Source organism: Aedes albopictus, chromosome 3 (genome assembly GCF_035046485.1).
Source record: "Aedes albopictus strain Foshan chromosome 3, AalbF5, whole genome shotgun sequence".
Taxonomy (NCBI): domain Eukaryota; kingdom Metazoa; phylum Arthropoda; class Insecta; order Diptera; family Culicidae; genus Aedes; species Aedes albopictus.
The window spans coordinates 8,098,823-8,241,322 of record NC_085138.1 but is presented as its reverse complement, the minus strand read 5'-3'; the positions used below and the strand labels follow the sequence as shown (position 1 = coordinate 8,241,322).

The 142,500-nt window shown below is 39.7% G+C and overlaps 9 protein-coding genes and 1 long non-coding RNA gene across 12 annotated transcripts in view; 3 read left to right on the top strand and 7 right to left on the bottom strand.

Moving 5' to 3' along the window:
* Window positions 1–3,657: 3,657 nt before the first annotated feature.
* On the bottom strand, window positions 3,658–5,013 carry LOC134290485 (uncharacterized protein K02A2.6-like). Its single transcript, XM_062857636.1, has 2 exons — window positions 4,542–5,013; window positions 3,658–4,481 (listed from the first exon to the last, which is right to left on the bottom strand). The coding sequence occupies exons 1-2, from the start codon at window positions 4,930–4,932 to the stop codon at window positions 4,012–4,014; spliced, it is 861 nt and encodes a 286-aa protein (XP_062713620.1). The 5' UTR covers window positions 4,933–5,013; the 3' UTR covers window positions 3,658–4,011.
* Window positions 5,014–29,728: 24,715 nt separating this feature from the next.
* On the bottom strand, window positions 29,729–31,286 carry LOC109406988 (uncharacterized). Its single transcript, XM_019680039.3, has 3 exons — window positions 30,913–31,286; window positions 30,628–30,843; window positions 29,729–30,563 (listed from the first exon to the last, which is right to left on the bottom strand). The coding sequence occupies exons 1-3, from the start codon at window positions 30,981–30,983 to the stop codon at window positions 29,945–29,947; spliced, it is 906 nt and encodes a 301-aa protein (XP_019535584.3). The 5' UTR covers window positions 30,984–31,286; the 3' UTR covers window positions 29,729–29,944.
* Window positions 31,287–40,544: 9,258 nt separating this feature from the next.
* Window positions 40,545–62,346, top strand: LOC109426327 (centromere protein J). Of its 3 annotated transcripts, XM_062842875.1 has the most exons (4): window positions 40,545–41,043; window positions 41,119–41,465; window positions 60,090–61,869; window positions 61,929–62,346. In XM_062842875.1, the coding sequence occupies exons 1-4, from the start codon at window positions 40,643–40,645 to the stop codon at window positions 62,266–62,268; spliced, it is 2,868 nt and encodes a 955-aa protein (XP_062698859.1). In that variant the 5' UTR covers window positions 40,545–40,642; the 3' UTR covers window positions 62,269–62,346. The 3 variants fall into 3 exon arrangements, with proteins under 3 accessions (XP_062698859.1, XP_062698858.1, XP_062698857.1); XM_062842874.1 differs by having other exon boundaries at window positions 40,545–41,465; window positions 60,093–61,869; XM_062842873.1 differs by having other exon boundaries at window positions 40,545–41,465.
* Window positions 52,407–58,241, top strand: LOC115268956 (uncharacterized). The gene is made up of 4 exons (XM_062842876.1): window positions 52,407–52,867; window positions 53,153–53,306; window positions 53,735–54,739; window positions 57,673–58,241. The coding sequence occupies exons 3-4, from the start codon at window positions 53,743–53,745 to the stop codon at window positions 57,726–57,728; spliced, it is 1,053 nt and encodes a 350-aa protein (XP_062698860.1). The 5' UTR covers window positions 52,407–52,867; window positions 53,153–53,306; window positions 53,735–53,742; the 3' UTR covers window positions 57,729–58,241.
* Window positions 62,347–73,974: 11,628 nt separating the features above from the next.
* Window positions 73,975–75,218, bottom strand: LOC109406728 (large ribosomal subunit protein mL44). Its single transcript, XM_029851964.2, has 2 exons — window positions 75,028–75,218; window positions 73,975–74,963 (listed from the first exon to the last, which is right to left on the bottom strand). Exons 1-2 carry the CDS (start codon window positions 75,086–75,088, stop codon window positions 74,041–74,043), a joined length of 984 nt encoding a protein of 327 aa, XP_029707824.2. The 5' UTR covers window positions 75,089–75,218; the 3' UTR covers window positions 73,975–74,040.
* A 9,340-nt stretch (window positions 75,219–84,558) lies between these two features.
* LOC109426285 (arrestin domain-containing protein 3-like) lies at window positions 84,559–90,703 on the bottom strand. Its single transcript, XM_019701753.3, has 3 exons — window positions 89,030–90,703; window positions 87,951–88,865; window positions 84,559–87,880 (listed from the first exon to the last, which is right to left on the bottom strand). Exons 1-3 carry the CDS (start codon window positions 89,142–89,144, stop codon window positions 87,669–87,671), a joined length of 1,242 nt encoding a protein of 413 aa, XP_019557298.3. The 5' UTR covers window positions 89,145–90,703; the 3' UTR covers window positions 84,559–87,668.
* A 19,746-nt stretch (window positions 90,704–110,449) lies between these two features.
* On the bottom strand, window positions 110,450–112,026 carry LOC109426330 (arrestin domain-containing protein 3). Its single transcript, XM_019701787.3, has 3 exons — window positions 111,804–112,026; window positions 110,811–111,722; window positions 110,450–110,745 (listed from the first exon to the last, which is right to left on the bottom strand). The coding sequence occupies exons 1-3, from the start codon at window positions 111,916–111,918 to the stop codon at window positions 110,546–110,548; spliced, it is 1,227 nt and encodes a 408-aa protein (XP_019557332.3). The 5' UTR covers window positions 111,919–112,026; the 3' UTR covers window positions 110,450–110,545.
* Window positions 112,027–112,169: 143 nt separating this feature from the next.
* On the bottom strand, window positions 112,170–124,852 carry LOC109407242 (arrestin domain-containing protein 17-like). The gene is made up of 3 exons (XM_029858121.2): window positions 124,509–124,852; window positions 119,715–120,719; window positions 112,170–112,437 (listed from the first exon to the last, which is right to left on the bottom strand). Exons 1-3 carry the CDS (start codon window positions 124,621–124,623, stop codon window positions 112,292–112,294), a joined length of 1,266 nt encoding a protein of 421 aa, XP_029713981.1. The 5' UTR covers window positions 124,624–124,852; the 3' UTR covers window positions 112,170–112,291.
* A 13,802-nt stretch (window positions 124,853–138,654) lies between these two features.
* On the top strand, window positions 138,655–139,926 carry LOC134290001 (uncharacterized). The gene is made up of 2 exons (XR_009998789.1): window positions 138,655–138,949; window positions 139,011–139,926. It is a non-coding gene; the product is annotated as an uncharacterized LOC134290001 (long non-coding RNA).
* Window positions 139,927–142,380: 2,454 nt separating this feature from the next.
* The window catches only part of LOC115253504 (arrestin domain-containing protein 2), a 2,621-nt gene continuing 2,501 nt past the window's right edge, over window positions 142,381–142,500 (bottom strand). The window contains exon 4 of the mRNA XM_029858128.2: window positions 142,381–142,500. This exon is cut by the window's right edge and continues 922 nt beyond it. The gene's annotated coding sequence lies outside the window, so the exon portion shown is untranslated.

Genomic DNA, 142,500 nt, shown 5'->3' with positions numbered 1-142,500 from the left:
TCTCACACCTTCCTGCGGCTGGCATCAGCTCAGCAGCAGCAGCGAGCTCAACCTCAAAATTTACGTAGAAAAGACCGAACGCGCGCGCGGTATTATTTTTCGCCGTTTCTTTTCCTCTTTTCGCAGCACAGGCAGACCGGGCTTTCCGCCGATTTCCGACGCGGCGATCGGGGATGACGCGAACACACTGGTCAGCTAGGAGACGCGCAAACTTTTGTCGACCACACGGTACGAGCGCTCGTCGCGGAATGAATGAGCAAAGGAGAGAGAATGCCGCACCAGCGGCGCGCCGAACGGACGAACCGGTGCTTGCTTGGCTGTTTTCGGTTGTGAGAGCGAGACGAAGCGACAGAACCGCAACCGCGAGCAGACGAGCGAGCCAGACAAAAGTGCTGCCAACCAATAACGTTCTTTGTGTTGTGTTTATGAATGAAATTAAAACCCCTCGGCTGGCTTGAGGTAACGGTGCGACACGGTGGGGCTTGATTAGTAATTTTGAGGACAAAATTTTAAATTCGACGAATTTAGGAACATACAGCCACTATCAGGATCTCTGATGACAAACAGTAGCGGTACAGTCGGGACCCGCTGGTTGGGGGTTTAATAGTTAGGTGGCTTTTTAGTTGAGCCCCCGTTACTTGAGCTGTCAGCCAACTAAAAAGCACCTGGGAAATCATAATAATTATGAATTATTCAATGTAAAATTGAAAAGACAACCAATAGTGGTAATCACGTTCAGATGTATGCGTGCCTTTTTTGTAAATGTAGTTGTGAAACTGTGAGGAAAACATTTGCACTCTTACCCCGGAGGTTAGTTTTATCGCTATTTACCCGTTTTACGCAAATCTATTGGGTAATATTTGCATATGCAATCTGAATAGCCTTTGTATTAGCGTGCAATTTTGTGTGAGGAAAAACTCGCGCTAGTGTTCGTGTGTTGAAATGTCACTTATCTCTATGTGTAATTCCGAGGGGCGAGCAAATTAGTTTTTGGTTTCTTAAACTTTATAAGGAATTTAACGACAATTTGATATTGGCAACACAAGTCAAAGTGGCAATAGCGTGGCGCTACAATCGGTTAATTTCCCATATTAATTTAATTCATCACTTGAAATGTTTCAATTCACCACTGACTGCGGCAATATGGTGTTTGATGGCGTTAGGGGTTTCATCGTGTTTTGGTTTGCAACCTTACTCAAGTAAAGATTCAAATCCTTACACAACTTTCCGAATGAAATTTGTTCATGCCTAGATGTCTGTTCTCTGTGATCTAGCATTAAGCAAATCGCTTATAATAATCTAATGCAAAAGCTTGTATAACAATTGTAGAGGTAACGTTTTGTGAATCGTGTTGGTCACATAATCATGATAACCACCCAAGTAACCATGACGCTGGATATAGAGCATTAATTTCACTTTATAGTGTATTGTACGACATGCGATATAAAGTTGTTTTATCATATAGGTACCATTAAAGTAGGTTTAATGTTGAAAGTGGCGCTACTATTGTTGGTTTAAAGCAAGCTTTACTGTGGTGATTGCTAAAGCATATAAAATGCTTGTTCCATATAGCTAATGCAATCAAATCGTAAGGAATGCATACTTACGGCAACATGTCAAAAAAGAAAAAAGTATGTTTTTCATTTTTCTATCTATTTTTATCTTCTCATGCCTGCTCCAATACTCTCACTCTAATATTTTTTTATTGTGTTTCGGGAATTGAACCTAGACTACTGAAACTGGACCACGATGAAACTCAGACGCGCTAACGCTGTGTGCTACGATTACCATGTATTTTGCACCTGGAAAAATGTGCAACATAAGGTGACGTATACATAGCTCGTGCCTTATTGAGTTGTGTTTTCAGCAGCTCTAAAAAGTTGTGCTGGGGTCTGAATCGAAAACAAGCGATTACAGAACCGATTGATTCCACAAACGAGGATAATACTAAGATATAAATTTGTCTGTGTTGATTCTGTTCTTTTCGTTTTCATACGTGCTCACTTCTACCAAAAAATACAATAAATAAGAAATAATACAAACAGCGCTTTAATCCTTTCTTTGATAAAATCGGGGCGTTATGTTAAATAACGAAACCAATACCCCACATAAGTGTTGTTCCCTCGGCATGTGATTGTTTTCGTGTCCCAGAAAACCATACAAAATATAAATTTTCAAACAGCACCGTCTGAGCTACGCAGCAATCCATGAACATTTTGGTTTGTTTTTCTTTTTTGTAATGGTTTTGTTCCTACACACTAAGATTCAGATGTTCCAGCTCAGTAATTTATATGCTGAGTTCAGTATTTTTTCCATCTTTTTACTGAGTTTTCAACAGCAGATTTATCTCGGTACGCTCGGTAATCGTATTTACCGTTCACCAGTAATGATATTTACCGTGCTTCAGTAACTTTTGACAGTTCATTAGCTGAGCTCCGTAACTTATTTACAGAATATCCGTAAAAGAAACAACCGAGCGTACCGAGTTAAATCTGCTGTTGAGAACTCAGTAAAAAGATGGGAAAAATACCGAGCTGATCTTAGTGTGTATAAAGGGTTTTTTTTTTTCGAACTGAGGGGTATTCTTCTGTTTACAACGAAAGAAACTTTAGTAAAGGCATATATAAAGTAATAAATGCTTGCATTATTGTTTGCCATGAAGCTTTTAACATGGTAATGCAATGACGCATTAATCAACGGCCCTATAGAACTATACCGAACTGTCAAAATCCCATAATGCCTCAATGCTTTCATAATGTAGATTAAACGCTTCATTACTTGACAGATGTAGAATAAAGAATCTTGCATTAGCTAAACTATAATATGATTGAATTAATGCTATGATATAATGCTTGTGGTTACTTGGGATGTCTGGACGAGAGTATAAAAGGCGATCGAACAATAAAGACGGTAGCAGACAAGCACCAGAACGCTCATTTATTTGCTACTCGAAATCCTTCGTTACCAAGCACTTTGAGAAGCTTAATCTTTTTCTAATCCCTCCTATTACCCAAGCCTTCGAACGCGAAAGGAGTTGGCTGGAGCTTGATTGGAAAAACTTAAGTCTTTGAAAAGAGTTACTTAGACCAAGCCCACTCATGGGCTCAATCAAGCGTTTTAACGTTAAGTAGAGCCCCGAACAAAGAAGCGAACCGCACCGGTCGCTGCTAAGTAGGGCTCGAAAGCGAAAAGTTTACGTACGGTTCGTAGCAGGGCTTAGAATATAGAGACACGCAAAGTACGGTCTCTATCCGTAGGCTCGTGCGCTCTCTCGCGTTTAGCTCTCTGTGTAACGTAAAGAGGAGACGAAAGAACATGAGTATGGATTTGTTGCCAGGTATATAGTTTCTAGAGAATGATTTTCTTGTTTTGTATAGGTAGGAATTTATTTTAGTTTGTATCAAATATTTAAATTTTTTATTTTTACTTGCTTTGAAATTTTCAACCAAACAATATCATAGATCGTTACACGAAAAACACAACAAATTGTCTGACATACAATTGTGATAGAGTGACAATACAAACGCAGAAAAATAATAGGTTTAAATTGACAAGCTTTGCTTAAGTATGTTATGAATAAAGTTTTCCCTTCTTCGCCAATTTTAGGATCATGCATAACGAAAATGTATTGATTTTCTTATAAAAATAGTTACGATTGTGATAAATCTGCATATACTGCTCAAAGTGGACTTCAACCTACAAGGCGGACACTACACTTCTGCGGAGGAAACTTCCTTACTTCAAACACTTCTTTCACGTTATATTAAAACCACTTGGAATTAGCTTGACTGTCTCGACTCACTGATGGACTTCGACTGACTTACTTTTATTTCATACTCGATGAGCGAACCGCTCTCTTCATTATTTTATCGAACGCACATATTCATTTGAGTGCCTAAATCTAAATCGTTTAACGCATACATAACAGTTCTTCCCTTTTTCAGAAATTGGATTAATCTAATTAATGCAATTGTAAATTTCAGATAACAATTATTGAAATAATTGAATGACCTATTCGCTTTCAGTGCGACATGCACCTAGCCTCTTCTTTGATCTAGTTTCGATAGGGCTTCTGATCATCACTTTCCTGTGTTTCGCCTGTCGTTCTTCCGATTGAAGTTGTGCTTCAGGAAACCCTGGGAAGTCTTGTTCTTCCTCGATAGATACACGTCGACGTTTCTGTTTATTTCTCACCGGCATAATCACCTTAGAGCGTCGATTCGGATGATACATCTTTTTTAGCTGACTTCTGTGTGCCGTCAAAACGTGGGTTCCTAACGCAATCATTCTGATCTCGTTGTCCTTTTTCAAAACAGCAATTACGGGCGAAGCCCATTCGCTCGCTTTTACCGGGGTTATAACGCCTTGTTCTTCCAACATATCCAGGTGTTCAAGAAATTTGTCCTTAATTTTGTAGGGCACTTGATACGCACGTTTGAATATTGGTTGATCGGGTTTAACTGTCAGTTCAGCCTCATACCCTACAATGGGATCTGAAAAATCCTTATCAAATATTTTTGAATATTTTGTTTTTATCATACCTAAGGCTTGTTGCTCTTTGGTCGTCTGTTCAATGTTGTTAATGAATAGTTTTTTCCAATTTGGATAGAAAGCCTCCATCCAGTCCCTTCCAAGCAGCGGAATAAAATCCCTCTCACTTTTCAACACTATCATTGTGCTTTTGATTTCAAGGTCGTTAATGCACACTCTTACAGAAATCTGTCCCACTACTGAAAGCTTAGCACCATCTACCACAACTAACTTCTTTGTACAAGTCAAAATAGGAATGTGTTTAAAATATTTTCTGTAGAGGTTCTCACTCAACACTGCTACAGCTGAGCCAGTGTCGATTTCCATAGTGAGTTTAATGTTTTCAATTACTACCTCCACTAAGCATGGTTCAGTAATGCTGTTCACGCACGAAATTTGCATGCAACTGATATCTGACTCCGCACTAGAATCACGTAGCTTCAAACGATCGAATTTGCTGACTTGCTGTGATTCTACAACCTGTACCTCATCAACAACTTTACAGCACTTCTATTTTGCAATATGTAACAATTCCGCCTTATATGTCCCCTACGCTTGCAATAGTTACAAACTGCGTTACTGTGCGTATTGCGATCATATCTGTCGCGGCTATTATCACGCTCCCGACTGCTATTCTGCCTGGTAAATCCATTATTCCTACCCTGTCCGCGATCAAAACTCCTGCTTCTTGAACGATATCGGCCTGAATATCCAGCTTGCTGTTGGTTGTAATCATCGTCTTTCTTTCTGCCTAACCGATATTTAGCAGACATAACACCTGCACCAGGGTTAGTACTTTCAACTTCTTTGAAACGCTGGCCCGCTAGTTCACTGCTTATTATTAACTTTTCAACCTCCTTCAGTTCGATATCATCCTCCGAAAGCAATTTTTTTTGTAAGTCCTTATCCTTCAACCCAAAAATCAATCTGTCTCTTATCGCCTCATTTTTGAACTCTTTAAAATTGCAATTTTCTGCCAATAAATTGATTGCCAACACAAAATTTTCTGTAGACTCATTTAGTCCCTGGAACCTATTTGCAAATTTATAACGGTACATTAATGCAGGTTCCGTTTTGTCAAAGCGAGCTTTAAGTTTTTTAACAATATCCTCATAAGATAGGGTGCTCACGTCTTGCTTAGGAAAGAGTAACTTGATTTCATCGAATAACTCGTCACCACCTAAGGACATGAACCAGGATGATTTTTCTTCATCTTTCACCTTGTTAATACGACAGAGAATCTCAAATCGCTCAACGTAGTTGGTAAAGGATCTGCCAGGTTGGTAGTGATCGATGGAACCATTGAGCCCAGAATTCGACATTTTAATATTTTATTCCTATAACGGAAAAGAAAAGGTCTTTCTTACTTACAGGAATTCAGCTACAATCCTTCGCTCACCGTACTATCTCACTAGGTATGCTGCTGCGCGAGTTGAAAATCCTCACTGCTCACTGCTCATGCAACGTTGAACTTCTCGCTCTCTCGCTGTCGTCATGCACTCTCAACCACCTGCTCACTCTCCGCTTCCAGCAACTAGCCTGATCAGCTCATGCAATGCTTGATCCCAGTACGCTACTGCCACGGGCTGCCGATCGTCTGTCTGCGCTTGACTCGATGAACTCACTCTCTGGAGATCTTGCTCGATCCCGATGTCCTCTTCCACGTAACGCACTCTTTACGTTCTTCCTAGTTATCACAGAGATTCTCGAACCGAGGCTGGCTAACCACTCGTTTGGTATCTTCGGAACTCACGATCCTAATTATCACACACGCTGACCTCACTTGCTACTGAAGGTAATTGAATATTCTATTGAGTATTGATGTCGCCGTAGACCAATGGCGTACCGATGAAAAAAAGAGGCTGTGAAGAAAATTTAACAAAATGGTGTAACTATCACGCCACTTAGTGATTTGAATGAGGTTCACAATACCAAATAGGCAAATATTAGCAATTTGTTAATTTGTTAGGTACTATTAATTCGCCCAACAGCACTCTAGTCTTTTCTGCGAAATGACTACGAGTTTCTGTCTGCGTTACCGAGTTTCTTCTAGCAAACAACTTCCAAAGACAACTCTTATGAATACTTACGTTTACTCACTCTAGAAATTAATTCCTGTCTGAGCTCGTTTACCTCGTCGCCAGTTGATAAATCTGTATATACTGCTCAAAGTGGACTTCAACCTACAAGGCGGACACTACACTTCTGCGGAGGAAACTTCCTTACTTCAAACACTTCTTTCACGTTATATTAAAACCACTTGGAATTAGCTTGACTGTCTCGACTCACTGATGGACTTCGACTGACTTACTTTTATTTCATACTCGTTGAGCGAACCGCTCTCTTCATCATTTTATCGAACGCACATATTCATTTGAGTGCCTAAATCTAAACCGTTTAACGCATACATAACAGATTGTTCATAATCACACCTTTAGTTTTTGATTCGGCCGATCGTTTCGAAACTAATATTTGAAGAAATGTATAGTGATTCAGTGAGTTTTGCTATTTTAACACGTACATGTTTGAGCCGGGGTTGCTACGCAGCAAGTAAAGTTTGGTTTCGCACATTTAGAAAAATGTCCAAATAAATAACTCGCGAAGTTCGTTCCGAGAAGTTCCAAAATTATCGTCATCCGTCGCAGATTCCGGTGAGAAGATGTGCGTATTTTCTAATCCGGAAAGATACCATTTGACGGTAATAAGTGACCACAAGGTTTTCTTTCTTCACTTTCCGGGCTGAGATCCCCCGCTTTGAAAGAGCTGTGCCTCGCCTTTCGTTTTGTCGTGAATATTTCGAAAAAGGCAAAGGAGTTTTGGTTTGATTGCTGTTTTTGAAAATGGTGGTCGTCAGTGGGTGGTTTATTAAATATAAATTTAAACATATAAATTAAATAAACGAGACATTAGGAAGAAAGTGTGCGAAATGGGAAACTTCACCCTTGTAGAAACAATAAGGCAAAGCAGAAAAAAAATCTGCGAAGACCCCATGCGAATAACACCGATCATACAGAATAGGAGGTTCGACATTAGATCTATAAAAACAACCCAAAAATTGGGGAGATCTTTCCAATATTACACATTTATTCACAGCTCTTTTATCCACATTTTCATATATTTAAAACATATTCATCAACATGTTATCTGGATCGTTTGGTACAATATGTCCACGCATCCTTCCTCCCCTGTAAATTCGAGAAGTACCTTGCCGAAAGAAAATATTCTGTACTCCAAGTATTTCGAAGAATCATCTTTGCGCATAAATACAACGCAGTAGACCTGGCCGCTTTGATGCATGTGTCATATCTATGATATGCTGCAAGCCTCAATATTGACAAGAAAAGTAACACGATTGCTTTCCAGGGTGATTCCGTACTGGCTGCGTATGTATAAGATAGATAAGAGTAGTTACGATTTTTCAAAGATGCTTTGACTGTACCTAACTCAATTCAGATATCATAGAAACACTTCAGTAATTTTTTTTTGTGTAAAAACAAACTTTAGTCATACCGATAATAATCTAAAAAAATGTAGTCGAGCTGCCAAGTTTCATCAATTAAAATAGGCGGTGTGCAGGACTGCCATATTGTAGGTTACTCGTTATAGAAAAAGCAAGGTGTTGGATGTTAAAATCAGGGTTGGTAACCATCTGTTTCGTCACCGACCAACGACGAAAAATTAAAAAAGTTCGTCAGCTAATAAAACTCCGTCACTTGCATCATCATCAGCGACCGACAAAGAAACCACGACGAGAATGAACCGAAAATAAAACAGGGAGCTATAGTTTTCGTCATTCTCTTTTGTCTCCTTTTGCAACGACGAAAATGGAACACGTTTTCGTCACATCGCATCCGATTGCAGACGAAAGGCGAACCAGTCAAGCTTTTATTGACGATTTAGCCTCGATCTTTCAGAGCTGACGATTTAGCTCTGATGGTATGCTTGTTGCGCTGCCAATCCGAAGGTTTTTGGTTCGATTCCGAAAGAAGGCGGGTTTCATTTTTGCATTTTTTTTCTGGTCAGCCAATCACGTGAGGCTGATTATTCGTTCGCCTCCCCTGTTCGGTGCAAGCCACTCAACGAAAATGCCAATAAAGAGAAACGACAAAACTTTTTCGTCGCGACCAGCAAACTGACTGACGGTGTTTGAAGAAAAATATTCAAGAGCTGCTGACTCAGTGACGCAGACTTTTTATTTCCCGTTGTCGTCAGTGATTATGCTTCAGCTCCGATGACTATTAACAACCCTGGTTGAAATACATCAACTCAGTAACAAATTTTGAAAACGACGTATAATCAATGCTACACCATTGATTATACGTCGTTTTCAAAATTTGTTACTGAATTGTTGTATGAAGTGCCAAAACGGAGAGTGGGCTCATTATGTACTTTGACAAATACGCAGTCTACTTCAAGCGCATAGAATCTGCTTCCAACAAAATATTCATATACCAGCATCCAAAGGATCGCAATATACATATATTAAGATTTCCGATTGATGCTTTGTAACTAAAAGGTTGTGACTGAGTACCCAAGTAACCACAAGCATTATATCATAGCATTAATTCAATCATATTATAGTTTAGCTAATGCAAGATTCTTTATTCTACATCTGTCAAGTAATGAAGCGTTTAATCTACATTATGAAAGCATTGAGGCATTATGGGATTTTGACAGTTCGGTATAGTTCTATAGGGCCGTTGATTAATGCGTCATTGCATTACCATGTTAAAAGCTTCATGGCAAACAATAATGCAAGCATTTATTACTTTATATATGCCTTTACTAAAGTTTCTTTCGTTGTAAACAGAAGAATATCCCTCAGTTCGAAAAAAAAAACCCTTTATAGGAACAAAACCATTACAAAAAAGAAAAACAAACCAAAATGTTCATGGATTGCTGCGTAGCTCAGACGGTGCTGTTTGAAAATTTATATTTTGTATGGTTTTCTGGGACACGAAAACAATCACATGCCGAGGGAACAACACTTATGTGGGGTATTGGTTTCGTTATTTAACATAACGCCCCGATTTTATCAAAGAAAGGATTAAAGCGCTGTTTGTATTATTTCTTATTTATTGTATTTATTGGTAGAAGTGAGCACGTATGAAAACAAAAAGAACAGAATCAACACAGACAAATTTATATCTTAGTATTATCCTCGTTTGTGGAATCAATCGGTTCTGTAATCGCTTGTTTTCGATTAGGATGAATTCAGACCCCAGCACAACTTTTTAGAGCTGCTGAAAACACAACTCATTAAGGCACGAGCTATGTATACGTCACCTTATGTTGCACATTTTTCCAGGTGCAAAATACATGGTAATCGTAGCACACAGCGTTAGCGCGTCTGAGTTTCATCGTGGTCCAGTTTCAGTAGTCTAGGTTCAATTCCCGAAACACAATAAAAAAAATATTAGAGTGAGAGTATTGGAGCAGGCATGAGAAGATAAAAATAGATAGAAAAATGAAAAACATACTTTTTTTCTTTTTTGACATGTTGCCGTAAGTATGCATTCCTTACGATTTGATTGCATTAGCTATATGGAACAAGCATTTTATATGCTTTAGCAATCACCACAGTAAAGCTTGCTTTAAACCAACAATAGTAGCGCCACTATCAACATTAAACCTACTTTAATGGTACCTATATGATAAAACAACTTTATATCGCACGTCATACAATACACTATAAAGTGAAATTAATGCTCTATATCCAGCGTCATGGTTACTTGGGTGCTTCTTCCGTCACAAGTTGGAACTCTTGAATCCAAAATCCTTGAATGGTCTTGGACCAAAACTTCAAAGAACGCCGCTGACTGAATCTTCTCCGAACAAATCCGCCTTCCAAAAATCCGCTCAAACAATAGCTCCAGAAAATTCGATCTCCCAATATTGAACAGCTGCTCCTCTACAATATTCCAGCGAAAATCCTTGCTTGATCCTAAATCGATTTCCTTTAATTTCGCAATCTTCAAAAACCTGGAAATGGAAAATATTTGAAAACGCAGAAAAATCTGACAAGCAGAAAAAAGACCGTCTAGCCTGGTCAAGGCCTACTTACCGAGTATGAAAAAAACATTTACAATATTATGACATATTTTTATGAGATGCATGTAAAATTTATATGGCAACACGTCCAAAAACGATCTAATTCATGATTTACAAGTCGATCTATAATGCAGATCATCATACAAAACGATTTTGTTGGATATTTTTCGAAATTTGTTAGTTTTTTATTATGGAATTCCAAAAAATGTACAATTTGGCTAAACGAATGTCTAGGCAAAAAATGACATTTGAAGGGTTTTTATCCTCGTTTTTGTTTCAGTGTATATGTAAGTGTGATGTATCACATTTTTATAAAACAGTACTAGATATGCTATCACTACGATAAAAAAGTTTTATCATAAAATCTTTTATATGAGTTTCCTGACACTTTTTTGAAAAAATTTTGGCCTCGGCTAAACGAATGTCTATCACTGCACAGTGGGAAAAATCGACCCAAAAATCGGATCTTTTAACGCCGCTGGTTTCAATACGTGAAGTTGACCATTTCTGACGTAAAAAATTACGAGAAATCGATTGGTGCTAAATTCATTCACCGCACGGCACGGGAAGTGGTCCATTTTGCCCCATTTTGCCCTTTTTTCATACAAAAAGAGAATCAAAATGTACTTTCAAACAACTAACACGACTGTAGATCGTTGAACATAGCTGCAGGTGTAATTGGAAGTTAGTAGCAATCATAAGAATACATAATAGATCCTTTTTAATGCTTATTTTGCCCCATGCGCCCCAACAACTGCTGGATATTCACAATTAAACTTTTTTTTCCTAATTATGAGTGGATATTAAATGTTACTGATTTGAAGTTTATTTGTTAGGCATACACAAAAAGCGCTAGATCTATTATCACCAGGATCATCTTCGGAAGTTGTCCGATTTGCACCATTTCGCCCTATTTTTATGAAAAAATGAGATTTAAAATGTATTTATGAAAAAAAATAAATACTGCTATGGAACGTTGAAATTAGTTTTAGGTGCAATTGGAAGCTAACAGTTATCATACGCATATATGAAAGATATTGTCCCTATTTTTCCCAACATGCCCCTAAAACTGCCAGATAATAACATATTTTATATGGGTTTGATATGTTACTGGATGCAAAACATCAAGTCATGGATCATTTTTGATATATACAAATACGGTTTATCGATTTATACTAGAACCGTTCTCGGGAATGGTATGAACAGCTGTCCATTTCACCCCAATTGGCCCTGATTTTTTGTCATGTGATGAATAAACTAATTTGCCCTGATTTTTTACCGTCCTTTCAGTACCAAAAGTCCATCAATTTGCACATAAGCAAATGCGGGAAATCAATTCATACACGAGGCGACAACAAATCGGGGCAAATTGGGGTAAAATGAACAGCTATTTATACCCTCCCAAGAATGATTCTAAAGCCAATCGATAAACCGTAAAAAAAAGAAATTTAAATCAGTAACCTTAAAAATCCATTCATTATTATGTAAAATTCACAATTTCCAGCAGTTGTTGAGGCATATGGGGCAAAATAAGCATTTAAAAGGATCTTTCATATGTGTTTATGATTTATATTAACCTCTAATTACACCTGCAGCTAATTTCAACGATCTACAGTCGTGTTAGTTGATGGAAAGTACATTTTGATTCACTTTTTGTATGAAAAAAGGGCAAAATGGGCCACTTCCCGTGCCGTGCCGGTGAATGAATTTAGCACCAATCGATTTCTCGTATTTTTTTACGTCAGAAATGGTCAACTTCACGTACCGTAATCAGCGGCGTTAAAAGATCCGTTTTTTGGGTCGATTTTTCCCACTGTGCAGTGTCTTGCCCCTAGGGTCAGATACTAGGGTGACAATGGGTATTATCGGCAGGTTTGTTCTCTTCGTCATGGGGGGTTTTTGTCAGCCAAATTGCCTGAAACTTGGCCATATAATTCAGCTTAGTTGGGAAGGATTTGAGACCAACTCTGAGTTCAATAGGTTTCGAAAAACCCCTTAAGACGAAGAGAACAAAACGGCCGAAAATAGGTAATTTCCCCTATATGCTGAAGCAATTTTAGGATGATTGATACCGATATTGCTACTAACCTACCGAAAATCCCGAGGATTGTTTTGAGTGAATACATAGGCCCGGAAATCCGGATTTTCCGGTACCCACGGCAATCGGACCGGTCTAACCAAATATTATATCGATAGACAATGAGTTTGTGAGTTGAGCCAGAAAAAAAATAAAATCGGTGGAAAATTGACGGAGATATGATCATTTCAGTTTCGTGGGTACCCGGGTACCCTGCCGGCATTGTACGGGTGTTTTTTTGCTGGCCACACTACGGTTAAAGAAGGAATTGAAGTTGTACCAAAAAAAAATGACGATTTGAATAAAAATCCTACTCAGATTTCATTTGGAAGCTGACCCCGAACTATTGCATGGTAACTAGTTAACCTAACTTGATAATTTAAATTGTGTTATGAATTTTTTCACAACAATCTAATGTATGGCTCTTAAAGAGGATAGAAATAAGGTTCTAATGCAACTTTGATTTCAAAATTGGTCGATCCAGTTTTGAATCACACGGAAAACAATTTTTCGTACAGATTTAGGAAAAACATAAAGGCTTAGGTGAACTTATATTAAAAATTTCATATGAAATTTGCGATAAGTACCTACGAATCAAATCTAATTCTTTATTTTTCAAAAGAGTCTATAAGAACGAGTGGATTGAATGAAAGATGACTGAGATATGATCGAAAAACATTTCAATGTTTTTGAGGAGATGATCCCAAACTTTTGCACCGGACTGTAGTAAGTAACACTGTATATTCAGAATTAGGACCACGTCGTCTACAAACAAAAATATGTCTAAATCAGGGACTGGAAGTTATTATGAGATTTAATTTATTTTGTACATTTAGCTAGACAACAAGCACACTTGATGGTAATGTGAAGCATTATCCCTAGCAACAAGAACTTCCATTTATTTTAGTGTTTGTTGTGAGATTCCCTTAACCGACCGTTCAGAATATGGGTACCGCACGGTAATTCAAAAACATAAGGCAATCAGGTTAAAGGTTATCCACTTATAAATGACAAGATTGACAAACCTTTTTGAATTGAATGAAGGAAGAAACGGGGACAACCGTACCAACCGTTTCGTTTTAGGCTAATGGTGTTTGAACATAACATTGTTGGGAGTGGTGCTGCCAAGAAGGTTGCACACTCTGTTTTAGTTGGCATCTCTTCTCCTGGGATGGGGCACAGGCATTAATTTCTTTAGGAAATGGGGTCCATAATAGGCAAACAAAAACTGTGTTATTTTTTCGATCGTCGGAGGTACATTCTGAGCTAATAACATGAACATCTAGAAAAACTATCATTTCCATGTAATTGTCGATAACTTTGCTTTAAAACGAGTTAAATTCATTGAAAAAGCTCTGGGCAGTTACTAAGGGGTTCACTAGTCACTACCAGTATTCCAACCCTAAGTTGAATGAACACTATGTTTGGTTTATGTGCTCGTCCAACCTTCATGGTATCTGCTATGAGAAAATGTTAGCCATCGCTTTATCGCTCTTCTAGAATAATTCTAATTATTAGTCACGAGCTGACCAAATGACATGTGTCAGATGAACAATATTTATCTGACCATCGCTACATCTTTTTTGAACACGTGAATGCTACTTCGTAAACTTTGCGTTTCAGGAATCCCCGGTCAATCAACTGGGATCTCTTTACCGATTTGATTGCAGTCAAATTTCAGGCATACTCAATACTCATCCTATCCACAAGAGGAACCCCTTGGTTGAACTCTGATCTGGTGAAACTCAGGAAGCAATGTAGAATGAGTTGGAACAGACGACGTTTGGCTGGTTCGGAGACTTCCAGGTTGGCTCGCAAGGCCTACAAGAAAGCTCTCCGGTCTGATCAACGATCCGGCTGGAAAAAACCGTTGTACCTACAAATGAAACGAAGTCAGTCACTTAAACAAAATTCTTGCGAAATCTAAGGATTTCCGAGTGAACGAACTTCGTTCGTCAAATGGCGATTTCACTTCCTCTGATGAGGAAGTTCTGGAATGCTTACTCAGCACACATTTCCCCGGTTGTGTGGATATTACATCTTCGGATGAACCTGATGTCTTTTCTTGTACCTAGTTATGATTCTCTGGCTTCGGTGCAGAGTATTGTAACTATATAATCGATTGAGAGGGCACTATAAAGCTTTGTTCCTTTCAAATCTCCTGGGACAGATGAGATATATGTATCCTTTTTTGCTTCAGCAATAAATTGATTATTTCAAACATGTTAAAAAAAAACTTGTTTGCAGTTTTGCTACAGGGTATTGCGCATTGCGCAGTTAAAAATGCGACGAGTAAGTGCGGAATCTCAAATAAAAGTGCGATTTGATGTCAGATCGTTTCGGTGTCTTCACCGAACTTATTCATTAGCTCATGATGTGAATAAGTGCGGTGAAGACACCGGAACGATTTGATTCAATATCGCACTTTTATTGAAGATTCCGCACTCTGTCGCAGTCCAGTTAGCAATGCAATAAACTATATATTCCCATTTTTTTGCTAGATGTCTAGTAATGTTCCTACATCTTGGTAAGAATATTACTGTTACGAACACGAAGCGTGAAGTACATTTGAATCCACACAATTCGGAACGAATTCCTTCCAACCAATTCCTACAACTAACCAAGCGAGCCGCATCATAAAACCCCAATCAAATTCGAACAATCATGACCTACCACAATATAATAGGGCCCACGATTATAAACGTAGAGCAGAGCGGCAATGTTTATCAGCACAACGAAGCAAAAACTATACGGCTGAGGGACTCGACTGGCTTTGAGCAGCATGTTAAAACAAACAATCTGAAGCGACACCCGATGGAAACCATGCCGATAGACTAGCAGATCGATAGCATTCTAAATGTAATCAAAATCCATCATTGAACTTGATCTTAAAAATTAGGCCAGCTGAGCATCGGGGTCGTGCAAAACATGAATGGTAGACGTAATTCTGTACAAATACAATCAAATCATGTAGCTAGAGAGATAGCTCAAATTCAGGAAAATTCTCTCTTCGGAGAAGAAAATATTCCTCCTGTGAAAACACGAAAAACCATGTGCCCGCGAAAGATCATTCTAGAAATGTGTGTTCTGAAAGTGTAAATGTGTAGATCGTAACGAGAGCCGCTATTTCATCATCCTTTCAGGAAAGATCATGTGTAATTTTTGGTAGGCCCTGCGGCTATAAAAGAGGAAGATCAATAAAGACGACAGTCAGTTTTTGTTTTTGGACTCCACACTGGATACCTCCCCAGGGTGGCCACTCAATTTTAGTTTTGGAATTCCCGTCTTTTTCCCGGTTTCCCGGTACGATTTATCAACTTTTCCCGGTTTTTTTTAAATGGACATTTTTGCAGTATGTAACAACCCAACTCTCGATTTACGTAAAAATTGGAACAATATAAAAAAATCCACTAAAATTATGCATTGAACTAGTACCGTCAAATGGGGTAACTTGCAACACTTTTCGACTTTGAAGCAATATCATTGAAAATCTAAATATTTAAAACATCCTGTGAAGCATCGTGTACGCTAATTACCCCGAGTAGAATACTAAGCAGCACTTGGTTTACCAAAATACGTTGCCACCTAATCAGGAGGTGCGAAATACATGCTTGTTGCAAGTTTCCCCATTTGTGGGGTAACTTGCAACATAGGGCATGAAGCTAAGTTAGCCATCATTAAACAGCACTAACTTTCTAGTATTTAGTCGTATTCTAAATTTTTGATGTTATGCATGAAACATACCTACCATGAAAAGATGCACACTAACCAATTGACATATAATTTTTCATGAAAGGATTGATAGTTATTGCAAGCGAGAGTATATCGTTCAGCAACAGGTCTCACTTTCCTCAAACACAAAATATATATATAATTCTCGTGACTTAGCACTCACTACAAAATGTCAACAATGATTGTTGTCATTTCTTGAAAAGGTAGAGTGAGTCATCTTCAAGTAGTTTTCAGTTTGAAGTGGTGTTTGGCAATTTCAGCTAAATTAACATGATTAAAACACACCTATTCTACTTTGTAAATATCAAACTTGCTAATTTGGGTATTAAATTGAAATAATTTACTCCATCTAGATTCAGAATGGATGTTGGTGATTGCTTTACAGCGTTCATGAACAAAAATTGAACTTTTGACATGATGAAACATGAATAAAACTTCAAAATGTGGTATTTCCTAACAATGTTTGAAAGTCACGTGCAAAAAAAAATGTAAAAAATGAATTGTCATTTGAAAATGAACGCGTTACGTAATCAATAAATGATCCATTTCGGTTATTTCTGTCAAATATATCGTGAAATGAAGATAAATAATAGAAGGTTTCGTCAAATTCAACTGTTGCAAGTTACCCCATAGTGGTTGTCGAATATAATAATGATTTTTTGCATTACTTAGTCGATAAGTTTATCAAACTTCTATCGTTTAGCTAAGCTTACTATTAGGTACCCTAACTGCAAGCAAGGTCATCAGACTTATCGCACATATCATAAGGGAGAGGTCAAGAACGATTTTCATACTTGTTTTATGGCATAAATTGAGCAATCCGTTTTAACAGTGTAGCTAAACCATAAACAAAGAAACAAAGCTAATTTTTATACTAAATCGATCTTTGATACACATAATCTCTAAAACCGAAATAGTAGAGCATACTAGTTTTCATTATTATTAGAAAATGCTTCACATTTAGTGTATGTCATCGTGTTGCAAGTTACACCGCTGTTGCAAGTAACCCCGTTTGACGGTAAATACTAATACTTTTTCTCAATAAACCATATTTAAATATGAACGATTACAGTTGACAATAATTAACTGTTTTAGCACTGTCTTGCAACATCGTTCTAAATGATGATAAGATTTTTTAAGCTTTTCTTCTAAGTACGTGAATTCCAACTTGTTTTTCACACTGCAATGAAGTATTCTACCCTCTCCGTTTTTTAAGAATAATCACCAACCTTGTCACCAACCAATGATTATAAATATTCTCTGGCAATGTTAGGTCACGCCCAGGGTCATGCCACAGAAGCTCAGCTTATTGGACGCAGCTTAATTTCCTCTAATTTACCCTAATTCGAGGATAAAAAAAAAACAAAAGTTTAGCTGAAACCAAGTGTACTGCTGAACAAATATGTTTTATTAAGCTGCAGAAATTTATGCTTATAACAAATTTTACATCAATCATCTTACATCAGATGTGGAGTAATAAGAGTAATATGAAATCAAGCCAATCGATTTTAGGATCTTACAGTGTGAAAGTGTGAGTAAAGTACTGTCCACGTACATTACTGTAGCTTCTAATACTCATATTTTATTCTGTTGGAAGTGTATCAAAGAAAAGTTTTTGAGAATACGGTCCTGTTGAAGATAAGGTGAATATTTTCGTGGCATCGTAGAGTGAAAGTTGAACAGAAAAACCTGGCTGGTACTTACGCTGCTTCTGAATACTTAAATTATACTTGAACACCTTCTGGATATTTAAGTCTTTAAACGAGCCGAAATAAATTTATCTAATTTTAATTATCGATTCTAATCTGAAAATAATTTTGGACTAAAGACGTAGTCACGTGCTTGCTTTCTGAAATATATGAAGTACACATTTAATATTTCTTGCGACTTTGAGTAGTCAAAAAGCGTACCCGAAAAAACCTGAATAACATTTTCTGCAAATTGGTTTACTTTGAAATAGTTGTAAATTAATTGTGTTTTGGATGTTTTGATAATGGTTCCACTAAATATTTAAACAAGTAGTTAGTTAATCTCAAACAAATGGGATTATAATATTGCGACATTTGCACCCATTTAGACTCGGCCCGAATTCTTTATGATCACAGTTGAATTTCGCACACGACTACGCAGCGGCTAGTGTACACAAGTTCGGTTGAGTGGGGCGTCAGTTGACAGGGGCGTCGGATACACAACAGGTAAACATAATAAGTTTGGTTAGTGTGAAATGTCGCTGGGAAATTATTCGGTAGATTCTCTAATTATCACAGTAGTCTAAACATTCACGAGAAACCTAATAATATTCTGAAAACTATTACATCTAATTCCGTTTGTCTCAAGTAAAACTTTTTCGTTGTTTCGAAATTTTTTGCCAATTTAGAATGAATTTTGTTCGAGCACTTTTTTCGGAATCGCTTTTTTGACATAGAAATAGTCGTTCAAAATCGTGGGAAGGAAAGGGTTAATCCTTTATGAAATTGTTCATGTCTGAAATGATGCTGAAGATCTAAATTTATTCACAAATTCGGTAAAAAATTAGCAAAATTTCGGGAAAAGCAAGATTGTGCAGAATCTAAATCAATAATTTGAATTAAGCTTGCTTATACAGATTATCGATAAGTTGTATAAAATTCAAATATGTTCACCAAATTTCTCTCAGCAATAATTTTCCCGGTAATCTTCTCAAATTCCCGGATAAGTAATTTGCTACTCAAATTCCTTTGATCCTGAACTTTCACTTGCGAAGCTTAAATTATTCTGATCATTTGATTGGATAATTCAATCCTTCAAAAGTGATGATACTTAGAATCGTCGAAGTCAAAATCATTGGATTGATCAAACTTTTTCTCGCTTTGGTAATTCTCTTCGGGTAGCCAGTCCCTTTTGGACGGAATTTTGAGTCTAGAAAGGCCTAAATGCTATGATTCTATAACATTCCCCAGAAAACCATTCCCCAGAATACCAATCCCCAGAATTCCATTCCCCAGAATTCCATTCCCCAGAAAACCATTCCCCAGAAAAGCTTAATATACTCGGCTAAAAAGTTTAATTCGATACACAAACAGTACAATGTTGATCATAATGATATGTTATAGGCAAGGATTTTAACATTATAGTGTTATTACGCGCAAACATCTATTTCTTATACGGTATATCCATAAAAATATTCTACAATGGTTCAAACGTTTAATTACCATTGTACACAGTTGCATGTTGATCTTTAAACCTATCTTGAAAGTTCACAAACTGTCATCATTCCAGTTGCGTGGCTATACAATGTTTTGTTTTTGACAGATTTGTGAAAATTGTGCAGCACTTGTTTCACGATGAATAAAGTTTTAGAAGTGATGTCCAAAATTTACAGAGAAAACCTAGGGGCAAGACACTGTGCAAACAAGAGTAACTCTGAGAAATTCTGAGTAACTCTTTTCACCAATGATCGACGAAATTTGTTGAAAAACACCCCTAAAACTGCAAGAAAGGCGAGACATCGGGCAATATTGTTTTGATTTTGCGATGAATCAGGCAACACCCAAGCAAAAACGGGAGCAATCCGGAGGAATTCTGAGCAACTCTGTGAAGGAAAATGTACTCTCCAGCACAGTGTCCTGCCCCAAGGAGAAAACGCATTTTCTTCTGATGTTGTTCAGTGTACAAGATGCTAATGGACCAGTTTATGGTCGGTTTATATTAAAAAGATTTTATATATTGCAGACTACATCTCAAATTGGACTATCACACTTTTTTTGGTACGCCTAAAAAGTGTGATAAAAGTGCACATTTGCCTCGGATCGTCTCGACGTCTTCGGTGCACTTATTCCTTCATTTACAAGGAATAAGTGCACCGAATACCTCAATTTGATCCGACGTATCCCTGCGCTGTAATCACACTTTGAAGGTGTGTGCACACTATTGTGTCAGTCCAATTTGGGGTGCAGTCAGCAATACTTAGTTTTTTTATGGTGTGTCGCGTCTTTTGTAGCAACACTGAACGATCACCTGCCGTGGGTGATCAGTTGTTTGCTTCTCATATGAAGTGAACAATAGTGCGTCAGCTTGCATGTTCGGTCGGGTCATTTGCAGTTAAATATTTGGCGAGTAGCTTCCGCAGTTCGATTTGAAATATTAAGTGACCACCTGACGTGGGTGATCGATTGTTTGCTTTCCGAGTGAAGCGAATAATAGCGTGTTAGATTGCATATTTTGTCGCGTCGTTTGCAGTAAATATTAAGCGACCACCCGATGTGGGTAGTCGATTGTTTGCTTTCCGCGTGAAGCAAACAATAGCGCGGCAACCAGCATAACACGAAGGTCATTTTACTTATCAAAGTGAATCCAGACCCAACGATACCTTTCCTACTAACAAACACTCCTTCCTGCAACCTTTGGTGGAGTCGCAGCGGTAAACGCGGTCCTTCACTTAACAAAGGTTGTTACTAATATTCCTTTCCTCTTCCAACTTGACTGCAAGGACGTGGCCGGCGCCGTTATTGTACCGTTAAAGAGAGTCTCTGAAGCGTGCACAGTGAGAATGTTGACCACTCCCAGTCAATTATTCAGTTGATTCATTGTGCAACTGTCATTGGTTCGGGTCAATCACGGAATAGCAACCATAGATGTGTGCAGTCAGTCTAAGCTAAGCTAAGCTAAGCTATATTAAAAAGATTTCACTGTCGAAAACTTTGAGATACTCAGAAAGACTCAACTGACCACGTTTTTCTACGCAATGGTTGGAGGAATCCATCCCAACGGCTGTTCCTAATTATTCGCTTCAAAGGCCCTTCATTCAGGCGGTATGAGAAGGGCTTTTATCATTATTTCAATACTATGGAATAGAAAAAGTGAACATGTAAGCAGTTTTAATTCCAACAATTCTAAATATTTTTATTTAATGAAGAAGGAAAAAATCATTGTTTTTCTTTTGGCATTCAAAATCCCAACAATGTTCCTTTTTTTGAACAAGCTTTTTTTTAAGAATTTAGGCAATTGGTACAATTATTGGAATTATAACTGCTTTCATTTTCAACATAGATTCTCCTTTCTTTTCGATATAGGCTGTTCTTTCGAATTGCATTTTTCAGGAAATTATGGGCATTATTACAACCACCGGTGTTAAATTGGTGTTATATTTATTATATATTTTTTCAAATTTCTAAACACCTGTGCTTGTGGTGCCGATAATTACCTAAACATTGTAACTCGAAAGAACAGCCTATGTAGAAAAGAAGGGAAAATCTATGTTGAAAAAATAAGCAGATGTGATGCCGATAATTTCCTGAAAAGTGCAATTCGAAAGAACAGCCTATATCGAAAAGAAAGGAGAATCTATGTTGAAAATGAAAGCAGTTATAATTCCAATAATTGTACCAATTGCCTAAATTCTTAAAAAAAAGCTTGTTCAAAAAAAGGAACAGTGTTGGGTTTTTGAATGCCGAAAGGAAAACAATGTCACCACAGACAAACAGACGTAACACTTCGAACATTTTTCGATTCAAATTTTAGTCTCGGAAAGAGGTTTGCTTAATTCTAAAAGGACTGAATTTGGCCAACCATCAAATAGGTGGCAGTAGTGTAAAACTCGAACAAAAACGATGCGAGCGCCGCGGATTGGCAGTTGGTAACCCTCAAACAAACCGTTAAATCGATGTACGATGGCAATTATAAGAGTGTTACGTTTCCTTCTTCGTTAAAAAAATGTTTGAGTCGTTATAAGAATTGTTGGCATTACAACTGCTTATATGTTCATCAACAATTTTCCCTTCTTTTGCATAGGCTGCTCTTTCAAGTTGCACTTTTCAGGAAATTATCGGCATTGCAACTGCTTACTTTTTTAACATAGATTCTCCCTTCTTTTTTGCATAGGCTGTTCTTTCGAATTGCATTTTTCGGGAAATTATGGACATTACAGCCTCCACCGGTGTTAAAATTGCTAAAATATTTATTTATTTTTTTTTTCAAATTTCTAAACACCTGTGCTTGTGGTGCCGATAATTACCTGAATAGTGTAACTCGAAAGAACAGCCTATGCAGAAAAGAAGAAAAAATGTATGTTGAAAAAGTAAGCAGTTGCGATGCCAATAATTATACCAATAGCCTAAATTGTAAAGGCAAATCATGCTTATTTCCAAAGTTTTTCTTGCCAAATAAGAATTTTTTGCCAGGATGTTTCTTCCGGTGATTTGTTACGATACAATATTTGATTTTTAGCGATTAATATAAACCATTCAGAAATAAAACAATAGTTTTATTTTCTTTCTGGGGAATGGTACATTCTGGGGAATGGGTTTCTGGGAAATGGTTTTCTGGGGAATGGTACATTCTGGGGAATGGAATTCTGGGGATTGGTTTTCTGGGGAATGTTATAGAATCAATGCTATTACACACGATTTTAGACGAGTTCCCAATCATTGAATCTATCGAACTTTCTCACTCTGGTAAGCTAAGGCTCCGAATGCGAAAACATTGGCATGAGTCTAAAAAAGGCCCAAATCTTATCACACACGATTTGGACGCTCGATTTTAACTATTCTCCTTCTTGAACCTCCTACCCTGAGTGAGTAGTATCGGGGTTCGAAAGTAACGCGTTCCGTCTAGTCTGTTGGTTGGCATGCACGGAATGTAATACCGTATCCCTTCGCAACGGTACCGTGAAACGATTGTGCGTTTTGTCATCCTAATCATCGTCGATTCATGATCGCGTTAGCTGTGGACAAGAGTGCTGCTGGATTCAGTAAGTATTTGGTCTAGTCCCACCGCGAGAGGAACAACACACTCCGATCGTGTTGCCAATTGGAAAATTGTGCCCCATACGCCAACAACATTTGGTGGCTCCAGAGAGGAGGAGCTACTGCCACCAACAATTACTGTAAAGTTTATTCCGAAAGTGAATCGTGCATCGTATGAAGAAGCAAAAAGTTTCAGACCTATCAGTTTGGCCTCTTTTCTTCTGAAATGCTTAGAACGCGTTGTGGGGCATCACATCCGTGATGTTCATCTGACCAACGTGCCTCTTCATGTGAACCAATACGCTAACCAATCTGATAAGTGGACTGTGACTGTTTTACACAAGGTTGTTAACAATATCGAGAAGGCATTCGCTTAAAAGCAATCTTGTTTGGGTGTTTCTTAGATATCGTGGGTGCCTTTGACAACGTGCGGTGAATGGGAATACAAACGGCTTCCCCTAAATGCTTCGGTGCCAAGATTAAAAGCACTTAAAAGCCTTTCTATTTTGCTATACGAAAACTTCTAAATCTTGCTATTTGCTTGCTAAACGCACAGACACCTGTAGTATCGTTAATTCAATTGTTAGGCTAACATGCGATGCATTTGAATAACTTGAATATATGTACAATGGAGTAGGCTTTGGAAAATATAGCATGTCACTTTTAGGATTCCAGTACTAAGAAACAGACTTGTTTTTATTTGATTGTCCGACATTACATTGGCGACGAGAGTAAAAAACCACGTAAAATCGAAAGTGTAGTAGATAGTGGCTATGCTGATGATTGTGGAAAGTGAAAATTCTGAGTGAAAGCAACAAAGTATAGTGCTGCAAACTTAATTGTGATTGAATGGGGAGAGTGAAAATGATCTGGTTTGATGTGGGTTACGCAAGACAACCGTTGTTATTATGATCTGAATGATGGTATCCATGGTAACGCGGAGCAAAGTGATTGTGTGGAAAAGATTAAAATACAATTATCAGTGAATGCACACTATTTTGATTCATGGAATTTGAAGGAATTTTGGGATGAATGGTGCGTCGTGCGAACCTGCACTATCGATCGTGCATTAGTTTACAAACTAGCTGAAGGTAAGGATTGCATATATGTATACAATTAACCCTCGAGTGATCGCACAGTTGAATTGTGTACACCACGTTCGGAAATCTCGCTTTTTGTGTTCAGCATTGATGGTGGTCAACCGCGCGAGTTACGGAAATTTTTGATTGAACGTACATACTCAACCTGTGGCATCATCATTAAAGTGAAATGTGGTATTCATATACATTGCAAATACATTGGTTGTTTTTTTTATAACATGTGAAGTTTGATTTTGATAGGGTTATTACCTAGTGAGTTTTGGACTAGGTTCTGGGTTATGGAAATGGATTGAGCGTGATTTTCGTTCAGATTTTGGCGACATAATAAGACATGATGGAAAAACTGAATAAAATGTATCCTCAAATGTACGGAACTTGTTTTGTGTTGCTATCGTTAGTTAACTGAAGGTCGTGTGTAAGGACATTGCCGAGAGATGGCAGAACTTTGCAGCGAGAATCATTACTAATATGAGAAAGCATATCACGTATTTGTTTGGTATTGAAAAATGGATGAAGAAGCTGTTTGATACTAGTCGTCTATGTCAGATAGTTGACTTTGATGAGCGTTTAGCGGCATGAGTGTATTTGCGTGTAGCTGGATATTTGCTGCAAATATGTCTAATAATTGGGCAGAGTTGCACAATTTCAATGCCTTGTTTTAGAATGTATAGCAACTGTTTTCTGATTAAAATATTCAAATACATTAGTTTGAATTTTGATGGCATATTGGCTAGTGTTATGACCTTTTTTTTTTTTTTTATTATTAGTTCATTTATTTGATAGGCCCATGCGCGCTTAGGCTTTACGGGGCCAATTACTGTCTTTCATATTTGAAATATTAAACGAAACGGTATCACAGACACTCTGTGATGCCAGGGTACAACAAATCTTCTTTTTATCTTTGCCGCGGTTCGTTGACAGCCGTCGTTTGTAGGTACCATCGCTGACCTCGCATGGAGATGATGAACCATCATTCTCCTCATCGTCGTCGTCATTGTCGTCGTCGTTGTTGTCGTCCTCTCCAGTCGTATTGTGCCGCTCTGCTTCATCCACAGCGACCGTAGGTACAGCTTTCGGTGCTTCTTGTTCGGGCAGTGTGCGCTTGCTATTTGCCGATGTTTCGATGAGCTCGTCCGATTGAGTTAAATCGATGCTTATCGGGGGGAAATCAGCATCACTGAACATTTGTTCGCTTGGTAGTATTGCTGTTACTGATGGTGTTGTGGTGATAGTTTCGGGATTGTTTGCCTCCACACAATTCTGCTTTGGATGTGTCGCTCGGCCGCACCGCCTGCAGGTGCGGATTTGATTGGGATGCTCCACGAAGCAGACCTCGTTGGCGATCGAGATAAATGACGGGATGGGGTGTTTGACCTTCATCTGCAACACTCGAACTCCGTTCGGTAACCCAGGGAAGTAATGCCTCCAACGTTCGCTTTGCACTGAAAGCACATCTCCGAACTGCATCATAAAATTGGCTACAGTTGTGTGTGGCACGGACGGCGGAAGATCGTGTACTCGGACACTTACCGCCTCGCTATCCACGAACACAGGGATTTTGAATAGCTTGCCTTTGCATGAAAAAAATCTCTTGATGTTATGCGCTTTTGCATAGCGCTGCGCTGTGACACAGTCCACCATTTCGACAAACACACATTTTCGGGTGTTGTGGAACTGGACACTCTTTACATCAGATAGAGATAGTTTAATCTCGTGTTCCAGAAACTGGTGGACCTTCCCAACTTCTGGACGCGAAGGCAGAACACTGAAATCTACCACCAGAGTGTTTTTACGAAAACCACTCATATTCACCGATACGTAGCACTAGAGGAAATCAAAGCACGTCCGAACGCTGTGAGAAGCGGCTATCAACTGCTAGTGTTATGACCTTGGTTATGACTTGTTATAGCCATATTAATAAGGTAGAACCACGATGACAATTGAGTACTTCATCGGCAGTATAATCAATTGGGGCCAATTGCAACTGTTGGCGAGGATATTTCAAGATTGCAACTATGCCAAACTAGAATGGTGATTTTGTGCCGTATTAATTACTGTATACTGAGTTTCTTCATTCTTGCTGTAGTGTTTCTCATTGATTGCATCTTTGTGCAATAAGAATGGCAACTGTGTGCCGTAACATCAATTGTAGCTAAAGTTTTTATTTTTTATTGAGCTCAATGGTGTGCAACTAGAATGGCAACTGTGTGCCGTATCGATAATTGTATACTGATAATCTTGATGAAAGCAACTGTGAGCAAATGGAAGGGCAACTGTGTACCACATCAGCAACTGCATGATGGAATTATTGAGGAGTGCAACTGTGTGCAATTAGAATGACAACTGTGTGCCGTAATATCAATTGGAGCTGAAGTTTTTATTTTCATTGAGTGCAACTGTGTGCAACTAGAATGATAACTGTGTGCCGTATCAGTAATTTTATACTGAGTTTCTTGATGAGTGCAACTGTGTGCAAATGGAAGGGCAACTGTGTGCCACATCAACAACTGCATGCTGGTATTGTTGAGGAGTGCAACTGTGTGCAATTAGAATGGCAACTGTGTGCCACATCAGCAATTGGGGCTAAAGTTTTTATTTTTATTGAGTGCAACTTTGTGCAATTAGAATGGCAACTGTGTGCCGTAGCAGCAATTAGGATTGAAGTTTTATTTTCATTGAATGCAACTAGAATGGCAACTGTGTGCCCTATCAGTAGTTCTTGAGGAGTGCCGTATCAATGCATAATGAGTTTCTTGATGAGTGGAACTGTGTGCAAATGAAAGAGCAATTGTGTGCCACAACAGCACTTATGCTGAAAATTTATATTGGGTGCAACTGTGCGCAACTCAAGGAATACCTAAAATGGCAACTGCATCATCAGCGACTGTATGCCGAGTTTTTTGAGAAGGGCAACTTCTTGTTAATAAAATGACAGCTACTTTTGCATAATAACTGTAACTGTGGGTAATTGGAAGAGCAATGGTACGCCATAAAAACGTTGGTACTGTAGATTTTTGTTGACTGCAATTATCTGCAACAAAAATGAAAGCTGTGTAATGTGAAGCTAACAACAACTGATTGTCACATTTGTGCTATAATGTCATTTATGAACCACATCTTGAAATGTGTTGGCGATTGTTGATGAGTGTGACTGTGCGAAGTTTTAAAAGCAACTCTTTGCCGCATCAAACTTTGAAATAAAGGTTCTTATTGATGACAAATATAAATATTTGTTGATTTCCTTCCCAGCTCATGGAAAAACAGTACTTTATCAATTTTCTTAATTTTCTAGTTGATTTTCGTAAATTTTTGTACATATAAACACAGCCACCACGAATACGAACCGAACCGTTCAAGAGTCATGTTGATCGGTTCATCCGTTTTTGAGTTTTGTTGCCTCAAAGGAACTTCAACCTCATTTTTATATATATAGATAGATGTTCTAAGCAACTGAAGCTAATTTATACCATAAATGTAAACATTTGAATTGCCTCAATGATTAACGATTGAAAATGATAACTGATTTCATCAGAATTTAGAAAATTCTAATTCTAGGATGGTTCTTGACAAGTACTAAACATATGATAAATGCACGTCGTTGGAACAGTAAAGTTGTATGCAATTGAAACAACATTTCAAATCAGAAGTTTGTCTTTTACTGCTATGCATTCTGATTCACGGCATGTTTTCGATGGTTTAGAGGTAGGCATGTATCTTAAGGACAAACGTCTTAAAATCCCACTTCAACAGTGCATCAAAACTTCAGACGGAAGAAATCTCAATAAGAAAGCTTCAAACAACAGTGCATTTTATTATTCTGTTCTTGCCGAGGTTCTTGCTCACTTGTAATAAGTTTAAAATAAGAAGCTCAGGTGCGCTGGTTTTGTTTACGAACAGATTTGTGCGCTCGAAATCGTGAGTAGCTGCCAAAGTCGGCCATTGTGACGGCCATTTTGGGATTCTTACAAGTCTGTCCTTAAAACAATTTTAAAAGATTTGCTATGAGTGCGTCTATAAAAGGTTAATAAGTAGGGAATGTTAATCAATGTTAAAATCCATTGCGGAGTAAAAACCACACGTTAAAAGGCAATGGAAAGCTTGGAAAAGATTTGTGAATAAAACTCTATAATACGTAAACGAACCATCATATGAGTATGAGCATAAGAGTAGCACCGCTAAGAATGCTAAAGGTAAACGTAGATTGTCTGATTTTGGTGGAATGATTGGTGTGTTCTTTATAGTTAAGGTTTGCAATAAATTCTATACTCAGATGAAGTTTGCAAACATTAGAAAGAGTATATATGTTTTTCTGACATGATAGTAGTATGTAGTATTCATGTATCAGATTTTATATGATTTTATCATTCCATTTTCCTGTTTTATATTTGGATGTACGTAGAAAACACAATTGCTTTCAGTGTAAACCAACTAAATCTGATTTCTTCCAACTGAAATACATGTCCATCAATGTTTACAATGTAGTCCACATATATTTTCAAATAGACATTCAGTACTGAGTTCAGCAAGGGAAGGATGGCAGATGCAGGAAGTATATTTTTATGGGCTAATACAAACGCTAAAAAGAGAGGCGATAATATTTGGTGAAACAGAATAAATCAATGAGGTATAAATAAGTGAATTATTAGGTAAAATTCATATAATTGAATATCATAATTACGAAATAAGAATTAAGAGCAATTTATTGTTGTTTGTTGCTACGGCGGCTGAAATCCAAAAAAAAAATCAAAAGAATGTGAAAACATTTGCAGTTCTCCTCCAATCGAAATCTGAATAGATTTTATGTGCTCATCATTTTACATGTCTCAGAACGTTGATGAGTTTATACAACAAATACAAAGATACTAATAAATACAAAAAACGACAAAAACTGACTATTCTGTAATTGCAGACATATTTGGAAAGTAATATAAGAGAACAATCTTTCATTGATGTTGTTTGTGAGATTTAGTAGGGGAGATAGTTGCCAGTTGTATAAAATGAGGTAGGTATATAGAGATTTTCAGTTTGATCGACTACAGGAGTGGAATGGCGGAGATCCAAGATTATTTGGAGTTGGAAAAATAAACAAGGCAGTAAAATTATGTAGTAGTAATTGTATGATTAATCCATGAAATAATAATTTATTTTACAGATCGGTTTGTCGATGATTCAACTACAGAAACGAGGAAGAGAAATCAAAATGACGTTCGTGATCCTCCCATCTTAAAAGGCTATGCGGTGGAAAGACCTATTTCTAGCATGTGTGATAATAGTTTTAAGCAAGGTATCTAAAGTCATATAAGAAGGAGAGGAGATGTAGTATCGTTAATTCAATTGTTAGGCTAACATGCGATGCATTTGAATAACTTGAATATATGTACAATGGAGTAGGCTTTGGAAAATATAGCATGTCACTTTTAGGATTCCAGTACTAAGAAACAGACTTGTTTTTATTTGATTGTCCGACATTACAACACCCTGACCAAGGATTTCGGACAGAATAGAAATATAGACGATTCGAGATTGAAAATTTCGTCTATATTTCGCTTTATTTGCACCCCACAAAAATGTATATCAACAATCTTATCGACCACAAGCTTAATATCGAGCCCAACGGATTGGGGTCTTTCGCCTTACATCCTAAAAGTATGAATAAAAAATAAGAAAACATTGTACATGACATGCATCGATTCCCGGATCACGATCGCGAATCACACGGCGGCCCTCCCCCACTACATCTCGACGTCCATACTGTTCATATCGCTTACCGAGGCCACGTTGTTGTTGTTCTCTTCAAAGTCCAGATCATCGTCGTAGTCCGGCAGGTCGGGCAGCGTTTCCTCCTCGTCTCCCATGGCCACCTCGTTGGACCTCCGCGAGGACTCTTGCTGTTTGGTTTCCTGTTCTTCCCGTTCCTTCAGGGCGTCACTTACCTTGGTCAGGATCTTCTCCAGCACGGGCGGCGGTTGCCACAGGACCAGTGCCGTACAGGGCTTCTCGATCCTCTCCAGCAGCACCTGGGGAAGGATTTCCGTCCGATTGTCCAGCTTGCGAACTTCCTCGCAAACGCTAATTCGTTGTGCCTTTTTGAGCCGTTCCTCCAGCTCCTGCGGGGACATGTAGACGTGCGATGACGAGGTGGTGGATGTGGAAGGACCCCCGGCTTCACCGAGGGACATGTCATCATCCAGAGAGGAGGGCGATCCGGATACGGACAGGGACCGGAGCGTTTCGTCCTCGGATGCGGAGATCGTCGTTGTTTCGATATTGTGCGATGTGTATTCGGATGATAAATGGAGATTGTTCATGTGGATGGCCATCGACTCGTCGGTGAAAAACTGTTTTGATGGTCTGAGAGGAGATATGGGATTATAATGAAAGACCAAAATATTGTGAAAACAAGTCATAAACTTACATCGGAACGACGTCCGGTTCGGTTTTGCGCTTCCGCATCTCCGGATAGGGCAGCGAGTGGTGCAGCGGTCCCTGCAGGATCGGACTCGGCCGGATCACCGCATTGAATTCCATCAGCTGGCCCGGTTTCCCACTGTACGACCAGGGCATGTCGGCGATGTTGAACGGCACTCCGCTCGGCGATGGCATTATCTGCGACGGACTGATACTCGGATTTCTGCCGAAGGGGAAGAGGAAGCATCGATTAAAACTTGGTCGTCAATCCGAAAGAACCGCGCACACTTACCGAACCTTCAGCGGTGCGATCTTCCTCGTTCCGTGGTTGAACGCAAAATGATGGAATGGCGAAGAAGACATCTTCGGAACAACTACTGCTGGACTGCTGCTGTCTGTTGTTGTGTGTGGCGAAGGAGGGGCAAGACGAAAATCAAAAATGTTCCCCCAGAAATCTCTGGAACACTCTGGACGCGGGACAGCTGGCACCGGTTTTCGATTTGTTCACTGTTCCCGCTATTACACACAATAAGTTCCACCAAACGAACGAAATAAAACACTAAAAATTCTCGAAAATATCGCGACTCGTAAATATTTTGTTACTTTTTCCAGGATGGCTGATGTTTTATTTTTTTCATCGTTTTTGTGGCGCTGTGAGAAACGTCAAAAGTGTTGTGTGTTTTGTGCGTGATTTTGTTTTCGTTTTCTCATTCGTCTCTTTTGCGCAGGGAATTCCGATTCTGCCGACCATCGTTGTACCGAATTTTTTGAAAATGTCTGATTCGGGGTGTTCACATTTTCTGCTCGAAGGAAAAACGACATATTTTGACCGATTGGGAACGGCATCACGGAACCGCCAAACTACCCAAAATTGAGTTCTTTTGACGCAATTCCTAGGGGCAAGACACTCACGCTAAGGTCAGTTTACCTATGTTTCTAAAATATGGGTAAATTTTACTCAAATATGCGTAAACTTTACGCAAATATGAGTAAATAAAACTCCTATTTTGGAAAAGTGCACATTCGCATTTATGGGTAATATTTACCCATATTTGGGTTACAATTACTCATATTTAGGTACACACTACCCATATTTGAGTCTTGTTTACCTATATTTGAGTATCATTTACGCATATTTGCGGTTGTGCACTTTTTGGAAAAAAGGTAAACTGAGCTTAGCGTGCTGTGCAAACGAGAGTAACTCTGAGAAATTGTGAGTAACTCTTTTCACCAATGATCGACGAAATTGGTTGAAAACACCCCTAAAACTGCAAGAAAGGCGAAATATCGGGCAATATTGTTTTGATTTTGCGATGAATCAGGCAACACCCAAGTAAAAACGGGAGCAATCCGGAGGAATTCTGAGCAACTCTGTGAAGGAAAATGTACTCTCCAGCACAGTGTCTTGCCCCAAGCGCAATTCCATAGTTCGGCAACCGGATTCGAACCAAGAACCTTGACATCACCAGGCTCGCACGCTACCACTCGACTATCGAACCGGTTGATGTGAGAAGAAACAAAACGCACACAAGAAGCGTTGGTAGGTCGATGATCATGTTTGGGTTCGTTCAAATATTACGTAACGCAGAGGGGGGAGCTTGGGGCAAGACACTGTGCTGGAGAGTACATTTTCCTTCACAGAGTTTCTCAGAATTCCTCCGGATTGCTCCCGTTTTTACTTGGGTGTTGCCTGATTCATCGCAAAATCAAAACAATATTGCCCGATATCTCGCCTTTCTTGCAGTTTTAGGGGTGTTTTTCAACTAATTTCGTCGATCATTGGTGAAAAGAGTTACTCACAATTTCTCAGAGTTACTCTCGTTTGCACAGTGTCTTGCCCCTAGGGGGGGAGGGAGGGGGTCTAGCACTGTGTTACGCTTCATACAAAAATTAAAAATTTTCCATACAAAAGTTGTTACGTGGGGGAGGGAGGGGGTCTAAAATTGTAAAATTTTGCGTTACGTAATATTTGAACGAACCTTTTTGCCATGGTAAATTTAAAAACATTGTTATGCTTGTCATTACTGCAAGCCGCCTTTCAGTGTAATGTGTTGTAAAATGCGTGTCCACGAAAAATTAACAATGTTCTGTTGTTGAGACGACTACGCTTTTAGTTGAATTTACTACAATGCATAGTAATTTCAAGCATATTTCAGTTACCTTAACAGATTTTGTTGTCGGTTGAGAATCATACACGAAAAGAAAAATCCTTATTGATTGTATAAGAAAATGTTTCACATTTTCGCCATTTCGTTTTCCTCATAAAGCTCATCTGAGAGTGTAATATGAAGCATAACACACAATTAATAAAATGTATAAGTTTAACTTATGAATTTCATTCGCTATTTACTGGTATTAGGAATGTTATGTTATTTACGGGTCAAATCTAATTAATTTTATTACCGTATGTTTTGATGATATGATCTTGGGGCAAGACACTGTGCTGGAGAGTACATTCTCCTTCACAGAGTCGCTCAGAATTCCTCCGGATTGCACCCGTTTTTGCTTGGGAGTTGCCTGATTCATCGCAAAATCAAAACAATATTGCCCGATACCCAACCGATATCTCGCCTTTCTTGCAGTTTTAGGGGTGTTATTCATCAAATTTCGTCGATCATTGGTGAAAAGAGTTACTCAGAATTTCTCAGAGTTGCTCTCGTTTGCACAGTGTCTTGCCCCTAGGATATGATGATATCCCTATTATTATTTTTTTCTTTTTTGAGCAAAAATGGAAATTAAATAAACTTCAACGTTGATTCAGACATAGTAATTTTATTGTATAAATCATTTATTTAATAATTTGAAACACTGCAACGGACCTGTATCGGTCACGCTGCTCTCAAAATAACTTTCGAAGCAGCTTCTCCTTGGCCAGCATGTCCGTTCACGTTCGCTGAACGGTTGATCGTTGGGTTGAACTCCTCCCAAGATCCCGCCCAAGATCTTCCGAGCAACATCTCCAGAGCTGCTGCGTGTTTAGCTGTAGTTTGTCACTATGCACTCCCGGAACCTTGCCCGGAACCGAGGATCTTGAATAAACGCTCCGGACAAAGCCTTCCGATGGCATCCTGGAGACTTTCTTGGGACCTCGATTGTGACCGTTTTCCAGAGGGTGGTCATGGCTCCAGGAGTACTCTGTATCCATATATGGAAGAGAAGCTTTATGTAAGCTGTTGCATACATTTTAACTTATTTATGGTTCAATTGGGTTTAATACCTACCGTAATCCGCAAGCGCTTTAAGCTCAGAATTGCACAGAAACGGCAAAAAACACTTTTTTGGTGCCGAAACCACACGAGGGCAACAATGGCTTCTTACGTTGAACACGACGGCGCCGTTTTTTGTAGTGGAGTGAATTTTCAAAGCAATACCTTAACAAATATATTTGTGAAAACTAATACCCGGTCAACCATTTCTTTAAACATCTTTACGATTCTTTATCACGATCTTTAAAGACGGTCATAATGTAAATCGATAGCGATCGTCATCGTTTCTTAAAGAATTTCAAATAAAAATGAAGTCTCGTCGTTAAAGATTGATATAGATTTGTATTGCTATATCGATACTAAAATAGTGGGTTCTGTTTTATCGACCCGCCAAAAATTTTGCCATAAAACTAAAAATAGCGTTCGTCCCACTATCATCAGCATCAGCCATCGTACACATGAGTTTTTTTTTTGCATACTTTTTTTATTATAAGAATTGAACTTACGATTACGAGAACTTCCGGATGATCCGCAGATGTCTTACTTACTAAGCCACACGCTGTTACACAGATCGTGGGCACCAGAAGCATTCAAGAATCAAGTAATAATACATAATAGCAACTATAAAAACTATATCCCGAAAAACTTTCCAGCATTTCTACTGCATGCTTATTTAACCGCTGAAGCTCAAAAGTGTTTCCTTGAACTTTTTGCCACATATTCGCGATTCTAGCTGATGGAAATAGCGTTTTTCTGGGGAAGCTCTCACTGAAACATTCGTTTTGGAAGCAGCATAAAACGAAGAACTGGCTGGCATGTCTACTGGTGCTGCTGCTGCTCAGAAATGCTTTCACCTTGACATTTGCAAAGTTTTCACCTTACCTACCTCTTCAATCATCCTTATAACGATGCTCTGCACCGAGCTCCTGGCATAAATCGTAAATATCGGGAGAAATCTCCCAAATAAACCTCCAAGATTCGTTTTCGGTTTCAAAAGTTTCGATCGTTGTAAATTTCTGGCGAAAAAAAAACAAAACATTGCTCTGTCAAATGCGATGCCGTAATACCTTTGCTTAGCTTTACCCATCGATACCGAACAGAACGATAAAGGTGTCTCGTGATCAATCTTTGTGTTTCGATACCAATGTGCAACGTTACGTTGGTATCGAAAATTGAATATATTCCGATAAATATTCGTGAAGAAAAACAAAGTTCTAGCGACAACATAAAATTAAACGAAATGTTGATAAATTTCGGTAAGGATTTTTATCGTATGAACGATAAAGACTCTTTTTCAAGTGTAGTTATCTATCGATAAAGTTGTTTAAATATATGTAACGAAATAATCTGTAAAGAATAGTCGGCACTAATCTTTATATTTCGGCAAAGAACTTTAAAGCAGTTCGTGAAATGGTTGACCGGGTACTTTTTCGCCATAACACAAAACTTAAACATGGTATTGCTAGGGGCAAGACACTGTGCAAACGAGAGCAACTCTGAGAAATTCTGAGTAACTCTTTTCACCAATGATCGACGAAATTTGATGAATAACACCCCTAAAACTGCAAGAAAGGCGAGATATCGGTTGGGTATCGGGCAATATTGTTTTGATTTTGCGATGAATCAGGCAACTCCCAAGCAAAAACGGGTGCAATCCGGAGGAATTCTGAGCGACTCTGTGAAGGAGAATGTACTCTCCAGCACAGTGTCTTGCCCCAAGTGGTATTGCGACATTTGCACCCATTTAGACTCGGCCAAAACTGATTATCATCACAGTCGAATTTCGCACACGACTTCGCAGCGGCTGGCATGCACAAGTTCGGTTGAGTTCAAGACAGGGGCGTCGGATGCACAACAGGTAAACAAAATACGCTTGATTAGTGTGAAATTTCACTGGGAAATGATGATTCAGTGAATTCTCAAATTATCACAGTAGTCTAAACATTAATAAGAAACCCAATATTAGAAAATGTTATAGCTTTCAATAGGTTGATGTCAAGGTTGATGTTATAGAAGCAATTAGGACGCATCTAATAAAAAAGAAATCAATCCTTATAAATAACATAATTAAATTTCTTTACGTGTAGGTACGGTTAGTAATTGTGGACCCTGACCCGCTTCGAAGGAAATACTAAATAAATTTAGTGCTAAAATACACTCGCATACACGGAAACAAATTATCGATCAATATTTGCTATTTGCATTACACCGTAGTACTAAATTTCATTTATTTGCACTGAAGACAATATGACACACTAAAATTACTTCTATTTAGTTGTGACTATAAACTATTATTCCTACAGTTTCCACCTTGGGGCAAGACACTGTGCTAGAGAGTACATTTTCCTTCACAGAGTTACTCAGAATTTCTCCAGATTGCTCCCGTTTTTTCTTGGGTGTTGCCTGATTTATCGCAAAATCAAAACAATATTGCCCGATATCTCGCTTTTCTTGCAGATTTAGGGGTGTTTTTCAACAAATTTCGTCGATCATTGCTGAAAAGAGTTACTCACAATTACTCAGAGTTACTCTCGTTTGCACAGTGTCTTGCCCCTAGGTTTCCACAACAAAATTAATTTCAGTGTACTTATGACACACATCGGGAGTAATTCGCAAATAGGGCGTAACTAATGTCGAATTCGTTTATTTGCACCGCTTGCACCGCTTTGCCACCGGGTGTAACAAACTTGCACCGAAACCGTTCGTTTATTCGCAGGTACTGTTCTGTTTTGACACCCGATTGGCACCGGTGCAAGAAAAAGCTACACCCAGTTTGAGCGCGGTGTAGCAGGTACAAAGCTGGTTTTACCAATACATACATATCGCTGAACTTGTATCGTGGTTTTGTTTTGGTAGGAATGATGATTTTCTCTTCGGCATTAGGTAAACAGTTTTCTTGGATATTCATTTAACAGCAAATCTGTGCGTTTAAAAATTATTGAAACTCGATCGATGATTATCACGTCTTTCAATCAACTTCTGAGGAATCTTCAAAATTTATCGGTAACATGAAATTTCGAAGAGTTGATTCAACGTATATTTTTCCCATTACTATTTTTTTTGATTATTGCAAATATGTGGATTACTTTTAATGATTTTAATCATTAGAATTTTTTGTCGCATGGTGATCAATTAATTATGAAAAAATGACGTAATAAAGTTTTGATAAGCCCAGAATAGAATAAAAATCTATTCATTCAAATTGGACTGAAATATTACTGAAGTAACATTTTGTAAGTATTATACAAATAATACAAATAATTTCAAAAACCGTAAATTCTATTTTTTTTTCTTTCAACAAATATTGAATTTTTGAATTACATTGAAAGTCAAACAAATGTCACTAAAGGATGGTTTTTAATATGAGTTGCGTGCCAATAACGTTATGTCCTAAAAATCATTTATTTTTTTTTTTTTTTTACGTTGTAGCTAAACGTTTTCTGTTGAACTACCTTTAACATTTTTTGTGTTAAATTTGTGCACGTAGATCGTTTACAATTGTATGTTAGCATCCTTTTTTTATTGGGCAACGGAAAAGGTTAAATTCTAAAAAGTTGTTAATTGAAAAATTATGATATTACGAGAATTTGAAGAAGATAAATATTGTAGGAGTGTTAAAACATTGGATAACAATTGTCAAGTAACATTTATTATTACAAGTTTATCATGTACAAGTGGATTATTGATAACTTTTAAAATTGTTAAATTGGATATAGAAAGTAAAAAATAAAATAAATAAAAATAATTTTGTTCATGACGGAAATCATGAAAACATTGATTATGTTTATTTTTGATATCCTTTATTGTTATCATTGACGCTCTCACGCGCTCTTACTAATACCATCATAAGCTGTCATCAAATTGCACCAAAACCGTTCGTTTTTCTGGTGTCAATTGCTACACCGGTGCAGTGCACCGTCGGGAATAAACGAATTCGACATAACAAAACAATAACAATGCGAAAACAACAACCGAATTTTGCTAATCAAATTTCAATTCCTATTTAGAAGTACACGCAGAGAAATAAATTGTAAACACAATTAAATTCCAGTTCAAATCAACCGATTTTTCAGTTTGCTATAGCGACAAACTGATTTCTAGTTTAAACTGAACTTTTTCCATTGTTTGATAATACAAATATTTTCATTTGACGAAATTTTTGACAGTTTGTAAGTCCAAACTGAGATTTTGTAGTTTCAACATAAAATAATTGATTGTTTCAAACGACAGCACTTTTGCAACTAACAAAGCCAGAATGTTATTGTGTTGGTGACGGCAGCTCCTGCGGCAGCTCGGAAATCTATTTTTAGACTCTAGACAAGCGGATGGAAAGTGGACCGGATAAAAAAAGACAAAAAGGCGAAACCGACCAACGTTTTGTGGATGCTGTCTTGGGGAAGATTCATTTATTACGTCCATCGTTTTTCGGGATTTCCAGACCCCCCCTCCCCCCTCTGTCACGCTATTTTCCTATACCTAATACCCGTACTGTCACATTTTCTTAGACCCCCCCTCCCCCCAAAATGTTGGACGTAATTTTTGAACGTTCCCTTGGGGCAAGACACTGTGCTGGAGAGTACATTTTCCTTCACAGAGTTGCTCAGAATTCCTCCGGATTGCTCCCGTTTTTGCTTGAGTGTTGCCTGATTCATCGCAAAATCAAAACAATATTGCCCGATATCTAGCATTTCTTGCAGTTTTAGGGGTGTTTTTCAACAAATTTCGTCGATCATTGGTGAAAAGTGTTACTCAGGATTTCTCAGAGTTACTCTCGTTTGCACAGTGTCTTGCCCCTAGGATGCTGTCTTGAGTACCTGCGCGTTATCCATCACGGCCAAGACTGCACTTGGAAGTTGCGGTGATGAATTTGCTACACCTTCCTCGTTGTGGCGAAGTTGAGGTAAGAATTTTAAAGATTTGTGAGTGCTTCCAGGCCCTGTTTGTGGTCCCCAGTTTTTAGAAACAAATGAAGTTTTTAACGTTATATGGAATGATGGTAATTGGTTGTTTTAATTTATTAATACTAAGTAAGAACAAAGAAATATAACTTTGGAGTAAGTAAATTCTTAGTTTGAAAATCAACCATGCGTTTTATTAATTCAAACAGGCGTCATTTTTCTGCGTGTAATACAGAATAATTAAACTTCAATAAGGTTAATTGATACAGTTATGACCTAGGGGCAAGACCTAGGGGCAGGACAGATCTAACGAGAGCAAATCTGTGTTCGAGGTGTTGCTCAGAATTCCTCACAGTTCCTCAGAATTTCTCCCATTTATGCAAAAGTGTGATCTGGCATTAATGTCAAACTGCAAAGTGTTCCATGTGCTGAATGAAAATTGCAGTTTTGGGGATGTCTTTCGACAAATTTCGTCGATCATTGCTAAAAAGAGTTACTCAGAAATTCTCAGAGTTGCTCTCGTTTGCACAGTGTCTTGCCCCTAGGGCAAGACACTGTGCAAACGAGAGTAACTCTGAGAAATTGTGAGTAACTCTTTTCACCAATGATCGACGAAATTTGTTGAAAAACACCCCTAAAACTGCAAGAAAGGCGAGATATCGGGCAATATTGTTTTGATTTTGCGATGAATCAGGCAACACCCAAGTAAAAACGGGAGCAATCCGGAGGAATTCTGAGCAACTCTGTGAAGGAAAATGTACTCTCCAGCACAGTGTCTTGCCCCAAGGTTATGACCTTGGGGCAAGACACTGTGCTGGAGAGTACATTTTCCTTCACAGAGTTGCTCAGAATCTTGGGGCAAAACACTGTGCTAGAGAGTACATTTTCCTTCACAGAGTTGCTCAGAATATCTCCAGATTGCTCCCGTTTTTGCTTGGGTGTTGCCCTAGGGGCAAGACACTGTGCAAACAAGAGTAACTCGGAGAAATTCTGAGCAACTCTTTTCACCAATGATCGACGGAATTTGTTGGAAAACACCCCTAAAACTGCAAGAAAGGCGAGATATCGGGCAATATTGTTTTGATTTTGCGATGAATCAGGCAACACCCAAGTAAAAACGGGAGCAATCCGGAGGAATTCTGAGCAACTCTGTGAAGGAAAATGTACTCTCCAGCACAGTGTCTTGCCCCAAGGTCTTACCCCAAGGGTTACCCCTAGGGTTACCCCTTGGGGCAAGACACTGTGCTGGAGAGTACATTTTCCCTCACAGAGTTGCTCAGAATTCCTACGGATTGCTCCCGTTTTTGCTTGGATGTTGGGGAAGATTCAAATATTACGTCCATCAATTTTTGGTATTTCTAGACCCCCCCTCCCCCCTCTGTCACGCATTTTCCCTATACCTAATACACGTAGTGTCACACTTTTGTAGAACCCCCCCCCCTCCCCCAAATGTTGGACGTAATTGTTGAACGTTCCCTTGCCTGATTCATCGCAAAATCTAGGATCGCAAAATCAAAACAATATTGCCCGATATCTCGCTGTTCTTGCAGTTTTAGGGGTGCTTTTCGACAAATTGCGTCGATCATTGATGAAAAGAGTTACTCAGAATTTCTCAGAGTTACTCTTGTTTGCACAGTGTCTTGCCCCTAGATTGACACAGACCCTCAGTGTATGATTTTGAGTGTTCCATTTATCGAACATCTGCTGTATTGACATCGAAACTCTTTTTTGATCGACGATAAAAAAAATGCTCGAGCACCCCTAGTGCGACACAACTTGCGTCGGATCGCAACCGCGCGAGTCGCGTAAACAAACAACGGTTACAAACTGCTGACCGCGGTCGGAAAAGCGTTCGTTCGTTCGTCGCAGTGTTTTTTCTTCCGCGAAAGTCGAGAAAGTCGGGGCGTTCCGATGTGCAATGTCCGCCGCCGAGTCCGAATCGCCGCGCAGTATCCTCGCCCGGTTGGAGCAGCTGAAACAGTGGCAGGAAGAGCAACAGCGCGTTCTGCTGCAGAAACAAATCGCCCAGCGCGAGCTGCTCAATCAGGAACAGCAGAAAATGTACGCTATTTTGGGGCTGGACCGCGGGGGGACCGAAGGAGATGACCAGGAGGTGATGGTGAGTGATGACGAACCGGAATTTGAACAAACCAACATGCAGCGGCAGTTGGTGCTGGATCGGAGAAGAAGCCCACCGGACGACAGTGACGTAGAAGTGGAGAAGGTGCCGTCAAGGCAGCGGATTAGGCAACCCCCGGTACCCACGAGAAAAGTTCCGACGAAACCCTTCCTCAAGCGTGGCGAAGGGTTGAAAGCTAGGTTTAAAGTTGATCCCAATAGTTTTAAGCTAGACAATTTGCCCAAGTATAAGTATGCTAATCTCGCTAAATCTAGAGCGCAAGATGCCAAGAAACGGAAGCAATCCGAAGAAGCATCGACGGCGGATAAGCCGTCGGGGAACAGTAGGGGGAAATCACAAGAGCCGTCGGGGCGGAAATTTTTGGCCCGAAGAGAAGAATCGCCACCGAGGGTGGTTTTGGACATTAACAAGGTGCAACATAAGAAGCTTACTGTTCAGCAGCCGGTGGAGAAAACAGTTTCGAGGAATATCAATCAAACGGCTGAAGAATGTCCTGGTGAGGAGAGTTTGGACGAGACTGACGATCAAGAGGAGATTAGTTTATTGCCCAGTATGGAATCACTGAAGCTGAGACGTGATGCAATCGAGTCACAGAAAAGTGGTAAGTCTAATCGTTTCAACGTAGACTAAGGGTCGATTTCTTCACCCCGGCTTAACTGGTAAGCCAGGCTTACCCATATAGTTAAACTTGGTTTAACGCTTAAGCCAGGGTGAAGAAATCGCCCCTAATACATATACCTAGGGTAACGAACCACTTGGGCAGCGGCCGGTATTTTGGGCACTCTCCGCTATAACAATTGCAAACCAATTGACTTGAAATTCTTGTGTGACAGTAGATTCATGTTGGCATATTGAACCGTGGACAACGACTCACGGCACATCAACTGATCCTAGTAGGCATGGTCAATCTCAGCCACCCGCGTCGTCGTCACCCGTCCAGTAAAGTCACAGTGTGAAGTCAGATTGCATTCCGGTAGCTCCCGCTTGCTCGCAACAAATCTAAAGTGCGCATTTCTGTACACGGCTAGATACTATACGTATCTCATCGCGTTTTAGAAATTGTGTCAATTGGCTCAGAATTAGCTGTGTTATAGCAGAAAAGTGCCCAAAATACACGCTAAGAAAAAGTTACTCTAAAATGAGTAAAATTCACACAAAACTGAGCTAAACTGGAACAGCTCAAAAAATGAGTAAATTGCATTTCCAGCGATAGCGCTGACTCAAGTGCAAAAATCCAACTGGTTTAAGGCGTATAATATTCTTCACATCAGCAAGAATATTATACAGCTTAAACTGATGAGATTTTCGCACTTGGGCCAGCGCTAGCGCTGGAAAAAAAAATTACTCAATTTTGAGTTGTCCCACTTTAGCTCAGTTTTGTGTGAATTTTCTGACCGTGTAGGATCCCTACTTCGAAACAGTAATTTTTATAATTCAAGAAAAAGTACAAAATTAATAAGTTTATTACTATGATGTCTAGGTCTTGTGATGCTGATCAAATTTGCCAGAAATTCTATGTGATCTTATTTTCAGAATACAAAAGTTTACATTTATAATTTAGAATAAACCTAGAATCAATAAGTTCATCATCGTCCTGATCGACTTTGCAAGAATCAAAGAATTCATCATCAGATAGCTCTTGAAACTTTGCTTAACATGCAATTTCTCTCTGTGGGCTGATTTTCGAGATACAGAAGTTTAGAATTTTCAAGACTCACTAGCGCTACCTAGCGGATATATTCAGAATCAACTAGTTCATTAGCGGACAGCTCAATTTTCCAGCAGTCGAAATCCTTCTGTGGTCTGATTCTCAAGCTGGAGAAGTATAAGGACTGTTCAATTTATAAAACGGACAACTTGCTTGTGCGATATCTTTTTTATTATTCAATAAAATCATTATCAGTTTTTTGCAGAATATTCTATAGCTATTCTCAAATGTATGAAAAATATAACATTGAGCAAAAGGTTCTTTATTGTGTAGCTGAAGCGGTTTTCGTAAAACATCAATAAAAACCCATTTCTCAAAATTCGGCATAACTTTCCACATACTCAACGTGCACATTTTCATGAAGTTTTTATTGAATTGGAATCTTATACTATTCTACTAAAGGTAAAGCTTAATAGTTGATCAATGATAATGCACCAAGCAATCTCCAGCTTGAACTAGTAAATTGCCTTGTTTTCATAGAAATTATTAAAAAATGTTCATTTAAGTCATGTGTTGCAATGGCATCACTGATTTGGCTAAAAGTTTGTCCAGAGTAGAAGAATATTGCTCTCTGAATGATACAGAAGAAAAATTTACTTTTATTTGCATTTTTCATCAAAAATTTAATCCATAAAGATGGTCATATTAAAAAATCTCATACTTTTTGCTCCATTGATGCAGATTTTCGACTCTAGCGAATCTTGTTATTATTTATTTTCAACAAAGTTGGTCCTATGTTACTGTACACCTTATTTAATAATAATCGGATGCAAAGTTTTTATTTCCAACATCATTGTTGTGCAAAAACTACATTAGGTGGCCTTGTTATTTGGAAGAACATTCAAAGAACGAAACTGTTTTGATTACTGTGTATGTAATGGCGCACACTAACCAAACCAGCAATGCTATTAAGAAGCAGTTTTCTGCATTTAAAACCACATTATTCCCACTTTCGACTGGATGCATAAAAAAATTGATTATTTAATATTTTCATGCCCTTTTTGCTTTACAATTGAATTTTATTCAAAAAATTGAATTCCACTTGAGACTTTAATATCTCGACACTTAATTTTCCAATTGAGTTTAAATTTTGCCAAAATGTTTATTCACAGACAAACAGACGTAACACTCTTCAAAACGGCTTGGCACATGCATTTAACGATCAATTCAAATTTCATTTGATTTGCGCGATAGTTCCACCAGATGCGCTAGTGTTCGATCGCTTTGACGTTTGCCAGTGTACACGTTGCTGAATGATGCAAACGAAAATTACAGGCAATCTATGTAGTAGTGTGCGTGTCAGCAAAACGTCAAATCGAAATTCATCATGGCCGACAGTGTCGCGCGCGGTTCTACCAACAGGTGGCAGTGTGCTCATGAAAATGACACCGGGCAAAAATTTTTGATGAATTTCCTCTAAGAGTTACGTCTGTTTGTCTGTGGTTTATTACTCATGCTGCTGCAGCATGGCACATACTTTTCTGGTATTAAAAACGATATACCATATGTGAACAGTGATTTTATATATATATTCAATTTTCAGCAATCGGAAAATTCACCTCTTTTAACACCTGGCCGATTTTCTATAAAATAAAACTATTTTTATTCGATTCAAAAATGATCACTATAATGAAAGATGGTGTACTGAACAACGAAGCAAGGGTGGTTAAATTTGAACTACGCGTCTTCTTTTTATAGCCTTGTAAAGTTGTCCGTTTTATAAATTGAACAGTCCTTAGAATTCCTAAGACGCTCTATCTCAAAAAAAGTTTGAATATTGTTCAATCATCAAATTGCTCTCATTTCTACAGCTTTCATTTAATAACAACACTGACGGGGGAGATAGGAGTAGCAAAAACAAAGTAGTTTTATAAACTTCTTCGACCCAAGACTAAAATATTGCACACTTTGCCGAAGTTGACGATATCGTCTAGTGGTGCTCAGGTTGAAGCATATCGCGGGTCACAAAGCCATTTGGCGTCAAAATTACGGGCCGCAGAATATAAATCTCCATTTGAATATGCGGAAGTCAGAATCAACTCTCTTATTAATAGTGTTTGAATCCTTTTACCAAGGTTGTTTAAGAATTGGAAAACTATAGAGTTTTGTATGATCTCGACAATATTTCTTGTTCTTCACTACTTTCCCAACGTTTTGCCTATATTATAGTTTAAAGGAGCATTATTATGTAGCTGCTTTTGTTATTATTGCTTCCGGAATTTCTCAAGAAGTTCCTTCAGGAATTGCTCCAAGTATTACTCCAAGAATTCCTCCAGATATTCACTTCTGTAATTTTCACAGGAACAACTTCAGGGATTATTTTAAGGAATTATTTTTGGGATTTTTTCAGGTATTCCTCCTGGAATTCCTTCAAAAACTCCACCAGGAATCCAGTACACCCTCCAGGAACTGTTTCAGGATTCCTTCAGAAATTCCTCTAGGGATTGCTTCCGGGATTCCTCCTGTGGTTTCTTCAGGAATTCCTCCATGGATTCCTTAAGGAACTGCTATAAGGGATGCATACAGGAGTATCTCCGCGAACTCTTCTTAGGATTTCTTCAAGATTTCTGCAAGAATTCCTATTGTGATTTATTTCCTCCTTCTGGGAATTCGTCAGAAATTTCTCTTGGGATTCTCTCATGAATTCTTCTTGGGATTCCTCCAAAAAAATCCTCGAGGGATTCCTCCAAGAATTATTCTAGGAATTTATTCGTGAATTTAAGAACTCTCCCAGAAATTTCTCTGGGAATTCTTGCAAGGATTCCTCTTATTACTCCCCCCAGGAATCTCAAAAAAGATTCCTCCGGAAGTTCTTCTAGAGATTGCTCCAGGAATTCTTCAGAAATATCTCTAGGGGTTCTTCAAAGAATTCTTCCAGGGATTTCTCTTGAAATTGCTCAAATGAATCTTCAAGAAATTCCTCCAGGGATTTCTTTGGGGATTGCTTTTGGAATTCGTCCTGAGATGCTTCCAGGAATTGCTCCAGGGATTATTTCAAGAATTCCTAAAAGATTCCTGCAGAAGTTTCTCCAAGAATTCCTCCAGGGATTTCTACAGGCTTACCTTCCAGAGATTCACTGGAGAATTCCTTCTGTAATTTTCACAGGAACAACTTCAGGGATTATTTTTTATGAATTATTTTTGGGATTTTTTTTAGGAATTCCTCCAGGAACTATTTCAGGATTCCCTTTGGAATTCCTCTTGGGATTGCTTCCGGGATTCCTCCTGTGGTTTCTTCAGGAATTCCTCCATGGATTCCTTAAGGAGCTTCTTTAGGGACGCATACTGGAGTTCCTTCGAGAACTCTTCTTAGGATTTCTTCAAGATTTCTGCAAGAATTCCTATTGTGATTTATTTCCTCCTTCTGGGAATTCGTCAGAAATTTCTCTTGGGATTCTCTCATGAATTTTTCTTGGGATTCCTCCAAAAAAAATCCTCGAGGGATTTCTCCAAGAATTATTCTAGGAATTTATTCGTGAATTTAAGAATTATTCTAGAAATTCCTCTGGGAATTCTTATTATTCTCCCCAGGAATCTCAAAAAAGATTCTAGAGAACTTCTAGAGATTGCTTCAGGAATTCTTCAGAAATATCATTTTGATCATTTTCAAAGAATTATTCCAGGGATTTCTCTTGAAATTGCTCAAATGAATCTTCAAGAAATTCATCCAGAGATTTCCTTAGGGATTGCTTTTGGAATTCGTCCAGCGATTTTTCCAGGAATTGCTCCAAGGATTATTTCAAGAATTCCTAAAGGATTCCTGCAGAAGTTTCTCCAAGAATTTCTCCAGGGATTTCTTCAGGCTTGCCTTCCAGAGATTCACTGGAGAATTCCTTCTGCAATTTTTACAGGAACAACTTCGGGGATTATTTTTTTTATGAATTATTTTGTTTTTTTTTTCAGGAATTCCTCCTGGAATTCCTTCAAGAACTCCACCAGGAATTGGTCCAGGACATCCTCAAGGAACTGTTTCAGGATTTCCTTAGGAATTTCTCTTGGGATTGCTGCCGTGATTCCTCCTGGGATTTCTTCAGGAATTCCTCCATGGATTCCTTAAGGAACTGCTATAGGGATGCATACAGGAGTTCCTACGCGAACTCTTCTTAGGATTTCTTCAAGATTTCTGCAAGAACGCCTACTGTGATTTCTTCATTTCCTCCTTCTGGGAATTCGTCAGCGACTTCTCTTGGGGTTCTCTCATGAATTCTTCCTGGAATTCCTCTAAAAAATCTTCGAGGGATTCCTCCAAGAATTATTCCAGGAATTTATCCGCGAATTTAAGAATTCTTCCATAAATTCCTCTGGGAATTCTTGCTGGAATTCCTCTGATTATTCCCCCCAGGAATCCCAATAGAGATTCCTCCAGAAGTTCTTCTAGAGATTCCTCCAGGAATTCTTCCAGAAATATCTCCAGGGATACCTCAAAGAACTCCTCCAGGGATTCCTCTTCAAATTGCTCAAATGAATCTTCAAGAAATTCCTCCAGGGATTTCTCTAGGGATTGCTTTTGGAATTGCTCCAGGGATTCTTCCAGGAATTCCTCCAGAGATTCTTCCAGGAATTCCTCCAGGGATTTCTATATGGATTCCTCCAGGGATTTCTTTAGGCTTGCCTCCAGGCATTTCACCAGGAAATCCTTCAGGAATTCCTCCAGTGACTCCCCCAAGGATTTCTCCAAGAACTCGTCGTTGAATTATCTCAGGAATTCCTGCAGGTGTTCCTACAGAAATCCGTCCTGAAATTGATTGAAGAATTCTTTCAGGAATTCCTCCAGAAATTCCTACAGCAATTCCTCCAGGAACTTCTCCCGTAAATTCTTCAAGAAATTCTCCAGAGATTCCTTCAAAAATTCCCCAGGAATTTCTCCCGTAATTTATCCAGAAATCCACTCTGGATCTTCAAAATCCTCCAACGAATCCTCCAAAATCCTCCAGATATTGCTCCAGGAATTCCGTCAGAGATTCCTTTGGAATTTCATCCAGACATTCCTCTAGATATTCCAATAGGCATTGCTCCAGAAGCTCCTCTAGGAGTTCCCCAGGAATTACTCTAGGGATTTCTCTAAGCATTCCTCCAAGATTTCATCCTGGAATTTCTCCAGGGACTCTTCCAGGAGTTCGTCCCAGAATTCTTCTGGGAATTACACCAGGATTTTCTTCAGGAATTCCTCCAGAGACATCTCCAGGGACAATTCCTCCAGAAATTCGTACAATAATTCTTCCGGAAATCCTCCAGGACTTTTTTCAGAGATTAATCCAGGAATTGCCTTTGGAATTCTTCCGGAAATTTATTCAGGACAGAATCAGGAGTTCCTCCAGGGACTCCTCCAAGAATTGCTTCGGGGATTCCTCCTGGAATTCCTCCAGAAATTCCTATAGGAATTTATCCAGGGATTGCTCCAGGAATTCATTCAGGAATTTCTTCAGAGATTCCTCGAGAAAATTTTTCCAAGAATTCATCTAAAGATTTATCCAACAATTCCTCAAGGATTTCCTCTTCAAATTCCTCAAGGGATATCGCCAGACAGTTGTCCAGAAGTTTCTCCAGGATTTCCTCCAGAGATTCCTCCAGGAATTGCCTCAGGAATTCATCCAGAGATTTTTTTTAAGAATTCTTCCAGGGATCGCTCTAGAAATTCCTCAAAGGATTTCTCCAAGAATTCCTCTAATGATTTATCCAGAAATTCCTCCAGGATTTCCTCTTCAAATTCCTCAAGGGATACCGCCAGGAATTTGTCCAGAAGTTTCTCCAGGATTTCCTCCAGAGATTCCTCCAGGAATTGGCTCAGGAATTCATCCAGAGATTTTTTTTTAAGAATTCTTCCGGGGATCGCTCTAGAAATTCCTCAAAGGATTCCTCCAGAGATTTCTGTAGGAATTCGTCGAAAGCTTTATTCAGAATTTCTCTTGGGAATCTTGCAGGAGTTTGTCCAAGAACTCATGCATTGAAGTGGATTTTTTTATGGAATCTCGAATAGAATACTTGGAAGAACTTAAGAACACTCTGCACTGCTTCTGGTACTCCTAATACCTGAGAAAAATTGCTGGAGAAAATTTCAGCTTAATCCCTGAGAATATTCTATCTATCGGATTCCTCCACTATTTGAGAGTTCCATGTAGGAAATCCTTCGGATAATGTTTCTGGGAATTCCTGCACGAGCTCCATCTACGGATAGCTCCAGGAATTTCTAATAACGATTTTCCAAGATTTATTATAAGAATTCCTCGAGAACTTCCTCTTGGCGATTCTTTTAGAAACTTTTTGTGGGGATTCCTCCTGAAATTCCATCTGGAAATTGCTTCAGGAAGTTCTTCTAAGGATGTCTTGGATGGCACAAATTTCCCGAATGGAGGAGAACGTGCCTCTAGAGCCGACCTACTGAAGGATGTCTTGGGGAACTTCATCTGAGGGTTGATTCATGTATGTCATATGGATATGAAGATGACTTCAGGAATTTCGGCAGCGGATTCTTAAAAAAATACATCGGGAGATTCCTTCAAAAACTTTCCGAAGGAATTTATGGGGTTTTCTCCTAATAGAAACTGGGAGGTTTTCTGGGAGGTTTTCTGGGAGGTTTTCCTCCTAATAGAAACGCTTTAATGATCCTCAGAATTTCTTGGCAAAATTCTTGACAGATTTCCAGAAGGAGTTTTTAGAGAAATCCCAGTAAAAATCTGTGAGAAATACCGAAGACTATTCTGAAGGGAATCCAGCATAAGCCCATGGATAAATTCCTGCAGGAATTTCCCAGGATAAACTTCTGGAGAAATCACTTGATAAATGTCAGAGGGATTTCCCGAAAGAATACCAGGGAAGAATACTCCGGGTAAATTATTAGAAAGAAAACAAACTCCTGAAAGATTCCCATAAGTAAATTCAAAAAGAATTCCAGGGCGCCAAGTAACTCCTACGGGATTTTCAGAAAGAATTCCTAGAAGATTTCCAAAAGGAACTCCAGGAAGGATCCCAGAAGGAGCTTCTAAAGGTTTTCTTATTTCCGGAGAATTTTTAGAAAATAAAAGTCTTGGAGAATGCTCAGAAAGAAATCCTGGTGGAAATCTGGAAGAAAATCTTGGAAGATTACCAGAAGGCAGATGCTTTAGGGTTTTCAGAAGAAGTTCTTACAGGAATCCCAGTAAATAAAATCCGGGTGAAATTCCAAAGATGATTCTGGAGGGAATCCAGCAGAAGCCCATGGATAATTCCCAGATAGAATCCCAGAAGAAATTCCTGTAGGAATTCCAAAAAAAATCAAGTGAAATTTCTGGACAAATTAAAGAAGGATTTCCCAGAAGAGAGCCAGAAAAAAAACCCTTTCTAGAATCTCAGAAGGAACTACTGATGGAGTCCCAAAACAAAAAAAAACTTTTGGAAGAATCCCAGGAAGATTTTCTAAAGAAGTTATTGAAGAATTGATAAAATAATTCCATAAAATTATTTAAAGGAATCTTAGAAAAAACTTTTACAGGAGTCAAAACAAATTCCGTAGAAACTAACTACTGGAGGAATTTAAGAAAACAACATGTTGTTGAATTGCGGAAAGAACCTTTGAGGCTTGAGAAACTCCTTGAGAGATACCTTAGGCTTAATCTAAAAAAAAAAATAAAATAAAAGGAAAGGAAACCAAGTGGAATCGTACAAGATTACCTGGAGGGATTCCAACATTCTTGAAGTGAACTCAGAAGATATTAACTCATTGGAGGAATTCCATCAGATTACGTAAAGGAATCCCAACAGCAACTCCAACTTTGATAAATCCCATCAAAAATACTTCTGAACGAATTAATCCCATGGAAAGTCCCAAAACAAACGAAGTTCGGTGAAAGTTACTAACATTACTGTTATTTTCCGGTAAAAAACTTAACGGTTGAGTTTTCGGTAAACTATTACCGAAGCCGGAGGTTTTCTCTAAGTGTGTAGGAAGAGTTTCTGGGAGAATTTTAAATCTTATGTTCCAGGAGAAAATCTTGAAAGGATTTCTTTAGGATCTTGTGAAGAAATCCCCGTAGGAAACCCAGGATACATTAAAAAAACATCTGCTGGATACCCAGAAGAACTCTAGGAGAAATCCCAAGGGCCAGCAATTCTTTAAAGTACTCAAACAAAAACTTCTCATAGAATTACAAGTATCTCTTCCAAGCGGTATCGTGCCAGAAGAAACTCTATGGAACTTCTTTCCTGGTGGAACTTTTTATGGAAGTAATCGAAGGAACTTATTAAGAATGCCCAGAGGAAATCCTGGAAAATTTCCGAAGGAACTCCTGGCGGAGAATTCCCAGAGCAACTCCCAGCTGGATTTCAAGAGAAACTTTGGAGGGATTTAAAGAGTTTGGAGGGTCCTCGAGAGGAGCTTTGGAGAAGGATTTTTGGAGAATTAAAAAAAATTGAAAGAATTTCAAGAGTATTTTCAGAGGGTTTTTGGAGGAATTTCAAGCGAATTTTTATAGAGATTTCTAGAAGATTTGGGATTTGAAGAGGATTTGGGATTTTAAGAGGATTTTGGATGATTTCACGAAGATTTTTGGAGGGGTTTCAAGAGGTTTTTTGAAGGATTTCGAAAGGACGTTTGGAAGTATTTTAAGGGGACTTTTGGACTTTTAGAAGAATTTTAAGAGGGGTTTTGGAGAGATTTTTAAAGGATTTTTGGAGGGATTTGAAAAGGATTTCAGGGGGATTTTTGGGGTATTTCAGGGGATTTTTGGAAGCATTTCAAGAGCAATGTTGGAGCGATTTTTTGAAGGGATTTCAAGAGGAGTTTTGGTGGGGGTTTTAGGAGACTTTTTGGAGGTATTTCAAAAAGATTTTTGGAGCTATTTCAAGAGGACTTTTGGAGGGATTTCAAGAGGGTTTTTGGAGAAACTTTAGAAGGATTTTTCTTTTGGAGGGATTTTAAAAGATTTTTTGGTTGGATTTCAGAAGGATTTTTTGAGCGATTTCAAAGGGTTTTTTGGAGGGATTTTGAAAGGACTTTTGGAGGTATTTTAGGAGGATTTTTGTAAGGATTTCAAGAGCATTTTTGGAGAGATTTAGAAAGAACTTTTGGAATGATTTCAAGAGGATTTATGGAGGTATTTAAAAAAGATGTTTGGAGATATTTCAAGAGGACTTTTGGAGGGATTTCAAGAGGAACTTTAGAAGGATTTCAAGAGGGAATTTGGAGGAATTTGAAAAGGATTTTTGGTTGGATTTCAGGAACATTTTTGGAAGGATTTCAAGAGGATTTTTCGAGGACTTTAAGAGAATTTTTGGAGGGGTTTTAAAAGGGTTTTTGGAAGGAATTCAAGAGGAACTTTTGAAGGATTTCAAGAGGAGCGTTGGAGGGATTTCAAGAGGGCTTTTGGAAGAATTTCAAGAGGATTTTAGGAGGAATTTCAAGATAATTTTTGGATTCCGAGATGGTTTTTGGAAGGATGTCAAGAGGATTTTTGGATGGATTTCAGTCTGATTTCTTAGGGATTCCAAACGGATTTTGGAGAGATTTTAAGAGGATTTTTGGAGGGATTTTAGAAGGATTATTGGAAGGATTTCATGAGGATTTCCGGAGGGATTTCAAGAGAATTTTTGGAGGGATTTCAAGAGGATTTTTGGAAGATTTTTGGAGGTACCGTCAGTGTACCAGTAGCCGCTCGTGATCCAATAGCCGCTCACCGCCATGAAAATGATGTTTATTGGCTTAAATATATACCATTGTCTTCATCCGTATATAATTCGGCACGCATATTTTAAATATCAGTGGAAAAAAGATTGTATTTTTACAGGGAACCTTGTTTTCTCCGTTCGTGAGCGGCTATTGGAACACGAGCGGCTACTGGTACATTGAGGGTAATTCAAAAAGGTGTTTGTGTGATGTTCGTTCTGAACATCCCCAGCGAATTGTCATTTGACGTTTGCCTATCGAGCAAACGAGCGCGATATAGCCGAAGCCGAAGGGCTCCTCTTCAGCTGAAATAAATCAGACCATCAGTCTGTTCTGAAACTCCACTAGAAACAGTTGCTTTTATTATCACGATCCCCAGTTTTAGCTCTCGGTGTCTAGTCAGTCGGCCCATCAGTAGTTCTTCAATTTGGTTATTTAAAAGTGTCGACGAGAAAACCTGTTTTTTCGCGTGCGTGCAAAGTGTTTCCGCCACCTAATCAATCTATTTCCCCGTGGGACGGTCATCGAAGTAGCTGGTGAGCAACCACAAGAAGGACCAACTCGACGCAGAGGCAAAAAGCTTTCGCTGAGCATTTCGACCGGCGCTTGGAAAATTGCTTGGTTGAATAGAAGGCTAAACCGGCGACGCTGTAAAAGCGTAAGTAAAGTGAAAAAGTAGCAAGAAGAGCTATGAAAAGAAAGTGAAAGTGCTACTGTGACCCCACCATTTTGTTTAATAGCGTCACTCGATTTGGATCGATCGGGACACAATTGCTGGTGAAAACTGAAAAGGCCTTTTCATTTTTTGTATGTGGCCAAGAATAATAGGGTGGTCCATAAAAACAATTGTGCTCTATTTTGTTTTCAGCAGTGCAAAACATTTTGTTAAGTGAACAATTTGTTTCGATTGATTATTAACAGCAGCTTTTTTCTTCAAATCTAGTAGAGACAATTGAAAGAGTTCGACGGCGGTCCCATATTCCAGGCTATTCGAAGGAATTCCAGGCAACGGCTCTGGATGGTTGGACGGTTGTCGCTTTTGGATGCTATTTGTCGTGGTTTGCTTGAAGTAATCTACTGGAAAGAAACAATATAGGGTGAGTAATTTTTACTACATTCTGTTTATGTGTGGTTAAGACCAGTGTTTTTCTTTTTAATTTCAATCAACTAAGGTGATTTTTTTTTCGTCCCTGATTTTCTCAAATACGATTTATGCGAATTTGTTATAATACGGCCGATTTACCATCCATTTTGATAATTTGGGGAGTGACCATTACTTTAATATTCTGAACGCCATTTATTTGATTATTGAATACCCTTTTGTAATTTATTGAATACCATTTGCCGATTTTTTGAATACCCTTTTGTGAACTACTGAATACCATTTGTTGAATATTGAATACCTTTGTTGAATACTGAATACCTTTGTCGATTACTGAATACCTTTTATTAATTGCTAAAATTTTTTTGACTTTTTTTGAATACATTTGCTTTTGAATACCTTCTATTGATTTCGGATTGACAGATAGAGCAATGAGTTCCACTGTGGCTTTTTCCATGGAACCCTACCGACGGGGTACATCGTTTAACGATTGGTATACACGCATGACATACTTTTTCCAAGTGAATAATGTTGAAGAGAAGAACAAGTTGGCATATTTTATAACAATGAGTGGCCCGGTAATTTTTGCCGAGATAAGACTTCTCTATCCAGCGGGGAACTTTGAGCAAGCATCGTTGGGAGATATTGTGTCAAAGCTAAAGAACCGTTTGGACAAAACAGACCCCGATATGGTGCAAAGGTACAAATTTGCGACCAGAGTCCAGAATCCGGATGAAAGTACGGAGGACTTCATTTTGAATCTAAAATTACAGGCCGAATTTTGCGGGTTTGAAAATTATAAACAGGTTGCTATCCTAGACCGCCTCGTAGCTGGCATTAGAGATAAAAACCTCAGGCAGCGGCTTTTAAGCGAGGAAAAATTAACTCTTGCAAATGCTGAAAAACTTATCGCAACATGGGAGGTAGCACGAGCTAATGCCGGTACCACCGACCAACAAAATGGGGGGCAATCTGGTTTGGTTGCAGCTTTGTCTAACAGTCCAGCACAAAGGGTAGGAGAAACGGCGGCAAGGTTGAGCAAAGTCTATCAGCTGGCAGGAGAAGATAGGGTAGGAGGTACCAGCAGTAGGGGAAATGTTAAAAGTCGCTTAGGGTTCAGACCGACGGAACGATGGCAGCCAGCATACCGAGGTGGACGTAGAGCTGATGCGAGTAATTCCCAGACACAGGAGGGACGACAAGGACATCGACAATGGATACGACCCGATTACTCCCAGATGATTTGCAACTTCTGCGGAGTCAAGGGCCACATTCGGAAGAAGTGCTTTAAACTGAAAAACCTACATCGCGACGCAGTGAATCTAGTTGATTCTTACAGGCCAGGGCCATCAGCAGACAGGCACATCTCCGAATTGTTGGAGAGGATGAACACCCGGAACGACGAAGAGGACGAAGATTCTGACTCAGGTAATATACAATGCATGCTAGTGGCATCTATTAACAAGATAAGCAACCCTTGTTTGGTGCGGGTAGAGATTGAGGGCAAGGGTCTAGAAATGGAAGTTGATTGTGGAGCGTCGGTATCCGTTATTAGTAAAAGACGATATTTGTCGAAGTTTGACAATACTCTGCGAAAATATAATGAATCGCTGATGGTTGTTAATGGGTCAAAATTGAAAATTGAAGGGGAGGCAATAGTTGCAGTTAAATTCAATGGTAAAGAGGCGCTAATGCAGTTACTAGTTTTAGATTGTGAAAATGATTTTTACCCACTTTTAGGGCGCACATGGCTTGACACGTTTTATCCCAATTGGAGACATTTCTTCACTAATTCCTTGCAGGTTTACAAGGTAGATGAGACTCCCGGTAAAATTACCACTGATGAACTGAAAAACAGATTTGAAAATGTATTTACAAAAGATTTTTCGTCACCTATCCGCGGTTTTAAAGCAGATTTGGTAATGAAAGATTCCAACCCTATATTCAAAAAAGCCTATGACGTTCCTTATAGATTGAAGGACAAAGTATCTTTGTATTTGGATAAACTTGAAAGGGAGAAAGTAATCACGCCAATTGATACCAGCGAATGGGCCTCTCCAATCGTTATAGTTATGAAGAAGAACAATGAAATTCGTTTAGTTATTGATTGTAAAGTGTCTTTAAACAAAGCAATTGTTCCAAATACTTACCCTTTGCCTACATCACAGGATATTTTTGCAAATTTAGCTGGATGTAAAGTGTTTTGTGCGCTGGACCTCGAAGGCGCATATACGCAGTTAGAACTAACGGACAAGTCCAAGAAGTTTGTGGTCATTAACACGATGAAAGGATTGTATAGGTACAACAGATTGCCACAAGGTGCGTCGTCAAGTGCTTCGATTTTCCAACAAGTAATGGACAAAGTTCTGGAAGGGATTGAAAATGTTACATGCTACCTAGATGATGTCTTAATAGCCGGAAAGACCGAAGAGGAGTGTAAAAACAAGCTTTTATTGGTATTAGAACGATTAGCCAATGCTAATATAAAAGTTAATTTTGAAAAATGCATCTTTTTTGTTACAGAACTTACGCATTTGGGACATATCATTAGTGACAAGGGTCTAATGCCTTGTCCAGATAAAATATCAACAATAGAAAAAGCAAAGGCCCCTAAAAACGAGTCGGAGTTGAAATCATTTTTGGGTTTGTTGAACTATTATCACAAATTTATCCCTAACTTATCTGCTAAATTATACCCGTTGTACAATTTGTTGAAGAACAATGTTAGGTATACATGGGATGACGACTGTCAAAAAGCTTTTAATGAAAGCAAAAATTTGCTAACCAAAACAAATTTTCTAGAATTTTTCGACCCCAGAAAGCCAATGGTAGTTGTTTCAGACGCTTCAAGCTATGGTCTGGGAGGTTTGATAGCTCATGTGATAGACGGCGAAGAAAAACCAATTAGTTTTACATCCTTTTTCTTAAATCCAGCGCAAAGAAAATATCCAATTCTACATTTGGAGGCATTGGCCTTGGTTTGCACGGTGAAGAAATTTCATAAATACCTTTATGGTAAGCATTTCACGATTTACACAGACCACAAGCCTTTGGTGGGAATTTTTGGTAAAGAAGGAAAAAACTCAATTTATGTGACTAGATTACAACGTTTTGTTTTAGATTTGAGCATATACGACTTTGATATTATCTACAGACCTTCGCATAAATTAGGGAATGCAGATTTCTGCTCCAGATTCCCCTTAGAGCAGGACGTACCTGAACACTTAGACATAGACGCCATAAAGAATATCAACTTCAGTAAGGAAATACCTATTGACTCAAAATTGATTGCCGATGCATCCAAAGAAGATGATTTTCTACGACAAGTTGTATCTTACATGCTTAATGGCTGGCCGGACAGACTTGACAGGCAATTTCATGATGTCTTTTCAAATTATGTGGATTTAGAACTAGTGGAGGATTGCCTTCTCTTTCGAGACAGAGTGATCATTCCTAAAATTTACCAGAAACAGGTTTTGACTTTGTTACATGCGAATCATTTTGGGATTATTAAGATGAAACAATTAGCACGGAATACTGTGTATTGGTTTGGCATCAATAAAGACATTGAGAATTATGTAGCTAACTGTGAAGCATGTAATAGTATGGCAATAGTTCATAAATCCACAGAATCGTCCAACTGGATGCCGACAACAAAACCGTTTAGTAGAATTCACATTGATTTTTTCTTTTTCGAACACCGCACTTTTCTACTTATAGTGGATAGTTTCTCCAAATGGATTGAGGTGGAATGGATGAAACATGGAACAGACTACGCTAAGGTTTTAAAAAAGTTAGTGACTTATTTTGCTCGTTTTGGTCTGCCGGACGTTTTAGTTTCGGACAATGGCCCTCCTTTTAATTCCTGGAATTTTGTGGACTTTCTACAGAAGCAAGGCATAAAAGTTATGAAAAGTCCACCCTATAATCCATCAAGTAACGGTCAAGCGGAGAGGTTAGTAAGAACCGTTAAGGAAGTCCTCAAGAGGTTCCTAATGGACCCTAAAATGATGGAATTAGATTTGGAAGACCAGATTAATTTATTTTTGTTTAATTTTAGAAATAATAACATAACGAAAGATGGATGTTTTCCTTCTGAAAGAATATTTTCTTACAAACCAAAAACTATTTTAGACCTTGTTAATCCAAAGAATCATTACAAGAAACATATGTATAAACCACAACCCGATGATGCAAATCAAACTGAGCAACAAAGCGGAAAAGTTCCGAAAACTTCAGAAGATGCTCTTGATAAACTGATTGCGGGAGATGAAGTGTGGTATAAAAATCACAATCCACAAATTCATGCAAGATGGATCAAAGCCATATTTATTAAAAAGCACTCTAACAATATTTTCCAGATTTCCATTGGAAGCGTGGTCGCAATGGCTCACAGAACACAGATAAGGATCTGTAAGGAGGACTCCACGGGGCAAGGGCCGAACGTGTGGGTTACCCTGAGGCAACAACATGGCAGACACCAAGATCCACCAAGCTTGATCATCCCCGACGTAGAACCACCACCGAGGACCGAGGACGGACGAACACAGACTCCGAGGGGAGCTCGGAAACGGATGCATCCGATACCCGTTGACGATGTCGTGGAGCTACGTAGATCTAAACGGTCCAAGAAAAGTAACCGTAGGGATGAATATCATTATAACTAATTAAAATTAAACCTTTCGGGTGAGTTGTAGATCAATTAACATTGAATTCGATTTGTGGTATCATAAATAATTTATTGTACTTTCTGAATATTTATAATTTTGTAAAGGGGAAAGAATTGTGATGTTCGTTCTGAACATCCCCAGCGAATTGTCATTTGACGTTTGCCTATCGAGCAAACGAGCGCGATATAGCCGAAGCCGAAGGGCTCCTCTTCAGCTGAAATAAATCAGACCATCAGTCTGTTCTGAAACTCCACTAGAAACAGTTGCTTTTATTATCACGATCCCCAGTTTTAGCTCTCGGTGTCTAGTCAGTCGGCCCATCAGTAGTTCTTCAATTTGGTTATTTAAAAGTTTGGAGATATTTCAAAAAGATGTTTGGAGGTATTTCAATAAGATGTTTGGAGGTATTTCAAGACGACTATTGGAGGGACTTCAAGAGGATTTTTGGAGCATTTTCAAGAGGGGTTTTAGAAGGAATTCAAGACGAACTTTAGAAGGATTTCAAGAGGAGCTTTGGAGGGATTTCAAGAGGACTTTTGGAAGAATTTCAAGAGGATTTTTGGAGAAATTTTAAAAGGATTTTTGGAGGAGTTTTTAAGAGCAGTTTTGGGAGGATTTTAAGAGGAACTTTTGAGGAGTTTCAAGAGGAACTTTAAAGAGATTTCAAGATGAGTTTTGGAGGGATTCAAAGAAAAACTTTAGAGTGATTTCAAGAGGAACTTTGGAGGGACTCCAAACTTTGGAAGGGATTTCAAAATGGTTTTTGGATGTATTTCAAGGGGATATTCTAGGGATTTCAAAAGGAGGGGTTTCAAGAGGAATTTTAGAGGAATTTCAAGAAAAACTTTAGAGTAATTTCAAGAGGAATCTAGTATTGGAATCTTTGAAACTAATTTGTGGAATTTCAAGAGGATTTTAGGAGAAATTCTAAAAGGATTTTTGGAGTGATTTCAGAACAATTTTCGGAGAGGATTTCAAGAGCAACTTTGAAGGAGTTTCAAGAGGAACTTTGAAGGAGTTTCAAGAGGAACTTTAGAGGGATTTCAAGAAGAACTTTAAAGGGGTTGGAAGAAAAACTTTAGAGCGATTTCAAGAGGAACTTTGGAGGGATTCCTAGCTGGTTTTTGGAAGGATTTCAAGAGGGTTTTTGGATGGATTTCAAGGGATTTCAAAAGGATGTTTTGAGGGATTTGAAGAGGATTTTTGGAGGGATTCCAAGAGGAAATTTGGAGGGATTTCAAGAAAAACTTTAGAGGGATTTCAAGAGTGATTTTGGAAGGAGTTTCAAGAAAAACTTCAGAATGATTTCAAGAGGAATTTAGAATTTCTTTAGAATCTTTGAAATTAATTTCTAGAGGATTGCCTGGATAGATCCGGACAGCGGTTTCCAAACCTAGAAGAAGTTTACGCACAGGCTATTTTGACACTTGCCTACTAACTGTGTAGTGGATAGGGCTTTTTGGGCTGATTCGGAGATGATAAGATGATGAGTTTTAGAGACTTCCAGAACACAACATACAAATTCACGCAATGACAGACGAAGAAAGCCCCGCAATTAATAACGGTTGAAATATTGGAAGAACAGATGGAAATTGAAAAGAGGCAGGCCAAGTTGCAGAAGAACGTAGATCCAGAAAGAAAGAAAAATGAGGAATTACTTTGACTCACTTGTTAGTCAGTAAGGTACACCGGGGCAAGTTGAAACGGGTGGGGCAAGATGAAACACGAAGTTTTGAAATAGATTTCAATACAATTTAGAAATTTTTCCTTCGCTAAAAGATTGTTTGAATCAAAAACATTGTGTTATGGCGATCAAACTGTTTATCATCATTAGAAAACATCATGTTAACCCACTGTTTCAACTTGCCCCGGTGTATCTTAATGTGATCAGGTCGAGATCACCAGGATCTGACTATTTACGCTGCCGTGCATAATCCTTCTATGAATTTGAAACTTTTTTTACAGGCTTTATTTTACTAATTTTTTTTCGTTATTATTTAGTAACATGCTAATCACAAAAAAAGCATAAATTAATTATACCCGGATAATCGAATCACGGAAAATCGAGTCCGACCTGTATTAATTTAATTTACCTATGTTTCCACCAGCAGCACCTGTCCAGCCCCAAGTCCAACCGAACGTCCCGTGGAAGCAACAGCTGCAAAATGACCCAATGCTCCTGCGGCAGCTCAAAGAACTAAAAGACCTTAATCTTTTCGAGCTACTCGAACAGCGACTGGCTTCCGGCAATGCAAGTCTCGATTCCGACGCCAGCACCCTGTTGAAACTGCTAGCGGAAAACACTACAGACCTTTCGGGACTTCTAGGCCTCTCCGATTCCACTATCGTTCCTCCACCTGCACGCAATAATCCTCCCTCGGAAGAACCCTTGGTTCAAACGGAAGAAGTGACCACCTGTCTGACGATCTACCCGATTCCGGATCCGAAGAGACATTTTCTCAAAGACGACAGTGACCTGTCGAGCAGTTCCAGCTGCAGTTCCACCGAAAGCGACTCAGACGATGAGGAACGAGGACACGTCCACTTTGCCGATGAGCAAGAAGTGCAGGAGATCGAAACGGACGTTGAATCCCATCTGGAAACCGTGAACTTCAGTCGAATGTCCACCCCGAAGGATAAATCGCCGAAGGATCGAGGGTCGCTGTCGAACGAGGATGATTCAGGTCGATCAGCGCAGGCGGAGAAGGTTGACGAAGAGCAGAAGCGGATCCGGGAGGACATTCTGGAAAAGAGCGAGCTGCTTAAGGAAAGGCTGGTCGAACTTGAGACTGAAATCGAAAGCTTCCGGAAGGAAAATGCCGAGTTGATGCGCATGAAGCAAGACCACGAGCTGGAGAAAATCAAGCTTGAGCAGGATCGGGAGGAGATGATGGAGAAACTAAACGACGAGCGTATCAAGATGGAGGTGTACTTCCATGACGAACGCATAAAGATTGACGAGGAGAGGCAGAAGGCGCTGAAGGAAGCGATGAAACCGACGAAGAAGGAAAAGGAGGAGATTCTAAGACTGAAAGAACAGATCGCTGAAATGCAGAAGGAAGCGAAAGCCAAGGAGGCGAAGCATGCGTCCTCTTTGTCGCGCTTTCGGTCGCAAATAAAGAACCTGGAGAAGGATCTCAAAGAAACCCAGCTGGAACTGGAAGTTATCAAGAAAGATAACAAAAAGCTGGAAACAGAGAATGCTCGCCTGAAGCGACAGAACAACAGTCGCATGCTGCTGGAAATTAATAAGAATCTTGCAAAGTTGGCAGCTCCTTCGGCGGAACCTTCTGGAGAACCACGGAGGAACTCATCGCCGGAGAAGCCACGGAAATGCGTAGCCGCCAAGATCAAACCCATCGAGGTAGTGGAAAAGGCCGTCATTGGTAAAGTGGCAACGGCGAAGGTGATCAGCCATCCAAGGCGAAGCACAGAAAGCCGAAAATCGAAGCTTTCAAGCAGTGACAGCCAGTCGGAATCGAGTGATTCTTCCAGCGCAAGTGAAGCAGACTCGAGTGGCGACAAAGAGGAACGATCAAGGCGATCGTCGTATTTCCAAGGCAAAGCGAAGAAAGGACTGTTCCAAACGGAAGTGCAGGATCAGAGTCAACCAGAAGCGACGGCGGAAGACCGAAGTCCCAAAACGGCCGAGTTGATCAACAGTCTCAAACGTGAAACGGTCAACGCTGATGGAAGCAGAGACATTTGGTATCCGAACGGAAACTTGAAGAAAATTTCACCGGACGGGCTGGTGATACGGATGCTGTACTTCAACAAGGACATCAAAGAAACCAATATGAGCGAGGGGACGACCAAGTACTACTACTTCGAAACGAACACGTGGCATACGACCTACCTAGACGGTTTGGAGATCCTGGAGTTTCCTGAGTAAGTTGTTTGTCGATTGTATATTCCTATCTTAAATAATCAATCCTTCCCCGTAACAGTGGCCAAACGGAGCACCGCTTCAAGGACGGCTCGACGGAGGTCCACTTCCCGAACGGGTCGATCCGCACCACCAACCCAAACAGCACGGACATCGCCGAGGAGTGGAAGTACCCGGACGGATCGACGGTGATCATCAAGAAGAACGACGACAAGGTGATCAACCTCCCGAACGGGCAGGTGGAAATCCACACGAAGGCACACAAACGCCGGATCTATCCGGACGGGACGATCAAATATCTGTACCCGGACGGGAGCCAGGAGAGCCGGTACTCGAATGGACGCGTCCGACTGAAGGACAAGGAAGGGAAACTCATCTCCGACACGGGCGGAACGGGATGATCTGATCATACTCCGATAGTGCAAGTAAGTGGCAAGATCTTTGTTGTATATTGTAATAAATTTTAATATTTTTACATAGCGGAATGGGATCATGTGATTCGTCCGTAGAATTTGACAGAACGTAGCCATGCAAAACGTTACGGCTATCATTGTATTGATTCCTTTTGGGAGGATCGATGTGTATTATCCCCAGCAGAATGGACAATTTTGTTTCAACTGAATCTTCAAAATGTTAGGAACTTTGTCGTCTTGTTTTTTTGTGTAGCGTTGTTTAGAATATGTACAGGAAAAAACTAACTGCAGTGGCAGAAGTCGTATAGTAAGGTACAGTTCTTCGTTTTTTTTTACATAAGTACTGAAATAATCGAGGATTGTGGAATTAAAGGCTTCGGTATTGAGGTAACGTAATGCACCGAAATGTTCAGTTATGCGACGCTGCAACGAAGACCCACCGTACTGTTTCTTTATTTGTTCGTCTTTTCGAACCGATCGACCGATCGCAAGTCGCAGGGCTGGTATGCTCTTATTGCGATTGGGGCAACAGTTCTCTCCTCTTAAGAATTGACTTGAGACCAGGGTGGCCACAGACTCGGGAAATTCGGGAAATGCGGGAAAAAGTCGGGAATTGAAATTCATCGGGAAAAATGCGGGAATAAGTCGGGAATTTAATTTATGATCGGGAATTTTTAATTGATGTGTAATGTCCTCAGAATATAAACCCAAACTTAGATTTAACACTTTACTCATTTCAAATCCCAACTTCTTACAACAATTTCACAATTATTGTATACTTCTATCTCATGAAGAAATTTACATTATCCAAACATTTGATGATGATCATTATTGGTTTCTGAATTATGAGTGATTTTTATCTATATTAAACGAGATTTTTAGCCCAAGGCTAGTTCCTCTCAGGACCGCTATACTTACGCTTTACTTCCCTTTCGAAATTCTTCCTCATGAGTTTGTCGGGAGACGAATTCGCTCCCAGATTTAACCATCACACCAGGTTTGCTGCAGAGTGAGTGATTTCTTGTTTGGTAGATATTATCCGGATGACAGCTTTTTATATTGTCCGGATATTATAAATCACATTTTTTAGAACACGATTCGAACTAGTATAAAAAACTGAACCCTAAAAACGTAAGAAATATCGCAAAAAATAAAGAATTTTTGATAGAAAAACTTTCTGAATGATTTAAGCAGAAATGCAAAGAAATACTTCTCCGAAGTATTTCCACAATATACCAGAAAGGTCTATGAATTCCATAGGAAATTGCACACGATTTTTTTTTCCAATTATAAATTCAATGATTTTTCGCAGAATACACAACGCAAATTGCCGAGGAATCCTTTCCGAATATTATCGAGGAATCACGTAGATTTGCAGGGTTTCTACTGTCAACTGGAATTATCTGTAATTCTATTAAGGTGAAAATTTACTGGCATTCTGGCGATATGACTGGGTATATCTTATATGAGAACTTTAAAGAAGATTCTCTGACTAAACCATGAAATAAGATTGTTTCCGTAGTAGTTCCTGCTGGTACGGTTTGTGGAATTTTGCCAATGTGGATAAGTTTTGGGCCAAGTTTCAATTAATGTAAAAAACAGGATTTTTAAATTATCCCTGAATTCGTTAGTGAAGGACTTCCTAAAGTTATTGCTTTGTAAGAATTTTTAACGGTATTTCTAGTGAAATCTCTGAATAAGTTTACAGAAAAGCTCTCTGCAATCACAGAAGCCATCATAGTAAGAATATTCGATAGCAACATTTTCAATTCTTTTGGAAAATTACTAAAGGCATTAGGAATTCAGTCGTTGCGGATAATTTTTTGGTGGATTTTTTATTGTTAAAATACAACCATTCCATCGATATAGGGAAGTGGAACCATTTCGGCAGGGGTCCTATTTTGGGCACAATTCTGCTATAACTCAGCCAATTCTGAACCAATAGGACAGATCGGTGAAGTACTAGATTTGTAGTAATGAGCTGAATTTTAGTATGGTGAGAAGGTCAATTCTCCGTTTCTGCAATGAAATGGTCCGAAAAGCGTGGGTATTATGTTTCCTTGCCTAATTTGATGCTGTTTGAGCAAAACTTTGGGCAACATTGTTGTTGTTTTCTCCATTTCTTGCAACATAGACAACACAGTTATCCGAAGTTTTGCTCAAACAGCATCAAATTAGGCAAGGAATCATAATACCCACGCTTTTTGGACCATTTCATTGCAGAAACGGAGATTTGACCTTCTCACTATACAAAAATTCAGCTCATTACTACAAATCTAGTACTACACCGAACGTGCCCTATTGACACAATTTTTGGAACGCGATGAGGTACGTATAGTATCTAGCCGTGTACAAAATTTCAAGTCAATTAGTTTGGAATTGACTGAGTTATAGCGAAGAGTGCCCAAAATACCGGCCGCTGCCCAAATGGTTCGCTACGCTAGTACTACTCAGATTGTCGTGAAAATGAGAGTGTTTGTAGATCATCGAAAATAATTAGACGCGTATTTTTCCTTTTCGTCATTAGGGTTACCAATTTTTCAATAAAAGACACTTTTTTGAATTTGATTATATTTTGGATCCTCATAAAACTATGGATATCAAAAACAGAAATAACTCAAATAAGCAATATACAATGCATAGTTTTATGAGGGTACAAAAAATCATATCCCAAAACCTAAAAGATATACATCTCTGGTATTTAATATGTTACGCCGAGTTTTCTGAATTTTCTAAATACAGTTTGGCCCTCTCAGCGATTTTTCCTGGAAACGACAATATCGTTCAAACAAATAATAATAAATCGGTCAACTGGTTCAAAAGTAATGATTTTTTGTAAATTTTTAGTTTTTATAAATCTTGATTTTTTGAACCACCATATCTATAAATTGGTCATCTTAGTTTACTTGAAGATATTGTCTTTGCAATTATCGACATAAAAATGGAAGCAAATGGAAGACTGGATTCTTTAGATTTTTTATGAAATCCTTCAAAGTATTACTCGCAAAATTTCAAGAAAAACTGCTGAAGGAATTGCTCATATTATCATCGGAACATCTGGAAAGTTGCTTCTATGAATTTTTTGTACGGAAGTGTAGAGGTTTTTAACCTATTACCTAATGCGAATCTAAAGAATTGCTTCATATCTTCCTTGAAACTATGTATAGAAGCAATTCTGTAGGCGAGAATTGTTACTGAAATCTATAAGGTCAAAAGACAGAAGAACGCCAGTATTGGAAGAATTTTAAGCCCATTTCTTGATTTCTTTCAGCTTTGAATGGAAGTTTAATCCAATGCTCTAAATGCAACTTAATAATGGCTGTACAAGATTAATTTTAAAATCATAGAGCAATCTGATAAATAATTGGATACATTTTTAGATTTTACGCTATATTTTTTTTTTTTTTTTTTTTGAAAAAATGTATCCACTACTCATCAGTTTCCACTAAAAATTACTCGCGAGTTTCCAAGAAAGTTCTTTAAAACTAAGATTAGAAATAAAGTCAAAGTTTTGTTTATCAGGGATTGAGGATGTCTCCACAAATTCAGCTACAAATTGTTTAGGAAAAAAAATCCCCAGATATTTTAAATTGGTTTTGAGGAAAATTACTCCACCTCAATCACTCAAGAAGCTCCAACGTAAATTTCTCTGAGTGCATTTTCTTTTTCAGAAGCTGGTTTAGAAATTTTTTCATAGTTTTGCTATATAAATCTCCAGGGAGACCTCAAAAACCCTCCCTATATTCAAACATTAAACTATGTATAAGTTAATGGATTTTGACTATTTTTTAGTCTAATGGTTTGCATGTGACCCTGTAACTCTTACGAAATTTCATTTCCTGATAAATTATGTGTAAACTCAATTATTTAATAGGCTTCCTGATTTATCAGCAGAGTGTTTGAAAAAAATATCACATACATATATTCGTTTTATTTTCACTCAACTTCTTCCAGAATTCCTCGAAGAATTTCACCATAATCAAATAATTCTAATGGAACTACCTATCAGTGGCGTCACGTAACCTCACTTTTTACCTGTGCACCGACCCTAAAACATGCAATTGCAGGGGATTTATGATCAAAATTGAAATAGAAATGAGTGAAAGCAGCTATTCTCGTCATTTTCTTATTACTACAAGCAAATTTGTTTAAAAAATTCAAGTATTTATACTTGGTGCACAGGTAAAAAGTGAGGTTACGCGACGCCACTGCTACCTATAGGAATTATATTAGAATTACATCAAGAGTTCCATGATTCACATCTTCAGAATTTTCGTGATAGCGAAAATAAATCGCTTTAAGGAATTCACAGAGAGTGCTCCATTTGTCTGTCCAGATTTGTAACTTGAATGTTTTGTTTTGTATGTAATGTTTTTTTTTTACTTTTCTAAGATGTTAGGCTAAGTGCACCACGGCGGTGTAAAGCACGTTCAACGAGCCCGTCTGGGTCATATTAACTCCAACATCCTACAAGGGTTAAGGGGTTCACAAAAAATCTTTTGAGAATTCCGATACAAATAAATTCAAATATGAGACCTGTGGAATAAAAAGCAAACTTCAATCATATGTTACATGTAGAATTGTTTTGATATGTTTTTAACGTCTTCGAAAAATTACGTAACTGTCCCAGTATGACACTGACACTATAAATATTCCAGTAAATTTTACAGATTCACTCAAAAGTTTTTTGGGATTTTGGGATGTTTTGGAAGCTCCAAAAGCATATAAAGAAAAGTCGGGAAAATTAAAATCAATGCGGGAAAAAGTCGGGAAAAATGCGGGAATTTCATTTTTGATTTTGTGTGGCCACCCTGTTGAGATGTTCGATTAAAATTAGATGATGCAGACTTAACAAGTGTTAGTTAATTCAAATTATAAACTTAAATCTAATAATAATAATATTCACTGTTCCTCTTTTGATGCTTCGATCGACGAGATCGCCTTGACTGTACGACGCGACGTTTCGAGAATTTGATGCTTTCTGATGACCAACAGCACACTGGAGCCATGATTTCAAGGTTGTTATAAATGAACTTGTTCTCATAGGCATCTGGTCGCCGCGGTAACAAACTACTGTCACCCGACGCCATCTCTTCTCTAGACCAAATATTGCCTGTTACATGCTTAGACAAACTATTGCTGACCTAGACTATTTGTTGCTGTTGTGAATCGTTGATGAAAGATTCTGCAAAAACTCCGTAGTAATCGCTACTGTCTGTGTCTGATTCGTCGATGCATTCTTCTTCGTCTTTTCTTTACCGTTTCCCACAAATAAGTGTCTTGGGCGCCTTGGTTTTAACTTGAGCTGGTCGCGATGAGCCGAATAAATTCGACCTCCAACTGAAACCACAGGGTTGTTACAACAGCGCGGATTTCGCGATTTTCGCGGATTTGGCGCGGATTTGCCCCTAGAATTCGGCCCTCGCGCGGATTTGGCGCGGAATTGGTTTTGCTGTTCCGTCACGCAAACTTTGTTGAATTTTGAGCATGATTTTAGTCTAATTTGCATCTTTTTTTTTATGAGATTGCCTTCTTTTCATCTACCAACCAGCGTTTGATGAATCCTCTCGACGAACTTTGTTCTTGAATCTTGCATATGAAAATACTAAGAATTAAGCCATGTTAGTGCTTGAAATAACTTTTATTCCCGTTGATATGAATCCTAGAGCCTAGAGGCAATATGTTCCAGTAATAATTTAATGCGAAATTTATCTAGAAAGCTTTGAACTGAACTAGCTTTGTTATATTACGTCTATGTAGTTTATTATCGTAGTCATACTTAGTTTTTACAGCATATTTAAGTAAAACACGCGCTAGCACTTTCTCGCCGTTATAAATGATCATGTGACAATAACATATAATATATATTAAATTTACAGGAACGAACTAAACTTCGAGCTCTATCCCGAATACTTTTGAGAAATTCTATAACAAAATCCAGGAAATCAAGGATCTTCTTGAGGGTGTGTCTCCGGAATTCCTCTAAAGATCTTTTCTGATATTGTTCTTAAGATCTTTGTGAATGAACTTTTATCTTGTTTTCTTTTTTGGGTGAATGCTTTCATCTTTAAAATTCTCGTGATTTATTTCGTTACGCCTGGAAATTTTCTATAAAAAATCCTGTAAAAATAACGAATGAAAGAGAAAATTCCCGAAAGAGTTTTAATACATGTTTCTCAAATAAAAAATAAATTTTGATTCTAGGTAATTCATTACAAATATCAGGAATCCATGGCTGGAGTAATCCATCCATCAGAAGCCACTAGAATAGATTGACGTTGAAATTTTCAGAGTGATCCCGCATATATCTAGAGCCATTTCTAGTAGAAATCCTTAGATACTTTTAGAAAAACTGTCAAGGCAAAACTGTCAAAATATGCATATAGGGTCTGGAACCATTTGGGCAGGGGAACCTATTTTGGGCACTTGCTAATGTAACTCAGTCAATGTTCTATCAATTGACTTGATTTTTGGAATACGGTAAGATCTAGCCATGTATAAAAATTCATATCAATTGACTTGAAATTGACTGAGTTATAGTAGCAAATTCCCGAAATAGGTGCTCCTGCCCCAATGGTCCCAGACCCTAAATCCCTGTGAGAATTAATGGTGAAAACTTAGGAGAATAACCCTGGGGAACTTTTGAAGGAATTCATGGATAAATAACTGGAGAAACACATGGAATTATCAAAACAAATGTGTAACAACTCCCAACTCGGGTTGCGGGGAGAGAACAATAGAGGAAGAAATACGCAACGAAATGAAAAGCCATAGTGGTTTGGTTGGCAGTTGTAAATCAACTGAACTTTATTATTGTATTTGCAGATCACATCAGAACTCTTCTCTCATTTGATAGAGTGCGTTCACAGAACGGATATAACAAAAAGGAATTTTAAACCACCAAGAAAACCTTAAAAAAATGCAACGTTGTCTTTCTGGAATTTTCCCAGAGTTTCCTGCAATGGTTGCTGTAGGGATTTTTTAGCAGTATAACTGCAGAGGAAGGTATTTTCTCTTTGTACAGGCATCTCCCCATGTGTTCCTCTTGTCATTTTTTCAGTATTTTCTTAAAACGTTGTCCATAAACTACGTAGACTCAATTTGGGTCATTCGAGAACTACCCTCATAGACTTTGTCCAAACAAAATTTTCGAAATTAGTATGACACTTAGATTTCGACCAGACCACCCTCCGCCCTCTAAAAGTCTACACATAGTTCATCGACGGGTTCTAAAGTATTCTCCCTGGATAATACTTATCTAAAGTTTAAGTTTCTTTTTAGAATGTCTCACTGGAATTCTCCAGACATTACTAAAATAAATCTTAGAGTTAATTTCTAAGAATTACCCTCACAATATCCTACTCAAATTCAAGCTCATTATTTAAAGAGTTCTTCGAAAAAATTGCATCAGGTTCTGCATTCAGGTTTTTTCAAGGATTTTGTAGAAATACCTCCATGATTTTTTTTTAGTTTTAACAATGTTTTTTTTTTTTGCTGGAAATTCATATAATTTTTTTTTCTCACAAATCTTGTGGTATATTTTCCTGAACGACGGGTTCTGATCGATTTCTCCAAGAACGCTTTGTAGATTGCTACAGCAATTTTACTAAAAATTCTTGAAGGAAAATTGCGTAAAAAACATGAAACAGAGTTGTGGCAAAACGTCTTCAAACTGTAAGATGAGCTGCGTTAATTTACGAATCAACAATTCAGCTCCCACCCAGCACTTAAATAATCCGATATGGAATTGTTCGGAGTGTTTCAGGAGGAATTTCTTCCAGGAATTGTCTCATAATTTTTTACCAGACATGGATTCCATCAGTTTTTTTTCAGGGATTCCTACAGAAACTCTTCCAGGAATTTGTTTAGAAAGCTCTGCTGGTATTACCTAAAAAAATTCTCATGGCATTGCTTCCGGGATTCCTCCTGGAGTTTCTTAAGATATTTTTCCAAGAATTCCTCCAGGGATTCACTCGGGAATTTTTTTCGGGAATCTTTGAGGGATTCTTCCAGGAATTCTTCTTAGGATTTTGGACTTCCTTCTGCAATTCATCCAGAAACTCCTACAGTAATTGTTAAGGAATTCCATTAGGAATACCTCTTCAGATTGCTTCCGGAATAGCTCCCGGGATTTATTCAGGAATTCCTTCAGGAACTGCTACAGGAATTACTCTAGGACTTCCCCACAAACTCTTCTTAGATTTCCTTTCAGATTTTTCCAAGAATTCCTGCTGCGTTTTCTTCAGTACTTCCTCCTGGAATTTCTTCAAAAATCCTGCTGGGATACCTCCTAGGATTCCTCCAGAGATTCCACCTGCAATTTCTTCAAGGATTCCTCTGGGAAATCCAAAACTTCCTCCACAGATTCTTGCAGGGATTCATCCAGGAATTCCTCTAGGAATTTTTCTAAACAATCCTCCAGGAATTCTTCAAGAGATTTCTTCAGGCATTCAGGGATTCCTCTAGGAATTTCTCCAAGAGTTCATCCAGCCAGGTATTTATCCAGTGATTTCTCCTGGGATTTCCCCAGGAATTCCTCTAGAGATACCTCCAGGAATTTCTCCAGAGATTCCTCCAGAAATTGCTCCAGCAATTACTCAAGGGAATCCTCCAGGAATTTCATCAGAAAATCCTCCATGGACGCCATCAAAAATTGTTCAAAGAATTTTTTCTAAAGATTCCTCCAGGAATTTTTCCTGGTATTCTTACAGGAACTCCTCCAGAATTTCATCCCAGAATTACTCCTCCAGGGATTCCTCTAGCGATTCCTTCAAGGATTCCTCTAAGAGTTCCTCCAGGAAATCCTCCTACTTTTCCTCTTGGCATTTGTTCAGCAATTTCTCCATGAATTCCTCTAAACATTTCTCCAGGAATTCCTTCAAGGATTCCTCCAGGAGTTCAGAGATTCTTCCAGAAATTGCATCAGGCTTTTCTCCATGCATTCTTCCGGTAATTCCTCCAAGCATTCCTTCAGGAATTCCGCCAGAGATTCTTCCAGGATTTTTTCCTCAAGGGATTCCTTCAAAAATTTTACTCGGAAATCCTCAATACCTCAAGGGATTTCTTCTGAAATTTCTTCAGGGATTCCCTTTAAATTCTTCCGGGAATGCAATCAGAGATTCCTTCAGGAATTCTTTCACGGATTGCTCCACGAATTTATTCTGGTAGTTCTCCAGAAATTCCTCCTGGAGTTTCTTCAGGAAAATTCCAGATATTCCTTTTAAGCGATTTCTCCAAGAATTCCTCTAGGGATCACTCCTGGAATTCCTCCAGGAGTTTCTCCAGGTTTTTTTTTTTCCAGGCGTTCTTTCCAAGGATTCCTCCAGGAATTCTTGCATGGTTTCCGCCTGGAATTGCTGCAGGGATTTGTCCAGATAATTTTTCCAGGCATTCCTTCAGGAATTCTTCCAAGATTTCCTCCAGAGATTTCTCCAGGAATTCCTTCAGCAATTCCCCATCAATTCATTTAAGAATTTCTTTTACAGGAATTCTTTTGAGTATCCCTCCATAGATTTCTCCAGCGATCTCTCCAAGCATTCCTCTAGGAGTTCCTTCAGGAAATCCTTCAGGCATTTCTCTGGCCATTCCGCCAGGTAGTCTTTCAGAAATTCCGCCAGAGATTCTTCCAGGAATTGTATCAGGGATTCCTCCAGGGATTCCCCCAGGAGTCTATCAAGAAATTTCTCCAGTTATATTCTTCCAGGAATTGCTTCAGGGACTCCTCCAGGATTTTCTACAGTAATTCTTCCAGCAAGTCCTCCAAGAATTTATCCAATCATTTCTCCAGGGATTTCTGCAAGAATTCTACTAGGAATTACTCCAGGAGTTCTTCCGGGGATTTTTATTCCAGAAATTTCACTAAGGATTCCTCTCGGAATTTCTCCTGGAATTTCTCAGGAAATTCAATTAGAGATTCTGAAAGGATTTTTTTCAGGGATTGACCCAGGAATTCATCCAAGTATTTCTCTAGGAATTTCTTCAGGAAAAACTCTTGAAATCCTCCAGATATTACTTCAGAACTTCATCCCTGGGTTCCTCTAGGGATTCCTCCAGGAATTTTTTCAGGAGTTTCTTCAGGGATTCCTCCTGTGGTTCCTCCAGGGGTTATTGCAGGGATTCCGCCAGGAATTGGGTTGTTTAGGGGTATCCAGATTATTTCATAATCGGAATCTCCGTCCAAAAAATAGCCAAAATCCAAAATTTCAGCATTTTTCATGCCCGGAAACTATTTCCAAAATGCATTTAAAGTTTGTATGACGAAAATGTTTTGTTCGGGGCGAACTGTCATTCTGTCCACGAAAGTTTAAACTGTTTTGTTTATTTAACCATCACGACAAAGTAATTGGAACGCAATAAAATCACGTTATACTCAGAAAAACAAGCTCTTTCCGTTGGGCAATAGAAAATAGCAATATATAATACACTAAACAACCCAACTGCTCCAAAGATTTGTCCAGATATTTCTCAAATGATTTCTCTAGGCATTGCTTCAGGATTTTTTTCACGGATTCTCTCCGGAATTCCTCCAGGTTTCTCCAGGAATTCCTTCAGAAATTCCTCAAGGCATTTCTCCAGGAATTCCTTCTAGAATTCCTCTAGGAACTTCTCCAGGGATTTTTCCGGGAATTCTTCCAGGGATTGTTCTACGTAGTGATTTTTTTTTCAGAAATTCCTCTCGGGATCTCTCCAAAAATTGATTCATGGGTTCGTTCAGGAATTTCAAAAATCCTTCCATCACCCAAGAGTTTCTACAGGGATGCCACCAGGAATACCTGAAGACTCTTTGAAATTACTTTAAGAAATATCCAGAGGAATTTCTCCAGCTTTTTTGTATTGGAATTCTTTAAGCTAATTTTAGGGTAATGCATACAGGAGCCTGGAAATTCTTCAAGAAGGCATCCAGGAGTTCTTTCAAAATTTTCTCCAAGAGATTCTTTAGAAGTTCATCCACGGAATCTTTCAGGAATTTATCCACGAATTCCTTCAAGAATGTCCCCTGCAGCTCCTGCAAAAGAAATGCATCGAAAATTCGTCCTTAGATTCTTTCAGGAATATATCTTGAGATTTTTTTTTCCAAGAAGTTATTCTTGAATTTCTTCCAGAACTCCTCCAAAGATTCATCTATGAGTTTTTTCAGGGATGTCTTCAGGATGTTCCTTTAGAAAGTCTTTCATGGATTCTTCCAAAAAAATCAAGGAATTCCTTTAAAAAATCCCCTGAAATGCTTCAAAGGTTTCCTCCAACGATTGTTTTAGGACTTATCCGAAGATTCCTTACAGTATTTCACCAGGGATCTTCTTCTATAATTTGTGTAGGGATGCCTCCAGAAGTGTCTTTTTCGGCAATCCCTGCAGCAGTTTCTTTTGGAGTGTACTCAGGAATTCCATCAGATATTCTTAATTTGGTTAAAACAGGCGAGCGTTTTTCAGCGTATTGAACAAAATACAACAGCCTGACTGCTGAAGGGTATCGTTTTAGAATAAATGTTATTACATTCAATTGCATTGTGTTGCGTTTATATAGTTATAAAAGCTAAGAGGGTAGAAATTTGCTAAAAGACTAAAAGATGCTAAAAAAACGGTACAACCTGAAATTCTACAACATGTAGGTAGACACGATAACAGAAGGAAAGCAGCGAGCGAGGTAAATACCTAATGAATCCAGGACATTCTGCATTCCAATCAGAATCAGTAGTTCAGGTTATATTTCTTAAACCATTTTATTATACTATACAGAATCAAATGCTACATCCAAACTAGTTTAATTATTCTGGTTGCTTGCCTGCCGTTTCAAATTTTTCGCCACATCCGCCAGCTGCAACCCAAAATCGATCGGTTTCATATTCAGCTCGGTGCCGAACAACTGCCTCAGACAATCCCGCGCTGCTTCGTCAATGGCCGTGTCGATGTCCTCTCCATAACCGGATCCGACAAACTGCTTATTACAGTAAATCCCCACCCGGTGGGCGGCCAGCAGAGTGTTCTTTCCCACAAGGCCAATCGAACGGGGTTCCGGTTCTCCAAGCTTCTTCTCCTTGCAGTACACCTGGAGCAGTTCCAGAGGGTTCTCAATCTGCCAGTAATCGTTCACATCCTGTTGGTTCAGCTGGGTGCAAATGAAATCCCTCACAAACAAGAAGGCCCGCTCGTCGCCGGAAGATTTGTGAAGAGCACCGACCACCGCGCTTAAAGTCTCGGCCAGCAATTGTTCCGTTATTGGGAACTCAGCCGATAGAATGATATCCTTCGTTCCCAGATGCTTGGACACATTGGCCAACTTTTCTTGGGACGTCAATGCAGCAGCAATGGATCGGATTCCTTCGGTTGGAAGTTTCGGAAGCGCTGTCAACAGGAACGCTTCCACATATTCTCCGATCAAACGCTCGCCCAGCTGCATCAACTCTCGGTTATCCTTGAGTCCCACTTCCGGTTTCTCAATGCCTACATCCAACTGTTTGCGTTCTTCCTGTGCGATAAATGACCGATGAGTGAAGGCTTGCTGGAGAACACCGGTTTCGAACTGTTCCGATAGACGTTTCCCAAAGGCGAAAATTTCCGCTTTGTAGTTCCAGTCGCTGTGCGACGATCGGGGCAGTTCCGCTTCGGGGCCCATCTTCTCCCGGCGGTGTTTCAGCTCCCGAAGGGTTGGTCCAACCCAGCGGTGCACTTGCCGGGTTTGGTTTGCTGTGCGTAATGTTCCGAAAGTTAGGGTCATGTGCGCGTGAAGAATTTTGAATGGGAGTCTTACCGGAAAACAGGAACCGAGGAATGCTCCGCGCCAGCTTGCCACTTACGTTGACGAGGGACATGTTGATAATGCACTTATGAAATAGTTAGGATTGCAATAACTATAGAATAAAAGTAAAATTTATATGAATTTTGATGAAAACTGCGCCCATGCAGTTTGTGTTTTGATTTTGTAATCAATTTTGACAGTTTCTTTTACTTTCATCTTTTTGGTTGTTGTTGCCGTTTCGCGTGCCTCATCGACCAAAAGTTCTGAATCCAGAGCAATTTACGAAAAGGGCATAACTGACCAAATGTACACAATGAGCCATTTTACGGATTTTACAGAACGACAATATTGTAAAATGGTTCATTTAATAACAGGTGAAGCAAGGGATAAAGCCTTGGGTGGAGAATTTTGCTAATGGAGATAATAATAATTATAACATGTGATAACAGGTTGAAACCGGAAATTTCCTCCCACACGGTAATCGATTTTTCTCCAAAAACATACGGGAAACCTAACGTCGGACGTATAGTGGAGGGGGGCCGTAGAGTAGTTGTCTACACGTCTGACTGATAATCAGATGGTCATGGGTTTGATTCCCACCCCTTCCACCCTTTAGCTATTAAGGGAAGCCGTCTGCGGACGTAAAAATAATAGGCGTCCACGGACATTAAAAAACTGTAAAACTGAAAAATAAAGATAAAGCAGAACTGAAATTTGTAAACCCCACCCGAGGTCGGTAAAACAGAACACAAAGTTTGGCATTGTAAGCTCCACTGGAGTAAAAACAGAAATAGGTTGGACATATAGCCTTAGCTGCTGGTCCATTAGTAGGTGGTACACAAAAGAACAGTACCACCGACCAGATAGAAGAAGAAGAAGAAGAAGGACGTATAGTGCGCTTGTCAAATAAAATTGTCTAATACAAATACAATACATTGTATTGAAACATTATAATACTTTTTATTGTAGATACCATACAGAAGACAATGCAGAAACAATATAACGTATGGCCATGTACCATACAATGTTCCGTGAATTAACATTTTACAATATAATGTAGAGGTTGTTAAGTATCGTAGCAATACAATAATCGATTTTTTTTCTCGAACTAATCTAAAACAAACTATACATTTCGACACTGATTCTTCATTAGGGCCTAACTGACATTTTTGATTTCTCTTCATCGATCCTCTCTTTGTCCCTAATAGAAAAATATGATACAACGTGCTTAACAACCCTTTCGGGCTATCATCTTGATGATACAGGGAATGCTTCAATCATTCACCCTATCAGTAGTGTATAATACATTTTTATTAGGGACGTGTTATCACAGAATGTGTATTCAGTTTTCCAAAGATTTTTTGGTTGAAATGCGAAGAAGACGACTACATGTTGCTATAGAAACAAAAAGAATAATGATTTTGTTTGTTTTGATCAAGTTATTAGCGAAAGAGAGAGTCGACGATGAGAAATCGATCAAGTCAGTTAGGCCCTTAAGAAAAATCATTGTCGATTTTATTGTTTCGGTATTCTCCTGAAGAAAGCTGGAGGATTTCCACAAGGAATTGCTGGAGGATCCCTAGAATGAACTTCTGGATGATTACCCAGTGAAACTTTCGAGAGGGACTTCCATGGATTTTTAGAAGAAATGTCGGAAAGATTTTCCGCAGGAACTCCTGGAATGTTAAAAAATCCTTGAAGGATTCCCAGAAGAAAGTTCTGAAGGGTTCCCAGCAGAAACCTTCACACTTATTTTAGAATCACTTGTTCGGCTGTTCTATTTTCGGTAAAAGTTCGGAATAACCGAAGTTCAGCATAGTTTTACCGAAGTTCAATTATTTTTTACCGAACGTTCGGTAAACATTTACCGATGATTCAGTTTACCGAACGTTCGGTAATTTTTCGCCGAGCTTCGGTAATAATTTGCTTAACATTCGGTAATCCGAACTTTTACCGAAAATAGAACAGCTGAATACGGTACTTTATTTTAAGTGTGTTGAAAGAAATCATTGGAGTATTTCTATAAGAAAGATCTCCTAGGAGATTTTCAGGAGGAACTCTTGAAGGTTTCCAAGAATACCTGGGAGCTTATCTGAAGGAACTTTTGGAGAATACCCAGTAGGAAACCCTAAAGAATTTCTGAATAAGACTCAGGAGGGAGTCCAAAAGAAGCCATTGGAGGAATCCAAGAACAAATTTATGTATGAATTGGGTTGTTTAGTAAATAAAATATTGCTATTTTCTATAGCCTAATCGAAAGAGCTCATTTTTCTGAGTATAACGTGATTTTATTGGATTCCAATACCTTTGTTTTGATGGTTTAATTGACAAAACAGTTTTAATTTTCGTGGATAGAATGACAGTTCAATCGCTAAAGTGACAGTTCGACCCGAACAAAAAAATTTCCCCATACAAACTTTAAATGCATTTTAAAAATAGTTCCCGGATTCCAAAAATTATGAAATTTTGGATTTCGACTAATTTTTGGGCGGAGAATCCGATTATAAAACAATCCGGATACCCCTAAAGAACCCAATTACAGAATAAAATCTTGCAGGAATCCCAGATAAAAATCCTGCAGATGAATCCCACAGAAGTACCTGGAGTTGTTCGGCATTGTAGTCGTCGGTGCGCAATCCCAGGAATGGCAGGAGGATGAAAATTTGGCAGAAAATCTTACAAGAATCCTACACAGCTAACCTCGTTCGATAAATTTACCGAACTATCAACCGCTGAGCGTTCGGTAATGAGTGTGTACCGAAATTCTGCAACAAATTATTACTGAATTTCTAAAGTCTAACAAATTTCGGTAAAAGTTTCTAACATTACTGATATTTTCAGGTGAAACAAACTTAACGGTTGAGATTTCGATAAACTATTACAGAAGCCGTTGATTTTCTCTAATAGTGTAGGAAGAGTTTCTGGGAGAATCTTAAAATCTTGAAAGGATTCCTTTCGCAGGGTGGCCACCCAGTCGGGAATTTCGGGAAAACCGGGAAAAGCTCGGGAATTCGAAACCACCGGGAAAAAGTCGGGAAAACCTCGGGAATTGTTGCTAGCCACCGGGAATTTCCAAAATTGTAAAATTTGTTCAGTCTCCAGAAGCATAAGTACGAGAATCTGTGGGAAAAGCAGTCAACAGCTGTTGAACCATATAACATAGTAGGTGAACTGGCGTAAAAACCATTCTTGGAAATTATTATAAAGTTAATCACAGTGATGTTGCCTAACATCACAATTTGAACATTTTCAAAGATATTCTAAAGAACATTCTGGTGGAAAGACTGGTTGAGACACATTCAAATATTTATAGATTCATATGTCACTTGTATCTCAGGATGTACATGGTCCTGAAAACATCAAGCGTCCTATAAAAGTTTTCTAAAACATAACAAAAATTATTACCTCTTTTTAAAAAAATATCCTTGTACAATCTCTAGGAGAATACTTGATGTAGCCTTTGTCCTTTGAGCGAAAAGTCTGGAAAATTTGGATAGGATGCTGATAAAATTTTGAATCAATGAATGAATTTCCCCAAGAATAAATTACAATTAAAAATGATGAAATTCTGGATTAGTAATTCTGGTGAAAACATTCTTACAATTTAAAAATGGTCAGTGAAAAACAATTGAAAGAATATTTAAAAGGGATTTTTAGTATCTGATGGAATTCCGCAAAGCACGCCTATTGTAGTTCATAAAAATATTTCTAATATTTTATTCGAAAGATTTCTGTTGTTTTTCATGAAGTTCTTGGATGTACTCATTTGTTGAACTTGTGAATAAAAATGTTCGGAGGAAACCGGAGTAAGTTATCGGCAAAATCCCTTTTTGGTGAAGCTTTAGCATAATTCCCTGGTTCAGCAAATTCTCGAGAATTTCGAGTATTCATAGTTTCTAGTTAAACTACCAATTGGAATTCTCGCGAGAGTTACCGTGAGTATTCAGAAGCATCTGGAGCAATATAGTTGTAAGATTAATGGAAATAAATAATTCCCAAATAATGAATCTGCCTCTACATTTTGAAGGAAATAATTTCTCAAAAACTAATCTTTCAGGAATTCCTGGAGAAATTCCTGTCATATCTGAAAATGTGATCCGAAAAAATAATCTCTGAGTACTTCATATTGCAATCGCTGATGAAATAACTGAATGCTAGACGATTATCAGACAAAATCTAAGATTTCTTTGATCTCTCAAATTTCTCCTAGAATTTACGATTTCAGCCTAAGTAACCTGCCTGACTTCCTGCAGTAGCCATTTACGCTACCATAAAGTTCGCCACTGGTTTTCTATCAAAATATCTTGAAAATCACCATAAAAAATACTACACTGAGGATTTCCCTAGAAATCGTTTCCAAAATTCTTTCACGAGTAATCTATCCAGATATTTCACCAGAAGTTCATCCGGAATGTTTTTTTTCTGGGCATTCTGTTATTGCCTATTAGTTTCCCAAACGAGCTTACCAATATATTTTTAGAAGAGATTTTTGGAATATTACAAAGAAATCCACAAATAATAAGTTCGTAAATCAAATATTCATAGTGTATTCTCTGAGAATTTCGACCTCCAAGGATTATCCTTTTTTTATTTGCTTAAACAACTGCATAATTTGTACTAGTTGGTCATCTATGAATTTAGGGAATCTTTAATGAAGATATCGTGACTTCAATGCCCATCATTGGATACGAGACAAATAAAACATAACTTATTTTCAAGTTCATATGAATACTATGTTAATTCCAAAGATTTGAAAATATTCAATATTGATTCTCTTAAATTTTTCTTAGTAAATAACGCTTAATTTTCACTGTGAATTATTCTATTTTAGAATCGGGAAAAATTCAAAAAGCTATCGGGAAAATCGGGAAAAACTCGGGAATTTTATTTTCCGCTCTGAGTGGCCACCCTGCTTTCGGATCTTCTGGAAAAATCCTCGTTGGCTCTTCAGGTTGAATTTCAAAATAAACATCTTCTGGACACCCAGAAGAACTCTAAGAGAAATTCTTCAAGGTGTCCATTCAAAAACTTTTCATTGAATCCCAAGTATCTCTTCCAAGCGGTATCGTATGAGATCGACAGAACAGTTCTAGGAAGAATCCCTGAAGGAACCCCAAGGGGAATTTGTAGTTCTGTTTGAAGTGCAAAAGATTGTGATTTCCTAAAAGTATATCACAAGAAACTCTGTGAACGAATACTTGAATGAATCACAGAAGAAACTTATGGAGTAATTCCTGGTGAAATTTCTTATGGAAGTCCCAAAGAAACTCATGAAGAATACGAGGAAGAATATACGGAGGAACAGAATTTCCGAGGAAACTCCCAGCGGGATTTTAAGAGCAATTTTGGAAAGATTTCAAGAGGAACTTTGCAGAGACTTCAAGAGGATTTTTATTGATTTTTTTCAAGATAATTTTTGTCAAGATTTCATGAGGATTTTTGGAGAGATTTCAAGAGGATTTTCAGAAGTACTTGAAGGGGATTGTTGGAGCGATTTGAAGAAGATTTTTATAGAGATTTCAAGAGGATTTTTAATAAGATTTCAAGATGAGATATCAAAAGGTTTTTTGTAGAGATTACAAAAGGATTTTTGGAGAGATTTAAGAGGATTTTTGTAGGTTTCAAGATGATTTTTGGAGAAATTTCAAAAGATTTTTGTAGTAGAGATTTCAAGAGGATTTTTGTAGAGATTTTAAGAGGATTTTCGAAAAGATTTCAAGGGGATTTTTGTAGATATTTCAGGGGGCTTGTTGTAGCGATTTTATGAGAATTTTTGTAGAGAGTTCAAGAGGATTTTTGAAGTTACTTCAAGAGGATTTTTGCATAGATTTCAAGAGCATTTATAAAGAGATTTCAAGAGGATTTTAGAGAGATTTCAAGAAGAGATATCAAGAGGTATTTTGTGGAGATTTCAAGAGGTTTTCTGTAGAGATTTCAAGATGATTTTTGTAGAAATTTCAAGATGATTCTTGGAGAAATTTCAAGAGAATTTTTGCATAAATTTCAAGAGAAAATTTTTGAGAGATTTCAAGAGGATTTTTGGAGAGATTTCAATAAGATTTTTGTAGAGACTTCAAGAGGATTTTTAGAGAGATTTCAAGAAGAGATATCAAGAGGTTTTTTTTTGTAGAGATTAGGATTCAGATGTGGATGTAGGATTCGAAGGGATTTTTGGAGAGATTGCAATAGGATCTTTGCAGATTTCAAGAGAACTTTTGTAGAGATTTCAAGATGATTTTTGTAAAGATTTCAAAGGATTTTTTTGGAGATTTTAAGATGATTTTTGGAGAGATTCCAAGTAGAGATATCAATACGATTTTTGTAGATATTACAAGAGGATTTTTGTAGAGATTTCCAGAGGATTTACGTAGAGATCTCAAGAGGATTTTTGTATAGATATCAAATGGATTTTTGTAGAGAATTCAAGAAAATTTTCGTAGATGTTTCAAGATAATTTTTGAAAAGATTTCAAGAGGATTTGCGTAGAGATTTCAAGAGGATTTTTATATAGATATTAAATGGATTTTTGTAGAGAATTCGAGAAAACTTTCGTAGATGTTTCAAGATAATTTTTGAAAAGATTTCAAGAGGATTTTAGAGATATTTCAAGTAGAGATATCAAGAGGTTTTTTGTAGATTTCAATAGGATTTTTGGAGAGATTTCAAGAGGATTTTTGGTGAGCTTTCAAGTGGCTTTCAAGACGATTTTTGAAGAGATTTCAAAATGATCTTTGTAGAGTTTTCATAAGGCTTTTTGTAGCGATTTCAAAGGGATTTTCGGAGAGATTCCAAGATACTTTTTTGAGATAATTAAAGAGGAGTTTTGCAGAAATTTCATGAGGGTTCTTGTAGAGATTTCATGAAGATTTTTGTAGAGATTTTAAGATGATTTTTGGAGAGATTTCAAGAAGATTTTTGAAGAGATATCAAGAGTATTTTTGTAGAGATTCCAATAGGATTTTTGGAGAGATTTCAAAATGATTTTTGTTGAGATTTCAAGATGGTTTTTGTAGGGATGTCAAGATGATTTTTGGAGAGATTTCAAGAGGTTTTTGTAGAGAATTCAAGAGGTTTTTTGTAGAAATTTCAAGATGATTTTTGGAAAGATTTCAAGAAGATTTTTGGTATAGATTTCAAAAGAATTTTTGTAGGATTTCAAGAAGATTTTTGTAGAGATTTCAAGAGGATTATTTTAGATAATTCAAGAGGATTTTTGCACAGATTTTAAGAGGATTCTTGTAGAAATTTCATGAGATTTTTTGTAAAGATTACAAGATGATTTTTGTATGGATTTCAAGAGGATTTTTGTAGAGATTTGAAGATGATATGTGGAGAGACTTCAAAATGATTTTTGTAGAGATTTCAAGATAAATTTTGGAGTGATTTCAAGATGATTTTTGTAGAGATTTCAAGATGATTCGAGAGAGATTTAAAGTAGAGATATCAAAAGTTTTATTGTAGAGATTTGAGGAGGGCTTTTTTTGAGATTTCAAGATGATTTTTGGAGAGTTTTCAGGTGGATTTTTGTATCGATTTCAAGATTATTTTTGGAAAGATTTTAAAATTATTTCTGTAGAGATTTCAAGATGTTTTTTGTAGAGATTTTGAGATGATTTTTGTTGAGATTTCAAGATAATTTTTGCAGAGATTTCAAGATGATTTTTGAAAAGATTTTAAGAGGATTTTTGTATAGATTTCAAGAGGATTTTAGAGATTTCAAGTAGAGGTATCAAGGGGTTTCTTGTAGACATTTCAAGAAGATTTTTGGTAGAGATTTCGAGATGATTTTTGTAGAAATTTCAAGAGAATGTTTGTAGAGATGTCAAGAGGATTTTAGAGAGATTTCAAATAGAGGTATCAAGAGGTTTCTTGTAGAGATTTCAAGATGATATTTATAGAGATTTCATGATAATTATTGTAAAAATTTCAAGATGATCTTTGTGGAGATTTCAAGAGGATTTTTATAGAAGTTTCAGGAGGATTATATAGAGATTTGAAGATGATGTTTGGAGAGATTTCAAGAGGATTTATGTGAAGATTTCAAGAGGATTTTTGTGAAGATTTCAAGAGGATTTTTGTAAAGATTTCATGGGCGTTTTGGTAGAGATTTCAAGATTATGTTTGTAGAGATTTTAAGAGGATTTTTGTATAATTTAAAGACGATTTTGTAGAGATTTCAAGAGGAATTTTGTAGAGATTTCAAGATGGTTTTTGGAGACATTTCAAGAGGATTTTAGAGAGATTTCAAGTAGAGATATCAAGAGTTTTTTTGTAGAGATTTTAAGAAGATTTTTGTAGAGATTTCAAGATGATTTTTGGAGAAATTTCAAGAGAATTTTTGCATAAATTTCAAGAGGATTTTTGTATGATTTCTAGATAATTTTTGGGGATATTTCAAGAGGAATTTTGAAGAGATTTCAATAAGATTTTTGTAGAGACTTCAAGAGGATTTTTAGAGAGATTTCAAGAGGTTTTTTGTTGATATTAGGATTCAAATGTGGATGTAGGATACGAATGGATTTTTGGAGAGATTGCAATAGGATCTTTGCAGATTTCAAGATAATTTTTGTAGAGAATTCAAGATGATTTTTGTAATGATTTCAAATGATTTTCATGGAGATTTCAAGAGGATTTTTGGAGAGATTTCAAGTAGAGATATCAAGAGGATTTTTGTAGAGATTACAAGAGGAGTTTTGTAGAGATTTCAAGAGAATTTGTGTGGAGATTTCAAGAGGATTTTTGTAGATTTCAAGAGGATTTTTGGAGAGATTTCAAGAGGATTTTTGTATAGATTTCAAATGGATTTTTGTTGAGATTTCAAGAAAATTTTCGTAGATGTTTCAAAATAATTTTTGAAGAGATTTCAAGATGATTTTAGAGAGATTTCAAGTAGAGATACCAAGAGGTTTTTTGTAGAGATTTCAAAAGAATTTTTGTAGAGATTTCAAGATGATTTTTAGAGAGATTTCAAGTAGAGATGTCAAGACGATTTTTGTAGATTACGAGAGCATTTTTGTAAAGATTTCAAGAGGATTTGTGTAGAGATTTGAAGAGGATTTTTGTAGATTTCAAGAGGATTTTTGTATAGATTTCAAATGGATTTTTGTAGACAATTCAAGAAAATTTTCGTAGATGTTTCAAGATAGTTTTTGAAGAAATTTCAAGAAGATTTTAGAGATATTTCAAGTAGAGATACCAAGAGGTTTTTTGTAGAGATTTCAAAAAGATTTCTGTAGAGATGTCAAGATGATTTTTATAGAGATTTCAATAGGATTTTTTTTTGAGATTTCAAGAGGATTTTGGAGAGTTCGAGAGGATTTTTATAGAGATTTCAAGGGGCTGTCCATTGATTACGTAAGGGAATTTTAGCGATTTTCTGACACCCCTCCCCCCCTTGTAAGATTTTTTGTATGAGAACTCAAAAATGTTTGTATGGCACGTAAGATTTCTCAAACCTCCCCTCCCCCCATAAACCCTTACGTAATTAATGGACAGCCCCCAAGTGGCTTTAAAGACGGTTTTTGAAGAGATTTCAAAATGATCTTTGTAGAGTTTTCAAGAGGCTTTTTGTAGCGATTTCAAGGGGATTTTTGGAGAGATTCCAAGTGCATTTTAGAATTATTTCAAGTAGAGATATCAAGAGGTGTTTTAGAGAGATTCCAAGAAGATTTTTGTAGAGATTTCAAGAGGATTTTTGGAGAGTTTTCAAGAGGATTTTTGTAAGGATTTGAAGAGGATTTTTTGTAGAGACTACAAGAGGATATTTGTATCATTTCAAGAGGGCTTTTGGAGAGATTTCAAGAGTGTTTTTGTAAATATTTTAAGAGGATTTTTGTAGAGATTTCAAGAAAATCATCTTGATTTCAAGAGGATTTTTGTAAAGATTTTAAGAGGATTTCTGTAGAGATATCAAGATGATTTATGGAGAGATTTTAAAATGATTTTTGTAGAGATTTCAAGATGATTTTTGGAGAGATTTGAAGAGGATTTTTAGAGATTTCAAGAGTATTTTTGTTGAGATTTCAAGATGATTTTTGGAGAGACATCAAGAGGATTCCTGTAGAGATTTCAACATGATTTTTGGAGAGATTTCAAGATGATTTTTGTAGAGATTTCGAGATGATTTTTGGAGAGATTTCGAGATTATTTTTGTAGATTTCAAGAGGATTTTTGTAGAGATTCCAAAATGATTTTTGGAATGATTTCAACAGGATTTTTGGATGGTTTTCAAGAGGATTTTTGTAAAAATTTCAAGAGGATTTTTGCTGAGATTTCAAATGAATTTTTGTAGATTTTTAAGAGGATTTTTGTAGAGATTCCAAGAGAATTTTTTGAGATAATTAAAGAGGAGCTATGCAGAGATTTCAAGAGGGTTCTTGTAAAGATTTCATAAGGATTTTTGTAGAGATTTGAGGATGATTTTTGGAGAGATATCAAGAGTATTTTTGTAGAGATTTCAAGATGATATTTGGAGAGATTTCAAAATGATTTTTGTAGAGATTTCAAAATGATTTTTTGGAGAGATTTCAAAATGGTTTTTGCAGGGATGTCAAAATGATTTTTGGAGAGATTTCAAGAGATTTTTTTGTAGAGATTTCAAGAGGATTTTTGTAGAGTTTCAAAAAGATTTTTGTAGAGCTTTCAAGAGGATTATTTTAGATAATTCAAGAGGAGTTTTGCACAGATTTTAAGAGGATTCTTGTAGAAATTTCATGAGGATTTTCGTAGAGGATTTTTGTAGAGATTTCAAGATAATATGTGGAGAGATTTCAAAATGATTTTTGTGAAGATTTCAAGATAAATTTTGGAGTGATTTCAAGATGATTTTTGTAGAGATTTCAAGAGGATTTGAGAGAGATTTGAAGTAGAGATATCAAGAGTTTTATTGTAGAGATTTCAAGAGGGCTCTTGTTGAGATTTCAAGATGGTTTTTGGAGAGTTCTCAGGTGGATTTTTGTAGAGATTACAAGATTATTTTTGGAAAGATTTCAAAATTATTTCTGTAGAGATTTCATGATGATTTTTGTAGAGATTTTAAGATAATTTTTATTGAGATTTCAAGAGGATTTTTGTAGAGATTTCATGATGATTTTTGGAATGATTTCAAGAGGATTTTTGGAGAGATTTCAAGATGATTTTTGCAAAGATTTTATGAGGATTTTTGTATAGATTTCACGAGGATTTTAGAGAGATTTCAAGAGCATTTATGTAAAGATTTCATGGGCATTTTTGTAGAGATTTCAAGATGGTTTTTGGAGACATTTCAAGAGGATTTTAGAGAGATTTCAAGTAGAGATATCAAGAGGTTTTTTGTAGAGATTTTAAAAGGATTTTTGTAGAGATTTCATGGGCATTTTGGTAGAGATTTCAAGATGATTTTTGTAGAGATTTCAAGAGGATTTTAGAGAGATTTCAAGTAGAGGTGTCAAGAGTTTTCTTGTAGAGATTTCAAGATGATTTTTGTAAAGATTTCATGATAATTATTGTAAAGATCCAAGATGATTTTAGAGATTTCAAGATGATTTTTGGAGAGATTTCAAGAGGATCATTGTAGAGATTTAAAGATGATTTTTGCAAAGATTTCAAGAGGATTTTTGGAGAGATATCAAGAGGATTTTTGTGAAGATTTCAAGAAGATTTTTGTGAAGAATTCAAGAGGATTTTTGTAGAGATTTCATGGGCATTTTGGTAGAGATTTCAAGATTATGTTTGTAGAGATTTCAAGAGGATTTTTGTATAATTTGAAGACGATTTTTTAGAGATTTCAAGAGGATTTTTGTAGAGATTTCAAGATGTTTTTTGCAGACATTTCAAGAAGATTTTAGAGAGATTTCAAGTAGAGATATCATGAGGTTTTTTGTAGAGATTTTAAGAGGATTTTTGTAGAGATTTCATGGGCATTTTGGTAGAGATTTCAAGATGATTTTTGTAGAGATTTCAAGAGGATTTTAGAGAGATTTCAAGTAGAGGTGTCAAGAGGTTTCTTGTAGAGATTTCAAGATGATTTTTGTAGAGATTTACGGAGAATTTTTGTATAATTTGAAGACGATTTTTTAGAGATTTCAAGATGATTTTTGGAGAGATTTCAAGAGGATTATTGTAGAGATTTAAAGATGATTTTTGGAGAGATTTCAAGAGGATTTTCGGAGAGATATCAAGAGGATTTTTGTGAAGATTTCAAGAGGATTTTTGTGAAGAATTCAAGAGGAATTTTGTAGAGATTTCATGGGCATTTTGGTAGAGATTTCAAGATTATGTTTGTAGAGATTTCAAGAGGATTTTTGTATAATTTGAAGACGATTTTTTAGAGATTTCAAGAGGATTTTTGTAGAGATTTCAAGATGTTTTTTTGCAGGTATTTCAAGAAGGTTTTAGAGAGATTTCAAGTAGAGATATCAAGAGGTTTTTTGTAGAGATTTTAAGAGGATTTTTGTAGAGATTCCAAAGGTATTTTTTGAGATATTTCAAAACGGTTTTGGAAGAGATTTCAAGAGGATTTTTGTAGAGATTTGAAGAGGAGCTTTTGAAAGATTCTAAGAAGATTTTTTGAGAGATTTGAAGAAATACTTTGGAGAGATCTTTTTTACAGTTTGAAATGTTAATTTTTGCTATTAGGTAAATACTTTATTGCACATTAAAATTATATGGTATTATTATCTATAGTTCTTCCTTCTCAGCACTACTTCTTCGTCCATGTCGGCCTGCTCCGGTTTCGGCCCACCAGGTCCCTCGGATGAGCCATTACCCCCAAACCGATAAATTATATATCTCGGAGTGAAATCCTTGCAGCCGATTTCGTTGGTTTCCCCCTCCTCCTGGATGTTGGCCCGATTGGCGTGGATGGCTTCCTCGTAACTCGGTGGGGCTGAATGACGAAAAAGAAGAATACTTAGACTAACATACTTAACCTAGCTTAACACTCTGACAATACTCACGAAGATCCGCCGGTATGAAGTGGGTGCTCGCACTAGAAGTGGACGCCACCGGTTGAACCACTATGGCCGATGTCATGTTTGGCTCTTTGTCGAAGGTGGGAATGGCATCGTTCGTCAGCGGAATGGTGCCCAACATGATAGGAATGTGAATTCTGGGATTCGTGGATGGACCGGAGATCTTTCCTTCCACTTCGACTATGTAGTTGACTGTCAGCACTTGGCAGGTTCTGTTGGTCGGAGGCAGGGGTGGAATGTATAGATTTTGTACGTAGATATCTTTTTTGTGCTTTGGTACACCCTTGCACCGGACTTCTGCCACGATTGTTAGCTTTGATTTGACCTTGGTGAACGGGGTTTGGCTGATGTAGGACACTTCCCGTAGAAGTTTGGTGGCAATTTCGTAGACGTTTTTGTGGCTCTGATTGTCGACTTCGATGCGGACGGCTATAGTCTGGCCTGGAACGTATCCGGAAACCGGAGTTTCGGCTGTCATGAGTATCGGCGCGGAAACACATGGTCCACAACAGAAGGTCTTTACTTTGGCCATTTTGGACGGTAAACGTACGGCAAAGTTTTCCTCGATAAGGTTGACGTGTCGCAACACCGTGAAAGCCACTTTGTACGAGTGGTCGACTTTCCAGGAACGCTCAAGGATAACCTTGACCGTGTACCGGATGTGACCATGTTTGGCTTCCACTGAGGTGACCAGGTTTTCGGGTAAATCAAACAAAAACTGAAATGAATGGGTCCCTGGCAGTAACTGAAGCATAGCTCCATCCTTGTTGCCCGCTAAATATGTGGTGGAGTTCATGTAATCCTGCCGTCCATGGTAGTAAATGACTTGACGGCTACTTCCATCACCTGTGGTCTCGGACCAGTTTACCTCCGCGATACCTTTTATTTGGAGGGCGATTCCTAAAATAAGTAAGTTAGAAAGGTAACATGACAATAGATCATTGAAAGGTGGTAATCGTGTTACTGAGAACACTTTGATACAGCAATTTGAGACAATCTAAAAGCTTGCAGTTATCAAATGTCTGCTATTCAACAATGATGCCTAATAAGGAACCATTTATTACCTCTAATCTCCACCGGTTCGTCCAACCGGAGATCCACGTTCCCGGACAGGGTTTGACCCGGGAGGTACACTCCATGGGGATTCTCGTCAAATTTGATGTCACAGTTGATAGACATTGGTGGTGGATGACTACGGAATGGCGAAGCTACCGACTCAATAATCGCCCGTCCCGTTCAATATCCACTGCGGTCACAACATGTGAAGGCTGGATCTTGTTATGCAGTGATAAGATAAAATCGGTTAACTTCTAATGATAAACTTTGTCTTATCTACCTGTTTACGTCGTGTTGGAAATCTTGTAAATTTGAAATATTTCAGATTAAATCCATTAAGGACGTCGTATTTATTTTGGGTGTCATTCATCAAATGTGTCAGTAGGTACAGTAACAAACAAATAGATGTAACTCTAAGTGGAAATAAATATGAAATTTTGTCCTTGGAGATTCATACCTACTGTTACTGGTCGGTAGAGTAGCACACGTGCTCCCTGGGCAGGCCGAGTTCTACAACAACCTCTTTTCACGGCTAGCGCGACTTGGAGCACCTCTCTGGTCTTAATGTCGGCTGGAGTGAATCTAGAAATTAGCTAAATTAGCTCATCAGACCTCGGATATGTGGGGGTGTAATAAAGGAGTACAATTTTAACTTTACTAATCTGTGCGTGGGTGTCACGTATTACGTGGTGTTTCTTACAATATCTGGCCGGCTCGGCCGGCTACTGTTGGACGAACGAGGAACAGCCGTGGATGGAAACCGGGGATTTGGTCTTAGACGGGACTTCGGGCGACGCCGGAGTCTCAGCTTCAAAGAATCTTTCACGGCTCTCGGTACGTCTCGAGCTGTAGACCGCCGAGTTCTGAAGAAGTTGGTTCAATTGCCTCTTCTCTGAGATCCAGTGTCGCCAACAGTACCACCATGTATGCATTTTTGCTCGGGTATCGTGGGCGTCCCGACGTCGTGGGGTGCAACCCATCGCAGCAAGTTGCGATTCAAATTCAAATTAGTGAAAATTTTCCACCTGCGAGCACTCGTGAAATTGAACGCTCTGAACTTTTAGATTGAAAAATCAAATATTAATAGTAAAAGTAATTGTAAATCTAGACCTAAATTAGTAAATTATTAAGTTATTGTTGAAACTAGTGTTATTTTTAATTCAATATAACTGATTAAGAGAGTTTGGCGCAGTAACGGGGAGAAAAGCAGGGAATTTGGAAGGCAAGCTTGCAGGTTAGTGACCAGCGTCCTGCTGTTTCGCTACGAGAGGTAGCTTAAGCATTGGTCCTTCGAACCGGATCTGAACCAGTGACCTATGGAACTATCAAACCACGTGGTCCGACAACCCTGTCGCGAGCCTGTAGCGAACGATTTGCGTGTGCCCGAGCCAGGAATTCGCCTTGACGGAGGCTCTCTGAGAGAATTGCGCTGTGCGTGAAAACATTTTTTTTTAACTAGGAGCTGCATTTTCAAAAGCTTCTAATTCATTGTAGAAATTTTTTTGAGCAAAACGTTCTTAATGTTATCGAATGAAATTTTGATACGCTATATTATAGGCATAACATTGTGATTTAAAAACTTTTTGTCTAAAGTTAGTCATAGTGTAGCTAATTGAAAGTATATTGCAAAACATTAACACTTTTTTCAATCTGAAGTCCCTGAAATATTTTAGAAGAATTTGAAAATGCAGCTCCTATCCTTTCCCATGTTAAAAAAAAATGTTTTCACGCACAGCGCAATTCTCTCAAAGAGCCTCCGTCAAGGCGAATGAATGCGATCCTGCTCGAAGCGTTCATCAAGACATTGCAAGGCAGAAACGTGAAGGATTTGCCATCATTTTCTGGCGACATCATGGAGTGGACGATTTTCGAGAAGGAGTTCAACGCGTCCACTGAGGAGTTTCGACCACCAGGATGCGAGGCCGCCATTTTCAAGAATCCAACATCCTGTATGTAAACATTTGTGTATCCACAAAGCATTGCATTGTGGATACACGATAAATGTTGATTCCCGTCAGATGCATTAGGTGGGATAAGGGTTGCCACATACGTGGTTTCAACTGACCGATCGTGATAACTGAAGACGGTTAAACAAGGCCTTACAAGGTAAGGCACGAAAAACCGTGGAGTCATTGTTTTCTACCCCGGACAACGTTACTCAGACTATGAGGATGCTGAAATCGAATTTCCGGCGCACGGAATGGATCGTGGTCAATCGATTGCAAGCGCTGAGGAACCTCGATGTCTGAAAGAAGGTAACATCGAATCGTTTAGGGCCTTCTACATGCTGTTGTCGGAACTACGGTGGCGATGCAGAACGCCAAGGCGAGTAATTATCTGTTCAATCCCGAACACATTTCACACCTGGAACATTCAGCAAACAGATGTGGGTTCGACACAACCCAAGCAACCAAAAGTTCGGATAAAATAGCATGTTTGGGCTTAATCAGCTATTCGAAGGAAGATGAATAGCATTCTATTCAGCTCACTTTTTAAGTAATTAACCGAACTTCAATTCACAAAAAGTACACTTGTGTCGCTGAAGGGAACGCTATTCAGCTTAAAAATAAGCTTCGAAAAAATGAGAAAAAAATGCGCTTAGTCCTCAAAAGTAATTTATTATCAAGACACATTAGTACATGTGGAATCCAAATTGACTAATACCTTGAAATAATTTAAGATGTTTTTGACTTACTGAGATTTAAACTCGGGTTCTCCTCGTTGAAAGCCGGCGCCTAACCATTACTCCATGTATGTGTTGTTAGGCACTGTGGGATTTTACTCAATGTGCTGATACTAAGTAGAGCTCAATCAGGTTCGCGTGTGAATTTTCTGTGAACCTAAAGTTGAAGGTTCGAAAGCAGTTTACAGGGAACTTCCTGTGAACTTACACAGTTTCAGTTTGTTTTGGTTCGTAGTTTAAACAAGTGCAAAGCAATAAATTAGTGCCAGTGCCAATAATTCAGAAAAGTTTATATGTTTTCAGTGATTACGATCGCGTCGATCACCGGCGCGCTGGTGTGACTAGTGAGACGGGGTTGAAAACATGGAACACTTTTATCCGCACGGCGTGTCTGGTAGAACAAAATTAATTTAAAAAAAATCGGTATCGCTAAAACACCCACCAAACGAAAGCTGAAGGTCCCCTCTTTCATTTGAGACTAAAAGGAGAAAGTTCTATCGGCGGGTCTAGAACAATTTTTTTTTTTTCAAATATTACTATCTTTGAGGCTTGTGTTTTTTTTTCTTTTTTCAACCTTGAGTGTAGCCAAATGGGCTTGTATGAGGTCGCCCATTAGTAACGTGTCCTTTTAAAAGAGTAAACGGGTTAAATCAAAAATTAAAAATTTTCCTTACAAAATATTGCTCAGACATAAAGTGCAAAAAAAAATTAAGGCAGTTGAATAGAATTTCAGCAGTATCTGGGCATGTATACAAATAAACTTCGCCTTTTATACATGTGGAAGTAGTTATTGCGGCTGCAATTTTCTTATTTTTTATTGACAGTGTCTTATGATTTAACAGTTTTACGATCAAAGCAGGCCGAGTAATGCCAACAAAAATAGAATATACATCAAAGTAGCTCGGATAACGGGGCACAACATTTGGAAGGTATTTATTTCGGAAAACTGAAAGTTTTTTGATGATGTAATTTAAATCGTTCAAAAGCATGAATAAAACGATCTAGAACTCCACACCAATTTTATCAATGTGATGGTCTGTCTTATATTCTTGTATGCCGTGGCTCGGATAGAATTATCACATACCGGTATTTGTTCAATTTGTGCACCTTTATGGTACCTAAGACTTAAACATGTTTAGTTAATTCAGACTATTGTAGTTAGGTATAGCTCCTTACTTTTAAAGAAACAACTACGACAAGAACCCCCTAAGTGACGAGGAAAACCAAACCAAAGAGTACGTTTTGTGTTTAAAAAGTGTTTTTCGGCCACAATTATCATCTAAAGCAGTTAATATTCACAAACAAACAAATCTAAAATGTTTAGTCAAATTGTCTAATAACGGGAAATTAGATATAAAAAATATTAGTAACAGTATATCTTTGTGAACAGGTAGCCTTACTCAACTGTTTTCTAAAAACAGAATAAATTATGCTACATGTCGGTATATGTAGTAAGAACAATGTGCTAATCTGTCGGTTATCAATAGTTTGATCTTTTGCTATTTTTTTTAATCTGTATTAACGAGATTTTTAGCCCTTGGCTAGTTCATCTCGGGACCCACGCTTCACTTCCCTTCCGAAGGAAGAACTCATATTTTGCGAGTTTGTCGGGAGTGGGACTCGATCCCAGGTCCTTGGCGTGATAGTCAAGTGTTCTAACCATCACACCAGGTCCGCTCCACATCTTCTGCTAGCATCACGGCATTATAGACGAGTTAGCAACTTTTCATTCAATTCTACAGCTTTATTGACATATACACATGTTTTACATTAAAGTACATATGTCTGAGTACAAACATATTAATCAGAACGGATTGAAAATGTCTTAAGGACAAGGTATTTGGAGTACATAGCTCAAAATTTCTAGAGCACCGTTTTTTAGAACCGTTGAACGGATTTGGATGAAAATTCATCACGCTAATTATTCAGTGGTTGTCAACAGCGTGATGCATTTCAAATCCGTTCAACGGTTCTAAAAAACGGTGCTCTAGAAATTTTGAGCAATGTACTCCAAATACCTTGTCCTTAACTTGTTCTTGTTTCTACTTGCAGGTTGTTGATATTATGAAAACTTTTTTTTCTGAAAGATATCAGAGATAGCAGTTAGTACTACCCCACAAAAAAGTTCGGACTTGCTCATTCAAATTTATCTCATTCAATGGTGGCGAATATACCCATTAGATTTACTCTCTACGAGCTTACATATTATTTGAAACCTTCTACATGGAGTTGCGACCCTTGTTTGTGAAATATGTAGTTCTGCAAGAACTACAACTTCTCATAAAGGGCAAACGTGGCAGATCTAGCGCTACTACCGATGACGCAGAAAGAAATTCCTCGTTGCAGTTGTGTTCTAGATGCTACAAGAAGATGATCAAAGGCAAGCAGCTTGTTTGCACTAAAGCTGAAGTACATTGAAACTTGTTGAACATCATTCAGACTTCTCATCAAGTTGCTGAGGTTGCTGAATATTTGCGGGCAAAACCCAGAGATCAGGCTGATCAGATGAAGCTCTCAAATATTCATGAACTACCATCCAGATGGAAACCGGCGTCAACGAGTGACCAGAACAGTAAACCGATTTTGTTCACCGATGATTTGTTTTTGATAACAAAAAGTGCCCATAAAGCCACAGCTGCAAAGGCGTGAGTACCCAGCACAACCATGCTGAGGATGACGGGTTCGATTCCCGGTCAGTCCAGGACCTTTTCGTGAAGGAAATGTCCTCAACTTAAATAAGCATGCATTATTTTCGTGCAAGTCACATGCTATACACACGCAAAATAGTAATTGGCAAAAGAAGTTTTTAGTTAAAAACTGTGAAAGTGCTCGTAGGAGATAAAATAAGAAAATTTCAAACAAATCAAACAATTTCATTTATTCTTATTACATCTCCAACAGTGCTCATAGAACAAGTTAAGAAGCATGATTTGTCCCTGTAAGGACGTTTCGCCAAGAAGAAGAAGACGAAAGAAAACATGTGTCTTGAGTACCAGACGCGCATTGAAGTTGAGAAGCTGTTTGAGGAGAATATATGACGAAGTCACACCCCGAAATTTCAAGAGCACAAATCTGAAGAACCAAATGACGGTATATGCTGTTAAGGTGGTCGATTGGTGACCTGCTGGTGCCAGTCAAATACGAGACCCTAAAGACGTATACGCATCTGTCATAGGATTCAAACACATTATTGGAATCTAGATTGGAATTCAAAGGAACAGCATATAACTCGATTTTATACTCACTGTTCTAGTACTTCCACCACACTGTCCATAAACACAAAACTGTCATCTGCTGGATTTCCCATTCACATGGGACTATTGTGCTTTTATGTGAAGAATAATAAACATAATATAAAAAATATATCGTCGGAAAATCATGCTTGCAATGGATAAACAGTGTTTTGTCATAAATGTGTTCTTCGAAAAAAATGAAAAAATATCATATTTTTTCAAAAAAAAATTGTACTAGACCCGCCGATAGAACTTTCTCCTTTCAGCCTCAAATGAAAGGGGAGACCCTTAACTTTCATTTGGTGGGTGTCTTAGCGATACCGATTTTTTTTAATTAATGTTGTCCACCAGACACACCGTGTCCGCAGTTGAAAAAAACTCCGGCGGCATCCTGCTCTACCAGTTGTCCGCTGCGGAATAGCTTTTGAGTCGCACAATATGGATGTTTTGCGTTGATTACAAGTAAGTACGTTGAAATATTATAGTGAAAGAAAGTGTACTTGTGAAATTAACACAAACTGTGGCTGCTGCGTTCGATTTCCGAGTGATTTAATTCAAGTGAATTCAAGTGAAGTTCACTTTTGGTACGGTTAATATTTATCCGAACTTTGAGTACAGTAGACGTTCGATAACTGCAACATGTTTACGTTTCACTTAGCGATCAAAATTCGATAACTGCAACGTCAGATAGACGTCAACATCCCATCAATTGACGTTAAATGAACGCAAAATTCATTCGACCGTTCATTTGGGCTAACTTGGCGCACCGTTTTGACGGACAGCGGTGCGATAACTGCAAATTTGTTGCACTTACCGGACTTGCAGTTAAAAAGCATTGCAGTTAAACCGTTTGCACCGATCGAACGTCTACTGTAATAAGTTCAAAACAAGTTCGGAACGGAACATTTCAAGTTGTTGGAACATGTCCAAATGAACTTTATTTGAGCTTTAGAGGCACGCAAAAGTTCAACATGAGTTCGGTTAATATTTGATTGAACTCTGCTCTAAAGTTCAACGTAAGTTCTGAAGCTGTTTTCGACTTTAATGTCGTTTTGAAGAGAAGTCAAAAGCTTATACACATGTACTTCCAAGTTCAAAAACAATACACGAGTAACTTTTTGGAGAATCAAGTTCGACGAAACCAGAATTGAACCAAATTTAAACTTCTGAGTCCGCGCTTCAAGTGAAATCCGAACTTTTGGTTGCTTGGGAAGGCAGCATTGATGAAGCAAGATATCATCGTGGATTTGGCTCGCTGGTTGGAGGATGAGATGGACAACCAGCTGGCAAGCCTGAACCCTGCGTTCGGGACGAAGAAACAGAACAACTCAGCGAAGCCGACGTCCGTCGTATTCCATGTCGATGATCGTGACGAAGAAGCAGCAAAGAAATGTCCGCTATGGTCGGTGGGATCGCATTTTAGTCTGGACAAGTGCGACCAGTTTCGTGACCTCTGTAAGTCTAAAGAATCATCACGAACTGGTCCACAATGAAGAGCCACCTAGGAGCAATCATTTTGTAATGCCAAATGCTTGCAACGTGTATGGCAGGAACGTCAACACACTGCTGACTGCTGCGTGGAAGAAAGGTGAAGATCCTGGGTCCACATGGCACTTCTCTGTCAATGATTAATGCAAACGTTGCTGCGAGAATTGGGCTGCATGGACCGGCATCTCCTGTGACTTATCGATGGACGAACGGTATTTCACACAAGAAGGAACAATCAATGATGCTGTCCTTCGACATCTCTGGACCTTCGGCTCAAGCGAAATGGTTAAGGGAAAGTCACAGATCAGATGACTGCCATGCGCTACTGTGTACTGAAGATGACGACGTTGAGCTTATTGACCTGGTGAAGCAGGCTTATAAGGTGGAGGATTTCGGAAGAACCGGACAGTCTCCAAAGATGTCGGATGAATATCAACGGGCCATTTTGGAACCAACTATCATCACCATCCATCATCAATCGTACCGTCACTCGACGTGGAGAACCACGGACAGAACGTTGCTACGACTACAGATGATCGTGAAGAAGATAGATTCTGATCCGGAGTTTGCTGAGAAGTATTGCAGCAAGATTATGTCGACAAGGGATATGCACGGAAGCTGGAGCCTGAGGAGATTGAAGAAATACCGAATACGTGATATCTGCATTTTAGCATGGATACTGCCGAAAAGTTCCGTCTGGTCATGGGTGCTAAGGCGAAATCCCACGGTTTCTCTCTCTCAACGATTTGTTTCTGAAAGGTCCTGACTTTGTTCCCGCTCTGATCGCGATCCTGATGCGTGCTAGGATGAAGAAATATGTCTTCGTGGTGGACTATTGACGTAGTAGCAATCGCCCAAGGTCCCTAGCCGTTACCAACGTAGCAACAACCTTGTTATTTTCCTAACAGAGTCATTCCAAACTCAAACGCAAACCAGTTCACATGTTAATAAAGCTAGTTCTTGTTCAACCGTTACGAGTTCGTGTCCTCACTGCACACCGAGTACCTCAATAGGTTATGGGCACCTCGCAGAAGGACCTTGCTCACGGAATCCCGCAGTTCCGCGGCGATGTGTGCGGTTACGAAAATTGGAGCTACCGTGTAAGACTCTTCATGGAAGCGGCCGGAGTCTCGGAAGTGCTGACGGAAGATTTGCCGGATCAAGCAGCTGAGAGGACCAAGTTTTTGGAGAAGGACCGCAAAGGAAAATCGCTCTTGGTAAGCTGCCTAGCTGACGACTGTCTGGAGGTCGTCCGCGAGAAGAACGACTAAGCTAATGTGGAACAGTTTGGAGGAAACGTACGCCAAGAAATCGGTTGCCAGTCAGACCCTCATCCGGAAGCAACTGGCGCGGCTGCGAATGAAGAACGGAGCGGATATGAGAAGCCTCTTCCGGGAGTTCGAGGGACTGGTAAGGAAGCTCAAGACGGCAGGTGCGACCTTGGTGGAGGCGGATCTTGTGTCGCAGCTTTTTCTCACGTTACCCGATGCGTATGACCCACTCGTCACGGCATTGGAGAATGTGTCTGAAAAGGAGGTAACCCTGGATTTTGTCAAGCAACGACTGTTGGCAGAGGAGTCCAAGCGAACTGACCGTGAGGAGGAGTTTGAAGAATTCAAACCTGCAGCTTTTGTTGGACATGAATACAACCCGAAGAAACAGCAAAAGTTCAACGGAAAGTGCCATGGATGCGGTAAGTGGGGACATTGTAAGAAGAATTGTCACCTACAGAACAAATGCGAAGCGAATCCGGTCGAGGAGAAGGCAGTCAGTTTTATGATGGACGTTAAACCACGCGTGAGGACAGAAAGGATCGTTTTCAAGCTAGATTCTGGTTGCAGCGATCACCTGGTGAATGATGGTTCCATTTTCTCAATCCTGCGCAAACTGGAAGATCCTGTGGAAATCAAGGTTGCGAAAAAAGGTCAAGTTATGCTAGCCAAGAGGATCGGGAAAATTAATGGTGTCAGCAATCGCAACGTGCCATTCAACATCAAGAACGTTCTGTTTGTGCCAAGTCTAAGGGAGAATCTGATGTCGGTCAAGAAAATCACGGAGGCTGGAATCGATGTTCTATTTTCTGGTGACATGGCAGTTTTGACGAAAAAGGAAAGCGTGCTGGCAACTGGATATCTAAAAAGAAACATGTACGAGGTCGAACTGTTTACAGAGAACCGTTGTGCGAATGTGTGTGAGGCTGAATCCGAAAAGCTGTGGCACAGATGTCCAAACCATAGGCAACAAGGACTGGATGCAATGGCCTGCGAAGTAGATGTACCGTTGTTAGTCCGGGTCGCTTTCGAGCAAGAGGGGGACGTCGAAGCCCAATCAGTAGACGAAGTCCAAAACGAAAATGTATATCTGCTCGGAAATGCAGACAATGCGGAGAGTACAGTTTTTACGGCGGATCTTGGGCAGACCGATGCTCGTGAAAGCGAACCAGGACCAGGAGAGTTCAGCACCGCGCTTCTTTTGCAACTAGAACGACAGGAAGTAGAGTCGCGTCCTAGCAGACGGGAGCGCAGGGTATCCGGTAAGTTGTTTGATTATTTTACTGGATATAGAGCAACTTCTGGCAGCCTTATTCCACTAGATACCCCAGGGACGTTTGCGGAGATAAATGATCGACCCGGTCGGAATGCGTGGCAGAAAGCGGTAGCGGAAGGGCCAAAGGAGGAGCTTCAACGCATAGTAGACAACGACGTGTGGTGCCTCACGAGCTGCCAAGTAGGTGTTGAGCCGTTAAGGTCGAAATGAATTTTCCGAGTGAAGGACGACGCAAACGGCTACCCAGTGCGATGGAAAGCCAGACTAGTGGTGAAGGGATTTCTACAGAAACCAGGACGTTTCAAGATATGTTCACGAAGCCGATGGAACGGAAACGATTAGGTGAACTGTACTGCGAATTAGGGATGGCCGATCTAGAGGGGGTATTGACGTAGTAGCAATCGCCCAAGGTCCCTAGCCGTTACCAACGTACACACTTAGAAAAAATTACGGATTACGGTAAAATTTTACCGTAATCTCAACAGCTGAACGTACGGTAACAAGTTCGGTGATTTTTCAAACCACCGAACGTACTGCGAATCTCAGGAAAATGCATCTGTCAAAATTACCGGAACATTCGGTACTTTTTACAAATTTACCGTAAAAATCGCAGAACGTTCGGTATGTTTGTTTACAAATGAATTCTCAATATCACTGAACGTACGGTAAATTTTACAAATTTACGGCGATTTTATGCGAGTACAAAAAAAACAATATTTTCATAAAAAACGTCGATGATGGGATTGAATACATGACCTTTTGATCAGGAACCACACTTGCTGCCACTGTACAAGAGAGTTTTGCTTGGAGATGATGATGATGATGATGATGATGATGATGATGATGATGATGATTGCGTACCCACCATCAGCGCAAGGATTACCTATGGCTGCAGAATCATACCAGAAGGGAATGATCTACCTGATGGTTTGTTGTAGCAGGGTAAGCTAAATTCACTGGAAACCTTCGGAAGACAACACGATGGTTGTTATCTCGTGACAAAGTCTGGCCACCCCACGAACATTTGTCCAGAAACCAGTTCATTTAGCTTCCTTAGGCTACCCCTCCCAAAATCCCATGTATCATGTAATTTAAATATAATTAATTATATAATTGACCAATTACCTGATTTTACCTGAAATAATAAATATTATTATGATATATAATTAGAACTTTATTTACCTGAACAGCGCTGAAACAAATAGTTATTATATTAAAGTTATAGTTAAAATCAAGCGATAACACTGAAACAAATAGAGTATTAGTAGTGAAAATACAGAAATTAAACAAAACACAATAAGTAAACCAAATTTTGATCTTGTAATTTTCCTGCATTTTAATTAATTGAGCTGGAGAATTGCGAAATCAAAATTTGTTATGGTAGATCTTACGCCGTAACGCACCATTAGAAGGTGATCTACCCACGTTACGGGTACAGAGAGTCTTGCTTGGAGATGATGCGCAAATTCTAATAGAACTGATGCTCGAAGCTGCCGGCGTGGCTGTCAAACGAATTTTACAGTAGTACGGTAAAATAGTCCCATCATCGATCTGTTCGGTAAAATATTCACAGGACTCCTGTAAATTTGTCTGATTTCACCGGTTCTTCGGTGATTTCTTAGATTTCACCGATTTTCTCCTGCAATTTCATCGATTTCGCCGTAATACTGTAATTTGCTTGTTAACAGACCAGTTTCGGTGATTTTTTTTCACCGAATACTGTAATTTATTCTAAGTGTGTAGCAACCACCTTGTTATTTTTCCTAACAGAGTCATTCCAAACTCAAACTCAAACCAGTTCACATGTTAATAAAGCTACATAGTTCTTGTTCAACCGTTACGAGTTCGTGTCCTCACTGCACACCGAGTACCTCAATATGGACATAAAGGAAATGTTTCACCAAATCCTCATCCGTAGAGAGCATCAGGGCTCTGTTTACATTATGATGGTCATGATTTTCGGAGCTGTGTCCATCTCCTTCCATGGCTCCATTCATCAAGAATTTTAATGCAAAGGAATTGGAAGAAGAGTACCCTGGTGTAGAATACGCTGTGGTTGATCAACATTACGTTGACGATTATTTAGATTGTACCGCCACTGAAGAAGAAGCGTTTCGACTGGTGCAGCGTGTGGTCAAGACACACTAGCATGGTTGATTTCGGCTGGTCAAATTCGCATCGATCTCTGGAGCGCTTCTAGATTCCCTGGATCCCACGTTGGTTGCCGATCGAACAGGAAACGAAACACGTGTGCTGGGTATCAGATGGGATCTCCACTTCGACGAATTTGTCTTTTCGCTTGAAATCCCGAAGTTGGTTGAAGGGTTCCGAACCGGCGAAAGTGTGCCTACAAAACGACAACACTTCTGAAGTTTATGGTGGGCATTTTTGCTTAGTCCCAACACCATACAACTGAAAATCAGTGGCGATTCCAGTCCGGTTGGTTCCAAAATGGAGAGAATGGCTGGATCAAATTGCGAAACTGAACGAAGTCCGACAGCCGAGGTACTATTTTCTAGAGATTACATCGTTCGCTAATGCTGAGATGCATGCCTTTCTTATGACGCTAGTGTTGGATGGAGCGTGGTTGATGGTCATCAACAAACATAGAGATGGGCTCTCTGCGATGGAGGTAGCTGCGCAGAAGCTTGGCTTCATCTTTTGTTGGAAGTTAGGTAGCGTTGAACGCTCGGATAGCGTCGAACCTTCAGGTACGTGTACGGCGGCAGTATTGTTTTGGTAGGTACAATCAGTGATGGAATTACTCTCCTCATGAACCAATTCGCGAGTGTAAAACCAATACAAGGCTTACTCACGATGCCGAGAGTAAACAGTGTGTAAGTTTATTCGCACCCGCCTGCTTCGTGAGTAACGTTGAGCACATAGTGGGTAAGGTGCGATGCAAAGAGATAAGAGATCGGATAAGCGTCGAAGCACACTCTGTGGAAACTATGTATATGCAGAACGCATGAACCGTACATAGTGGATGAGTTGCGATGAGTGCGGAGATGCGATGGAGCTGCTTCGACGCATGTGAACGCAAGAGAATGCATGCAAGAGAATGCTTGTCGGGTATGGATTTTATGATTGCGCTCGTTGTGTATGTAAAGCAATGCGGATTTAATGTATTGGGAATGCTAGTAGGTAATATAAAATGCGTTAATATGTTGTTGTTTTTAAATATAACTCAATGCTTTTTCACATGACTTGCATTTTGATGAACCAGACGTAATAAAAATGTATCATACTGTCTATCGATCGCCATGTAAAATAACATATTTCATTGCATGTAAAATAGTATTCCATCAAATCGTTTAAGTTTTTTACAGCATATTTTTGTTATTATAGGGGAACTTACGTATTTTCGGCAGTTTTGTTCTCTTCGTCATGGGGGGTTTTTTGAAGCCTGTTGATCTCAAAGTTGGCCTCAAATCCTTCCCAACTAAGCTGAGTTATATGCCCAAATTTCAGGCAATTTGGCCCACAAAAACCCCCCATGACGAAGAGAACAAACCTGCCGATAATACCCTTTGTCACCCTATGTGTATAAAAAAAAAACATTTTATTTTCTATGTTCGGGATTTAATTGAAGTGATCAATGTTTGATATGGTCGTTTGTTCAGTGCATGCTATTCATGTGCAAGTTAGACAGTTTAAGGGTTTTATGGTATTCAACTCAATTGCTAAAAGGTTCTGCTTTTTTCTTTGTCAGGCAAAACTAGAAAAGAGTGTGACATCGATTTTGATTGATACTCTTTTACCTAATATATGATGAATATTGTGTACTTGGGTGTCTACTCATAACTCAAAATAAAATTCCCTGAGTTTTCCACGTTTTTCCAGATCAAAATTTCATTTATAATTTTCTAAAAATTATAAAGGGCGACTTAGGATATCATCGCCAGGTTTGTTCTCTTCGTCATGAGGGATTTATGCCGGTCAAATTGCCTGAAACTTGATCATATTCAATTTGGTTGGGAAGGATTTGATGCCAACTCTGAGTTCAACAGGTTTCAAAAAACCCCCCATGACGAAGAGAACAAAACTGCCGGAAATACGTAAGTTCCCCTACTCTTCAAAAGTTCTTTCAATATTTCTGAGCATTTTTCCTGGAATTTCTTCCAAAGTATCTTCCTGGCTTTCCGCAAGATTCTTTCACACGAGATATCTGTTTGAGTACGTCCCGATATTTCTTGGAAAGGTTTTCCGATATACTAGAGATTCTCGCAGGATTCTTCCTGAAGATCCATCCAAAACTATTCAAAGTTTCTTCAAGAATGTCGTAGCCATGCGGTTAGAGTCCGGGTGGATGAGGGTTCGATTCCCGCTCCGACCGATGAAAATTTTCACGAGAATAGCTTCTAATCCGTAGCCACTCCGTGTTAAGTTTCGTTCAATCGGTACAGCCGCCGGCTGAAGCCAGTGTCCATGCCTTTTTTAACGGTTTTCCGGGACAGCTATCCATAAACTATTGGATATTTACCGATAGTTTCCCGATATTCCTCTTGTTTTCCTCGCGGAACTTCGTCCGCAGCTGCTTTCAAGATTCCATATGGTTTTCAGAATTCCTCCTTGGATGTCCTTAATATTTTTTCTCGGGATTACTATTATCTCGAACTTTTTTCGAGATGTCTCATTTTCTCTCAGGTTTTTCCTGAAGTTCCTGTCGAGATTTCTTCAATAACACTTTGCGGAGTTTCTCGCAAGATTTTATTTGAATTCCGAATATTTCTCCATGAATTTCCTATAAGGTATTTCGTAAGTTATCTCAGGAGACATTCTGAGGAAAACCCGTAGAAGAATCCCTGCAATTACTTTGGGAGAAATTCCTGAAGGAATATCCAGAATCTCGGGACAATTTCTGGTAAAGATTTGGGAATACCCGAGCAGAGTAAAAGAGCTCAATAATAGCATATTTTGATACGGAGATCAAAAAGTGATATTTGTTTGTTTGAAATAAGAGGTAAAAGTACTGAAAATAATATCTCAATTTTACTCCTGGAACATCATCATCATAGCACATTTAGCTCTTGGTAAGATCTAACCAATAGCAGTGAGCTATTTGATTGATCTTCAAATATCAAATTTTGCTATTGGTTAGATGGTTCAAGAACAAAGTTTTGCTATTATTTTCAGTACATTTACCTCTTATCTCAAACAAACCAATATCACATTTTGATCGTCAGTACTTGACCTCTGCTCGGGTAATGCACAGAATATCTGTAAAAACTCTAAGGTGGATCACTATAAGAAATCCGGTACAACTACAAGAAACAGCCTGGCTCTGAAAATATGCAAGAGAAGAATTCAATGAGAAATATCAGCAATAACTCCTGTAGAAATCCCAGAAGGCACTCTGGAAAAAAAATCTTAGGGGAAAATCCAGGGTATTTTAATTAAGAAAAGCTCTGAGAGACATCTCATGACCAACATCGGAAGGAATCTTCTGAGAGAAGTTCCAGGAGATACTCCGAGAAAAATCTCAGGTAAAACTTCAAAATAAACATCGCAAAAACTTTTAACAAATTCCTGTAGGAGACCAGGAAGAACATCTCGAAGAAAGCCCAAAGCAATGGTTTGAAGATACCACAGGAAAAAATAAAAGAAATCTCTTGAGGAACTCTTGCAGTAAATTCGTGAAAACTCCTTCAGAAATCCTTGGAGAAACTTTAGTAGGAACCCCAGGAATAACTTCTATAGCAACTCTGAAAAACGTTCTGTGAAGATCTTCTGGGGAAGTCCCAAGAGGAACACCGGAAGGAATCGGGTAAAATTTTCGTGAGGAGTGCCGAAAGAAATTCCACGATTTATCCCGACAGACATTCTTACAGAGTATTCGGAATAAATTCTGGTAGAAATTTCTTTGAGCAAAACACTGGAGGAACTCTGAGAAGAAATAGCATCCCCGTGAAAAATTCCAGGAGAAATCGGTTGGAATTCAGGAATCCTGGAAGGAATCCGGAAGTACACCTTTCCGGAAAAAATCAAAAAGGAATACCAAGAAAAATAGCGTCAAAAATGCGGAATGGAATTTTATAAGCAATCCTGGGAGACATTCCAGAAGATATTGTTAAAGAAGTTCCAGAAAGAAATTCTGACAGAATTTCTGGAAAAAAATCCTTGTAGCGAAATTTCTATATGGATTTTTACTACCAGGTTCATACGACCCAATGATTTTTTTTTCGGAGTAAATTTTCCCTGAGTACTCAAGAAATTCCCTGAGTATTCCAGGTTTTTCCCTGTTAAATAAAATTCCCTGAGGATTCCCGGTTTTCCAGGTTTTTCCAGGTAGTAGACATTAGAGACATCTTTTCTCGTAGATGTCGCCGAAAATTTTATAATAAAAAAAATCTATACTCTTAAATAATACATACTTGCCGAATTTTTGTTTCTTTTTGCCGAGATCAGCACAATAAAGTAATGTTTTAATGCCGAAAATCAGTATAACAGTCTCATATTGATTTAAATTGAAATCAACACTCAGATAGTTCAGTCCGGAAAGTAAAAATATGTGTATACATAAAGACATCCCTCACGCGGATATAATTACATTTTATACATTCTTTTATCAAATAATTAATTCAATAATCTCAATCTTGTACAGTTACACCAGATTTGTTTTTTGAACTGGTCGGTTTTTGCTATTGCAACAGGATCAAAACTGACTAAGTTATAGCAAAAAAAACGGCCCGCGCAAAATAAAAAGCAGGTGCATTTTATCTTTCCGCTCTTACAGATGAAACGATCATTTCACTACCCACATCCAAAGAAGCGCTTCAACATACAAACGACTTCATTGATCAAATCACGCGAGTCGTTGATGCGCACGAAATAGGCGAAAAAGGATGCAACATGCGCACCCTCATTGAAAACCTCATGCACTATGGCCTATCAAACTTCCCTCTTCTCATCTCATAACTTATCGCATCCGATCGCATCTCACCTTACCCACTATGGTCACAGCCTAAGAAGCAAAACAAAAACAGAAACACTCATGAGCTTTTATTCGTGAAGAACTAGCGAAGGTGCGGAAAGTGCATTTTGTTGTGGTTATAATAGCAAATCCAGTGATTATCCAACATAAACTAATGCTTTATGCTTCATTGTTCCTGAAAAGCAGCACAGTCAGTCGTTAAAATGCGTTTTTCGTCAAAATGCAAAAAACTCACGAAGCTTCGCGAATCACATGCGAGTGCTTGCAAGCTTCGTTTACTCACGAATAAAGAAGTGCGAGTATTATCGGGCCCCTGTTGTTCACGAGTATGTTTGTTTTGGTTTGTGTCTGCTCAGCTGCAATCTTCATCATTTTCCATCCCTGGGTACAATCAGAGCTGCCACATACAGGGTTGTATTCGAAAAAAAAATTTGGCACCCCCTCGTTTATTTTTAAACCGCAAGGCAATGGAACAAGTTTGTTAACTCAAAAAATAGTATATTTTTGGAACTATTTTTTAAGCTTTCAGTCCTAGTAAAATACTTTGAGGTAGCAAAATAAACGAGGGGGTGCCAACTTTTTTCGTGTACGGAATACAGGTAATGTGGCAGCTCTGGGTACAATTGTTGGAGAGATGGCAGAGGTATATTATTATGGAAGAAGATTGTTGAATTAAAGGCGACCATTTGGAATGTGAGAACTTCAGGGCGATCACTATTTTGAATGCTGCCTACAAAGTGCTATCCCAGATCATCTTCCGTCGCCTGTCACCTAAAACAAATGAGTTCGTGGGAAGTTATCAAGCCGGCTTCATCGACGGCCGGTCGACAACGGACCAGATCTTTACCGTACGGCAAATCCTCCAGAAATGCCGTGAATACCAGGTCCCAACGCATCACCTGTTCATCGACTTCAAAGCGGCATACGACAGTATCGACCGCGCAGAGCTATGGAGAATCATGGACGAAAACGGCTTTCCTGGGAAGCTGACTAGACTGATTAAAGCAACGATGGACGGTGTGCAAAACTGCGTAAGGGTTTCGGGTGAACTATCCAGTTCATTTGAATCTCGCCGGGGACTGAGACAAGGTGATGGACTCTCATGCCTACTCTTCAACATCGCTCTGGAAGGTGTGATGCGACGAGCCGGGCTCAACAGCCGAGGAACGATTTTCACAAAATCCGGTCAATTTGTGTGCTTTGCGGACGACATGGACATTATTGCAAGAACATTTGGAACGGTGGCAGAGCTGTACACCCGCCTGAAACGCGAAGCAGCAAAGGTCGGACTGGTGGTGAATGCCTCAAAAACAAAGTACATGCTGGTAGGCGGAACCGAAAACGACCGGATCCGTCTGGGTAGTAATGTTACGATAGACGGGGATACTTTCGAGGTGGTGGAGGAATTCGTCTACCTCGGATCCTTACTGACGGCTGACAACAACGTGAGCCGTGAAATTCGGAGGCGCATCATCAGCGGAAGTCGGGCCTACTACGGGCTCCAGAAGAAACTGCGGTCGAAAAAGATTCACCCACGCACCAAATGCACCATGTACAAAACGCTAATAAGACCGGTAATCCTCTACGGGCACGAGACATGGATCATGCTCGAGGAGGACCTGCAAGCACTCGGAGTTTTCGAGCGACGCGTGCTAAGGACGATCTTCGGCGGTGTGCAGGAGAACGGCGTGTGGCGGAGAAGAATGAACCACGAGCTCGCTGCACTTTACGGCGAACCCAGCATCCAGAAGGTGGCCAAAGCCGGAAGGATACGGTGGGCAGGGCATGTTGCAAGAATGCCGGACAACAACCCTGCAAAGCTGGTGTTTGCAACTGATCCGGTTGGCACAAGAAGGCGTGGAGCGCAGAGAGCACGATGGGCGGACCAGGTGGAACGTGACTTGGCGAGCATTGGGCGCGACCGAGGATGGAGAGCGGCAGCCACGAACCGTGTATTATGGAGAAATATTGTTGATTCAGTTTTATCTTGAATTTGATGTAATACTAAATAAATGAAATGAAGATTGTTGAATTGTATATACCTGAATGGAATAAAGAGTGTGACGCACGCTATGTCCAAAGGGAAGTATTACGAAAAGTGAATGTACCTCAAAATTTATTCGGTAGAACCATGTTCTTAGACCTCTAGATTCAGAAAATATGTGGTTTAAAATAATCCATCTTGGGTTTTTTTCCATACATTTTAATATGGGACGAAATTGACCTTAAAATGACTTTTTTCGATATTTGTATGGGAAAATAGGAAAAAAATCAAAAATATCAAAAAACCCAAGACGAAATATTTTAAACCGCACAGATTCTGAAACTAGAGGTCCACAGCTACGATACTAGGGAATAACATTTGAGGTACATTCGATTTTCATAATACTTCCCTTTGGACATAGCGTGTGACGGTTGCAGATTGAGGTATCAGTCGGCAGCCGTCTAGTTTGATGGAAGATGTCTTGCGTTCTTTTTATTTATTATTAAGAAACAGGCATCGACGGAGCTAGCTTCGCTATGGCCTGGATGGCCATGGTGGACTAGCTTTCAACAGGTTATGGGCCCAGGAGCGTGTTCCACAGCACGTATCGACCAGGAGAAGGATCGGCCGCATAAGTCGCGGAGTCGCAGCACGGGATCCTTGGGAGGATGCAACGGAGGACAGGATCCATGGGAAGCTTTCAACATCTTTGACTCTGCGTCCTCGAAGTCTAATATTAGCAAGGACCTCAAGCAAGCCCTTGTTAGACTTCGTAAGTTAATGATGGCGGCCACGCAGGACCAGGAGAAACTTATTGCAACAGTGGCAGCGACAGATTCCGTGAAGTTGAATGTTCCAAAGTCTACCCAAATGGAAAACCTTCGCTTTCGTGGGTAGGCCCAAAAGTGTGGCTTATGTGATTGCTTTGAAAAGCATGTGAGGCAGCCGTCAGTTGAGGAGCTATCAGGTGGCGCCCGCAAGGCTAAGCGGTTGTTAACACCTAAAGTCAGTAATGCAAGTAAATCGCCCGTTAGACCAAAGTAGAGCGGCAGAAGAAAAAATTGCAGGACGGGCAGGAGCGTAGGGACACCAGGCTCAAGAAACGCAGGACAGGTCTCGGGGTAGGGCGACGCGCTCATCATCAAGACCGAACAATCCAAGCACTCGGAAGTCTTGAAGACGATAAGGAGCGACGCCAATCTCGTGGATCTTGGAGTGGACCTATTCGTACAGGTGAAATGATCCTCGAGCCTAAGCGCGACAAGGAGCGCCAGGGTGCCGTCTTCAAAAATCTGACAGAAGAGGTCCTTGGCGAGGGCGTTGAGGTGAGGGCTCTTACAGCGGAGCCGACTCTGAAGGTGAAAAACCTAGACAAGATTACTGACGCGGATGAGCTCGTCATGGCATTTCGGGAACAATGCAAGGTGCAGGTGGCCACCGCATCCGTTAGGCTACGGAAGGTCCCGGCAGAGACACAGGTAGCCTTCGTACATACAGCTACATGTGGCGGATGCTAATAAGTCCGTTAAAGTAGGGAAGCTCACGGTGAGCAAATCAGTATGCCAACTAACCTTAAACAAGCTACCAGAGGTTTGCTTCTGGTGTCTGCAACCAGGACACAAGTCAAGGGACTGCAAAGGCCCTGACAGAAGCAAGCTGTGTAGGCGATGCCGCGGCGAAGACCACAAGGCACAAAGCTGTACGAGGCAACCCACGTGTTTGATTTGTTCCGAGAAATCAGCAAGGTGCTTAAAAGGAGGTTCAAGTTGCCTGGCCATCGGAAGAGCCTTAGCTGACAAATCACAGTGCAGGTAACGCAGCTGAACCTGAACCATTGTGACGTAGCCCAGCAACTGCTTTGTCAGACAATTTTTGAGTAGAGGACGGATATTGCCATTATAGCGGCCCTGTACCGAGTACTCGCTGGCAACGGAATTTGGGTCGCAGATGAGTCCGGAAAAATGGCTGCGATATACCCCGTCCAAGGGCTGGTGTCTACTACCTACGAGGGCTTCGTAATAGCCAAAGTAAACAGATTCCGCGATGGTCAGTCGAGCAGTTTCGCAGATGCTGTATTGTATGAAGAGCGTGCTGACAGGGCGAAAGCCGGTAGTAAAAGCGGGTGACTCTAATGCTTGGATCGCTTTTTGGACACTGGCCATGCTAGATGTCTATATGGCTAATATCGGTACCAAAAGTACCTTTACCAAAAGTTACTTTATGTAGTTCTTGCCTTGATTCGAACAAGTAGTTCGAACTGGAGGGTAGACTATTACTATTGTGCTTCTGCGTCTTGGCCGGATACTTGTACAAGATTCTCGGAAACTACTTCCACAGTCGAGTACTAGAATACGACACAGATGTAGGTCGGAAGTGCTTTCACATAACCTCAGGAGTCCCGCAAGGTTCCATCCTGGGTCCGGCATTATGGAATGTCATGTACAGTTTCAAATAGACAACGGTGTGGTAGAGGTAGGAAGTATATAAATGGGAAGTTGGAGTAAGAAATGCAAGAAATACGAAATGCCGTCCGTCCGACTCATCCAAATAATAATATGCTTCTGTGGTGTTATTTTTTATTTTCTTCAAAAGTCTTTTTATCAGTAACAATAACGTCGCATAGTGCTTAAGCCTAAACTTTATTCAGCGTCCAATTTAATACTTTTGCATCGAACTTCCATTCGATTCGAAACCGACCGTTGGTTCCGATGGTGGAGCTGCTGGCGCCGTAGTTTCATTGAATCGATAAACCGCATATCTGGGAGTGTATTCCCTCCAGCCAATCTCGTTGGTTTCGCCTTCCTCCTGGATGTTGACAGCACTGCCAAGAACAGCCTGCTCGTAACTCGGTGGAGCTGTTGGACAATACGATTTTGAGAATAAAAATTCCCCAGTCCTTTTTAAGCAGATTAATACTTACGCAAATCCGCCGGTAGGGCCGGCGTTTGATTCGGAGCGGATGCCATCGGCTGGACCACTATTGGAGTCGTCATGTTGGCAACACTGTCAAAGTTGGGAATTGCAGTGGTGGTCAACGGAATGGTTCCCAGCATGATCGGCAAGTGGATTTTGGGATTGATGGCCGGACCGGAGATTCTTCCTTCGACTTCGACCATGTAGTTGACGGTTAGGACTTGGCAAGTTTTGCTAGTTGGTGGCAGAGGTGGAATGAGGAGATGTTGCACGAAGCTGCCTTTGTTCTGCCGTTGAACTCCCGCACATCGAACCTGAGCGACTGTTGTGGATAAGTTTTTGACCCGAGTGTACGGAGTTTGGCTGATGAAGGATACGACCCGTAGCAGCTTTGTGGAGATCTCTTCCAGTTGCTTATTGCTTTGATTGTCCACTTCGATGCGAACTGCTATGGTCTGCCCTGGGACGTATCCGGTTATCGGAGTTTCGGCAGTTATGAGCATCGGCGCGGAACTGCATGGACCACAGCAGAAAGTTTTTTGCTTCGCCATTTTGGACGGTAGACGTACGTCAAAGTTCTCTTCGTTAAGATCTACATGGCGCAATACCGTGAATGCGACTTTGTACGAGTTGTCGACTTTCCAGGAACGCTCAAGGATGATTTTGACCGTGTATCGGACGTGGCCATGTTCGGCTTCCAGTGATGTGATCAAGTTGATCGGTAGAACACAGGAGAAACGATATGTGTGGATTCCAGGCAGCAGATCAATGTTGTTACCGTCTTTGGATCCCGCCAAATACGTAGTGGAGTTCATGTAGTCCTGTCGTCCATGGTAGTGAATCGTTCGACGGTTCTTGCCAGTACCCGTACTTTCGTTCCAGCGCACCTCAGCAATACCCTTGATTTGAAGAGCAACCCCTAAAATAATAAGTGCCACATCAACGATGAATCACTTCCTGTTTAGAACGAATGACCAAGTCGCATTCCAACTAATTCTACCTTTCACTTTCACCGTTTCGCCCAACCGGAGTTCAACAGTCCCGGAAAGGGTTTGTCCGGGAAAGTACACTCCGTAGGGATTCTCATCGAATTTGATTTCGCAGCTAGTGGACATTTGGGGGAAAACTGTTTCTCACTTCGAACTTCTGATACCGTTCACTCAATACTGAATTTTTGATTGTCCAATCAGGTGAGAAATGTTTTAGCCCCGCTGCTGCCATTAAGTTATGCAGATAGCGATATACCCCAGATAAGATAACATTCATTCGGGATATTGCGTTGTGAGTGTGAGTCATATAAGTAGTAGGAACTGTGAGTTACCACCAGTCGGCATTGCGGACGTTCAGTGTTTATAAACAGCACGGATTCCCTCGGGTACACCACCCACAGTTTTTTTTGTTACCGTTTCCAGTAAATACACATAGAAGATAACGGAAGGTCGTCACTTAAGCTTAGCTACCCGACACATAAATTAGTTATTAGAAAATTTATTGCTGCTGTTCTGGACCTGGGTCACCAAAGTTGTACACCGGATAAAGTGGGATGAAGGGTTTACTGGAATCCATGGGGGCCGGGCCTTCGTCTCCATCGGTGTTGGTTACGGTACTCATCGCTTCTTCGTAGGTGGGAGGCGCTGCGGAGTAGAAAGAAAACAATAATATATTGAGATGATTCATGATTTACATGTGGGACTTGAGCAATCCAGGAACTAATCCAGGACTTCCACCAGGAACTGCGTAGGGATTCATTTAGGAATTTCTGTCAGACACGAATGCCACATATGTAAGTGGTAAAGTGTCTTTAATAAATATTAATAACTTAGGAATTCCTCTTGGAATTGCTTCCAGGATTCCTCCTAGGATTTCTTCAGTAATTCCTCGAGGAATTCCGTCACGATTTGATACAGGGATTCATCCAGGAGCTACTTCTCCAACTCTTCTTAGAATTTCTTCAGGATTTCTCCATGAATTCTTTCTGCGATTTCTTCAGAACTTCCACCTGAGATTTCTTCAGAAACGCTTCCTTGGATTCACTCAGGAATTCCTCCCGTTATTTTTTCGGATATTCTTCCTGGAATTTCACCAGGGATTCCTCCCGGAATTCCTTAAGGGGTTCCTCTAGAGTATTTTCCAGGGATTCCGCTGGGAATTGTTGCAGAAATTCCTCTGAAATTTCTTCTGGGATTCCTCCAGGAACTGCTGCAGGGATTTCTTCAGGAATTCCTGCAGGGATTCTTCCAAAGTGGGCTTCGTGGCCCTGCGGCTACAGGCGTTAGTCATCTAGGCATTTCGTAAGCCTCGGAGTGTTTTTTTTTTTTGAGTTTCCTTTGGGAAATCATCCAGAGATTCCTCCATGAATTCCCCTAACTTCAGGAATTCCTCTAGAGATTCCTCCAGGAACTCCTCTTCAGATTCTTCCAGGAATTTCTACAGGCACTCCCCCAGGGATTCCTCCAGGAATTCCTCCAGATAAAGCAGACAAAGCAATTTCTCCAGAATTTTCTCCAGGAATTCCTTCAGGAATTCCCTTAAGAATTCCTCCCGGAATTCATTCTGCGATTCTTCCAGTATTTCTTTCAGGGAATTCTCCAGAAATTTCTTCAGAGATTCCTCCAGGAATTTCTTTAGGAAGTTCTCCAGGAGTCTCCTCCATGCAATACTCCAGGTATTCCTCCAAGAGTTTCTCCATAAATTCCTCAAGGAATTTCTCTCAGAGATTACTCCAGAAATTCCTCTAGGCATTCCTCAAGGATTTTTTTCAGGCATTCCTCCAGGATTTCATGCAGGAATTTATCCAGAAATTGTTTCAAGAATTTCTCCAAGATTTTTTTTTCAGAAACTCCTCAACTCCTCTACGATTTGATCCAGGAATTCCTTCAGGACCTCCTCCAGAAATTCATACAGAAATTTTTCCAAGAATTCCTCCAGGAAATCCCCCAAGAAATTCTCCAGGGATTCCTTCAAAAATTCCTCCAGAGTTTCATCGATTATTCCAGGCATTCCTCCAGGAATTCCTTTAGGAATTTCTACAGGAATTCCTACATGAATAACTACGGGAATTTCTACAGAAATACCTCTACGCATTCTTCCGAGTATTCCTCCAGTGTTTTCTTCGGGAATTCCTCCAGAGATTTCTCCAGGCATTCTTGAGGGGATTTCTCTAGGGTCACCTGCAGGGATTACTCCGGGAATCATCTAGGCATTCCTCCAAAATGTCTGAAGAAACCTCTAGAGAATTACGTGGAGATATTCCAACAGGAATTTCTTCAGGAATTGTTTCAGGAATTTCTCCAGGAATTCCTTCAGAAATGTCTACAGTAATTTATTAAGACATACCTACAACATTCCTCTAGGAATTTATCCAAGAATTTCTCCTCCAGGGAGTCCTGCAGGATTTCCTCTAGGAATTTCACCAGAAATTATTTCATGCATTTCTTAAACATTCCTTCAGATTACTTTAGAAATTTTTTCAGACATTTCTCCAGGGATTCCTCTAGAATTTTTTCCAGGAGTTTCTCCTTCAGGGATTTCCCAGGAGTTCTTGAAGGGATTTCTCTAGATGCACTTGCAGGGATTACTCCAGGAATTCTTCTAAGCACTTCTCCAGGAATTCATTTAGGCATTTCTCCAAAATTTCTGAGGAGATCTCTGGAGAATTTCGTGGAGAAATTCCAGCAGGAATTTCTTCAGGAATTCGTTAAAAAATTCCTATAGTAATTTTTTAAGAAATTACTACAACAATTTCTCCAGGGGTTCTCTAGGAACTTATCCAGCAATTTCTCCTAGGATTCCTCCATAAATTTCTCCAGGCATTTCTCTAGGTATTACTCCATGTATTCCTTCAGGCATTCCCCAGAAGTTCTTTCAGCTATTTTACCAGGAATTCCTCCAAAGATTCCTCCAGGAATTGCTTAAGGAATTTCCCTAGAAATTCCTCCTGGAATTTCGCTAGAAATTCCTCCAGGAATTGCCGGAATTTCAGGATTTTGTCCAGGAATTCCTCCAATTATTCATCCAGAGATTTCTCCGAGAATTGCTTCAGGGATTCCTCCAGGGATTTCTCCATGAATTTCTCCAGCGATTTCCACAGGGAGAGTTCATCCGGAGAATATCTCCAAGAATTCCTCCATAAATTCCCCCTAGAATTTCTCAGGGAATTCCTCCAGGAATTTCTCAGGGAATCCCTCCAGGAATTTATCAAGAGATTTATTCAGATTTTTTTTCCAAGGATTTTTCTCAGAATTCCTCTAAGGATTCCTCCATGAATTCATCAAGGAATTGCTCTAGGAAATCTTCCAGGTATTTCTTCTTTTTTCAAGAATTCCTCCAAGGATTCCGTCCGGAATTTGATCAAAGGTATCTCAAGGAATCCTCCAGTTTTTTTTTCCCAGAGGTTCCTCTAGGTATTGCTGCAAGGATTCCTCCACAAATTTCAGCAGAGAATTCTCCAAAAATTCCAGGGATTCCTCCAGCAATTCCTGCAGAAGTTCCTATAAGGATTCCTCCAGAAGTTTCTCTAGTAATTCCTTCAGGAATGTCCCAAGAGAGATCTTCCTAAATTTACCCAGGGTTTCCCAACTAACAATCACTCATTTTACAAGCACCTTTACGATGAATTAATTCGGTATGATGCTGAATAACATTTGAATAATTTTCAGGCACAACCTTTGTACGGGTTTTGTTCACACAAATTTGGAGAAACTATAAAGCATAATGTTGTGTACCAACTGAACTGTTTGTTGGTCAATCGTTCAACAACTATATAGTAAAGATGTTATTAAAATTAATCAAAAATGAACAAAAATAAATAAAATGCAAAATTTTTCATTTTTAACAAGAGTTTATGATTGGCACTTATGCTGTGAACAACTTTTGTGAATTAATAACTACCCATAAATTTACCTAACTCAAGATTCGATTGCCAGCCGCATGCCTTCCTATCTGCGCCATCCTAGAGATAATGAATTGCAGTGCTCAAATCAAAACATAAACTTCTCGTGGTTTAATAATGATCAAACTTCGACTCCTTTTTAGCAGTGGTGAATTAGCACAACATTATGCTTAACAACTGAACAACACAATAGTTCAGCTGCTGTTCAGGAAAAAACACGTGTTTTTTATCCTGTACTCTGAGTCGAAACGAAAGCACTTATTTGACTTGCGAAAAACACATTATACAGTTACATGTGCTAGTTTTTACATGAACTTAACAAGAAGCAGAAAAAGGTCTTGTTAAATTATTTGTAAAAGCATTATTGAGAGTCGAATAAAAATTTTATTAAACGCTTGAAAAATCTTTTACATTATCATTGTTATACCAATACGAAAGGTTGAACATGGGCTACTTTTTCAATTGATAAATCATTTGTATAGTAATGTGTACTGCATAATTTTAGTTCAGCTATCATTACTATCATAAAGCAACAGTTCAGCATGCATGCTTGTTTGCGGCTTGCGATTGTTAGTTGGGTTCCTCTCAGAATTTCACTAAGGATTCTTCCAGGTATTCCTCCAGGAACTCGGGAATTCTTCCAGGGATTGCTGCAGGAATTCATCCAGAAATTTCTCTAGGGATTCTTTCAGGAATTCCTTCAGGTACACTTTCAACAATTCCTCCAGGAATTTCTCCGGGAATTCTTCCAGGGATTTCTCCAGGCATTCCTGCAGGAATTTCTCGAGGAATTGATTCAGGATTTTTTCCAGGAATTACTCCAGGAATTTTTCCACGGATTTCTCCAGAAACTCTTCAAGGAATTACCCTAGGAATTGCTCTAGTGATTCCTTCAGAAATTTCCCTCGGGATTTCTTCAAAAACTTATTCAGGAGATCTTCCGTGAGATATTTCAAAAGCCCTTCCAGCATCTTTTCCAGGGATGCTGTAAAGATTTTCTCCAGGATTACCTGAAGATTTTTTTGTCTGTATTAACGAGATTTTCAGCCCTAGGCTAGTTCATCTCGGGACCCACGCTTTACTTCCCTTCCGAAGGAAGAACTCACATTTTGCGAGTTTGGCGGGAGTGGGATTCGATCCCAGGTCCTCGGCGGTTATCACCACGCATCGAAGTCGAACACCGCGGCTCAACATCGAGCAGCTGCGTAACGTAGAAGTGACTCAAGACTACGCGCAGCAGTTAGCAGTGGCCCTACCAACGGAAGAGCAGCTTGGCGCAGCTACACTTGAAGATGGCTGGAGGGACATCCGATCCGCCATAGGTAGTACCTCGGCTACAGCACTAGGCTTCGCGACTCCGAATCACAGAAACGACTGGTACGACGGCGAATGTGGACAGTTGAAAAACGAGAACAATGCAGCATGGGCGAGAATGCTGCAACACCGTACGAGAGCGAATGAGGCACGTTACAAACAGGCGCGGAACAGGCAGAACTCAGTCTTCCGGATGAAGAAGCGCCAGCAGGAAGAACGACATCGCGAAGCGATGGAAGAGCTGTACTGCGCTAAGGACACACGAAAGTTCGACGAGAAGCTGAACCGCTCGCGCAGAGGCTTCGTGCCACAAGCCGACATGTGCCGAGATAACCACGGGAATATTCTCACGAGCGAACGTGAGGTGGTCGAGAGGTGGCGACAGCATTACGATGAGCACCTCAATGGCGACGTTTCAAGTACCAAAGGTGGCGTGGTAACAGATCTAGGAGTATGTGCACAGGACGAAAGACATCCGGCCCCTGATCTCCAAGAGATTGAGGAGGAGCTTGGCCGGTTGAAGAACAACAAAGCCGCTGGAGCAGATCAACTACCAAGCGAGCTTCTAAAATACGGTGGAGAAGCACTGGTGAGAGCACTACACTGGGTCATTACCAAGATTTGGGAGGAGGAAGTATTACCGAAGGAATGGATGGAAGGTATCGTGTGTCCCATCTACAAAAAGGGCGACAAGTTGGATTGCGGGAACTACAGCGCGATCACACTACTGAGCGCTGCCTACGATCGAATAAAGTTCGCTGTAACACGAAGTTAACTAGCTATAAAACGCTGATTAGACCGGTCGTCCTCTATGGGCACGAAACGTGGACCCTACGTGCAGAGGACCAACGCGCCCTTGGAGTTTTCGAACGGAAGGTGTTGCATACCATCTACGGCGGAGTGCAGATGGAAGACGGGACTTGGAGTAGGCGAATGAACCACGAGCTGCATCAGCTGTTGAGAGAACCAACCATCGTCCATACCGCGAAAATTGGGAGGCTACGGTGGGCGGGTTACGTCATCAGGATGTCGAATAGCAACCCGACTAAAATGGTTCTCGAGAGTCATCCGACCGGTACAAGAAGACGTGGAGCGCAGCGAGCTAGGTGGGTCAACCAAGTGGAGGACGATCTGCGGACCCTACGCAGAGTGCGGAACTGGAGACAAACAGCCATGGACCGAGTGGAATGGAGACGACTACTATGTACAGCAGAGGCCACCCCGGCCTTAGCCTGATCGGTAAGGTAAGTAAGCTAAAGCTCTGCAAGTCAGTACCTCTGGCCAAAGAGGAGTACGACATTCTGACCGAGGAGTGAAGGGCGGTCGATGCGTGCAAGGAGTAGAGGTTCACTCTTCTTCTATGCTGGAAGCTGGACTTGAAACCATACAGCCGTAAAGGGGAGGATAAACCGCCCTACGGCTGCATTGCCGAAATCTGCCGGGTCAAGAAGCGCCCGTCAGAGGACGGCGAACCGCCGAAGGCGATGAGGACGTCCAGCGCTGGTAATCAGGGCCCTAGGCTGGTTACAAAGCGTGCAAGGGGTAAGGAAACTATACCCCAAGAGATCAATCCCAAGAAGAGACGGCGGAGGTGACTCTCCAGTGTTAAGACCTAGACGAGACTACCGACGAGTTAAGGTCATCGATGGTGATTTGAACGCCTGAGCGGTCGATTGGGGTAGGCGGTTGACTAACGCAAGACGTTGGATTCTGCTCGAATCAATGGCAAGGTTGAAAGTCGCAAACTCCTCCTCTTCTTGGCGTAACGTCGTCACTGGGACAAAGCCTGCTTCTCAGCTTAGTGTTCTATGAGTACTTCCACAGTTATTAACTGAGAGCTTCCTCTGCCAATGACCATTTTGCATGTGTATATCGTGTGGCAGGCACGAAGATACTCTATGCCCAAGGAAGTCAAGGAAATTTCCTTTACGAAAAGATCCTGGACCGACCGGGAATCGAACCCGTCACCCTCAGCATGGTCATGCTGAATACCCGTAGTCGCAAACGTAGACGACAAAAATTTGACGCTTATACGATGTGACCTTTTGAAGTCCGGGTCTAAACCTAAACTCTGCAGGGTCGACGATGGGTAGACACTAACCAGGGCACTTGTAATGCTCAGAAATCGCAGGACTCCGTGTATCATGCCTAAGGAGAAGGATGCAAAGAGCCCGTACCGATAAGGGTAGAACGGCCTACCAGGGCGGCTAAACTACCACTGAACAAGGGGCGCCTAAGTGGATATGCTTCGATAATCTCCGCCAGACAACCAACACGACCCTTTGGGGCGATGCCTACAGGGAAGTCATAACCAAGGTCATGACCAAAAAGAAGGGTGCGTCGGTACCCCGGAACGCTCCTCCGAGATGTTCGAGAAAATCATGGAAACGTAGCGCCATGACATACGACTTTGGGCTTCCGTCCCCTATGGCCTAACCGGCCAATGCCGTCGATTGTACTGAACCAAGAAATAAATGAACAACGAGACTTTGTAAACTAGAGAGGACGTTGACACATCATCGGTGAACAGATTATGAATCAGTGGTGATTGGCCCAAGATCGGGTCCAGTCAGTGGATAAGGACGGTTAATTCGGTATAGATTGAACGGAACGAATTATCCAAGTATCCAGATATCCGCTCCAGAGATAGGTTATCCCAGAAAAAAGTTAGATAGTCATGAACTGATTGGCGAAGTAGCTACTTACGAAGATCATGCGCCTGCATCGGAGCCTGGCTTGTGGAAGGTGCCGGACCTGGCTGCATTGCCGTAGGCTGGTTGGAAGAGCTACCGGCCTTGTCCGTGGCTGTATCCGACGGATTTCCAGCAAACTTGAATCCGTACGTCGGTGGATAACCGGGTGGTTGATCCTGGTCATCACCTCCAGGCGGTGGTGGCCTTGCCGATGGAGGTAAAGCTATCAACGGAATTGTTCCGATTGTAATCGGAACCTTGAACGATGGGATGTCGTCGGCCGAAAGGTGCACATATACTGCCAGTTCGTACGCTATGGTAATGAGAGGGCTAGTGCTGCTTGGCGGTAGCGATGGGATCAAAAGATTCCTTTCAAACTTCCCTTCAATGTCCTGCTGGTGGTCTCGGTTTTCGATTTTCACCACGTTCTGGGAGTCGGTTCTGGACTTCTCGTAAGGTTCAGTGGCTGCATAGGTTTCGTGCTTGAACAGCTTGATGCGTATGCCTCGGATGGCTCCGTTGTTATTCTTCCACTGAACTACAACGGGGATGTTCTGCCCTGAAACGTAACCGGTGCTAGGGATGTCTACTGTGATGTCCATGGGGTCGGATTTAAAAATCCACCAACCGGAGGATTTGCTCAGCTCTAGCTTTTTGGGTTCCCTTAGAGAGGGGTTGTTATTGAGGTTCACGGCACGAAGCACTGTGAATGCTTCGCGGTACGTGGTAGACTGCTGTGTAGGCCTCTCGATCATTACGGTTATCGTGTACCGAATGTGACCGTACTGTCCTTCGAAAGAGGTCGGCAGAGAATCCGGCAGAGGGCAGCTGAATTTGTGGGCATGTGTTCCCTGGGGTATGGTGATAGCTGGGACATTACGAGATCCTAGCAGATCGATGAGTGTGTTGAAGTGGTCTTGACGTCCGTTGAACTGTCGGGATCTGTGTCGTTTGCCGTGAGGTGGGCGACGTTCGGTCCACTGGACTACGGTGAATCCTTCGATTTTTACAGAAACAACTGGAACAAAAATAAGAAGAGTCGTTGTATCGATCATGTTGTTAGAAGCGGGAACCGAATTCTGCGAATATTACTAGTGTTCTAGAAGTGGATCCCAAAGTTTTTTTTTAATTTTGTTTTAGACGGATTATGCTTTCACAAAGCTTTTCAGAACGAAAGCGATTAACACTTCTAATTCCCTGAAGAAGATGTAATAAACATCGAAACGTTGGATGAAGGTCTGATCGTTTGATTGCAATTGCGACTGCCAAGCCGAAAATCGTCCAAGGATGTATCGATGTTGAGCATGAACATGGATGACTTAAAAATAGTAGATTTTACTTCGTGACTAACCAGAACAATCGCGATTTCACAAGGAATCAACAATTAAAGCTTGAGGGTTTCTTTACGTCTTCGAAGTGCACATTAAAGAAATTCAGAATTTTTATATTCAATGGCGTAGTGCACGTTCAGTGGGCCTGTCTGGGTCATATTGACCCCAACATCGTACTAGGTTTAATCACTTTTACATTTACATACATACATCTAAAAAAACAGAAAATGTGGAACAGGCTCACCAATGAATATCCATTCTGATTTTTTCAAGGTGATGCAATATTCAACTGAGTGTTGCAATACTTCGACACTGATTCTTCATTAGGGCCTAACTGACATTTTCAATTTCTCTTCATCGATCCTCTCTTTGTGATATTACGGAAAGTGTATTAAGTTTTCCAAAGATGTTTTGGTTGAAATGCGAAGACGACGAATACATCTTGCTCTAGAAACAAAAATAATAATGATTTTGTTTGTTTTGATCAAGTTATTAGCGAAAGAGAGAATCGACGAAGATAAATCGATCAAGTCAGTTAGGCCCTTAAGAAAAATCATTGTCGACTTGTTCAAGAGAGTCCGTTCTTATAACGGGTAGTGTACAGTACTGGGCAGAATGAAGTACGCATTGGCCGATTTTCATATAAAATACCCAAGTTTGGAGCTCATCATCTAAGCCTCTAGTATACAGATTGACTTAAAATTTTAACTGAACACCCTTGATTATCTTGTACCGACTTTTTAATCCCTCTAAGGAGCAGGGATGGCATGTCACGCAGAAATTGTGCCCATTTACGCTCATCTTTCACTGAACTTCTCAGTTTCATTTACCTTACAAAAGAGAAAGAGAAAAAACGCACAATAAAATGTACATAATTTCTCTCACGCAGAGTTTTTGTGCGGGTGATTAGAGTGCTGCGTGAGAGCAATGAGAGCCCGCAAGTCATAATCCCAGTGCGCAATTTCTGCGCGCACGCAGAAAAAACAGAACTCAGTGCACACGCAGTGTGTTCAAAGGGGTGCTTGAGCATTTGGTGAACCGAAAGCATGCCAGTGAGTCCAAAACCCGCTAAGGGGTATCAAATCCTGTGATATCAGAGACAAGCAGACGTCTTAAGCTGGTCAAGGACTTACAGTTGATGAATATTTTGGTTCAAAATTCCACCAACAGGTGGTGCTAGTGAGCTAACAAATTTTGTTTTTCATATATATCAGGAAAATTTGCAAAAAATTGAAACTAGCGCCGCCTAGCTGCAGAAACTCGAACCAAACGATAATTATTCTGAAAGCCCTTGATCTACCAAACAATTTTGCCGAAGACACCATCTTTCTAAAGAATCAGAATACTGAGATATGTGAAATGTAAAATTTGTACGCTATCTAGCGCCGCCTAGCGTTGAAATCACGAATCACACGGCCCATATTCTGAAAGCCCTTGACCAGCTGAACAACTTTGCCGAAGAAACCAACTCTCTAAGTTATCAGGATCCTGAGATATATGGGATGGAAATTTTGTCAGTGTTGCATCTGCTTGTCTAAGATATCACATAAATCACAGACAAGTAGATGTGACACTAGCGAATTTTCTATCTCATATATCTCATGATCCTGATTACTTAGAGAATAGAAATACACTAGAACGCCAATGGCGCTGTACTCAGTTTTCCTATTTAATTATTTTATTGATGTTAGTTGTAATAATTGATCATGTTTAAGTGCCCATCTTGTAGAGGACCTTTTGTTTTGGTAAACAAAATTTATTTGACACTTATAGTACCGCTACTGACACTGTAAGGGCGAGGCAAACTAGATGTTAGTCACACGAACAGTCGCGACATTGGATTTCTGTGGCTGGTTATTCTAATACTTAGAGAGTTGGTGTCTTCGGCAAAGTTGTTTGGCTGGTCAAGGACTAACCGATAATAAGACTTAAGATTCAAAATTCCACCGCTAGGTGGCACTAGAGAGCAAACAAATTTTAAATTTCGCATATCTCAGCATCCTCATTTTGTAGAAAGATGGTGTCTTCGGCACTATTGTTTGGTAGATCAAGGGCTTTCAGAATAATTACCGTTTGGTTCAAGTTTTTGCAGCTAGGCGGCGCTAGTTGCATTTTTTTGCAAATTTTCCTGATATTTATGAAAATTAAAATTTGTTAGCTCACTAGCGCCGCCTAGCGGTGGAATTTTGAATCTTAAATCTTATTATCGGTTAGTCCTTGACCAGCCAAACAACTTTGCCGAAGACACCAACTTTCTATGTAATCAGGATCATGAGATATATGAGATTGAAATTTCGTTAGTGTCACATCTATTTGTCTGTGATTTATGTGATATCTTAGACAAGCATGTACTTTCATACTCCTGTAGTACACACAGTATTGCACTGGAAGCACGACTGAGTGCGCCCTCAACACGAATTTTTGTGTGCACATGTTCTGCGCGCACAAAATGTGCACGCAGAAACTGAAAAAACATGTTTGTTCTAACATTAGTTAGAGAACTCATTTTGAGGGTGCCGCGATGGATGCCAGAGAGTGAGCGGCTGGTTTGTGTGTGAAAAAAGTTGCGTAGTTCACCCTCGCTCTCGTTGAAAGTCGTGTGTAGAGTGTACGTTTTCTCTTCTCACGTTTCGCACTGAGGAGCATGCCATCTCTGCTAAGGAGAATACCCTCTTCGAATGAGTGTAATCACTTTTGTATCTTTTAACTCCGTCATTTTATGCTTATCCTATGACAGATTCGCGTATTTCGACTACTATTTGTAACCCAAGTAACTTTTTCAAGTCAAACAGAATATAAGAGGTTCTTAAAACCATAATACAGCCAAAATGAAAGGTGTTCGGTTTTACGACGGTTCTCAAAACCTCTACAAGACTTATTTGTCATCAAAATGTTACTTGGGAATCTTCCTCAGTGGAGTGGATAACTAAAATTGAGGAAGAGTGGTAGTCGAAATACGCGTGTCTATCAAAGCATAAACATAAAGCAGCGGAATTAAAAGGTACAAAACCGATTACACTCATTTGAAGACCCTGGATAACTTGAAATTTAACTTGGCCGTTGTTACTATAGGTTGCCGATCATGTTGCCGATCTTACATTTTCCTACATCCGTAAGGACGTGGCCAAGTAAATTAAAAATCAATCAACTCGTTTATTAGAAAACACAAAGAATCCAGAGATTCGGTAGGAATTTGGGTGAGTCACAACTTGCTAAGCCTTCTCCGATTAACACAAAAACGGCAAAAACACGTTCATCAACCACAACACAGCAAAAAAATCCATCGCCGATCGACACCGATCCATGCGTGACGTAGGTAATATCCAGCCAAAGCACTTGTACTGATAATCGTATTCAAGTTTCTTTTCTTGCTTTTGCTATGCACCATCCAAGTAGGCGACATCGATCAAGGTCAACGCATAACGCATCAACTTTTTGTGTTTGTCTTATTTTGAGTCCACAAGAGTTGCACTCACCATTCACTGCTTCCGGTTCGGACGATCGCAGAACGACACTTCCGGATAGCGTTTGACCGACGTAGAATATCCCCTGGGGATTGTTGTCGTACTGAACGTCACAATCTATCGTCATTTTGAAAAACGCAATCAAAGCAGGCCAGTTATCACTTCCAAGATCACTTTAAAACACCGAGGAACTTCAATGAATACTAGATGCTGGAAGGGCTTCCACTGTAAACCGATGCTCAATCCAATCGCGGTGGTTCGCTACTGACTGGTGACTACCTTTAAATGCGAATTTCTGGTTGGGTATCTGATTTTTCCGCGATCGCGTTGTGTTTGGTTGCTGGTTGAAACAGAGACTGCTGATGCGATGCGAAGTCCAAATAAGATACACGTACGCCTTCGCTAGTGGAGCCACGCGCGACCGAAGAAGTTACCGGTTTGGTGGTATTGTTGCATAAGAAAAAGATATGAGCATCAACAACACGATCGCTGAATTGTGAAGGTCGCATTTGTGGTCGTTGACTTGGCTTATGGGTTAGTGGTGAATCGAAAGATGTGGAACAGCTTGGTTGGTCTACTGATGGACTAAAGTACTGCAGATCATTTTCACTGGACACGGTGATGTGATTTCCGTCAAGACCCGAGCAGGAGAAAATAGCTGAAGAATACCAAACTCAGGTATGCAAAACCCAACACCTACAACCTGAATGAGGTATTAAGAAGCCCTACATAAGAGGTAAAATACCTAAAATAATAACTGGTGTGTATTCTACGAATACCACATGAATAATGACATCAGGTATTGCAATATCTCAATAATAACCGACGAATTTCCCATATAAATAGTGATATTTCCATAATTGCATAATACCTCACGTAGTCCTCAATACCAAACCAATAACTGATTGAGGTATTTTTTGTCGACGACTCAATACCTACCCAATACCAAAACAGGCTATTTCCAATACCTGGATAACCGACCAATACCTAGTCTTGGTACGATACTTGACTTAGGTATGCTCCAGTTATGTGTCAGTTATTCATTCCTGTTCGGGGATAGTGCAGGCATACGTAACTGTAACCATTGTACTATTACTTTTAGGTCTAATTAACGAGTGTTTCAAAAATTGCTTTATTCTAACATACAGTCCTGTATAATAATGCTTCATATATAAAATATATCGCTGGCATTACACGCCTCGAGCTTCGGTGATGCTTTAATGCTGGATTTCATTTCGAATGCAAATTCTCAGCCTGTCGACGGGAAATTGCTGGCGCTAACCGCTTAAGTAACTATTTTTTCGATCGCATACAATTCTAAGGGTACAAAGGCTAATATTCTACTTAAGTTTGTTACTCGAACCAAGCCCTATACTCGGTTAAAGCAAAATGCGACGTCATGACCTGTGATATGACGCATCGACCAACAACGCTTATACTCAGAAAGATAATCAAAATTGCAAAAAGAAGTTATCAGAGACCGTTGTGGTTGTTGTTTGCAATGCCTACTGAGATCGTCGAGTCGAGTGCTTTCGTATCTCTGCACACGACACTTGCGCACGCTTGGTGTTATTTCTTTATGTGGCGTTCTATGCTGTGTGATGCACACTACCTACATATTGTCGAAAGTCGTGTGAACAGTGCTGTAAACAACGAGGTATTACTATAAAAGTTCCACATGCTGCCTCAATCGATATCAATCGTCTGTAGTGACACTAACGCAAAAGTGTGTGATACAAACTTTTTAAGACTTAAAACCCAACTTCAACATGCCGTGTAAGTGCTGTAATAGTGGTAAGTGGTGATTGGTTTGAGCAGTAGAGCAGTAACCCGAAGTTAATGATCGATTATAATATTTTCCATTATTAGATTGTAGATGTACCGCCGAATGCGGCCAGGGAAAGCCGTGCACCGCGGCATGCAACTGCAACTGCTTCTGCAAGAAGGAAACCGGCAAGGATTGCTGCGAAACGGGATGCTGCAAAAAGTGACGGATTAGACAATGTCGTGAAAGATTAGACAGAATCGAATTTTGTTACTTACCCTAATGTAAACTGAAATAAATGTTGCACAAAAAGCGTTTTTCATAAAAAAAAACTATATGGCTAAAATACTCACATGATTTTATATTTTTCGTGCGCAAATAACATTCTCAACTTTCTTAAGCGTGGGTGTTGGTTCATCTTCGTCTTGCCTTGGTCCCCCATGTATACGTTCTCCACGCCGTTCAAGTGATTTTCAAAGTGCTGCTTTCACCTTTCAATCATCACAAGTTTGAAGCTCCCGTGCTTAAGGCGAAACTGGAAGCATTTCCTCATTTTTTTGGTTTTAGATTTTTTATTAAATAACGAAGCAATATTTTCAAAATCGGTTTTCGTGCACATGTAGAGCATGGATCAAGGTATCTTCTGATTTTTTTTTGTGGTGGAAAAAGTTTTCCATTTTTGCAGAAATCATTTTTTTGTGAAATTTTATTCAAAAATGGTTTCTTGCAAAAACGAAAAACATTTTCCACCACGAAAAAAAATCAGGAGATACCTTGATCCATACTCTACATGTGTACGAAAACCGATTTTGAAAATATTGCTTCGTTATTTTATAAAAAAATCAAAAACCAAAAAGTGAGGAAATGGATCCAGTTTTGCCTTAACCCTAGTAGGAAGTTAAGGTCACTCCATCGTGGTGCGTTTATCGTAACATCTTCGCTCTAATGCAGAAAAAAATCGAAAATACAAATTTGGTTTATTTTTTTGTATTTTGTTTTATATTGCTAATACACCATTTGTTTCAGGAGGATTCAGGTATTTTTAGCTATATCTGAACAAATTTATTTTCAAAAAATATATAACTGTTGAGAGCGTATCACCATTTTCTATTTCAGATGTACAAACGAGTAACCCTGTAATCAGAACGGCAAAACGTCCTTTTTGCCTTTCTCGTACACCAAGGTGTACCGAAAGGCTGTATGTTCACTCCAAAAACGAAATTAGAGTAGAGTCCCCGGAGGGACAAGTTTCATATACCAATCGACTTAGCTCGACGAGTTGGGATGATGTCTGTGCGTGTGTGTGTGTGTGTGTGTGTGTGTGTGTGTGTGTGTGTGTGTGTGTGTGTGTGTGTGTGTGTGTGTGTGTGTGTGTGTGTGTGTGTGTGTGTGTGTGTGTGTGTGTGTGTGTGTGTGTGTTTGTATGTGTGTGTGTGTGTGTGTGTGTGTGTGTGTGTGTGTGTGTGTGTGTGTACAAAAAATGTCACCTCACTTTTAGATAATAAATATCAACCGATTTTAACGATCAATGGCTCATTCGACGCGGAATCTGGTCCCATGGTTTCCTATTGAAAATGGTTCGGATCGATCCAGCCGTTCCGGAGTTATGGCCATATAGGTGTTCCGGACCGGTACCCCTGGAAGGGGTCAGACATGAAAATGCAACAAACCCATACATGCGGCACATCAAATTGTGGCATTTTCAATAACTTGATGAACGGTTATCATGAGAATAGTCTCAAACCACATCTGAACCAAGTAATGTTCCGGAACTGGTTCCGGGTGTACCGGCGGAAGTGGCCAAATATAAAAGTGAACCAAATCCATGCATGCGACATATCAAAGTGTGGCTTTTTTGATAATCTAATGAATGGTTATCAAGAAAATAGTCTCAAACCATATCTGAACCAGAAGTGTTCCGGAACCGGTTCTGAGTGTCTCGCCGGAAGTGGTCAAATATAAAAGTGAACCAAACCCACGCTTGCGACATATCAAACCGCGGCTGTTTAGATAACCTAATAAATGGTTAGCAAGAAAATAATTGTTCCCGAAGGGAAACCAAATTTTTCACAGCAGCTGATTGGTTTTCAGCAACGCTCAAAACTGAAATTTATTGAATGAATTATTATAATATTCCTAATCTAACTTAAACTTAATACTTACAAGAAGTGGTTTCCTTCCCCACTACTTCGTCTCTGATTTATCCCGAGATCGTAATTGGCGCCTTCACCCTAATCTGACCAATGGGATACATAAACAATTCAAGAAACAGGTAAGTATTTTTTTAGCTTTTCTCTACATGCTACTACTCACAGTGTACCACAATGGACCTTTCTCCCCTATTTTCCCTACCGGCTGCTGTTGTTTGTATGCAGCAAATTCACCGCGGCTGAGGAAGTTTTTTTGGTAAACATTACTAATCCTACATTGGTCACTGCACTTCAATTGCTTACCCAAGAGATTTTGTAGTGATTCGCACCAACTTTTCGACCTCCTGGCACAACATTATTCACAAATATTATTCCTAACAAACGGCGCTACTGAACTTAACTTGTTCGATTTAACTTCGAGTATTCACGATGGCGCTACTTTCCGCTCAATAGTAAACAGATTTCTGCTAGCTTTTTCCTTTTCCCTACTCTATCGCATCCTACCACTACAACTGCGTGTACGCTGTTATGCTGAGACTAGACCTGTTCAACGTATTTTTTAAACCTACCACGCCGTCGCAACACCCCAGCCCGTAACATTCGGTATTCTCGAATTTACCGTATTCTTCAACGACGTCAAGTTTACCATTTTTCGATTCTGCATCATCAGCGGTACTCACGTGCGCCTGTCGGATCCCTTCATCCGGACTCTGGATGTTTACCTTTACAACTCCTCGATTTAAAGACCTTCGATTTTCATAGTTGATCACGAATTCCGAGTCACCCAACATGAGCCGATTTAGCTCATCGATGCACTTGGATTGTCGCTGTATATTCTCTGGTGAACTTCCAGATTGGTGCTTCCACTTTCCGCTAAACGTGTTGATCAATACAGACAAACTGCCTGATCTCTGTGCTTTTGGCTGCTCTTCTCGTCGAGGATATGCTTCCTGTACCGACAGGCACTTTGTTGTTGTCCCTTCGATTACCAACCTCTGTTTTGGCGGAGTCACGAAATTGCCACATCGCTTCTGGTTTTTCTGGAAGCGCTTCTTTGTAGGCAGTGTCCTAGGATATGTAGCCTCTTAACTGCTCATAAAGGGAATAATGACAGGAATTTTGTCAAGCACTAGGTCGTTAATTGAAATTAGCACCGCCGTACACACTTCTTACACCCTCACTTACCTTGGTGGAAACATCAACGGTTTTCTGTATTTTGCAGGTAACCAACCAGTTCGAGTAACCAAGGTGGACCAAAATTCAAAAGAAGAATTGTAGCTTTCCGACTGAGTATCAAGCCAAAGCAAAATTGCTTGCAAAATCAAAGGCAACGCAGGTGTATATAAAACGAGGGATTGAGCACTTGAAATAATCTGACTACAGAGTAGTTACATTACATGATCTTAGGTTTATTTGCCCATTTGGGCATAGAATTTCACAGCGAGAGACGACACATTATATGGGTACTTGCCCTTTACCGATGACTTCGCTGACGTTCCGCAATGTTTCGTTGACGGGATCGAGCCTGGGCCGGGCTTGAGTTGCGGTAGTCGGCCGACAGGGTGGCACTCTGGTTGTTCTGGAATTCCGTGGTATATCGGCCGTGGACCAACAGCGTTGCTCACCGGACCTTGACCGATGGTAGAATGTTGGATGAACGTTGGTACGTCGGCAATGTGCCGACCGGGTGACTCGCCGGACCTTGATCGATGGCCGAACTCCTGATGCTCGTGGTACGCCGGCAGTGGGCCGACGGGATATCTCACAGGTCTTCGCCCGGACGTAAGCTCTTCAGATGTACCGGGATCAAAAAAAGGCTGGTCGAAGGGTGGCGTGTACCGGTTCCGGACAGATATAGCTTGTCAACCGGAATGGCTAAGGCCCACCAGTGAGGTTGGAGTGAAGGAGCTGATGATTGGCTCGGTGTCCCAGGCAAGACTAAGGTCCACCAAGGCGCCCGGCTGTTCCTCAACTTGACGACAAATCCGGATGAAGCGGGTGGCCTTCTTCGCGTGACCGCGTGGCCGGGGTCCAAGATGGCGGATGACAACGACGCGACTAGTCGCTTTCCTTCTCGTAGGCGAGATTCACGCGGTTCCGAAGGTTTTGTCCAGCTTTCTTGGAGTTTGTCTGGTCTGCGGGTGCACTGGGGGCGAAACAATCCACTCCGGGGATGATACCCGAATTGGGAAAGGGAAAAAAGAAAAGGTCCGCAAGCACTCACGGACCTAATCCAGTGCAATTAGTACCCTGTATCGCTCTCGTGCTGTGATTGCATACTACCACTTTTGTCCTATTCTTTTAGAGTATTCTAACAATTACCTTTTCTCATGCAATTGAATGCACCGAACAATGGTGATTCGTTTTTGGCTTAACTTCTTCTTTAGTTCACTAGGCCTGGGTCATTAGACCCGCACTAACTCTTCTGGCTAAACAAGCACTTTTCTTTTCGAAATATATACACCGCATGCAGGAATATTGAAATTTATATCTGTTCACTTTGGAAGTCACAGCTAGAGAGACTGTGATCGTTCGAACAGAATTTAGTCTACCCCAAAAATCGGTCCAACAAGGTTGCATCGAAAAGCCGAAGTTTGACACTTCGCCCTTCTTGACAGTTGGCACCCCTTCCATACAAGGAATGGAAATTAGGTCAACTCCGTTTTAGTAACGGGTTGGAAACTTAGCTCCACCAAGGTGTATCTAGTTTGGTGGGAAAGCATAAAACGAGTGATAATTTAATTTGCTTTTTAGTGTGGATCTTTTCAATAGACAACGGGTTTACGGCCACCAGTAAGGTTGTCTACGTTTCTTTTGGATGGGAGTTGGAGATAGGGGCTTACTGGTGGGTTACGGAACGACATGGGAATGCTTGTGGAGGAGCCAACAAGCCACAAATTGGAACCAACGGTTACAGATAATTATCCGGAATTTGCAGTTTAGCTTTTTTTGCGAGCAGTTCAGTTTCGAAGCAATCGCCGGTAGGCTTGTTGGGGCGCTCCGAGTTTCTCCGGAGTTCTTTCCCTTCATCTGCTTCCTGAAAGAGTGCTCTCACTGTATCTTCCGTCGCATAACGGCTTTTAAGATGCTTATGCTGGTCTACACTGATAATTTGCTGGTGGTAGCCCAGATAGTTACTGGCTGCCATGATGGTCGAATATCTTGGACCGTAGACTGTCCACCCGAAATTTGTCCGAACAGCGATCGGTTCCATCGTATTTCCCACCCTTGTTTCCATCGGAGCAAACGAATGAATGTTGTTCGCACCGATGAGCAATTGTGGCTGACCTTCGTACGACTCTATAGGAAGTCCTCGCAAGTGGGGATACTGCGTAGCGATCTCCTCGTAGTCTAGCTTCTGGTGCGGAAGCTTCAGTTTTTGGACTGTGTGGACAGTGTGCAGCAACGTTTTGTCACCTTCGTTAGCACTCGAACTTGATGTCCACAGACTCATCCGCCGTGAATCCTACACTCTAGAAACGTCTCCTGTCCACCGGATGGTCAATCGCTCTTGTACTCCGACCGCGCCCAGACGGTCGGCGAGCTTTTGATCCATCAGCGTGACGGAAGCACCTTCATCCAAGAACGCCAACACTGAAATCGTTTTTCCCTTACAGTGCAACTGTACTGGAACGATCCGGAACAAGACCGCGCAGTTTGCATGGACGTTTGCACTTAATCCGAACGTATTTTCGACCGGATGGATTGACGACGTAGACGTAAAAACTTGAAGTATTTTTAGGCAAAGTACGTTTAATTGGCAAATTGAGAGATAAATTTGTGAAAAAATTACCACTTGTTTTGGTGGGATTCGAACCCACGACTCCGTTATCGCTAGTCCGGCGCTTTAACCAACTAAGCTACAGAACAAGTTACAACTCTGCAGAATAGAAAGTCAAACTGGATTCGAAGCACCACCCTAAACCGGGTCCGTCTTTCACAACTTTATCTCTCTTTCGGCTCTTAGATGCCAATCTCCCGCACTCTCGCGGCCTACGAACGACAAGTGTGCGCGTATTGTTTTTAGAATGTTGATATTGAAGCTCGACTGACACATACTTCGTCACCAACCATATGATCGGTGCAAACTCAGTATGCGTCGAGCGCTCAACGCGGACGGACGCACGGCCGTCCAACTGCGCTAGAGAGAACGCAACTCATGTATGACAATGATTTTATTGCCCATTTTCCGGCTATACCAGTCGGCTAGTATGTCTGAAATAGACGTATGGATTGACGAGTTGTGGAATTCTCTGCAGTGGGGATTCTCCCTTGCTGGCATTTGCTTCTGAACTGGTGGTCACGCTGTGACAGTATAGTCCGGCGTGCTCCTCACTTTCCTCTGGTTGAGGAATTGTGATGGATTGGTGTAGCTGTTCAAACTCCATGTCGACGTTGGCTTCGCAAGCATCTGCTACTATATCCATCAGGAAGTCTGTTAGTGTACGCAAAGTGACATCGCCACGTCCTCTACGGTAGTGGACCCACTCGCGCTTTTCACGATCTGGTAGCTTTGCGACCAGCGACTTGATCAACAACGGGTTCACGAGATGCTGCCGCATATCCGCCGCCTCCATATGGTCGCAGAGTTGTTCCACCGTGTTTCCGAATGGGATGAAACTCTTCAGACTGTCCGGTTGAGGAGGGTCTAGTCGATTGATTTTGTCCAGCAGACTTTCAAGCAGCTGCTCAGGACGGCCGTAATGGCGACGCAGCTTCTCGATGACCCTTGGGATTGTTTCGGGAAGAAGAAGCTGTCCGCTCACCAACTCGAGGGCATCACCTTCGAGCGCTTCGTGCAGCCGCATCAGATTTTCGTGGTTCATGTAACCACATGTTGCGTTGGACGCTTTGTAGGCGGCGTAAAACAGTGGCCACTGTGCTGGTTTTCCAAAAAAATTGGGGAGCTTATACGTTAGCCCCTGCCTGGCAGCCTGCTGTGCCTTTGTCGGTCTGGGCTGCTGTTGCCCCAGCCCGTTTCGGCTTCCACTGTTGACCTGTTTCCAGTTTCTCAACGGCACGCTTTTCCTGGCCTGTTCCTCTATGGAGGAATCGGAACTCTGGCTGTACCGATCCGAATTTTCGCAGTATTTGGCATTCTCACTCTCGCTCTTGGTACCTTCGTCGTCTACCGCGGACTCCTTGATTTTCGCAAACATAACATCCGCAAAGCTTTTTGACGCTGTCTTTGGCACCTTGACGCCCGAGAGCCCCGCTAACTCCTTGTCCAAATCCGCCATTTGCTTCTCGAACGACTCCCGATTCGCTTTCATCCGCTGGATTTGGCCTCTCTTCTCCTGGAGCATCTTCGCCTGCCAAGCACCTTTTTCTTCTTCCTCCTCGACGCTCATTTGCAGCTCCATCTCAACTTCCTTTTTTCGAACGCACGCTGCATATCCTTCTCCTTCTTTCGCAGCTGCATTTCCGCTTCCAGTTCTTCCATCTGCTGTTTTTGACGTTCTTCTAGCGCTATCGCTATAACTTCAACGCTAGACGTCCCCGGATAAGAGTTGACGCCAGCTTTGTCAGACTCTTCGGTTTGCTTCCGACTACGCGTCTGCTTCTTCCGCTTTTGGTACTCATGGGCTTTCTCCTGGCAGGCCTTGCGGTGGCAGTACCAATTTTTGGTTACTTTACTTGCCGGGATACCCACGCAGTGAATGTGAAAGCACCCCATGCATCCATCACATTCAACAAACACTTCGTCACATGTCGAGGCACCGCATATCCCACACGAAGTTTCCGTGAGATTTTGGACGGTTTTGTCCTTCACGGATTTAGAATCAGAATTCATTTTGCGGGTAGGACGAACTTCTCACAGCGACACTTCGTATCACTTTTTTTTTGAGAATGTTCCCGAAGGGAAACCAAATTTTTCACAGCAGCTGATTGGTTTTCAGCAACGCTCAGAACTGAAATTTATTGAATGAATTATTATAATATTCCTAATCTAACTTAAACTTAATACTTGTGTGTTATGGAACCGATTCCGGGTATCCCGCCGGAAAAGGTCAAATGTAAAAGACAACCAATATATGTAACATATCAACAAGGATGGGAACACTCACTTGGAAAGAGTTACACTCACTTGCAGTTTTCTCAACTCAGAAGCGTGCAATCAAGAAACGATGTATGGACGACTTTTACCTTGTGATTTCGTCTAAAACTTTGCCGAATAGAGCAAGGGTCGCACATGCATACCAAAGCCGTGAGGGAGCTGCGAAGGCAACTCTCCACGAGGTGAATGTAAATTGCACTCACCTCGTGGAGAGTCGCTTTCACAGCTCTGTCACGATCTTGGGATTCGTGTGCGATCCCTACTCTATTCGGCAAAGTTTTAGGCAAAATCACAAGGCAAAAGTCGCCCATACATCGTTTCTTGATTGCACGCTTCTGAGCTCAGAAAATAGCAAGTGAATGTAACTCGTTGCAAGTGAGTGTTCCCATCCCTGCGATATCAAATGATTTATTTGGTAATCTGATGAACCTAGCAAGAAAATAGCCTCAGACCATATTCGGGACAACAGGTCGTGTCCGGGAACCAGTTTTGAGTGTTCCGTCGAGAGTGGTCAAAAATATAGACGTGAACCAAACCTATGCATGCGACACATCAAATCGCGGCTTTTTCAATAACCTACTAAACAGTTAGCCAGCAGAAAGTCTCAGACCATATTTGTGGGAACCGGTAGTGTTCCAGAACTCGTAACGATTTCCACAACTACACCCCCACAAATCCACCCATCAGTACATATTGATGAGAAAGGCACTATCACCACTAGGTGGATTAATCTGGGTTTTAAGTGTCAAGATTATCATGTCAATTCAGTGGCAAATAGAACACGTTGTCCGCATCGTTTTTTTTTCGAGCAGAATTTCGTAATTTCTAGCATAACATGTGAACGGGACCTAGGTGCTTTTTGTGGACGGGCATGTTTCGGTCGCTGTGGAGCCCAGCTGAATCATTCACGGAAGGGTATAAATGCCCCAATTTGCCCTGATTTTTGTCGTCTCATGAATAAATTGATTTTCCGTATTTGCTTATGTCCGAATTGATCGACATCCGGTTCTAAAACCAAATGTTATCGAAAGGACAGTATATTACTTTTTCTAATTCCAGCTTTTGGTGGGGAATCAAAGGTATAATAAGCATAGATCTTGACTTGAATGAATCTTAAGTTGTGTCAAATATGCACAAAACTGATTATATTAGACATCCTAAATGGAACCACCCCTTCAACTTCGTCAGTTATATAATACTAATTTGCAACATCCATCTCATGCCTACTTTCACCCATTATGCTGTTTCACTCATTCTCTCATACACGCAGTTTTCCTCTCACGATTGTCTTCGCAACTGAGCTAAAAGCCCGTTGTATGCCGAGTTGAAGTTCCCACACTCTCTCTGTAGGTTCACAGTGAGATCTTCTCCTCTATTCTTAATATGAAACACCTCTGATATGTTCCTGGTTGCCTGGTCTTGGATTCGATCCAAAATCTTCACTTGATCGAAGTTGAAGATATGCCCTTCTTCCATTTTGTGGACTGCCAGGCCCGATTTCGGGTTTCTACCTCGGCAAAAAATAGTTCATAGTATTGCATCAAAATGTGTTTTATTATCAGTTTTTATCAATAACATCTAGGTTATATACAATAATTCGAAAACAGTAGGCCGTGGAATTTTGACGTCTAAGAAAGAGTTGTTTAATTAGCCAAAATGAACAACTTTTTCGAAGACATAAGCTCTCTAATGTGTAACAGTGAAAAGTTACATGCTGGCACTACTTATATTTATACTGTTACTAAAAAGCTATTATCTCAATAACACTTAAAAATAGGGCCCATATAGCCGAGGCGGTAAACGCACGGGTATTCAGCATGACCATGCTGAGGGTGACGGGTTCGATTCCCGGTCGGTCCAGGATCTTTTCGTAAAAGAAATTTCCTTGACTTCCTTGGGCATAGAGTATTTTCGTGCCTGCCACACGATATACACATGCAAAATGGTCATTGGCAGAGGAAGCTCTCAGTTAATAACTGTGGAAGTGCTCATAGAACACTAAGCTGAGAAGCAGGCTTTGTCCCAGTGAGGACGTTACGCCAAGAAGAGAGAGAGAGAGAGACTAAAAAATACCTCTCCAAATTTTTGGCAGTATGTTCACCTAGTATTGCTTCGTATTAGCTGAAAATTTGAAGTTGCGATTTGTGAGATATTAAGGCTTGAAATTCACATTAGGGGTACTCACTAAACAGATTAAATTGCTACGTAAGCCATGATTTTCTGCTTATTTGAAATGTTTCATGATTTTGCGGATGAAATAATCAAAGATTGCCTTGGTGATCGCGACGTTTAATCAGTTTAATCAGTTTACGCTGTTAAGGACAGACTTGTTAGAACCCCAAAATGGCCGCTACAATGGCCGACTTTGAAACCTACTCACGATTTCGAGCGCACAAATCTCTTCGTAAACAAAACCAGCGCACCTGTTCTTCTTATTTTAAGCTTATTACAAGTGAGCAAGAACAGAATAATGAAATTCACTGTTGTTTGAATCTTGCTTCTTGAGATTCGTGCGTCTAAAGTTCTGATGCACTGTTCAAGTAGGATTTCAATAAGTTTGTCCTTAAGTGAATCCCCCTACTATTTTTTCGAATTTGTATTTTTATTTTGAGTTTTTAATGATAATATTAAACATATTCCCGTACAATGTGTTTGGTTTGACACACATGCATAAGGAAAAAAAATTAAACTTACATGGTTTCTAGTAAAAATATCAAAATAAGCTTAAAAAACTGTTTTTTCATTTATTGGTTTTTATTTTTTAAATAACTCGGCTGTGGAATTTTGACGTCTGAGAAAAAGTTGTTTATTTTGCCAAAATAAACAGCTTTACCGAAGTCTCTAGGACGTAAAACAAAGAAGTTAGATGGTGGCGCCACCTATGCGGACGAGTTGCGAACCACTACGTTCTGAGCAATAGATGCCCCTGCTGATGACAAACAACTTTGTCGAAGACACCATGTGTCGGAAATTCTACGTTTTGGAGTAATTAATTTAGTTCCGCTAGATTGCGATTCTGGCCCTTAGTGCATTGGTTTCAGTACCAATGCAAATAAGGGAAATTTAGCCATAACTGTAAGGTATGGATACCATAAGAATGCCTTATGAAAACTTAACATACTTTTTATGACATAATTACATAAGATAAATTAATGAAAAGATCACAAAAATCGTAAAATGATGCAGACTGGAATCGATCCATGAACGTCGAGATCACTGAGCTCGTACCCAACCCACGCGGCTATCGACGCTTGAGAATTTCGTGTTGCTAAATGTGTATAAAAGCCAAACTGTGAGTCGATTTTGCGCCATAAACCGACATTATGAAATTCATTCTAGCCGTTATGAATTGTTTAAAGGCCATTTGATAAGTTAGACCTTATGGTAATCTTAGGTTTATTTGCCTGAGTGTGCCGATAATACCCTTCGTCATCCTATATCAAAAATGATCAATGATTTCATGTTTTGCCACCAGTGACATTACAAAACAATACAAAATATGTAATTATTCAGCAGTTGTTGGGACATGTAGGGTAAAATAGGAAAAATATCTTTTATATATGCGCATGTTGGAGGCGGATAAATTAAAATTAATAAATTTATAGCCTCAAAAAAAAATATATGCGCATGATTACTGTTAGCTTCTAATTGCGCCTAGAATTATTTTTAACGTTCCATAGCAGTATCTGTTTCTTATAAATACATTTAAGATCTCATTTTCTATGAAAATAGGGCAAAAGAAGGCAAATTGGATAACTCTCGAAGATGATTCTGGTGATAAAAGATTTAGCGCTTTTTGTTTATGTCAAAAAATCAACTTCAAATTAGTGACATTAAAAATCCATTCATAATTAGATAATAGTATGAATTCCCTGCAGTTGATGGGGCATATGGGGCAAAATAAGCATTTGAAAGGACATTTCATGCATTCTTATGATTGCTATTACCCTTTAAGTACACCTCGGTGTACTTGCGATGTTTTTGAGTGCATTCTGGCTGCGTCCAACAGTAATTGACAACTGTTTGACGGCTGTCAGTCGTTGCAGTTAGCGAATTTCATTCGGTAACTGAAACGTAAACATGTTGAACTTATCGAACGTCTACTGTATCGTTCTTTCTAGCGAGCTTTCTAGTATAATTGCCAAAATAGTTGTTGGCACTGCTGATATTTAAATCACAAATTTTTCCTTCTTTTATACATAGGCTATTCTTTATAGTTTTATTGTTAAAATAGTTTTTGGCAATAACTGTTAAAAAAGATAAAAATCACAGATCCGTTTCCAGTTTCCTGCTGAATTGCAAATCTGTTTGAAAGGATACCATAGCTTTTTACGCTGGCTATAAAACAGTGAGGGGTGATTCGATTTTGACAATTCTTGCCGACGGATTTTATGGTTGATCTTAGTAGGCAGCAATTTTCGTTTGTTGATTGAGATGTCAAGATTTTTCACTGGATACGCTTTGAAGCTACGATGTATTCGTAATAATTGAACTTCTTTAATTGATTTTTTTTAAATCTAACAGCATTTTTAAACTTTTAGGTACCAGAGGATAACAAACCTATTCGATACTAATGGAAATCGGACCTGTTCAATGCCAAACCATTGCAAAAATTGACGAAAAATGTACAAATGCTTTACTGTTCTCCAGATCCACATCGCACTTAGGTTTTGTTTTCTGGAACACGCAAGATAATTCCATGTCAGAATCACACCAGAAATCCTTAGGAACTTCCATCAGTATTTCCCTCGAAATCCGTATCAGAACTCTACGATCTGAAGTTTTCAGGATTTCACCGGAAATTCGCCACAGTATAATTAGAGCCTCCCTAGTACCCCCACAAGTAATTCATCTTGAGCGTCTTCAGGGAAACTTATCAGAATTACTTCCGACAGTCTACCAGAAGTTTTATGGAACTCCGTCATAATTTCGTTAGAAATTACTTCGCTGTCTCAACACATTTCCACATGGAAATTCACCTGAATTCCTTACAAAATCTTGATCGAATCCCTATCAGAGGTTTCGTAGTTTCATCATAGCTTGCCTCAGAAAATTGCAAACATAAATACAATTTGAACGAAAGGAGAAGCATAGAAGTTGTTAAATGCATAGGATAGAATTTTCATTCTCTCCCACGAGCCTGCTCATTAGGCCGTCCCTTATTTTGCAAAATTTAGAAATGTTATAAGTTCGTTACTGGAAAATGATCGTTTTAGCTAAAAAACGATCGTGTCAAAATTTGAAGTCCGTATCTCAAGGCTAAGTGGTCCCTCAAGGGGCCTAAAGTTGTCAAAAATTGTATGGGACAAAAAAAAACATGAAATTTTTTTCGACTAAAAAATACGCTATTCTACTAAAACCGGTGATTTTAGGACCCCAAAGGGCCAAAAATGTGCTTAGATTTACGATATCTCTACTCGTTTCCAAGATATTGACAAAAAACAACTGAAAAATCAGCATTTTTGACCATTTTTTCAGATTCCGAAGGAAATTTACCTTATTTTGTTCAATAACTCAAAAACTAGTGAAGATATCGCAAATCTAAACACATTTTTGGCCCTTTAGGGTCCTAAAATCACCGGTTTTAGTAGAATTGCGTATTTTTTAGTCGAAAAAAATTTCATGTTTTTTTGGTCCCATACAATATTTGACAACTTTAGGCCCCTTGAGGGACCACTTAGCCTTGAGATACGGACTTCAAATTTTGACACGATCATTTCTTAGCTAAAACGATCATTTTCCACTAACGAACTTATAACATTTCCAATTTTTGCAAAATAAGGGACGGCCTACTGCTCATGAAGAAAGAATAACCTTTCCCCTCACGCAGTCACTAAGCGGCGGGCGTCAATATACCTTTCAATAAAATCCTAGAATCCATTACCGTTGGACATACAGTTTCTAGTTTTTCGGAGATTAAAACATATAGGTTTTCATATTGTAAAACAACAATGTTAATAGAACTATAGACAAATAAAAAGAAAATCTATATATATAAAAATGAGTTTGAAGTTCCTTTGAGGCAACAAAACTCAAGAACGGATGAACCGATCAGCTTGACTCTCGCACGGTTCGGTTCGTATTCGTGGTGGCTGTGTTTATATGTAAAAAAAGTTAGGAAAATCAACTTAAAACAATAACAATTGTAAAATTACTGAAATTGTTATGAGCAGGGGAGACATTCAAAACGAACGCACTAAAACTAATCTAAGAGTGCGGTGCTGCAATGACCCCACATCAGTTGTCATTTGTCAAACTATCACACCAAATTGGCAGTACAGGGCAGTACAACGTCTGCCGGGACAGCTAGTTGATTATAAATAGCATGCACACCAGCCCATAACCGAGTAGTTGATGCTCTGTGACCGTGATAGCTTGCTCCTGTCCACCCTGTTCGCTTTTACCGATCTAGGAAAGTCTTCGCGCATGTGAAAGCCCGCAGCCTTTTCATTTTTATATGAAAAATACCCTCCGGCGGGCCGTGAGTTAACCCTTTTATATCCACCACTGCATGTAAGTTTAAGAAATAATACTTTAAGGATACAGTTAGTGCTATGTCCTTCCCTTCATAATGAAAGAACTCTTGAAGAGCATCGAAGCTGATCCTTGGAGCATGGGCTCCGACTTGCCGGCACCCAGGGATTTGTGGGGTCTGTCTGATCACGTGTAACAAATCCTTGTGCATTCCAGCAGATCCCAGCTACATTTTGGGCACTACTCCTCTTCATAAACCCACCTAGAATATAATAAATGTTAGAAATTATAGATAAATTAAAAAAAAAAACATATCTATTTAGTTTTGATGATAAGTGAAAATTTCTGACGCTCCGTTGTCAACAATTCATTTTCACCTTCGTCAAGCTTACTTTGACCCAACCATAATAATTATTATAGTGTCGGCAAAAAATGTCAGAAGGGGGTGATTCGAAGATTATGGCAGGCTAGCGTAAAAAGCTGGATAAGAATTTCAATGTTTATATTAAACAAACGTTATTTTAGTTTCAATGTGAACGCTTTTCTGTCCGTGTTTAACATATACGTATTTCAGCCTCAACTGTAAGGTCCTCTTCAGTGTCTTATACTTGACTCGAGTACGAGACACTGAAGACGGCCTTACAATTGAGGTTTAAATACGTATCCGTCAAAGGATGCAAATTTATAGTGGAATTAAAAAAATAGTACTTAACTCTTTTTTTTTACTTACAGCTACTCCACTAACACGCCCAGGTTTGTTATAATAGAATTTTTTCAAGAATTCATGGCATGCTCCTCAGTGTGAGTGCAAGTGTGTGCGGTTTTAATAAGAAAATAAGCTGCACTGTGCACATTTTCAGTGCGGAATGCCATCCCTGCTCTCGAGACCCTTTTCAGATGTTTATTCCGGAATACCCGTAGTTATTTCCGCTCTACCGTTATTTTTTTTTTCCTTCACTTTTTCTAACTGAGGGCATGATTCTACACTTAAAATGAGCATCAGCTTACCGAGATGAAAAATGCTGTAAACTAGTGTTATGAATACAGCAGATTATACCTTCCTTCCATTGCTCCATTAGCTGTTCGATTTACCTAAAAAAACGGCAGACAACTTTTCTAGACCCCCATTGCAATTGATGAATTCAGCTGCGATACCATCCTTACCAGCTGTTTTTTTAATGCCCATTGAAATACTGCTTCGCATTTCGCTTCTCCCGAAAGAAAAAGGAGCTGCTGCTTTCGCTTCTGTTTTAAACTGCCTACGCTGCAGTTCTCTATTCTCTGCTATTCTCTTCCCAAATCCCACTACAATTCTTGTCGTGATTTTATACGTATCCGTCGTTGAAAGCTGTGTAGCAGAGTACGGAATAAAATGTTACATAAAAAAGTTTGTTCACAACATATATGTATATTAAAATCATTTTTATTTATTTATAATAAAATAAATTCATTTGTTCCTGTGTCAAGAGATTCGAGTTTTTTAATATAATCATTGTTATATTATTAAATGAAGTAAAAAAATGAGCTTTAAATTTCTAAGATTTTTATGCAGTATAA

Coding starts and splice junctions, on each gene's coding strand:
- LOC109406728 (XM_029851964.2), bottom strand. CDS start 75,088: ATGTCCCTCGTCAACGTAAGTGGCAAGCTGGCGCGGAGCATTCCTCGG. Junction 74,964..75,027: donor TCCTCGGTTCCTGTTTTCCG/GTAAGACTCCCA, acceptor CATTACGCACAG/CAAACCAAACCCGGCAAGTG.
- LOC109426330 (XM_019701787.3), bottom strand. CDS start 111,918: ATGTCCACTAGCTGCGAAATCAAATTCGATGAGAATCCCTACGGAGTG. Junction 111,723..111,803: donor CGAAACGGTGAAAGTGAAAG/GTAGAATTAGTT, acceptor TTATTATTTTAG/GGGTTGCTCTTCAAATCAAG. Junction 110,746..110,810: donor GGCCCTACCGGCGGATTTGC/GTAAGTATTAAT, acceptor ATTGTCCAACAG/CTCCACCGAGTTACGAGCAG.
- LOC109426285 (XM_019701753.3), bottom strand. CDS start 89,144: ATGTCTATCAACTGTGACATCAAATTTGACGAGAATCCCCATGGAGTG. Junction 88,866..89,029: donor CGAACCGGTGGAGATTAGAG/GTAATAAATGGT, acceptor TACTTATTTTAG/GAATCGCCCTCCAAATAAAA. Junction 87,881..87,950: donor CTTCATACCGGCGGATCTTC/GTGAGTATTGTC, acceptor TTCGTCATTCAG/CCCCACCGAGTTACGAGGAA.
- LOC115268956 (XM_062842876.1), top strand. CDS start 53,743: ATGAGTTCCACTGTGGCTTTTTCCATGGAACCCTACCGACGGGGTACA. Junction 54,740..57,672: donor GGACGAAGATTCTGACTCAG/GTAATATACAAT, acceptor AATATTTTCCAG/ATTTCCATTGGAAGCGTGGT.
- LOC134290485 (XM_062857636.1), bottom strand. CDS start 4,932: ATGCAAATTTCGTGCGTGAACAGCATTACTGAACCATGCTTAGTGGAG. Junction 4,482..4,541: donor CAAAGAGCAACAAGCCTTAG/GTATGATAAAAA, acceptor ATCCCATTGTAG/GGTATGAGGCTGAACTGACA.
- LOC109407242 (XM_029858121.2), bottom strand. CDS start 124,623: ATGACGATAGATTGTGACGTTCAGTACGACAACAATCCCCAGGGGATA. Junction 120,720..124,508: donor CGAACCGGAAGCAGTGAATG/GTGAGTGCAACT, acceptor TTTTTGTTCCAG/TTGTTTCTGTAAAAATCGAA. Junction 112,438..119,714: donor GATGCAGGCGCATGATCTTC/GTAAGTAGCTAC, acceptor TCTACTCCGCAG/CGCCTCCCACCTACGAAGAA.
- LOC109406988 (XM_019680039.3), bottom strand. CDS start 30,983: ATGTCTTCTTCGCCATTCCATCATTTTGCGTTCAACCACGGAACGAGG. Junction 30,844..30,912: donor ATCGCACCGCTGAAGGTTCG/GTAAGTGTGCGC, acceptor CCCCTTCGGCAG/AAATCCGAGTATCAGTCCGT. Junction 30,564..30,627: donor GAACCGGACGTCGTTCCGAT/GTAAGTTTATGA, acceptor ATCTCCTCTCAG/ACCATCAAAACAGTTTTTCA.
- LOC109426327 (XM_062842873.1), top strand. CDS start 40,643: ATGTCCGCCGCCGAGTCCGAATCGCCGCGCAGTATCCTCGCCCGGTTG. Junction 41,466..60,089: donor AATCGAGTCACAGAAAAGTG/GTAAGTCTAATC, acceptor TGTTTCCACCAG/CAGCACCTGTCCAGCCCCAA. Junction 61,870..61,928: donor GAGATCCTGGAGTTTCCTGA/GTAAGTTGTTTG, acceptor TCCCCGTAACAG/TGGCCAAACGGAGCACCGCT.